The sequence below is a fragment of the Nomascus leucogenys genome, chromosome 16, assembly GCF_006542625.1.
Source record: "Nomascus leucogenys isolate Asia chromosome 16, Asia_NLE_v1, whole genome shotgun sequence".
Taxonomy (NCBI): Eukaryota; Metazoa; Chordata; class Mammalia; order Primates; family Hylobatidae; genus Nomascus; species Nomascus leucogenys.
In genome coordinates, this window is record NC_044396.1 from 34,401,437 (window position 1) to 34,509,526 (window position 108,090).

General features: G+C 42.4%; 1 protein-coding gene across 1 annotated transcript; it reads left to right on the top strand.

The window, feature by feature from the left end:
* Positions 1–65,870: 65,870 nt before the first annotated feature.
* Positions 65,871–94,016, top strand: SBSPON (somatomedin B and thrombospondin type 1 domain containing). Its single transcript, XM_012496055.2, has 5 exons — positions 65,871–66,283; positions 78,229–78,423; positions 86,408–86,498; positions 88,287–88,463; positions 91,115–94,016. Exons 1-5 carry the CDS (start codon positions 66,070–66,072, stop codon positions 91,230–91,232), a joined length of 795 nt encoding a protein of 264 aa, XP_012351509.2. The 5' UTR covers positions 65,871–66,069; the 3' UTR covers positions 91,233–94,016.
* The last annotated feature ends 14,074 nt before the right edge of the window (positions 94,017–108,090 follow it).

The following is a 108,090-nucleotide window of genomic DNA, read 5'->3' on the forward strand; positions in this document are numbered from 1 at the left end:
TGTTAGTGTGAGTGTGTGTGTGAGCATGTGTGTGTAGGCATATTTGAGTGTGTGAGCATGTGTGTGTGAGTGTGTGTATGTGCATGTGTGAGTGTGTTCAAGAGTGATGGTTGTGAGACCACAAAGCTGCCGTGGAGTCCCAGCTCCACTGCTGACTGGCTGTGTGCTCTGGGCAAGTCAAATCAAGTCATCTCTTTATGCCTTAGATTCCTTAGTTATAAAGTAGGGAGAATTGTCAAAGTCACTTAATAGAAATGTGAGGATTAAATGAGATTATCTATGCAATGTGCTTGGAATATTGCCTGGCACATGGTAAGTGCTCCATAAATGTGTGCTGTTATTATCACATCAGGTAGCATCTATGGCCTAGACTTTTCAGGCTGTTAGTGTACTGTGACCCCTGTCTACCAGGTACACTTCTCACCTGCTGTACAGAGATGTAACATCCACCCATCCAGATTGCATGTCAACACAACCATGTTTAGAAAGGGACAAGCTCACCTCCCAGCCCACTCCTCCATGTGGGGATGCCCACCTCCCTCACCCACCTCGGACCTGCCTCCAACAATGGTTGGCAGGGTCAGAGGTCCATGGACTGTGGCTCGTATCCCAGTCCCTAAATGAAGACATTGTCTCCTTTCAGTCAGGAGAGTTGTGTCTGCATTTACCTGTGAAATAAGTGAGATCTTAGGATTTATTCCTTATAGCAGATTTTTAATAAAAAATACCTTTTGCTTGACTAGAGCAACAATGCCATATTGAATTGATTTTTGTCCACCTGCAGCCTGGGGAGACCAACCTTGGTCCTTGTTTCTTCTTTCTCACGACTTTATGGGCCTCCTGGGTTTCCTGGCTTTTTTATACTGGTGACTATAGCTACTGAAATGTCTTTACTACTTTCTTTTCTTGCTGAACTGACTGGGTACCTGGAATCCTGCCCTTCTGAGGCTCCAGAGGGAGGCAGAACAGCAGAGGGTTAGAGTATCTGAGACTCTGTGGCTTCAGGAGAGATTCTAGCCTGAGGCAAGGGTAGAGTTAATCAATAAAACAAGAAACCCTGAAGGGGACAAAAGCCCACATCCAAAGATGGGAGAGAAGTGCATGGTGGCTGGAGGTGCCAGATGCTAGCCTCATGGGCTGAGCCACAGGGGCCCCTGGCTGGCTGTAGCTCAGAATGAAGAGCTGCTTCCACTGATACCTGCTTGGACTGAAGTGATGGAGGCCTTCCAGTGGGGGCCCTATCCTCAGGCAGCCCCCAGAGGTCCACATTGCTGGTCCCAAAGGACTCTTGATTCTCACTGACCACTGCTCAGTGAAGGGCAACACCACTGGGGTGAACTGGGTGTCCTCAGGGGTTCCTGGGCTGTGGGCAACTGTCTGGTAGATCTAAATAGATTGGTGGACCAGACACAGTGGCTCACACCTGTAATCCCAGCACTTTGGGAGGCTCAGATCACTTGAGCCTAGGAGTTTGAGACCAGCCTGGGCAACATGGTGAAACCCCATCTCTACAAAAACTACAAAAATTAGTTGGGCATGGTGGTGTGCATCTGTAACCCCAGCTACATGGGAGGCTAAGGGGGGATGATGGCTTGGGCCTAGGCAGCGGAGGTTGCAGTGAGCCAAGGTCGTACTACTGCACCCCAGCCTGGGTGACAGAGCAAGACCCTGTCTCAGAAATAAATAAATACATAAAACAAAAAGATTTGTATTTAAAAATTAAAAAAATTAGATGAGTGGCATAGGGTTTGGAGCAGCTGTGGTGGCTGGGGCCTGACCTCATTGTGAGATGTACAGTGGAAAACTGAGGTTGCTGGCCATGTCCCAGGCGAAGGAACCCTGACTGTAGATCTGAGTTGATAACTTTATAATATTGTTCTCTATCCTCTTAGCAATTCACTTCCTTACTCACCTATCTACTCATTCCAACACCTGCTGAACGTCTACCATGAGGCAGACACTTTGCTGAGCAACAGAGAAATGGAGAAAAGAACAGAGCCCTGTCCTCAGTCAGGTCTGCTAGGAAGAAATCTCAAGAAAAATCCTCAGTGCTTAGAAAATTGCAGATTAATTTCATGTGTCAACTTGGCTGGGCCACAGTACCCACATATTTCGTCAAACATTATACTAGTTGTTTCTATGGAGTTATTTTTTAGATGATGTTAACACTTAACATCAGTAGACTTTTAGTAAAGCAAATGCCTCTCCATAATGTGGGTGAGCCTTACCCAGTCAGTTGAAAGCCTTAACAGGAAAGACTGAGCTTCCCTGAATAAGAGGGAATTCTGCCAGCAGATTGCCCTTGGCCTGGAACTGCAGCTCTTCCCTGGGTTGCTAGCTTGCCAGCCTGCCTTGCCCAGTTTGACTTCCCAGCCTCCATAATTGCAAGAGCCAATTCCCTAAAATTCCATAAAATAATCTCTCTCTCCCTCTCTTTCTCTGTCTACACACACACCCACACACACACACACACACCCACACACCCTATTAGTTCTGTTTCTCTAGAAAACCCCAACTAATACAGGAATACAGTCTCTGTTATATTCCTCTCCTGATGACTTTTGCATTTTATTAAACAAGTTTGGCATGAACCCGGGAGACGGAGCTTTCAGTGAGCTGAGATCGCACCACTGCACTCCAGCCTGGGAGACAAAGTGAGACTCTGTCTAAAAAAAAAAAAACCAAAACCAAAAACCAAAAACAAAACAAGTTTTTTTTTTTTTCCCCAAAGATGAAATACACATTGTGGAAAACATAGAATATACAAACAAATAGGCCGGGTGTGGTGGCTCATGCCTGTAATCTCAGCACTTTGAGAGGCCAAGGTGGGAGGATCACTTGAGGTCAGGAGTTCAAGACCAGGGCAACCAGTTCAAGACCTGGGCAACATGGTGAAATCCCATCTCTACTAAAAATACAAAAATTAGCCAGATGCAGTGACACATGCCTGTAGTCCCAGCTACTCGGGAGGCTGAGGTGGGAGAATCATTTGAACCTGGGAGGTAGAGGTTACAGTGAGCCGGGATTGCTCCGCTGCACTCTAGCCTGAGCAACAGAGAAAGACTCTGTTTCAAAAAAAAAAAAAAAAAAGAAAAAAGAAAGAAAATACAAACAAATAGGACAAAATAGCCTGTAAACATCCTGCTGGGTGTGCCTTTTTTTTTCCTATGCAAATATAGACATGTATACTCAACAACAAAATTTGGATCATGAAGCTTTATTCTGTCTTTTTTCAAAAACATTAATCATGAGCACTTAAAAAATCTCATTGAAATTGTATGGAAAGATGTTTAGGGCCTGCCCACTCATCTGTTTTTGTTGGAAATTTAGGTTTCTTCCTATTTTCTGTTATTATAAATAGCTCTGCAATGAAAGTTTTTCTACATAAATCTCTGTCTGCCTCTCGGATTATTTCCTTAGGGAAGATTCCTGGGAGGGAAATTACTGAGAATGTTTGCCTCATAAATGAGAGAATTATGAAAAATGGAAGGGGAAAATGCAATAAATTGAATGAACTGGGCTTCTTGACTCATTTTAATGGAGAAAATAAGAAACACCTGACCTCCTCCAGGGCTGAAATCATGGTCATTAGTGTTATTTAGGGAGACAGTTGGGTATGGTAGAAAGAAGCCGACTAGGAGCCAGAGCTTGGGTTCTGGGCCTGCTTTGCTTCTCTGTACAGCCAGGAGCCCCATGTTTTGCTTCCAGTTTCTTCATCTATAGAGAGGAGATATAGTAACGACCCTGCCTACTTTGCAAGAGGTTGCGAGGGCCATGGATGCAATTGGTGTGAATGACCCCTCTCACCCACCTGGCCTTTCCTCCCTCTTCCAGAACAAGCAGAACGCTGCTGCTTCTGGGAAGTCTGTTTGGACTTTCTGAGGATAAATCAGTAGCCTCTTCTCTAACATTCTCCAACCTCTTTTCTATAGCGTATATAACGTGGCATTAAAATAACCACTTCACACTTCTATTCCTCTAGCTGGCCTGCGAGTCTGAGTCTTATTCATCTTTTCTCCCCACTGATGCTTAGTATAGCATCGGGCATGCCAGAGATGCCCTATTCACATTGACTAAAATAAATAGTAAAGAGCTAAATGAGCATCATTCACAGGCATTTATTAAGCACCAACAGTGTGTCTCTGAACTCAAAGCACTCACTCGACCGAAGAACAATTATCACATTTGCTGAGTGCCCAATCAGTTGTGTGGATGCTCAGCGCTGCAGGAACTTGGGCAGAGGGAAGCCATCACCAAGGGCCCAAGTGGCCAAGAAGTCTTCTCAGACCAGACCTAGGCCTCTGAGAAACACTGGCCTTGGATGAAGAGAGAATACACAGAGGTTACCCCCCAGAAAAGGGAATAGCATGAGCAAAGGTCATCCAGTGGTGTAATATGTGGTCTGGTATACAGTAGGGGCCTCATAAATACTTGCTGAGTGAGTAAAGAAGAGCACAGTGCAGTGCATCACATTTTCTGAGAACACAATGGCCTTTTTGCACCTTCCCAAAGAGACTGTCTGTTCTATCAATGCAAAAATGACATGTCATCCAATAAATAGGAATGAAGTGTCTAATCACCTCATCAGTTTCCAAATACAGGTACAAACACTGTCCAGCTAAATTTCCTCAGTGCTGCTCACAAAATTACAGGTCCATGTAGCTGTGCACACTCCTCCACTGCCTCCTGTGACCTCCCTGGGTCTGCAGCAGATCTGTGAGGAGCAACTGGCTACTCTATCAGCTTCTGTTGACAGCTTCCACGAGCAAGTGACATGAAACTGAGGTGTCGTCCAGCCTGATTCACAGTTCCTGTAGACAGATTTTTTTTCTTTTTTGAGACGGAGTCTGGCTTTATTGCCCAGGCTGGAGTGCAGTGGCCTGATCTTGCCTCACTGAAATCTCTGCCTCCCGAGTTCAAGTGATTCTCCTGCCTCAGCCTCCCAAGTAGCTGGGATTACAGGTGTGCACTACCATGCCCAATTAATTTTTGTATTTTTAGTAGAGACAGGGTTTCGCCATGTTGGCCAGGCTGGCCTCGAACTCCTGACCTCAAGCGATCTGCCCACCTCGGCCTCCCGAAGTGCTGGGATTATAGGTGTGAGCCAATTTTTTTTTTTTTTTAAGCCGCTCTGTCCATTCTGTTCTGGCTGACGTGGCCTAGCCTTTTATTTGTGTCAGTCATGTTGCTTGCCAAAAATCAGAAATTGTAGGTGTTTATCACAAAATCATCAGTAAATTGCCAAGTAATCATGTTGGACAATGTATTTTATCTCTTGGCATCTAACTTTAGGTAAAAGGTTCAAATTTGTCTTGGAAATGGATGTCAGTAGACTGATGTTTTTCAGGTAAAATTAATTTCAGCTGTGAATAACACAGACCCTCTCCTCACCCCTTCTAAAAGGTAAACAAGGTAGTTGCTTAATTCTTTCACACATATAAGAATCCAGAACTAGGTGGTGGAGGGTATGTGTTGACTTCGTTGTCATCAGGGATACAAAGCTCCTCTTGCCTCACTGTCATCCATCCCTAGTGAGGCAGGAGAATAGGGTCTGTAGGTAGGGAACCTAAGGCCGTTTCAAGCTGACTTCCTAGAACTAAATCAAAAGGAAAACCCCAAATTTTCACGCCCAAGTAACAAAAGGACCAGAAGCTACTCCCTTTGCAACACCCCCCTTTTCTGTGTAGCATAGGAAAAATTAAAAGTACCTCTGATTTGTCCCCTCCCACAACCAATCAGGCTGGTCACAGGCCAAGTCTTCATTTGCATAGGCATATAACTTTGTAACTTCACTTCAACCTCTGATTGGCCACGTTCCACATCAATCAGATGTTTGCATAGGGTGTAATTTTGTAACTTTGCTTCAGCCTCTGATTGGTCCCCTCCCACAAGCAATCAGATTGATGGTGGGCCACTACTTCATTTACATAGGGTATACACCAAGTAACCAATGTGAGTGCATTTTGTTCAATTCTTTGTTCAAGACTCCAAGAACCTGGACACCCTCCACTGGTAACACTAGGACTTGGCCTGCTTCTTCATGTCCAAGGTTAGCCATTTCAACCACTTCCCAAACAGCAGGGTGGAAGAAGTGAAGGGGGAGGGGTGCAACTCCTCCCTTTTACAAAACTTTCTGGAAATCCCACACATCCCTCCTGCTTACATCTCATTGGCCAGAACATAGTCAGATGGCCACACCTAGCTGTGAAAGAAAATAGGAAATGCTGGGTATTGTATTGCTGTAGCTGGGTATTGCTATCCCCATCTAAAAACTAGAGCTCAGTTAATTTGATAGAGGAGAGGATGGATATTTAATGGACAACTAATAATCTCTGCCTCAAACTTCATTGCAGCTATCATAATCTTTGACTCACTTCAGAAAGCAAAGCAATGATATGAATAAATGAAAGAAACATGCCAAAATATCATGCTTGGGAAAAAAATGCAACTTGTTTTCTGAATCCCAGGCTCTAAAATTTCAGAGATATTTAATCAAAAGTTTATAGCCCAATTTAGGGCACTGATGTGTCTAACACTCTAGCCAAATATATATGTGTGTGTGTGTGTGTGTGTGTATTTATGAAATATAAAATGTATTTGTTTATTTAAATTGTTAGAATGCCAACTAACAGTTGAATAAGACACCTTATGCTTTGAAAATTTGACAAATCATTGTCAAATAGTTATATTTTTTCAGTGTCCATCATTTTAACATTATTTATTGTGAAATATACATGCAAGAAAGTTCAGAAAGCATTTAAATAGAGCTTTAGAGTGCCTCTTTGTCATTATTTAGCTTGATCCTCTGGACAGCTCTGTGAGGAGGGAATGGGAGACATCACATTTTTTAAGTGAGGAAGCACAGAAGGGAGATGACTTTCACGAGTTTCGAAGACAGAGGTGGATTCAGAGCTTGAACCCATGTCTTCTGCCTTGGAGCCCTTCGCGTGTTTACCACATGGTGCCAGAGACTAGAAATTCCATGAAATCTGTCAGAGATAGAAAGAGGCGGCACAACTTTCTGGAAAATTATTGGTAAGTAAAAGTGAACAGAGAGGACTAGTAGTCGCTGTTCATATTGAAACATAAGATATCCCAGAGCTGTGCAGTCGATGCATCGTGAATTACCACTTGACATAAACAGTGTCTTAGTGCAAGGAACATTGCAAAGCAGCTCTCACAGATTTAAGATTTTACTATAAATGAAATAAAGGGGGAAAGAAGGACATATCTTTGGCAACCCTTTCTCCTTGTCACTATTTTTGGTTCCTCATCTGAAGAAAGTTTGAAAGATTTCCTTGTAAGGACAAAAGAAAAAAATCATGCCATGGCCTCGTGACCTCAATAGAAACAGTCATGAGTGAATGAATATTTCTCTTCTCTAGCACTTGGGAAGAATTGGTGGCAGACTGTAAATCCTTCCCACCCACCCAAATGGCATAAACGAATGAAATCAGCTCAGCGATCTCAAAAGGCCGTCTCTGGGACTGATTAATCTCAGCATTTCAGATACAGAATGCCCCCGGGATTTGAATAAGAGTGCACCCAAAGAAGAAGGCAGCCTTTTCTTCCTTAAGTAGGCATTGGATCCGAGCCCTTAGAAGAGATGTTTGGTGATATGTATTTGGTTTTCATAAACCCTTTCATCTATGGAATTTCTTCCAGATGGAGGAAAGAGGGGAAGCAATAAAGCGAATGTCTCCCTCCCGTGTTTTTGCAGATTAGTTGTAATCGTGTGAACAAGTCGCTGAACAGTGAGAATAAGTATAGTCTTTCTCTCACACAGGAGTCAACTGATCCAGCTCATTTATTTATTAAACACACTTACATAATGCTTATTGAGTGCCAGGTAAGGACTTTACAGATAGTAACTCATGTAATGCTCCTACAACCCTCTGAGGGAGGTATTATTTACAAGAAAGGAAACTGAAACACTCAAAGTTTAATTAACTGGCCCAAGTCAAAGAGCTTGTAAGTGGAACCAGGCAGGGACCACACCCTGAACCACCATGTATTCTGTCTCTCATCTTCCTGTACAGGGAAGTCCAGGAAGAATGTCTATCTGAAGACAAAGTCACTTGGGAGCAGGGATTATGTATTTATTAGTTTCAGTGCCTTATACATAATACATATACAAATATATGTATATAGTATATGGTGTAGAAAACTTATGCTTGTCTGAAAAAAGGAAGGAAAGAAAATAGGAAGAAGGGAGGCAGGGAGGGAAGGAAGGGAGGGAGGAAAAATGGAGGGAGAATCATTATATACCAGGAAGGAAGGAAAAAACGGAAGGAAGGAAGGAAGGAAGGAAGGAAGGAGAAAGGAAAGGAAAGGAGGGAGCAAGGGAGGGAGGGAGGGAGGGAGGAAAAAATGGAGGGAGAATCATTATAAACCAGAAAGAGAATCCTGGTTTGGACATTCTCTCAAAGGCTGCTGAAGATGAAGCTATGCTCAGTGTCTTCATTTCTTTAAACCGGGAGGAAGGATTGTCACAACCAACCTGCCTTCACTATAAGTTGTTTATACATATAAGTCAAATTAAATAATGTATGTCAAAGCACTTTTAAAAATTCTGGTATATATGCTCAAGTATTTTTGTAATTACTATAATCAAGCCAGCTTACCAGTTTTTGCTTTTGATTTTTCCTTATCCCACCTTGCTTTGACTTTCAGGTAGAAAAAAAAACACTAGAACTGAAATCCTCATGTTCTCCAAAAGTCATTAGAACTAGCTGCTAATCTTTTTTCCTTTAGCTGAACATTCCAAATATTATATCACTTCCCCAAACACAAAACATTCATTATTATAATGACACCTTCACAAAGGAAACATTTTCTGAATGGCATTCACGCAAAATCTTAAAGTATACTCATCTTCAAGGCTTCGAAATGTTGGATTGGCTCACAATTGTTCAGCCCTTCTGTTTATCACAAAGGTAGGGGTGATCATCTTCTGATTATCTGTATCTACAGCAGCAGAGTCTTCCCTACAGGAAGCTTTATTCTCTTTAGGCCTCTTCCTGTCAGTCAGCCGTCAATCACAGAGCAGGGCTCATCGCCTTTGAGGTGTCTGCTTTCTCTCTTTTTCCTTTTCGTAGAAGAGTTTCAAGGGCAGACATCGGGGCCCTGTCAGAGGAGGATTGGGACTGAGGGATGGGGTATCTGAGTTTACAAAATCTTAATTTTTGTATTAAGACAATCTCACTCTGTTGTCCAGGCCCCTGCAGTGGCACGATCTCGGCTCACTGCAGCCTCCTGGGCTCAAGTGATCCTCCCACCTCAGTCTCCTGAGTAGCTGGGACTACAGGTGTGCACCACCATGCCTGGCTAATGTTTCTATTTTTATGGAGACTGGGTTTTGCCATGTTGCCCAGGCTGGTCTTGAACTCCTGGGCTCAAGCGATCTGCCTGCCACAGCCTTCAATACTACTGAGACTACAGGCACGAGCCACTGTGCCTGGCCTGAGTCTATGAAATCTTTAGCTTCAGATTTGTTTGTCTATTTGCTCATCTGGACATCCCACAGGCATTTCCAACCCACCGTGTCCAAATCTTTTTTAACATTATATTTGATTGTAGATTTAGGGGGTACACGTGTAGGTTTGTTACCATTATATTTGATTGTAGATTTAGGGGGTACATGTGTAGGTTTGTTACCATTATATTTGATTGTAGATTTAGGGGGTACATGTGTAGGTTTGTTACCATTATATTTGATTGTAGATTTAGGGGGTACATGTGTAGGTTTGTTACATGGGTATGTTGTGTAATGCAGGGGTTTGGGTATCTGGTGAATCCATCACCTGAATAGTGAACGTTGTACCCAGTAGGTAATTTTTCAACCTTTGTCTCCCTTTCACCCTCCCCGCTTTTGGAGTCCTCACTGTCTATTATTTCCATCTTTATGACCAAGGTACCCATTGTTTAGCTCCCACTTACAATTGAGAACATGTGGCATTTGATTTTCTGTTTCTGACTTATTTCACTTAGGATAATGGCCTCCAGCTTCATCCATGTTGCTGAGAAGGACACGATTTCAGTTTTTATGGCTGTGTTTATTCCATGGTACATATGTACCACATTTTCTTTATATAATCCACCATTCATGGTCATTGTGTCCAAATCTGAGCCCACCATCATGAAACTTCTTCTCTTCCTCTGTCCCCATTTCAGTGACTGGTACTACCGTCCGCCAAGCCCTGGAGTCGCTGTGGCCCTTCTCTCTCCCTCACACCCACAGTCACCAAGTCCCCCTGATTCTGCCTCCTCAGTGCATCCATCTTGGTTTGCTTTCAATTCGCCTTCCATATTGTGGCTAGAGGGATCTTCTGAAACTAATTTGTTCATTATTACTCCTCTGTTTAAACAGTTTCAGGGGCTTATTCTGGCATGGCACAGAGCCCTAACTGCTAGCCTGGCAGAAAAGTCTCCTAGTGACCTGTTCCCTGCCCATCCTGAGAAACCTCAGCTCCTCCCGCTTCCTGGCACACACCTGCACTTAGCCACACTGGCTGCGTTCAACTGCAAATACCTCTCCCTCCTTTTTCCACCCAAGTTCTCTGCGACCTGGGATACTCAGCTCAAACATCCTGTCTCCCCAGCCTGCTGCCCAGGTCCTCCCTGCTGCTGCCATAGAGACCCAAGTGAAGCCCTTGCCATGTCGTATGCTGTTAGTTTCCCTTTATCTATTCAGAAGATCTTCAGGGACAGGAGCTGCTTGTTTATCTTTGTATTTCCAAACCTAGAATAGAGTATTGCACCAAATACATGTGCCAACAATGTTACTGAATGAATAAATGTATTCTAATATTAACTGTCTACTGTCTACAGACTCAGCCAGTGCCACTCTGCAGGGCACACTGAATCCCACACAACATAGCCTCTGATCAGGACACCCACTTTACACAAAGGGAGTGTGGGTGGGAGCCCAGGGCCATGGAATCCACTGAACATATCACAAATTGTACCATCTAGAAGTGACCACCTCATCATGGAACACAAGAGCAGCCTACTGGATACACAGACACAGCTGAAGATTACACCGAGAAGCAATTCTCTGAAAGGATAGGAGTGTCCTCAGACACCTCTCTATGACGCTGTGTAGAAAGAATACACAAGTGTGGGAACAAAGGGGTGGAAGTGGGAGTGCCTGCACTTACTATCACTTCCAGTGATCCACTGGGGGACTTGGCACTTCTCACCTCCTCAACTCTGGGCTCTGCAGTGGATGTTCTCTTCCCTTAAAGGGACACACTCTTGCCAAGGGACCCAGACAGGGCCCCACTGCACTGCAAGCTGCAGCTGCCTCTGGGACATGTTAGACTCCTTGTGTCCAGGGACCAACAGACAAGAGAAGGAATCACCATCTTTGCAGGTACAATTGCCCCTGGCACACAGGAGGGGGTAGGGTCACTTTTGTACCTTGAAGCAGAGAAGAAGACATGTGGGCCCCAGATGCTCCACTGAGCACTCCCTGTGCTCACTTTGGCAGCTGACTTTGGTTTGGGCACTCCCCATTGGCCTGGCTGAAATGATTGTAGAATTGTGCTGCTGTCCAGGATGCTTTCTGGTCAATTTTTCTTCCTTCCTGCTCTCCTTTCACAGGTGTAATCCTTGCATTGCAGTTTGGGTTTTTTTTTTTTTTTTTTTTTTTTTTTTTGAGATGGGGTCTCCCTCTGTCACCCAGGCTGGAGTGCAGTGGAGTGATCTTGGCTCACTGCAATCTCCACCTCCTGGGCTCAAGCAATTCTCCTGCCTCAGCCTCCCAAGAAGCTGGGACTACAGGTGTGCATCACCATGCCTGGCTAATTTTTGTATTTTTTGTGGAGATGGGGTTTCCCCATGTGGCCCAGGCTGGTCTGGAACTCCTGAGCTCAAACAATCCACTCGCCTTGGCCTCCCAAAACGCTGGGATTACATGCGTGAGCCACTGCCCCAGCTGTTCTCTTTATTTTTAACAGGCATTTCCCCTAATAAGTCTGTTGCACTTCTAATCCCATCTGGCCAGCTGCTTCTCAGAGGACCAAGACTGCACAAGATGCAGTCCTTCTCATGGGCATCTGCTTTTTAAGAGATTTCCTAGAGCAAGCACTCTTTAATAAAATAAGTTAATGCCAAATGGTGGAATTGTAGGCCTGGTGGCAGGCATTTGGGAGTGACTTTCACATGCTCTAGTGCTGGTGACTAAGCTTATTCCTAAGGCTGGCTGGGCTGGAGCACCTTCTCCCTCAGCAGATGTGCTTGGCTTCTGGTTGGCTTCTTCTTGTAGCCTGGTTGGCTACAGGTCATGTCAGGCTTTGGAATCAGACATATGGGCGATTCGTATCTTGGACCTGTGGAACCTTACCCCCTGGTAAAATAGGAGCAGTAACACTCATTAGGTTACTGGGGGGATTCATATAGAAAATAAATGTAAAGTGTGTAGCATACAGTAAGTGCCCAATAAAGTGTAGGTAATCATACATTATTCTTACTCTTAAACCTAGGAGACATCTCAAAGACACCTTTAAAATCTACTAATTCTAGGAGAGAATGGTGAGGCTAATCCTTTTTTTCTACTAAAGAGCTGAGTTTTTAGAAATGCAGCTGGCTTTTGTTTATTTTTTTTAAGGCCATTTCCAACTGAATAGCTTATCATTGGTATAACTGTGGCTGTTCATCAAATGGACATAAACACACAGCAAGAAGTCTGCCCATCTCCCTTTTGGTGTCTGGGCTCACTGTAGCACAGGTCAGTCATGCCACCCATCTACCAAACTGTCTTAGTCTGTTTGGGCTGCTGTAATAAATTAGTGCAGACTGGGTCACTTATCAATAGAAATGTACTGCTTATATTTCTGAAGGCTGGGAAGTCCAAGGTCAAGGCACCAGCAGATTCTATGTCTGATGAGGGTCTGCTCTTTAAAAATGGGGCCTTGTTGCTGTGTCCTCACAGGAAGGAAGATGGAAAAGGCAAGCAGGTCCTCTAAAGCTGCCCTGTTTTTTTTGACAAAAAGAAATTGTATTGTATATCTAAGAAAGGACTTGTAAACAAAATACATAAAGAACAATTAAAACTCAAGGAGGCAACCCAGTAATATGGGCAAAAGATTTGAAATGATGTTTCACAAAAAAGATATAAGAATCACCAAAAAGCACAGGAGAGTATGCTCAGAAATATTAAGTCATCAGGAAAATGCAAATAAAACCACAATGAGATACCACTTTCACACAGTAAAATGGCTTAAATTCAAATACCAAGCAATACCCAGTGTTGCTGTGGACGTGGTGCAGATGAATCTCTTGTATGTTGTTGTTGTGCATATAATATGCAGTCACCTGATTTGAAAACAACAGGTTTCTTGTGAAGTTGATCACAAACTTATGAGATGATTCTGCAGTTCCATTCTGAGGTATCTACCCAAGAGAAATGGAAATAAATGTTCTTAAAAATTCTAGTCCAGGCTGGGTGCAGTGGTTCACACCTGTAATCCCAGCATTTGGGAGGCTGAGGTGGGTGGATCACCTGAGGTCAGGAGTTCGAGACCAGCCTGGCCAACATGGTGAAAACCCAAATCTACTAAAAATAAAAAATAAAAAGTAAACTAGTCAGGCATGGTGGTGCAAGCATGTAATCCCAGCTACTCGGGAGGCTGAGGCAGAAGAATTGCTTGAACCTGGAAGGCGGAGGTTGCAGTGAGCTGAAATCATGCCACTACACTCCAGTCTGGATGACAGAGCAAGACTCTGTCTCAAAAAAAAAAAAAAAAAAAAAAAAATTCTAGTCCAATAACATTCAAAAGAGATTTACTTAGCCAAAAAATCCTAAACAACCCTTTTGTCAATCAAGAGGAGAATAAATAAATTGTGGTATGTTCAGACCAAAACCTCTACTCAACTATAAAAAGGAAACTGCTGATGCATGCAGTGTGAGTGAATCTCACATTGTGCTCAGTGAGACGTGTTAAACACAAAAGGGCACATACTGTGTGATTTTAATTATATGAAATTCTAGAACAGGCAAGGTTAACCTATAGAGAGAGCAATCAGATGAGTGGTTGCCTGGAGTGTGGAGTGAAAGGGAGATTGACTGTAAAGGGGAGTGAAGGAGGTGAAAATGTTTTATACCTTTGTCAAAAGTCATCTACTTGATATTTCAAATATGTAGAACTTATTGTATGTAAATTATGTCTCAATAAGTCGGTTTATAAAAACTTGTGTGCTTTTTAAAAAAATTATTTTAAGTCCCATGATACATGTGCAGGATGTGCAGGTTTGTTACATAGGTAAATGTATGCCATGGTGGTTTGCTGCACCTATCCCTTAGGTATAAAGCCCATTATGCATTAGGTATTTATCCTGATGCTCTCCCTCTCCCACCCCACCCCCACCAACAGGACCCAGTGTGTATTGTTTCCATCCCTGGGTCCATGTGTTCTCATTGTTCAGCTCCCACTTATAAGTGAGAACATGCAGTGTTTGGTTTTCTGTTCCTGTGTTAGTTTGCTGAGGGTAATGGCTTCCACCTCCATCCATGTCTCTGCAAAGGACATGATCTCATTTTTTGTTATGGCTGCATAGTATTCCATGGTGTACGTGTACCACATTTTCTTTATCCAGTCTACCATTGATGGCTATTTGGGTTGATTCCATGTATTTGCTATTGAGAATAGTGGTGCCATAAATGTACACGTGCATGTATCTTTATAATAGAATGATTAATATTCCTTTGGGTATATACCCAGTAATGGGATTGCTGGGTCAAATGATATTTCTTGTTCTAGGTCTTTGAGGAATCACCACACTGTCTTCCACAATGGTTGAACTAATTTACACTCCTGCCAACTGTATATTATAAAAGCATTCCTATTTCTCCACAGCCTTGCTAGCATCTGTTATTTCATGACTTTTCAATAATTGCCATTCTGACTGGCGTGAGATGGAATCTCATTGTGGTTTTGATTTGCATTTCTCTAATGATCAGTGATCATTAGAGCTTTTTTTCATGTTTGTTGACCTCATAAATACCTTCTTTTGAGAAGTGTCTGTTCATGTCCTTTGCCCATTTTTTAATTGGGTGTTTTCTTCTTGTAAATTCGTTTAAGTTCCTTGTAGATTCTAGTTATTAGATGTTTGTCAGATGGATAGATTGCAAAACTTTTCTCTCTTTCTGTGGGTTGTCTGTTCACTCTGATGATAGTTTCTTTTGCTGTGCAGAAGTTCTTTAGTTTAATTAGATTCCATTTGTCAATTTTTGCTTTTGTTGCAATTACTTTTGATATTTTCGTCATGAAACCTTTGCCTGTGCCTATGTCCTGAATGGTATTGCCTAGATTTTCTTCTAGGGTTTTTATAGTTTTGGGTTTCACATTTAAGTCTTTAATCCATCTTGAGTTAATTTTTGTGTAAGGTGTAAGGAATGGGTCCAGTTTCAATTTTCTGCATAGAGCTAGCCAGTTCTCCCAGCACCCTGTATTAAATAGGGAATCCTTTTTCCATTGCTCCTCAAGCCCTTTTATATGGGCAATAATCCCATTAATGAGAATGGTGCTCTCATAAACTAATTACCTCCCAAAGGCCCCACCTCCTAATACCATCACCTTGAGAGTTAAGTTTCAACATACAAATTTTGGGAGGAGGATATAAACATTCTGACCATTGTGTGAACCTTCCACAGAATCAAGTTCTGCTTCATATAGGATGCCAAGCTCAGCACTTACCTTCACACAGGTTGCCAAGGTGTCACATTTACCTATTCCTCTAATAGTTAGGCTGTCAGCTGGCCATGCTTCTTGGAAAGAAGTGATTTCATTTGGGTACATGATGATATAATTAGACAGTGAATATGGGTCTGCTCTTGGTCGTCTCCTACTCCCAGGCCTTGTAACCTTTCTCTGGAATCCATTCTGAAATGCCCAGTTATTAGCAGCCAAGTCGTGAAATAGAAAATAGCCTTAATCTCTTAAAAGGAAAGGGGAAAATATTACTGAAATGGAAAATAGGATGGAGGAACAGCTTGAAATGGTTCCTGATGTTTGGGAAATTCAGATCATAGTAAAGTAGAGACTATTTGTGTTATTTTTTCCATTTAAAAAAAGTTAAAAAAATAAATGAAGTCTTACAGACTCTGAAAGAAATTCGTATCCAGAGACCACAAAGACTGGACCTTAACAATGCTTTTTAGAAATCTGGATCCGTGATAATAATGTCTGGTTGGGGAAAGGGATAATATGTTTGCAAAGAAACTAGACTTTTTATCACATTTGGGGTTGAGTCTGCTGTGGGATCTTCTTATTTTTATTATGCATTGTACAGCAGGCAGAGAGAAAAGCTAGACCCAGAAGCCTGAATAATTTTGAGTAATGAACAAATACTTCTGTAACGAACAAATACACAATTTATATGATGATGAATCAGATGAACGGGTAATTTACAATTAAAGTCAGCAAATTCCAGTCCCTCAAACAAATGTATTCTATAGATTAAATAAACAACTCACTGTTTTACATACTTTGAGATTAAAGTTTATGTTCCAGAAAATTTGCTTTTAAATTTCAGGCCCATCCCAGAAAGAAAAGTACATGATGAACTTGTGAATTTCTTAAGAAGCTTCTTGTTTCTTTTTAGGAAACACAGCAATGGTCATGGTTCATATAGTTCAAATAAAAATAAGATATTTTCCGTCCTGTCTGATTTTGCTGTTTGTATTACAGAGATTACTGGAATAAAAATATTTTTTATCTCACCTCTCTATTAATAACTAGTACATGACGTAATAGGATTTTGCCCTCAAGATATTAAATTGATTCTGACCTACAGTTTCTTTCCATTTTAACCAAGACAGAATCAAAGTGTTTGTGTTTCTGTTTTCTTATCATCTTATTAACCAGACTTTTATTTGAAAGTTATATTTTTTCACTATAAAAATGATTCTTCCTCCCTGTTATTTTCCCTCTCTCCCTTCCTATCTTCCCTACCACCTTTCTTCCTTCTTATTTCTTTTAAAAAATATTAGTTGAGCACCTATTATGTCATGTAACAGATTAGATGTTGGAAATTAAAAGATAATTCAGACATAGGCTTTCACAGAGGAAGAGAGTACAGTGGACAAAGCAGATGTGCAAACAAAATCACAACACAGCGTGAGTACAGTGCTTGAGATACATCCAGGGAGTGCAAACGAAAGGCACCACCTCAGAATAATGAAGGGTTGCACTTCATCCAGGGCCAGCCTCCTAGGGAAGTGAAGCTGTGCCTAAACAGGTGAAAATGAGTGTGCATAGGAGAGGCAGGGGCTCAAGGCTTTTCAGGCTGGGGACATAGCACAAGCAAAGGAACAGAAGTCAAACAAGAACAGGGAACAGAAGCAGATCAATGTTGCTGGAGTATAAAGTGTGTGGTGGGGAAGGGCAAGAGATGAGGGAAGGAAATTTTTTAGGTGCCAGATCATGAAGAAACCTCTGCGGCATATTAAAGAGTTTGGATTTGATTTAATAAGAAAAGAGACTACACTTGTGAGATCCAAGACTGAATGCAGGGAAACTAAGAAACTGTCAGTCACGCGCGTGGTGGCTCACGCCTGTAATCTCAGCACTTTGGGAGGCCAAGGAGGGCGGATCATTTGAGGTTGGGAATTCAAGACCAGCCTGACCAACATGGAGAAACCCTATCTCTCTTTAAAATACAAAAAATAACAAGGCCTCATGGCCTGTGCCTGTAATCCCAACTACTCAGGAGGCTGAGGGAGAAGAATCGCTTGAACCTGGGAGGCAGAGGTTGCAGTGAGCGGAGATTGCGCCATTACAGTCCAGCCTGGGTGGCAAAAGTGAAACTTTGTCTCAAAATACATAAATAAATTAATTTTAAAAAGAAACTATCACACTGGTCCAAGAGAAGAAAACATGAGGGCTCAAACGAGAGAGGGAAGGAAGGAATGGAGCTGAGAAATATTTGAAAGGTAAATTCAGCAAGTGTGAATGACTGCTTGGACATGAGGGGTAAGGAAGGCAAGGGCAGGAATGTGAGATATCTGCCAGGTTTCTAGTTTGTGTGATTGAATAAAAGGAGTGCTTTTAGTGCAGATAAACTAATTTTGGAAGGAAAAATGCTGAGCTGCATTTTGGACACATTGAGCTGCAAATATCAGTGGGATATGGGGCAGAGATGTCCAGATTTGGATGTATAAGTCTAGAGCTCTAGAAGAATCTAAAGATACAGATTTTTTGGAGTTATTGGCATGTTGTGGTTAAAACTGTAAGAAAGGATAAAATCACCCACGATTGCTCTGGGAAAGTGTTTAGAATAAGAGAAGCAGCGGGTTAAAGATGGAACTTTAGAGACAGGAACATCTAAGGGAGAGTTAGAGCAAAAGGAAACCCACGAAGAAGCCAGAAAGACAATGGTCAGAGGGATATGACAACAATTGAAGAAGGCATTGTCACGGACACAAAAAGAATGAAATGTCTCAAGGGCAGCAAGAACAAGAGTATCCGATGGAGAAGTACATAAGACCATCTGAAATATGTTCATCAGACTTGATGATCAGAATTTCACTGGAGAGAGAGCTTGGCTAGAGGGGAAGACTCCAGGAGGCAGAGGTCACACTACAACAGCTTGAGGAGGGAATAGGAGCTGAAAGTTAGAACAAGTGAAAGCAAATTATTCTTTCAAGAAGTTTGGCTGAGAAAGAGAAGAGTGAGATTTGACAGTAACTAGAGGGGAGTAACAGCAACATGGAGTCAGTGGAGGTGTTATTTTTCTCTAAATTTGAATAAGTCTTCTTTAGAGGCTGAAGGGAAGGAGTCACTTAATAGAGAAACGTTTAAAGATATAAAAACTAGGCTGCACGGATTGATGGAAGTGTATTTTGGGGGAAGAAATGGGAGGCGTTAAGCATATAGGAGGAGATTTTGGTCTTGAGCAAGAACAGGATCTTCCTCCTATGAGACTGGAGGTAGTAAGAATGGGTATGTTTAGAGTCAAATGGGTAGCCAAGAGCTGAATAAGTTGAGAAAGATTGCTGCTGGGGATCTCAGTGAAAGTCCTCAGCTGACAAAATGGGGGTGGAGTTTGTGAAGCCTTGTGAAGAGTGGTGAAGGTTGAGAACCATCTTTGAGAGGACGGTTGAGGGAGCTGATGAAGGACAAGTGAAACATGACCAGCTGGTTGAGTTGGGAAACTGTCATGGTGTCAGTCCTCAGAGACCATGTGTGGCTTTTCTCCAGCAGCACTGATTGGACTGAGCATCAACCTACAGAAAGAGGAGCTGTGCCCCTGATCTAGGGCTGGGGGGCACATGATCCAGAACTATCCGTGTGTTAGGGAACAGATGAGAGAGAGCATTCAGATGACCAAAATGGGATCCAGATGGAGTAGTGAGGTCAGGAAGGAGCTCACAAGTTGAGAAAAAATGGAGAGTAAAAGAGGCTAGACATGTTTGAAGTTGAAGAAATCTTAAGCTGCAACATTCTACTCTCTCCTTTGCTGATGAGTTTCTTGACAGAGCTGGTCTATGGAGAGAGTAGAATGTTGCAGCTTCAGATTTCTGATATAAAAGTAGCCCTAGATGACAACAAGATCCAAGGTGTGGTCCTAGAAATAGGTGTAGAGATGAAGGCCATTGAAGTTAAAGAGGTCATTAAAGTGAAAAAGATATAGGAAGGTCCGGTCAAGGGCACTATATCTACAATGTACACTCAAATTTCCTGGATTTGTGGGATAGATGTGTGTAAAAGTCTGTGAGCCAGGTTCTAAAGACTTTAGTGATGATAATTTTTCATCTTTATTTGGTGCTTATGTGTTTCTAACACTATTCTAAATTATTTGTATACATGTAAATCCTAAGAGGTAGGCGTTAATGTTATCCCCATTTTATAGATGAGGAAATCTTAAGAACAAAATGATTGAGTAAATTGCTCAAAGGTACAACATTAACGAGTAGTGGAGACAGGATTTGAACTCAGGCAGACTGATTTCAAGATATTTGTATGTAACTATTGTGTTATTAGCAAGAGGTTGACAATCCAATTCTTTTCCAGTAATGCTCATACTTACCTTTCCTTTTCATGCTCACTGTTATTTCCCTTGGTTGGGTTCTAATTGCCTCTCTGCAATCTGCAATCTGCAGGACCTGCAATCTGCAATCTTCAGGACCTGCAATCTGCAATCTGAAAGGACCACTGCAATCTGCATGCGGGCCTTTCACAGACTGCTGCCAAATTACAGAGTTCTGACATTGATCTACCCCATTGCCCTTCTGTGCCCCTTGTATCTTTTTTTTTTTTGAGATGAAGTCTCGATCTGTCGCCCAGGCTGGAGTGCAGTGGTATGATCTTGGCTGACTGCAACCTCTGCCTCCTGCATTCAAGCAATTCTTATGCCTCAGCCTCCTGAGTAGCTGGGATTACAGGTACATGCCACCATGCTGGACTTATTTTTGTATTTTTAGTAGAGACAGGGTTTTGCCATGTTGACCAGGCTGGTCTCAAACTCCTGACCTCAAGTGATCCACCCACTTTGGCCTCCCAAAGTGCTGAGATCCACCGTGCCCGGCCACACTCCTTGTATCCTTAATGACTCCTCACTGGGTCAAATCTGATCCCCATTCTCATTTCCAGCCCTGTCTTCTCTTACTCTCTTAAAAGACCTTCTTACAGCAGCTCCAGTGCTCAGCACAGTGTCCCACACGTAACAGGTGCTCAGTGATTATTTGCTGATGAAGTCCTATTTTTCCCACTAATGAAAGCTCTTCACAACAGGGAAGAAAACTTTGTATCCCTGTTAAAGGAGAACAATCTGGGAGGAGGACATTAAGACCATCTCGACCAGCAAGTTCTCACCCTGAGACACACAGGGTGGTGACCATTTAATAGACGAGGAAGCTGAGACATGGAGAAGATAAGTTGTGAGCCAAATTTAGCAAAAATTATATGAATTTTCTGCCTCAGTCTATGGTACTAGGTTAGAATTAAGTCTATGGTACTAGATTAGAATTACCTTAGATTTGGTAATTGCATTCATCTGTCTGCCTATCTGGTAATAACCTGAACTCTTTGAAAGCAGAAATTCACCTTTATTTGTAGCTTTCTAGAGCCTAGAATAGCATCTTGTAAACTGAAGATTCTCAGTAAATATTTGTTGAATGAAATAAAATAAGCGGGTGTTAATCTTTACATCCCAGGAGCAGTTCTGTTTACATATTAGATAATTTAATTCAATTCAATTTAAAATACATTTACTAAGTGTTTAGTTCCATATTGGGCTAAGCTCTCAAGAAATAAGAGAATTGTCACCGGGTGCAGTGGCTCACGCCTGTAATCCCAGCACTTTGGGAGGCTGAGGCAGGCGGATCACGAGGTCAGGAGATCGAGACCATCCTGGCTAAGCAGTGAAACCCTGTCTCTACCAAAAATACAAAAAAAATTAGCCAGGTGTGATGGCGGGCACCTGTAGTCCCAGCTGCTGAGGCGGCTGAGGCAGCAGAATGGCGTGAACCCGGGAGGCGGAGCTTGTAGTGAGCTGAGATCACACCACTGCACTCCAGCCTGGGTGACAGAGCAAGACTCCCTGGCAGAGCAAGACTCCATCTCAAAAAAAGAAAAAAACAGAGAATTATCATGTAGCTGCAATAAACTTATTTATGCATTGCTGTATTTCTTCATAAATGGATCAAAAGTAAGATGCACATACAAATATGTAATGGGCCCCCACAGATTTTTTAATTGCTTTGAATTTCATATGTCCTTTGCCCAAGAACGCTATGTTCTGGAGTAGATTGATGACTGTTTGGAGTACAAGGTAGGGTGAACACTTACATCATGTCTTCACTTCAATCCCTACATGGTTGGACCCAATGTTAATATTAATACATTTCCCTTATATTCTATCTGCAGTTTACAAGGCATGCTCACATTCATTATATTACCTAGGCTTCGATGAAAAGCTAGGAGTGTCCCCACGTTACAGATTCAACATTCATTTAACAGATATTAACTGAAATAAGCCAGGTACTATTCTAGCTACCAGATTAAAAATTGAGTATAAAAACAAGTTCTCTACTCTCATAGACTTAGCTTCTTGCCGGGGCAGACAGACAGTAAACAGAGAAATAACCAGAAGATGATAATGTGGCTCTGAAGACAATGAAGTGGTGTGATTGAGAAGGACCATTGTTGAGATAGCCTTCTCTGGGGAGGTGACACTTGGGCTAGATGTGTCCTGGATAAGAATCAGAAGTCACTCATGGGCAGGTCCCATGGAATCCTGTTCCAGATAGAAGGAGTAGCAAGTTGAAGGACTCTGAGGTGAAAATAAACTTGGTATGTCCAAGGGACACATGTGTGGCAGGAGCCTAGTGGAGAATGAATGAGATGAGATTGGAAAGATATATGGGTACCCCATCAAGTAGGCCTTTTATGCCATGACCAGTCAGTGCTGGATGTCTTACTCTAATTGCAGAGGGGAGCGGGGGTTTTAAGTAAGCATGTGACTACTGGGAAGCATTTATCTATGGATTCCTCACGTTCCTGCATGGGTCCAAGCCTTCTGAACAAAGGCATTTATTGCCAATGTTCATTTAAGGAGACATTCCAAGATAACAAAGCTTAGAGATGTCTCTCTCCGTTTCTCTCTGGAGACATCCCAGGGTAATAAAGATAAAGACTTCCTCACACCCTCCCCAGAGGAGATTTGCTTACATTCCAAGGTAATGAGTAATCTCTCTCTTTAGAGAGGAGGATGGGCAGGTCATCAGCAGCCCCATGCATGATCGAATTTTCCTAATTTCAGGTTTCCTCTTCTGTGATACACCCCATGCACATGCAGGTAACCTCTGGTCCTATCACATTGGGGAAATAAAGCAAGATATTGCTCTGGCTCCCGCTTTTGCTGTGAGTAATAAATGGTCTTTTCTCTGACCCTGAAGTCTCTTGTATTCTCTCAGCACATGTATGTAACACTATGGTAGGCTAACTTGTTAGATTGCTAGGATAAAATTCCAGACCCTTCACAGCTTCCAAACTTGTCAGTGACCTTATCCTATTTGCTTTTGAAAAATATTTCATAATAAGGAGACTGAGAGTTTGAAAGCTGAGATGATTTTCCCAAGGTGAGGCAGCCGTAAGGTTCCCATTAGGACAGTCAATACTACAGGACTTTTTAGGCACTTGCTTAGTTTTCTCAGAAGAAAACATTTTCTCAGAAGAAACCATTCTGATCACTGTGAGTTTTCTTTCTGAACTCTCCAGGTGTGTTGTAATTTAGTTCCTGTTCATAGACTATTCATACCAGTCCTCTGAAGGTCTATAAATTCAAAAAGTGATGCAAGAAACAGCCCGATGGAAGAAATACATAGAAAGTTAGACCACAGACTTTGTGAAAAACAAGGTAAATAGACTTGTTATGAGATTTTAAAAAAACCTATTTGAAATTTGATGGATTCTCATTTGAATTGAGTTTATTGATAAAAGACTTTATATCAAGCGGCCTTTGCATTTTGTGAAAGGTGTCTCAGGGTGCAATGAAATACACCCCCACCCCCCACCCTCTTGTTTAGTCTATTGGCACCCGATAGGCTGGAATGCTGCCAGCCCACACATTGCAGAGCATTCTGGAGCTGCCTCCCACAAGGCACAGCTCTCTTGGTGTGGGAGGCTGTTCCATTCATGTCACCTGGAGAGAACAGTCACAAAGAGAAGAGTCCCTCGAGGCCTTCGTTTGTTTTATGTGTGTTGAACACAAAGCAAGGAACACTCTTGGTTGAACTCACTATTCCCGGTTCCTTCTGAACATCTGCTCTCCAGTAAAGAATATTGTTTGGATTCAAAATCAAAACAGAAATCCACATTATTTTATTTTGCAATGTCCTTGTCTCCCCTTGTTGATCTCTGAAGTCTCTTGTAATCTCAGGTCTTAAAATAAGTATTTCTGTTCCAGGCTCATATTTTCAAAGGAATTGGTTACTTCAAAATTGCTTTGTACTAAACTGCCACTTGCTACAGTCTTATGCTCTATGTTAGATACGGAAAAAGCCCTGAGAACTGACCTTTGGGATCAATTACAATTCTTTGGGTGGGCATTAAGGCAGTGGTTCATAACCTTTTGTACTGAATATCTTACCAATTGCTGGATGAAAAACCTTGTTCCTATCATCAAAAAACAAAAACAAACAAACAAACCCACTTTTTCCAAAAGAGCTTTTCTACCTTGACATGCATTCTCAGTGGCTTAGAACTTTTAGGAAAACACTGCTTCTCATCCAGACAACTTCACAAGACCATTTGCAACCTTGGCAGTCAATCCTAGACCTGAGTAATTACATCTTGGAAATAGGTGTTTGGTGATTATTACTTTAGGTGAAGAATATTTGAGATCTAGGTAACCTGTAAAAACGTTGATCCCATTTATTTTAGTAATGGGTATCCCTTAGCAGTATCCTGGTAGTAAATATTTGCAGGCTGCCAAGTATTGTGATCTCATTTTCAAGGTCGTATTTTAAATCACTAAATACCTCTCCTTTTCTACTTGCCTGGATGGACAGGGGCTCTCCATTCGCAATTTCCCCTGCTCTTTCTCCATTCAGTTATGACTGCGCTGGGTCTCACCCATGCACGGTGCCCTTCCTGTCTCCAAGCAATTGACCATGTTCATATTTGAGGCTTTTTCAAGTAAAGGGAACTGAAGGGCTTTCAGAGGCAAGAGATAAACAGGTCCATAGAAACTTCCCTTCCAAACTGAGACGTCCTAACTTAAAATATTTAAACTAGGCCTCATGGATCACAAAAACAGTGTGGTTCTTTTCAACCTGATTCTCAAAACAAGCAATCCAACCACACATGCAGCTGAATCAAGTTTGTTGATCAACGTACTGGCATTTGGAGTTACTTTCCCTGTTTCTGAGAGTGACAACACCATCTACTTCTTTGAAATATCTGAGCTGTCTGATGCAACATTGGCTTTGCCTTCCTGTTTAACTATGGCGTGGCGGAAAGAGAATTGGATGCGAAGTCTAGAGATGTAGGTTCCAGAGCTGACTTTACTGCTGATGAGCTTGTGACTCTGGGTAGCAAGGAGATGTTCCACAACTCTCCCAAAGTGGCAGTGCTGGAATCTGAACCTGGGCAGCTGGCCCCGTGCTCTGACCTTCCCCACTGCAGTGCACTCCAATGGGGGTGTTGCCTGCCCCGTTAACCTGTGGGGTTGCTGTGATAATCACAGTTCACATCAGTAAGGAAGGTATGTTAGTTTCCCAATTCTTGAATGTAGTAAGCCAGGTTATAGGGTTATTTTCTTTGATCACTTACAGTGATTTATCTTATTATTAAACTGCAGTGATATCCTCTTCCCTGGCTTCACAGCCCCCACTCTCTTTCTCCAAACACTTCTGCATGACCCCACTCCACTAACCCTCCTGGAGAACCACGACCATCGCAGGTCACCCTGGAAAGAGTATTGGAGTAGAATTCAGAAGTCTCACATTCCAGCTCTAGCTTTCTCAGGTTTCCCTGAATTGTGTGATTTCATATAGTTCACTTAGCCTCTCTCGTACTTAGTTTCCCCGTTTGTAAAATGAAAGGGTTGGTGTAGATTTAGAGATGGAAAACAGGTTATATTTCTCAAGTCAATTTGATCAGTAGCAGCTACCCAGAGCCGTGGGTTGAGAAGGATTCTGAGGTTCCAAAAGAGCTTAGCGGGAAAGAACAATGCTGGCCTCATGTGGGAAGGAGTCAGTGATGGTGCCTGTGCCATGTATTTGCCAGCACTGGTTTAGATGATCTCGAGGGTCTTCCCAGCTTAAACATTTGATCTGTGTTAATCTCCTGCTCAAAACCACCCATTTTTCTCCATTGCTTAGAAGCCAGTCAAATGTTCTCAGTCTTTATTTTAGTACCAACCTTAATCCGGTTATTTCTAAAGATTCTCTAACAAGCACTTTCCGAACCTAAATGTTTGCTAATGTCAATGAGCAGATAAAGTGATTCTTGAAAATGAGGTGATTTAGGCCAGGTATGGTGGCTCACAATTGTAATCCCAGCACTTTGGGAGGCCTAGGTGGGAGGATCGCTTGAGCCCATGAGTTCAAGATCAGCCTGAGCAACATGGAAACCTCATCTCTACTAAAAATAAATTTAAAAATCAGCTGGGCCTGGTAGCATGCACCTGTAGTTCCAGCTACTCAGGAGGCTGAGGCCAGAGGATGGCTTGAGCCCAGGAGTAAGTGGCTACAGTGAGCTATGATTGCTCCACTGCACTCCAGCCTGGTGACAGTGTGAGACCCTGTCTTGAATTAAAAAAAAAAAAGAAAAAAAGAAAAGAAAAGAAAATGAGGTGATTTGCAGCGTAGATAATCTTTGGGTAAATATTCAAGGGCTGATTTATCATCTATGTGAAGGTAATAGAAAGCACTGAACAGAAATTGACAATTGATTTGATATGTGGCATTATGTAAATAGTATGGTGTTATGTATGTGTGTATGATATAATACATAGATTTGGGAAATACGTATATATGATATAATACATAGATTTGGGAAAGGAATTTAAAGGATTAAATAGCATGAGAACATTATAAAGACACAGCATGAGGCTTGTTTTCCTTCGCAACAGTTTATTTTGTCATGATACAATGCTTATTGAGTCAAGACCGTATGGCCGAGTGGTATAATAAAATGGATAGGCTTTGGCATCAAATTCCCTGGGTTAGTTCCACTGTTTACAGCTCTTGGCCCAGGTATCTCAGTTTCCCCCTCTGTGAATGGGGGGTAAAGCACCTACCACCTAGGGTTGTGTAAGGACTGAGTGAGTCAAAACACACAAAGTACTTGGAACAGCATCTGGCTCATGCTAAAGCTAAGATTATATGACCTCAGTGGGATGATAGAGAGAAGACAGCACTTTTTGCTTTATCACAAAACTTGCCATCACCATGCAGATAGCACCGTGGGGTTGTAGAGGCCAGGCTGTCCCACAGCCCTCAGTATCTACGTAGATTGGTGTCCTCTCTGACCTGTGTCATGAGTTAACACCTCCAGGATGCTGCCCTGTGCTTAAACCATGGGACAGGCTTAAGAATTAGTAGAAAGATTCTCGCGTGTGTAAAGTAAATATGTTATTAACTTATTATTCTTAAGTTGTGAAGAGAAGGAGGAAAGGAAAAGCAAAGAGGAAAGGAAGGGGAGGAAGGGAGGGGGAAGGAGAAAAGAATGAGGGAAGAAGAGGGAATAATAATCTTCTTCACCAATGTATTTAATTGAATATTAATCTAGAGGAACAATTTATGATGAAATTTGGCTCTGTGAGTTCAAAGCACATTAAATCTTTTTATAGCCTCTTGAATGTATATCAGCACCAGGTCAACTTCAAAATTCCTCCGAGAGGAATAGCTCCTTTCTCAGAGCATTGAGAGTTTATCTAAGTACTTCCTTACCCCCTCTTTAGAACAAACAAACAAACAAAAATCATATCTTCGCAGATTCTGATCTTCACATTTATTTAAATTAAAAAAAAAAAAACTGGGCCAGGTGTGGTGGCCCATGCCTGTAATCCCAGTACTTTGGGAGGTTGAGGCAGGCAGATCACAATGTCAGGAGATAGGGACCATCCTGGCTAACATGGTGAAAACCCGTCTCTACTAAAAATACAAAAAATTAGCCGGGCGTCCTGGTGGGTGCCTGTAGTCACAGCTACTCGGGAGGCTGAGGCAGGAGAATGGCGTGAACCTGAGAGGTGGAGTTTGCAGTGAGCTGAGATAGCGCCACTGCACTCCAGCCTGAGTGGCAGAGTGACACTCCGTCTCAAAAAAAAGAAAAAAAAAACTGGAAAATTTTCCACAGGGCTGGCATTGTCTGTGGCTCTCCACAAATGATGGAAGTCACCTGGTAGGTTTGCAGGCCATTATGGTGCTCAGTAGGTGCAGTCAGTCTGCCCAGAACTTTGACATTCAATGGTGGGAGGATTGTGAGATACAGTCAGGGGTGTGGGTGGTCCAGCTGACCCACACAGCCTGACTGTGAGATGTTGTAATGAATGGGATGGATGCTCATGGGTCTCCTCCAGGCTGTGGGTCTGTCCATCACCTGACAGAGTGTCAGAGTTACAACAGAATCTTCTTTAGGCCGTTTTGCTGTGAAATGCACAGAAGACTCACATGATGCAGGGGTGGATGAGGATGTCATTCACCTTTTTGACTTTAGACAGTGCTGTGTTTCATTCATCCCTGCCACTGGACTGTCTGATATTTTGTTTTCCAAGGAAACATCTCCACTAAGACAGAGGCACCTGTCGGAAGGAATCTCGCCTGCCTTGTACCTCTGTTTCCCCAGGGCCTGTCCCAGAGCTTAGCATGTTGTGGATGCCCAAGAAGTACTCATTCAAGATCTTCACAGCTTCCTTGTTAACAGTTTACAAACCAACTAGTCCTAGGTTTGAGAGCATTTCAGTAACTCCACCAGTATTGATTGGGTGCCGATTCAGTGGCTGGCACTTCAGTGGATACTAGAGAAATGATGGTGAGTAAGACATAATCCCTGCTCTTGAAGAATCTAAATCCCTCATTTCAGGCCCGGATGTTTCTGGCTTTATCTCGAGGAATTTTAGTCAGGTTGCCCTGCACGCAGGGCCTCAGCCTCATTCCAATTGCTTGTAATGCTTGTTCCCCAGTGCCATAAAGAATAGCACTTGAACATAAATTTAATTTCCTCAGCAAGGCCATTTTTATACTTTCTGCAGAAAGGGTACACTCGCCAGCAGTTTTGTCATAAGAGTACACTGAACGAAGGAGACAGGGTCATTTATAACCTGATGCTTCCACCCTGCTGCTGTGTCTGGTTTCCATTGGCTGAAACGGGACCTCACATTCTATATTTGTCCCAATTGGCTAGCAACTTAGAACTTTTTAAAACAGGCAAAGGCAGAAGAGTACAGAAGAAGGAGGAAGTAACTTGTGGAATGCTGAGAAAGGTAAAAATATCTTCAAATAAGGAAAAGGAACAGGCTACGGCCTAATGCTTGCTTGGACCAGTATAAGCATGCCAGGGCAAATATTTAGGCTAAATTGTGGAAACTAAGAACATAAAGTACATTGATTTCCTTATTACGGCTAGCAGATATTTAAGAATGTTAGCAGGTCTTCGAACAAATTTTGTTTCTAACAGAAGTTACTATTTGTTCTTAATTAGATGGGGAGGAAAGTCTTTGAAGAGGAACCTCTACTTCACTTTTTACATCAGGATGTCCCTCCTGCTCTTCCTCTTGCCCAGAACACCCTCCACCTCCTCTCCCCCATTCTTTCTATACCCTGAGACCAGCTCAAGTACCCCCTCTCCCACAAAACCCTCCTGACATCACCAGCTCCTGCAGCTCCCCTGCCCAACCACCCGTAGTCTTTGACACATCATCATTTTCACTACAAACTGCAAGGCTTAATTACACAGCTTTCTGTGGGCTTCCCTTATTTCACCATCATGCTTATCTTATGCCCTGGTAGAATGCCTTAGGTGTGGGTCTTCCACGTCTCTGTCTCCCATAGTGTTCATGTTGCTCTTACTACATGGTTACTGCGCAATGAATACCTGGTTGATGGTATAGTTCTTTTCTTCCTGTTTTTTTAGTGCATATAAAGACCATCAGGACAGTATTTTATTTATAGTAATCATTTATGTACTTGTTAGCTAAGGTTACTCCATTTCTCACTTTTTTAGATTAAATAGTCCCAGTTCCCTGCATAATTCCCAGTGGTTCTCATCTTTTACCTGTTGTGATTGGAGCTGCATTCCAGGAGTACGTCCCATGAAACACCACATGAAAAAGTATTCTGTGGGTAGTTTGACAACTCCTGCTCTTTTGTGCTCTTTTGTTTACTGTGGCTATGCAGATCCTTTAATATCCTCTACTACGTTATGAATCCTCTAAAAGTAAGTCTAGTGCGCCTACTTAACACTCAGAAGTTTGAGTTTTATTTTGCTTTTACAGGCATAACTTGGATTTATTGAAACTTCAGTTCCAGACCACTGCAATAAAATGAACATCACAATAAAGTGAGAGACATGAATTTTCTTGGCTTCTCAGTACATACACAAGTTAAGTTTACACTATATTGTAGTCTATTAAGTGTGCAATAGCATTATGTCTAAAAAAACCCAACATACATACCTTAGTTAAACATACTTTATTGCTAAAAAATGTTAACGATTATCTGAGCCTTCAGTGCATTGTCATCTCTTCGCTGGTGGAGGCTCTTGACTCAATGTTGATGGCTGCTGACTGATCAGGGTAGTGGTTGCTTAGGGTTGGGTGGCTGTGGCCATTTCTTCAATAAGACAAGAGTGAAGTTTGCTGCATTGATTGACTTTTCCGTTCATGAAAGATTTCTCTCTAGCATATGATGCTATTTGACAGTGTTTACCCACAATAGAATTTCTTTCAAATTTGGAATTAATCCTCTCAAATTCTGACGCTGCTTTATCAAATAAGTTTATGTAATAGTCTAAATCCTGTGTTGTTATTTCAACAATGTTCATAACGTCTTTATCAGAGGGCTCAGAAGGGAACAAGAAACATGCTATTGGAAGCTGGAGGAAAGGGGATTCTTGTAATATAGTGGCAGAAAGCTGAGCAGAATTGTGTCCCGCAGTTATGTGGAAAGCAGAACTTCCAACTGACGAAACTGAACACTAGGTTGAGACTTCCAAGAAAGGTCTTAAGACACGGTCTGGTTTTGCTGCTTATAGTGAAGTGTGAGAGGAATGAGATAAATTGTGTGAAGAACAGTTAAACCAAAATGATTCAAGTCTTGATTATTTGGGGAATTCTCATTTTACCCAGATTGCAAAAGATGCTAAAATTAAGAGATTCACCATCAAAAAGCATGCCGTAGAGAAAAAGCTGAGATCATGGCTGGATCCTTTTGATAATACTCCAGAAAAATGAAGTATTTCAGAAAAATGAAAAGTTCAGAGTCTTTAGTCACAAAAGAAAAAAAAAAACTTTTTATAAAGATTAAAGATGCAACTCACAGATCCCATTATCTCAGCAGAAACCAAAAATAGAGATGGGATTATCTAGGAAAGATCTTTGGGGTAAATCACTGTGATTTACATGGGAGACTTACAAGGTTTCTGAGGATTTTTATACCTGCTGAAACACTTCCAGCTTGGACTGAAAGGGACAGAGTGCAAAATGAAAGAAGCCTGTTGGTCCCCTGAAATGCAGAACACAGACCAATAAAACTACTCAGCTGCCTTTTATGAATAAGGAAGGATGGCTCAGGCAGCAGAGCAGTGAACTACAGAGGGTTAGTTTTAGGTTTTAAAACCGAATGGAGTTTGCCTCGCTGGAGTTTGAAATCACTTGATTGATGATTTCTTTTTTCTTCTATTTTCTCCTTTTTTGAACAGAAATGTCTGTAAGTGTCATCCTATGCCTGCCCTGCCATTGTATTTTCAGAGACGATAACCTGTTTTTTTAGTTCACAAGTCTAGGTAGAGAGAAACTGTGCCCAAAGATCTATTATACCCAGAGGCTGACCCATACCTTATTTAGACGATTTAGACAATGAGATTTGGGACTTTGAGTTTGTGCTATAATGGGTTGAGGCTCTGGGTGCACTGGGATAGGGTTAATGTATTTTGCATGTGGGGCAGACATGAATCTTTCAGTGCCAGAGGGTGGCCTGTCCTAGGCAGAATAATGTGCAGCCACTCAAGATGCCCACACCCCAATACCTGGAACCTATGAGTATGTTATGTGGCGTGGTGAAAGAGAAGGTTGCAGATGTAACTAGGTTTGCTAATTAGCTCACGTAAGATGGGGAGATTAGTCTAGATGATCTCAGTGGGACCAATTTATTTATATGAGTCTTTAAATGTGGAAGAAGAATCAGAGGCTCAGAGATGGTGGATGAAAGGGACTGGGCCCACTGTTGCTGGCTTCGGAAACAGGGGGAAGGACCATGAGTCCAGGAATGAAGGCAGCCTATGGAAACTGGAAAAGGCAAGGAAACAGACTCTCCTCTAGAGCCTCCAGAAAGGAACTCAGCCCTGATAACAACTTCATTTCAGCCCCATGCAACCCTTGGCAGACTTCTGATCTACAGACTGGAGAGAACACATTAGTGTTGTTTTAAGCCACCATGTTTATGGTAATTTGTTACAGCAGTGATATAAAACAAAATACATTTAGTGTCTATCAGAAACACTTGGAAGGCTTATTACAATACAGATTGTTTCCCCAAAGTTTCTGACTCAGTGGATCTTGGGCGGGGCCTGAAAATATGCATTTCTAACAAGTTCTTAGGAGAAACCGATGCTGCTGGACTGGGGACCACACTTAGAGAATCCCTGCTTTATCTCCTTTAAGGCCCAAACTGTGGCGGGTCACTCAGCTTCTGAAGTGTTCCATGTTATTTGTTTAACAATACTTTGTATCCTTTGGCTTGAGAAATTTAAAAGTGAAAAGAGGACTTGAAGGGATGGATGTTAGAAAGAAATTAGCACCTTAAGTGCACAGAGCAGTTTGTAAAAGTCATTCTTATTCCCTGTGGCACACGAATGGGGATGGGCTCATGTCAGAGAGATCAGCAGCGGCCCATTCAAGAATGTAATTAGAGATAACAGCATCTGAGTGTGTTATGTTTTCCATGGTACAGAGCTGGATCCAATGGCTCTCATCACTCAGCATGGCAGTAATCCTTGGCATGGAGCTAAATGGAACAGTGACTTCAGAATGACAACATTGATCTTGATTTTAAACTGAGCTCAGGAATTTTTGTGTTCTCAGGTTTCACTGCATGCCTGGTATTGCACAAATTCTTCAGGGTTTTTTCTCTAAATAGGCCTTTTTAAGCTCAAAATGAGTTCTATATGCTGAATGAGCTCTCTGACCCAATGCCAGGCACAACAGCAGGTTCACAATAGATTTTATATTCTTGCTGGGCCTCCTCAACATCACTTTGCAAGTAGTAGCTTTGGAAGAATATACAATGGTACTCTGTATTAGTTTTCAAAGCACATTCATGTCTTTCATCTCATCCTAGCTGTCACAGATATTAATGACAAAGCCAGGAAGAGAATCCAGGTTTCCTGGATCTTAGCCTCATGTTCTATCTGCTTTGTGCTCCTGAAACACTTTTATCTCAGTCTCTAGATCAATGCCCAGGATGTTGTTCCATCTATAGGTGAAACATAGCCTGTGGGGTGGGGGGGCGGGGGAGAAAAAAAGAGAGAAATAGAGAGAGACAGACAGAGATAGAGACAGGGAAGGAAAGAGAGAGAGAAACCAACAGAGACAGAGACAGAGGCAGAGAGAGGAAGAAAGAACAAAAAAGTGAAGAAGATGAAGGTAACCCCCAAACAGGGAAGGACAAGCAAAGGAGGAAACGAGAAAGAAAGAAGAAAGAAAATAGACGCTGAACCCCCTAAAGGACCATTGGGAGCCATAACCTTCCATGTCCATGAATAGGAATAATAATCTAGTTTCCTTAGGATGGTGACAAAAACACCATTATAACCCCGAGAGAAGTGGTGGGTGTCACAGTGATTAATTACAGATAACAGTTGTCACTTCCTTTTCCCTTGGCTCCTTGCCCTGCCCTTGAGTGATGGCTCAGCTTCTCTTGCCGCTTCCCCACCTTCTTCTGCCTCACTGCTGGGGTCTGAGAGAGCTGTGTAGAGAGGTTACCTGCCTGCAGGCCACCTTGTGCTGTTCACAGGCTGACCTCAGGGTCCTCGTGGGGCACAGTGAGGACTGAACAATGACACAGACATGCTGCCTATCGCTTGGCTCCAGTCCCATGCTGTTAGCATCACAGAGCACCCAGAGTGATTGCTGGAACAGAAACTGGACAAACAACCCTTGCCATTCTTTTTAGGTTTTATCTTGACTGCTATAAGATTTAGATCATGAAACCCTTTGACAGTGAATGAGAGTCAATGTAACACTCCTCAAAATGGTGAAATATTTTGAGAATCTAGAATGGAAACACAATATCCCTTATGTAAGTATGCTTCAACAACTGTCAGTATGACCAGGTTAGGGGATGGGGAGATGGCAAAGAGGAAATGCCTGTCAAATATTAGAGGATATGCTGGGTTTTGTGATGACTCTTAGTATCCAGAACCATCTTACTTTGTTCAAGGATCTCTTTTTTATTCCTCATCTGTATTCTCTCATCCTGTTCTCTGTACCTACATAGGAGTTTCTTGAGTAGTCAGGATCCTGGCATAGCACCTGGCACACTGCAGGTGCTTAATGAATGAGTAGGGGGCTATTGGAGACAGAGGCACTGTTTGTGGGAAGAGCTCAGGCAGAGCTTGCTGGACCTGTCATTTGGCAGGGGTGTGGGAGTCATGCATAAGGCAGATGGTTAGGCTCCATGACTCTACCATTCCTCCAAACCCTGAGAGTTCACAGTTCTTATGTATTTAGAAAAGTTCAGAAATGCCAATATCTGCATCTGAAAGTGTGATGGTTAATACCGAGTGTCAACTTGATTGGATTGAAGGATACAAAGTATTGTTCCTCAGTGTGTCTGTGAAGGTGTTGTCAAAGGAGATTAAAATTTGAGTTAGTGGACGGGGAAAGGCAGATCCACCCTCAATCTGGGTGGGCACCACTTAATCAGCTGCCAGCATGGCCAGAATAAAAGCAGGTAGGATGCTATGAACAAGCCCTAAGCCTGCCGTAAACAGGCCTTAAAGAAACTGGCCATAAACAGGATTTCTGCAGCAATGTGACATGTTCGTGATGGCTATCATGCACACTGCTGAAAGTTGTTGGTTTACTGGAGCAGGGCAAGGAAAACCTGGCCTGCCTGGAGCGGAAAACTGCTCAAACCACAAACAACAGCAGGAGCGGCCTGTGCCTCAACAACATGCTTTTGCTGCAGACAATCAGCCAGAGCCTGTTTCTCTACTCTTCACTAAGAATGCTTTGTTTCCCGTAAGGAATGCTTTTAACTAATCTATAATCTATAGAAACTATGCTTATCATTGGCTGTCAGTAAATATGTGGGTCAGACTCTGTTTGTGGCTTTCAGCTCTGAAGGCTGTCAGCCCCCTGATCCCACTCTGCACTCTATTTCAGTGTCTGTCTTTAATTCTTCTAGTGCCGCTGGGTTAGGGTCTCCACGACCGAACTGGTCTCGGCAGTGGAAGAACGTGGAAACACTAGGCCGTCTTAGTCTCCCAGCCTACATCTTTCTCCCATGCTGGATGCTGCCTGCCCTCAAACATCAAACTCCAGGTTCTTCAGCTTTTGGACTCTTGGACTTACACCAGTGATTTGCCAGGAGCTCTCAGGCCTTCAGCCACAGACTGAAGGCTATGCTGTCAGCTTCCCTACTTTTGAGGTTTTGGGACTCAGACTGGCTTCCTGGCTCTTCAGGTTGCAGATGGCCTATTGTGGGACTTCACCTTGTGATCATGTGAGTCAATACTCCTAATAAACTCCCCTTCATGTATACATCTATCCTATTAGTTCTGTCCCCCTACAGAACCTTGACTAATACAGAAAGGAATTATATTAAAGTTTTATGATGTATTTTTGTCAGGGGTTTATAAATAGCACCATAATTTGTCATTAGTGCAAGTTCCAAGTTTTTAATATTCTCATTTACTTATATTCCATTTCTATAGCAGAATTGGAAACCAAGAGTCTGAGGACTCTTACTATTGTCATACTATATTATTTTACAAAATTGAAAGGGTATGTTTTTAGAATTGCAAAAGAAAGTTAACTACTTCAAATGGAGCAAATACCAGCAAAACATAAATTGCCTCTGCCCAAGGAAAGTAGTAAAAAGGATCAAAACTTGGGTCTTTCAAGTATTTCCATAAAACCATCCATCAATCTGAAAGCTCTGGGCGAGCACACAAAGCTTAATAAATGATTTCCCATGGTGATAATGTTTGATTGTAAAAAAAAAAAAAAATAGCTCGAAGTTCTATAGCTGAAGGAAAGAGAAAGAAAAGGAACAAATATCATAACTATGAAATTTTAAAAATTGAAAAATATTTTACCTGTAACAACTATAAGCAAGCTTCACATAAAACAAAACAAGCTTCATGTAAAACAAAAAACTAAGACTCCATTGTCACCAATCCCCGCAAGATTTGCCAGGCTTTATGTTCTTAAGGAAAAGAACGAGGAACTTGATAAGAAGTTTCCCAGCATGGTGCAGAAACTTGATTCATACCAAACCAAAAACTGCCCCGAATTGTCCAGGAATTTCTGTTATCTATTATAGTTGCTGAGGGGATGGAGGCTTGAATCTGTGCAGAAATATTATTTACATGAATGTTTGGGAAAGGAAGTTCCCAAAGGAAAACAGTAACATTCCACCTAAGAAATTATACAGTCTCAGGCTTTGGCCAGTCATTGCAGAAGTAGGCTTCTTTCATATGTGATAGCATTTTATATCAACCCATAGATGATTTGCTGATCATATATGGGGAAGTGAGTCTTCACAAAGGAGGGATAAAGCTGTCATCTCCTGAACCTGCTGATCAGTTTTTGTCTCACTAAAAGTGAGAGAATAAGACATTATGGCTCCAATGTACGAGGACAGTGCATCATTATCAAGTATTCTTCTCAAAAAGTTAGAATGCAAGCTTAAGCATTTAGATCTAACTTCCAGTTTATAGGAAGCACAGTGGATAGAAGATCTGTTTCAACAACACCATGAGGAAGTCAGTAGAGAAATTCAGAATGTGAGAACTTCTATAACATATCTGACATCTCTCAACAGGTCAATGGTAGGAAAAAATAGCATGTGTGCTGATAGGGCAGAGACTGTTGAAGATCAGGAGACCAAGGACATGGGGCAAACAACGTGTGGACCTTATATTTGGATCCTGATGAAAACAAACCAACACTGGGGAAATAGTTGGGAAAATTAGAATATTAGATGATATTAAGGAATTACTGTTACATTTCTTGGGTGTTATGTTAGCATAGTGGTTATGTAAGAAACTGACCTTAATTTTTAGAAAGATGTACTGAACTATTGGGGTAAAATGGCCTTTAAAATATCTCAAAAGGTTTTCATGTGCTTATAAGTATCAATAATCCCTTAACGCCTTCATAAGTTGGTTTGAATTACGTTTTCTTAACAGTATGCTTGAATGTTGATAGTGGTTATCTAGTAGAGAGAGAGGGGAGAATTTCTGGAGTCGTGTCTCTGAGCAGGCAGGAAGAGCTGTGATCTAGCACAGGGCCAGCTACTCAGAGCGGTCCAGGGACCCTTGCCAGCCTATAAAGTGCTTGCTACTGGTCCTCGAGAAGATAAATATGAAAGTCGAGAGTACACATTTAGAAACTTTTATAGAAATTCAACAGAGTAATTTTATGCCCATTGAATCTAATAATTTTTAAATGCGGCTTAAAATGGGGTTTTCCTGTTATCCATAACAGAAAGATTCATAAGTGACTTGGTATTTCATATTTTACCGTCTCTATTTGCTGGGCTTCTTAGCCTGGATTCTTGGGTGTGCTTCATGGGGTCTGTGAACCTCTTGAAATTGCATGCCAAATGGAATTGCAGACAGATACTCTCACACCCACATTCATGCCCTCACACACATTTGCCAACAGCTGTCATCAGATTCTTGTAGAGGTCCACAACACCCAAAATGATAAAGAACCCTTTCCCTAGAGTTGCCTTAGAATAATCCTCCCCACACTGCTTAGAGTTGCCTGTGTAGACGCTTTAATTTTTTCCAGATTTTAAACGTCTCAAATGCTAATTCCCAGCTCTATGCCCCTCTACAGGTCTTAGTTGGCTGTTCTCCTCATCACTTTGCCAAAAGGCAGCTCTGAAAACACACACTGTGGGCCAACCAATCTTCCACCAGGACAGACAAGCTCCCTTCCACCCAAATTGGGTGAGGAGGGTGGAGGGTGCAGGCCACTTTCTCAAGCCTCCGGCACCAAGTGCTGAGTTATTGCCCATCTCAGCTCTACCAGGTTGGCAGCCTCCATTTGCACAATCCTTTTTGGCTTAGCTACTCACCACACGATGCACTGTTTAAACAAATTCCAGAAAGCACATCAATTATTACTAATGAATTCCAAATCAAATCATCCAGAACTACAAAGGGCTGCCACATGTTTCAGGCAAGGAGAAAAGACGGGATGGAAGGCGTGGGGCGAGGAAGGATTCTTTCCCACCACTCTATTAACTTGAATTTGAAAGCCATAATTTATCAGGCACCCATTATAAAGAGGCATCACATACATCTGAAAATATTTTTTGGAGATTGTTCTGATGTTAATTTCATTGTGGAATATTACTTTATATTGGTATCATACCTAAAAAAACTTTTCAGACCTCTTTTACACTGACATATCTCACTTTATGCTTAACAGTGTCTGAGTGAGGATGCAAAGGCTGTGACTGTTTCTCATTCTTTCAGATGAGTAGGTTAAGGCACAATGAGACACATAGGGTTTTTTTGTTTTGTTTTATTTTAATAGTAGGGAGGGCTATGTTTAGAAACCAGGTGTTCTGAAGTTCTTGTTGGACACTGTCATTTCCAAACAACCAGTGAGCCACTAGGAAAAAAAAAAACTTTCCAAGGAATAATGTCACAAGGGCCCACAAGAAAACCACACGATGTGTTTTAAAGGATGTATGTTAATGAGCTATAACCAAGGCCAGAAAACAAATCTGCAGTGGTAAGCCTAAGTGAGGAAGTGAGAAAGCTGGGATGGCCATGGCAGGTGACAGTCCCCCCGGGGCTGGGATGTCTGGTAGGGAGTCAGGGGCAGAGGCTCTTTAGGCAGAGGGATACCACCTGTTGCAAAGGTATGCAAAAGTTTTCAGTGGTAAATCGCAGCAGACTGGCCCTTCTCTGAGCTTCTGACTCCTCCTGGAAGCTTGTTCCATTACCAAGCAGAATTAAAGACCTCCAGAGGACTCATGTCTAAAACAAAACCCCTTCAAAAGGCTGGGGGTCAGCGTTATCAAAATATAGATGACTTACAAAGTGATGATTTTGGACTTGGAAGTGAGAAGGAGGGAATCGTGGCATAGGAGGCCAGGAAGGGACCTGAACATACGTGATCCGACATGTTCATCTCTCAGGTAAGGGACCTGGGGCCCAGGTAAGGGCAAGCCATTTGCCAGGGGTACACCTCTTTTCTTTAGAGATGGAGTGAACATATGTTAATGAATTGCTTCCTTCTACTTATTCTCATCTTTGTGCTCCTTGCAAATATTCACAGGTTTCCAGTAGGTTTAAATATTTAAAACTTGTGCTCTGAAATGTTAGAATGAGTAAGAATTAAGTGCTGGCTTTTGTCTCTCCTGCCATACATTTGATCAAGAAGTCAAATTTTCTTTAAAGGTAGATTTCTAATATTTTTTATTAAGAACACATGTTAAATATCTCAAAAAAAGGCCTTCATGTAGCAAAAAGTCTTAGTGGCTACACTTCTGTTGATACTGTGTGAAGACTGCTGAAGAAGGCTGGATTTTTGTTTGTGAGTGCATTGCATGCTGCATTCCAGCCCTACAATACATTTGATTTATAAACTCTAAAAATAAGACATACTTTAGAAAAAGATGTGGGCTTGGTCAGAGTAAAAGTAATGGAATAAACAATTTCTTGCAATCACTAACATTCCAAAATCATTTTCAAGAGTGATTATCAAGCCAAGAACTACAAAAACACTTTAATTTACAAATCAATGCAAAATAAAAAAGCTTTACTTACTGACTCAAGAAATATTGTTTGTTTTTCAACTCTAGGATCAACTTCATAACCATTCATTTTTTTTAGAACAGTGAGGTGATAGCACAATTAGAACTACACCTCCTTTCTTTCTCCTCTCATCTCCCTGTCTTCTTTGTTACTGGATTTTAAATTAATTTTCATTTAAAAACTATAGTATATAAGCATGCATAATAAAAAATGTTAAGTGTTTAACAACTAGGCTATTTTAAATTTTAAGAATAAAAAAATTCAAAATATATAAATATTCTTGGGTGTGCTTCATGGGGTCTGTGAACCTCTTGAAATTCCGTGCCAAATGGAATTGCAGACAGATACTCTCACACCCACATTCATGCCCTCACATATTTGTGTGAGAATGTGTGAGAGAAAGTGTATCTCCATCAAGTTCTCTTCTGACAAATACCACAACCATCCTTTTCTCTGCTGAAGCCACTGGCCAAGCGCCATGCTTGAAGTAACCAAAACCCAATATTTCTTTAGAGTTATAAAGAAATAACTTGAAGGACTGCCCAACCCCCTCGAGAAATAGAATTGCCGAGCAAAGGCACCAACTAGGCACTGTGAGCCATCACAACTTTGTGTTTGAGATCTACTTTCCAATGGAGTAGTCATTCAATAGATAGGTATTGTTAGCCACCCACCAGGAGCTGGATTTCACTGATAAGTAAGATACAGTCCCTGTCTTACAGGAGGTTCTAGTTCTGGAGAGGAGATGGATAAACGGACTGTACAGCCTCACATTGTAATATGCACCGGGATGAAGAAATAATAGTAATAACAGCTAACATTTATGAAATGCTTGCTGAGGGTGTGGTGTTGGGCTGATAATGTACGTGGTGCTGAGAGAGCATGGGGAAGGGATGGGAGTAGTCAGGAAGAGAGAACACTTTGTTATATATGAAAACAAAAGCAGGCTGCCCCCCCAAACACACCACACACAAGATGACACACGATGGAAGAAATGTGGCAGGAGAAAGGCCACAGGCAGGCTGATGGAAAATTGCTTTATTTTCATTACCTCATAAAACCTGAAGTGACAGATACCTGGAAGCCTGCGTCCCTCAGCTCACCCCTGAGCCTCACTCAGTTTCATCCACTCTCTGGCACTCAAGGAAGTCAGGAGCAGACCAAAATGCCATCGGTTAAACAATAAAGCTGAGAGTTTATTGAATGCCCTTTTTCCACCTCAGCGAAATGTTCCTGGCTGTGGCATTACAATGGATATTAAAGCTGTCTAATGGCTTTGGAGTCTGCAGAGGTGGCTCTGAATCCTGTCTAAGCCCTCTGAGGGGTTGAGTATGGGACCCTGGACACATACATCATCTAACTGAGCCTCAGTTTCTTCCTCTGGGAAGTCAGACTGCGAGGGCCTCACTTCCAGGGCTGCCGCAGGGATTCAATGAGCTACGAGAAAAGCACAGTACCTGACACGCAATAGTTAATATCAGCAGCTCTTACTGCTGTTATTCAGTCACCCTAGCCTCTAGGTGACAGCCCAAAGCCTTGGCACCTGGGACTCAGACCCAGACCCAGATTCCTGCATTCGCCTGTGGGTGCGCACATGTGTGTGCATTCGTGTGTGTGTGTGTGTGTCCTGGGCATGGAGTATAAGAAAAGGGAAACGATGGATCAGTCTATAGCAGGGTTTACCAACCTTAGCACGATTGTCATTTTGAACTAGATAATTTTTTGTTGTGGGCGACTGTCTTCTTTTTTATGGGATTTTAACTAATTTTCATTTAAAATTATAGTATATAAGCATGCATAATAAAAAAATGTTAAGTGTTTAATATTTAGGCTATTTTAAATTTTAAGAATAAAAAAATTCAAAATATATAAATATTCAGAGAAAGTGTGTATCTCCATCAAGTTCTCTTCTGACAAACACCACAACTCTCCTCCTCTCTACTAAAGCCACTGGCCAAGCACTATGCTTGGAGTAACCAAAACCCAGTGTTTCTTCAGAGTTATGACTTTGAAGGGCTGCCCAACACGCTTGAGAAACAGAAGTGCTGAGCATTGCAGGGTGTTCACCAGCACCCTGTCCTCTACCCACTAGATGCTACTAGTGCCCACACTCCCCCTAATCCCCCGCCAAGCTGTGACAACCAAAAATGTTTCCACACATTGCCAAATGTCCCCTGGGCAAAATCACCCCTGGCTGAGAACCACTGCTCTATACGTTGGCATTTTACACCTCTTGTGGCCAACTAAATAAATCATGGGATTGGGGATGACTGAGCCCATGGGGATTAATGTTACATGAAAGGTTTCCAGCATTCTGTGTAGATAGCACCGTGGTCTTTTGCCCTACCCGTTGAACTAGAGTAAAACAAAACAAAACAAACAAACAAACAACAAACAAACCAAGAAACCTGCTTCTAAGGACAGACCTTGCCAATGTTACCTGCAGCCTTTCACTCATGCTCTTACTTGCACAGCTCTCTTGCTTTTTGAGGTCAAAATGCTGTTTCCAAAACAATCTCCCCCTCCAGGTTTTCTGACCCACCACAACTCCTTTTTGCTTCCCAAGTCAGCTCCCTCCTTTGCACTTGTGTGCCAGGACACTGTGGCAATCTCATCCCGTGCACCTTACTGGGCTCCTGTTTCTCATTTTGTCTAAGGGGACACCCTGTTGACCTCTTTCTTGTTCTTCTGGACGTCTGTGTTCCCCACCCCCTACCCCAGCTGAAGCAGCCTCCCACCTCCTTCCTGCCCGTCACCCCATCTTTTCCTTACAGAACTTTTTCCAAACCCTTCTCCACAGAGACATCTTTCCACACTCTCTGTCTGCTAATCTCTCTTCCCTCCAACAACTTTCCCATGAAGATATCTATCTACCCCTTGGTGGACAGATTCTGAGAAGAGCATCGTTTGATAACATGCCCAGGGGATTTTATTAAATGCATGGAAACACTTCACTGCTCTCGGCCACCATTCCTGAGCTGCTTTCACACAGCAGTTGTGGTGAATTTCAAAGCTGTCTCTCATATTTATCTTGATCAAACATCTGTGTGTTCTGTATCTACTGACAGTTGAAAAATGAATGCCTTTACAGTAGATGATTGGCTATTTACAAAGTCCACTGAACAATCAAACCTGTACCCTTGGGCAGTTCGTTCCTGTCTTGTTCTTGTCGATTTTGCTCTCTGATTCAAATCAATTTTGTTTTCCAAACTCCCCCCCGCTTTTTTTCTGGCATTTAGCTCTCCAGTTTATAACATTTTCTCCTATACTTCAGTTCTGGCTGTAGAGTTAAAAGTAATTTTTAGTGAGGGATAAAGTTAAGTGAATAAAGAGATGACAGTGGGTAGGGAAATAAAGGCTTTGGGGAATGTGCTGTATCTCATGTTCAGGACCCATTTATGTTAAAATGTATTAATGTCTTTAGGTTTATTTTTGCATTTCACTGAACCAATAGCATTATCAAAGGCTACTTAGCATACTTTCAGGAAGAAGTTTGGGCATATGCTATGCTTAATGAATCCAGTTACCAAAACTGTCTTCCTCAGTGTAATAAGAATGGCTTTTTCTTCTGTGTTAAAATATAGAATAGACTACTGAGCTTTTATGTTTTACAGAAATTTCCTGCTGTGCAGCTCCTGGTGTTCTGGTTTTCATTAAGTTTATCCAGTGATGCATCCATAAGCTGTGAGCATGTTCACCCATTTTCCTGATGAGAAACTAAACAGAGGCCATCACAGTGGCTCACACCAGTAATCCCAACCCTTTGGGAGGCCAAGGGAGGAGGATCATTTAAGCCCAGGAGTTTGAAACTAGCCTGGGCAAAATAGCAAGGCCCCGTCTTTATTAGAGAGAGAGAGAGAGAGAGAGAGAGAATGAGCAGTACAGTCTGTGCGTTCTCTTGATTGAGATCTCGGTCTTAGCACTGATAAGACTGGCACTCCTATTCCTCACACCTCCTGCATCATTGATCCCATTCATTAGTAGAAACCCATAGTTTTTCACTGAAGTTTGTCCATTTCACCCCTACGGGTGCTTATTTTTGTCCACTTCTTTTCTATTTGCATAGGTAAATTTTTAAGACTCTCAGCATGCTTGTTGCTCTCCTGACCCATTTCAGTTCTTCGCATAAGCTCATCTTCCTGTCCTAATAGCTCTATAGAACCTGAAATATAAACTGATCTGAAAACTACCTTTTAGAGTTGATTAACAGGGCAGAAATTTTAGCTGAGGACTACCTCAACCAACTCTTATTTTACCTACACTGATGCCTGTCCAAACTGGGTTTAAATCCCCACTTCACCGTTTTCTAACTGTGTGTTTGGAGCAAGATGTGTCAGTTTTTTCCTCTGTGGAATGTGTTTCATAGGATTTTCATGAGGATTAGATGAATTAATAACTGAAAGCACTTCAAACAGTGCCTAGCACACAGTAAGAACTCAATAGATGTTAGCCCTATTATTATGGGAATTGTGATCAGAGAAGAGTATCAAAAGAAAGTTCTTAACATTTCTCTTGGAATGGAATCAGAATGAGAGCTCTAACAAGAACAAGGCAAGATACAGATCATTACCCTAAAAGTCAGAAAATACCAACTGTGAATGGTTTTGTGAGGCAATAAACATCAATTTTAAAGTGAATTAGTGGGCCGGGCGCAGTGGCTCATGCCTGTAATCCCAGCACTTTGGGAGGCCAAGGCGGGTGGATCACCTGAGGTAAGGAGTTGAAACACCAGCCTGGCCAACATGGTGAAACCCTGTCTCTACTAAAAATACAAAAATTAGCCGGGCATGCTGGCGGGCGCCTGTAATCCCAGCTACTCGGGAGGCTGAGGCAGGAGAATTGCTTGAACCTGGGAGGCGGAGGTTGCAGTGAGCGGAGATTATGCCACTGCACTCCAGCCTGGGCAACAGAGTAAGACTCCATGTCAAATAAATAAATAAATAAATAAATAAATAAATAAAATAAAAGATAAGGATAAAGTGAATTACTCAATTAACAAATGGGCAAATGACTTGAATAGACATTTTTTTAAAGAAGATATACAAGTGGCCAGTGAGTACATGAAAAGATGCTCAACATCACTAGTCATTAAGGAAATGCAAATCAAGATCATGATAAGATACCACTACATACTCACTAGGATGGCTATAATTTTTAAAAATGTGCACATTCACTGCCTGGAAGCTGGGGCCATTTCACCCCACAGTGCCCCCAGCCTGCTGTAAAAAAAAAAGTGCATATTACTGGTGGGAATGTAAAAAGATGCAGCTGTTGTAGAAAACAGTTTGGCAGTTCCTCAAAAATTTAAACATAGAACTACTATGTGATTGTATAATCCCATACCTAGGTATATACCCCAAAGAATGGAAAACAGGTATTCAAACACATACATGTGCACACATGTTTATAGCAGCACTAGTCACAATAGCCAGAAGGTGAAAACAACCCAAATGTTCATCAACGGATGGATAGAAAAATAAAATGTGGTACACCCATGCAATGGAGTACTATTCAGCCAAAAAAGGGGTGAAATGTGGATGTATACTACAACATGGATCAACCTTGAAAAAAACTACGCTAAGTGAAAGGAGCTAGATGCAACAAGTCACGTATCATATGATCCTATTTATATGAAATAACCAGGATGAGTTTATCCATAGAGACAGAACACAGCCTGGTGCTCGCCAGGGCCTGGGGAAAGGGAAGAATCAGGAATACCTGCTTAATAGATACAGGGTTTCCTTTTGAGGTGGTGAGAATGTTTTGGAACTAGATAAAGGTGATGGTTGCACAACACTGTGAATGTACTAAATAGCACTATTGTCCAGTTTTTATTACTCCACTACAGCCCCCAATACTCTGGGGGTGACTAAATGTTGTTCATTTTCTTCATTATCTGTCCAGCTCAATGAAACCAAATTGCACTGAGTCTGGCTTTGATGCCAGTTGGCTGAATCATTCATATTAAAATGATTAATTTTATGTTATGTGAATTTCACCTCAATTAAAATACAAAGCAGAAGTGAATCACTCACTTGCCAGTGAGCATTTCATACTTCATTGAAATAGAAGGTATATTATCTAGGTATTCTCTTGGATATTTCAGTACACCTAAGAAAATTCTGAGGAAATACTTTCTTTGAAAAAGCAAAAAATGCCAGCCATGGTGGTTCATGCCTGTAATCCCAACGCTTTGGGAGGCTGAGGCTGGTGGATCGCCTGCTCAGGAGTTTGAGACCAGCCTGAGCAACATGGTGAAACCTCGTCTCTACAAAAAATACAAAAATTAGCCAGGTGTGGTGGCATGCACCCTGTAGTCCCAGCTACTCAGGAGGCTGAGGTGGGAGAATTGCTTGAGCCCAGGAAGTGGACGTTGCAGTGAGCTAAGATGATTGTGCCACTGTACTCCAGCCTGGGCAACAGAGAGAGACCCTGTTTCAAAAAGCAGAGAGAAATGAAAGAAAGAAAGAAAGAAAGAAAGAAAGAAAGAAAGAAAGAAAGAAAGAAAGAGGGAGGGAGGGAGGGAGGGAGGGAAGGAAGGAAGGAAAGAAAGAAGGAAGAAAGGAAGAAAGAAAGGAAGGAAAGAAAAGAGAAAGGAAGGAGAGAGAAAGAAAGAAGAAAGAAAGAAAGAGAGAAAGAAAAGAAAGAATGAAAGAACGAAATAATGAAAGAACGAAAGAAAGAAAAAGAAAAGAAAGGAAGAGAGAGAGAAAGAAATCCAAAACCCCAACAAAACTGGTAATGAACTCTGGACTTTAAATTGCTTTCGTGTGAAGGTGCATCCTCCACACCGTGGTAGAGTATGTTTCCCTCTCACTGTTCAAGCCTCACTGCGTTTATGGCCTGGGCCGCTGTGGCTTGCCGGGCAGGTGGGCATGCCCTGCTCCCCGGTAATGCAGGTGCCATGAAACAGCTTGATTGGTGGAAGAGGGAGACCTAACCAGATAGGGGAAAACTGCTAACGTCAGTTTAAAAAAAAATAAGTGTCTCTGTTGTCAGAATCTTCCAACATGCTCTCAACGTACACATTGTAGCAGACACCTCTAGTGCTTTAATCCAGAAGGGTGACTAGTGGGGGAAATTTGAAGCCCCATAATGAGGCGGTAGATACAGGGGATGGTATTTATGAGGGTGGGGCTTTCTGCCCATTTCATACCAAATATGCCATCACTCCTCATGCCCCTGGCTACAGCCAGACCGAAGGGAATAGAACTGACTTCAGAACAATTGTTTGGCCATACCAAGTGCTGCTTTTTCACTGCCAGCATAGAACCCAGGAGAGCTCAGTGAAATCTGTGAGTTTAACCATATAAAGCCAGCCACTGCCTGCAGGCCACATATTTTCCAGGATGTCCCATCTCCAACTCATGTGTCACTTCAGTTTAGCTACCCCTGTCCACATTGCCACTCCATGTTGCTTCCAATTTCCTACGTCCTATCTTTGCTTGTTGTCCAGTTTTTATTACACTGCTACAGCCCAAATACTCGAGTGGTGACTACGTGTTCTTTTCTTCATTATTTGTCCAGCTCATGATACCAAATTACACGGAGTCTGGCTTTGATGTCAGCTGGCTGGCTTCTTTCCAGGTGTTAATTATTGAAGACCTTGTCTTACTATTTGATATTAATTACTTTGTGTGGGCTTCAGTGGAAAAAAATGGTCCAGGAATGGAATGTGACCTTAGAAAACAGGTCCAAATCCTGAATATTCTCCCCACAAGACAGGCTGCACAGAGCTTTTTAACCCTGAGAGGAAGGATGCAGTGCATGTGGGTGCCTTCAGAGAAGTCTTAAGACATTGGTAAACCTAAAGAAAAATGGGAAGAACAAAAAGAGGAGAATCAAGGACAGTGGATGGGTGTGATGGGTGTGCAGGACACAGCAAGGCAAAGACACTAAAAGGACGGGGACTCAGGGAGCACCCCTGCTAGCCATCCTTGGGATTCAGATGGGCTACAAATGGTCACTTTCCATGTAGTTGCTCCTGCGAGACATAACAGTTAAGACTACAGACTTGGGAATCAGAACAATGTGGGTTTTAAGTCAAGCTTTTCCGGTTATGCGAGCAGTCTTCAGGCAAAGTGTCTCATCCCCTACATTCCCAGTTTCCTCCTCTATAAAATGGGGATAAAATTGACTGCAGAATATCTTTATTATTAGGAGACCCTCATTTCCCACCTCTCCTTTTATGATCATCCCACTTCCATTTTACAAGAGGAAGATATGACCTATCTCTAATCTTACCATACTGCATTGTCCTGCATCTGACAAACCTCTGGGGATGTCTAATAAAGGGACAATTTGACAGATGGGTTTTTTGTTTGTTGGTTTGATTTGAGACAGAGTCTCGCTCTGTCACCCAGGCTGGAGTGCAGTGGTGCGATCTCAGCTCACTGCAACCTCTGCCTTCCACATTCAAGTGATTCTCCTGCCTCAGCCCCTTGAGGAGCTGGGACTACAGGTGTGGGCCACCACATCTGGCTAATTTTTTTTTTTTTTTTTGTATTTTTAGTAGAGGAAGGGTTTCACAACGTTGGCAAGGCTGGTCTCGAACTCCCAACCTCAAGGGATCCCCCTACCTCGGCCTCCCAAGGTGCTGGGATTACAGGCGTGAGCCATTGTACTCAGCCTGGTAGATGGTTTTGATGCTGGTCTTGAGAAAGTGAGTGATTCTAACGATCAGGTAACACATATTTTTGCAGTTCAGATCATTGCCAAATACTTGCTCTCAATACAATTGAAGGAAGTCCTTTTTGAGTTGTAAGCTGATTATTAAAAATAATTTTGATTATAGAATACTTAAATGATGTTCAAGGGGCTGAGGGGCTTTGCTATGACAAAACACTTTCCACCCTTGTAAATTTATACTAACTCTAGCTCATCGTGGCAATAAATATATATTTATCCATGGACGCATGAATGAATTTTTTTTTAAATTCCAGCTAACTCATTAAGAGACATATTTCAAGACATACCCCCTCCAACACCCTAGGGCCTCTCACTACTGGGATCCCTTCTTGACAGTTCTACAAACTTAGGAGAAGCCCTTACTGCTGGCCCCCTTTACTGGACACGCAGACTGACTGGTGGGTTTCCCCAATTTATAGACAATCTTCTATGGTTCTCCTTAGCACATTGACACTGCTCAGCTGAATTAATTAAAGGAAAAGGCCTATGTTTTTAGTGGAAAGATACTGCATAAATGGCTTATTGAACAGTCAGAATTTAGTTGATCACAAACACAAAATAGTCCAATTTGTTTTATTCAATCGTTGCTTTTTAAATTACTCTGTCAAATCCCTCATCCACAACTTTCTGATCACTTGTGGCTTTTAAAAAGTAGGATCCTGTCTAACTTAAAATGAAGTCATATCCAATTTGGCAATTGACCTGTATTATTTTATTAAAACTTTCTCTCTCCCACTAAGTAGTTTATTAAGAAAAGCACATTTTAGGGCTCCTCCCACCCTCAGATGAGGACACGAGTTCTCTAATGCAGTGGTCATCAAAATATTTGTTTATACTCCCCACCAAAGGAATGTTGAAAAACTTTGTATCCCCATACTTTAAAAAATGTGATAAGTTTTTTTTATTTTGATGCAAAAGCTGTAATTTTTATTGTATTGTAAATACTGGCACTTATAAATAACACTACTATAATTACTCTTAAATAAACCCACTATGCTACAGATATGGTAGTCATTTTATAACCACTGTCATGCATTTGTAATACATGGAAAAGTTCTCTTCTAACGGTGGGAAAGTTTGCAGTGCTTCTTTGCCTCCTTGGACTTGTATTTCCATTCCACTTCTCCCACAGAATTTTATCCTCTTATCTTGTTCTGCTTAAAAGTTTTTGCTAACCACCCTATCATAATTTCCTAAAATAAAAATACCTCATGTAAATGTAAATGTTTTGATTTCCTATGTCTCTAAGACTGTTAAGTATTTTTTTTTTTTAAATGTATTCTGGAGTGAGTTATCAAGTGTTTTTAGGGCCAGGTAAGGTGGTTCATGCCTGTAATCCCAGCACTTGACGAGGCTGAGGTGAGAGGATCACTTTAGGCCGGATCAACCTGTGCAATTTAGTGAGACCTCTGTCACTACAAAAAATTTTTTAAACTAGCTGGTCATGGTGGTGAGTGCCTGTAGTCCTGGCTACTTGGGAGGCTAATGTGGGAGGATTGCTTGAGCCTGGGAGTTGAAGGCTGCTATGAACTGTGATCATGCCACTGCACTCAGCCTGGGCAACAGACAGAGACCCTGTCTCTTAAAAAAAAAAAAAGTTTTTAGGGCTGAGTGTTGTAGCTCATGCCTGTAATCCCAGCACTTTGGGAGGCCGAGGCAGGCAGATCACTTGAGGTCAGGAGTTCGAGACCAGCCTGGCCAACATGGTGAAACCCTGTCTCTACTAAAAATACAAAAAATTAGCTGGGCGTGGTGGCGGGAGCCTATAATCCCAGCTACTCAGGAGGTTGAGGCAGGAGAATCGCTTGAACCCAGGAGGAGGTGGAGGTGGCAGTGAGCTGAGATCACGCCACTGCACTCCAGCCCGGCAACAGAGTGAGGCTTTGCCTCAAAATATACATATATATTTAAATTTTAAATAAACAATTATTAAACATGAAAAATCAAAGTTTGTTAGAAGTTTATTTTAGGGAGCCTCCAACTTTTCCCTCCAGTCCTGTCCTGCCCGTGGTGCTGGCAGGGACAGTGCAGCAAGTTCTGGGAAAGGAGCTTCTTTCTCTTTGGGAATGGAAGGGAATTGTGGCTGGTGTGGAGGAGCCCCGGATGTGGGCCGAACAGCTGCACCTCAGTTCTTTCCCAGGTGGCTACCTTCTTCCACAGGCCGCTTGACTTCTTTTAGTCTCTGTTTCCTATCCTTGTAAACTGGGGTTAATATAACATGTGCCCTGTTTCCCTCAGAGTTGTAGAAAGCTTCACCCAATATAAAGCAAAAGTGCTTTGTAAGCATTAAAAACAAAAATACCACTGTTAGTCAGTGTTTTGTGTAAGAGGGAAATGTCCTTTCTGAAATTTGGCATCAGAGGGCTGGAATTTACACTGCAGTTTAATCTGACCTGTTTGGTATTGCTTTAGCCTTATTTGTATCCAAGATATCAAAGTACAGTTATTTTTCTAAAGAGAAATATAAGGATCTTAACGATCCTTGAAGTAATCTTAAAAATAAAATTAAAAGAATTCTTAATAATCCTAAATGATTCAGTGATCACTCGAGTGAGAAGTTAGCTCTGGGTCAGTCCCCAGCCAGGACCTGGAAGCCAGGGAAGGTGTATTACCAACTAGTCAACCAGGAGTGAAGTTGTGAATCACAAAATCACACAACCAGGCAGCTTCTGGTCTTAGAAGCTTCTCATTCAAGGCCCTTAGAGGAGAGGAAAGATGGGAAGGGAAGGAGAGGAGAGGGAAGGAGGGAGAGAGGGAAAAAGGGAGAGAGGGAAAGAAAAAGAATGTCTTTCAAGAGTACACAGATATAAGGAAATAAGCAAGAGAGAGAAGAGGGGAAAAGAAAAACAGAAAAATGAAGCATGTGCGAAGTGCCCTCATCTTGATTCCATCAGTTAAATCCCTGGAGAGTAAACAAAGTGAGCCCTGAGCATCTGTAGTCCCAGCCCTGGGTGGGTCCCAGTGTGGAGGTGGAGGTGTGGCATGCTCGCCCCTGACAGATCCTACATCTCAGCTCCTCTTTGAAGTTGACCTGAATGATCCTTTTGTCGGGTTTTCGATATTGCTGTGGCTATAATTTAAACTTGAAACAGGAACAAAGTGTTTTTGCTATTGAGTAAGTCCTCTGTTAGAAGAGATTCTCCGCATGCAGATGGCTTCCCTCTGTTCTCCTCTTCCTGGTGGTGCATTTAGCCCCCACATTTCACACATCAAGTCTGGAAACACATCACTCTGCAGAATAAGACAACAAAACACACACCAGGACTGACTGCGGGGTCTAAACACTGACAGTACCTTTTCCCAAGCTTCTCTTTGTCCCTTCCGACCTTACTCTCTCCATTCCTGTCTCCTTTTCTTTTTCTTTTTTTCCTTTTTTTGGGGGGGCTTATTTTCTTTTCTTCCTTTCTTAAAAAAATTTCTTATAATGCTAATGCAATAGTATTGTAAATATTATAAAACATTAAGAAAATACAAATAAGCAAAACCAAAACAAATCAAAATAAAAACATGAATTGCTTTATCCAAAGTTACTCAGTTAACATTCTAGTAAAAATTCTTCCAGGATTTCCATCTACTTCTCTCTCTCTCTCCTTTCTGTCTTTCTCTTTCACTCTGTGTGTGCGTGTGTGTGTGTGTGTGTGTGTGTGTATGTGTAGGTAACTCTACTAGAAATAAGGTGTCTTGAGGGTAACGACTTTCATTTTTCTCAATTTGACCCAATTCTAAATAGAAGCTTCCTCTTGTTTTCTTCAGTAGAGATACTTAGGTTTTATCTACAAAGAGCTAACTCTTAGACCATGTAATCCAATGTGATTGTTAGGTCACAGTTACTTGAGAAGGTCAGTACTAAAGTTTTTGTTCCTGATGGTGACTTGGGGTTAAACTTTCAGGGGTGTGAATAGATGCTGAAATCAGAGCTTTTTCTCTGAGCAGGCTTTTCTGATCTTGACCAATAAGGTGTGGTTGAAAAGTGTGAAGTAAAGCAGCCCCTCAACAAGTCCCTCATCAACTGCCCTCCTCCTCAGCTAACTCTGGCCCCTACACATTCCAAGAACCCATTGTTCTTTGTGCTACAGGAATTCTGGGAGGATTTGCAAATGGAAATGTGCCTGCTTGTGGATATCACACCAAAGCCTTGTCATTGGTGTGACGGCATTGAAGGACACTCTGACTTGGGTTAGATCATCAGTTCCTGGGAAGAGAAAAAGACCTTGACAAAGGTGTGGGTTGGGTTGGAGGAGAATTAGGGAGAATGCAGAGTAAGGGAAGGGAAAAATGAGGAAAGATTCTGACATTATGCAGTTCCTCCAGTTTGATGAGTGTTCAATAGCAAGGACCAGAAACCCACTCGACTTAGTGCACACTCATACACACACAGAGAGAGGGAGGGAGGAAGGATTCCTGTAAAGATCCAATATTCTTAGAAGCTACAGGGACATGAAATAAAGTAGAGCCGGTCCTTGGCAGTTGGAAATTCAGAAAGAGCTCCTCTCTTCCTTCTCTGCCTCTTTCTCTTCAGTTCCTCTATCCCCCAAGCAACACCTTCTAATCACTCACTTGGCACTTGGCCTAAAATGGTCTCAAGCCCTGATATTACAACAACCTTCTTCCAGTACCCACCACTGCTGAGAATTGTTTCTGTATCTTTTAATTCAAATTTATTAGAGTAGTGGCTCCCAAGACTGGCTTGTTATTTACATCAGTTGGGGCAATTTTTAAAGATCTAGATTTCTAGGGTCTCATCCCTGAGGACTCAACCAGAATCTCCGTGGAGAGAGAGTAGTAACCAGCACATCTCTATCTTGGCAGACTCTGTCATAGCTGCTGGTTGGTTGCCCTTAGGTCAAGTGACCATCCAACGACACTGAGCTGTGGTTAGGGTGGAGGGGCTTCCAGAGACACAGGGGGCCACTTTAGGGCTGCGGCCAGGGCAAACCCTTCAGTGCTCGCTTCAATTCACTCTCTACTGTCACTTGGGAGTTCTTAAAAAATATGTGGAAATCACATCATGCTCAGCCAGCTTCGAATCCTTTGGTTGATTAGCGATCTTTTTAGATGAGGATCAAAATTCTTAATGTGGCTCACAGGGAGAGAAAGACAAGGGCAGGAACAGAGGAAAAAAAATAACTAGATAGAAGAAATAAGTTCTAGTGTTCTGTAGCACTCTAGGATGACTATAGTTAACAATAATATGCTATATAGTTTCAAACAGCTGGGAGGATATTGAATGTTCCCAACACAAAGAAATTGTGTTTGAGATAATGGACATGCTACTTAGCCGGGTCTGATCACTATCCATTATATGTACTAAAACATCACCATGTACCCCACAGATATGTACAATTATTATTTGTCCACTTAAAAAATATAGCCGGGGGTGGAGGGAATATGGCTGAGGCAGGAGGATTGCTTGAGGCTAGGAATTAGAGATCAGCCTGGGCAACATAGAGAGACTCCATCTCTTAAAAAGAAAAAAAAGGAATAAAATAAATAAATGCAATTTAAAAAACAAAATGGGAAACATTAAAAGCAAAACTGGAGTCTGGAGATCTGAATTCTGGTTTGGATTTTGCAAAATCTTATCAGTCTTACAACTTCTCTGGCCTCAGTTTCTTCACTATAAAAGTATGTAGGTGGGCCAAGCATAGTGGTTTAGGCTTGTAATTCCAGCACTTTGGGAGGCCAAGGCAGGAAGATTGCTTAATCCCAGGAGTTCTAGACCAGCTTGGGCAACCTGTCTCTACAAAATATTTAAAAAATTAGCTAGGCATGGTGGTGCATGCCTGTAGTCCCAGCTACTCAGGAGGGTGAAGTGAGAGGATCATCTGAGCCCAGGAGTTCAAGATTGCAGTGAGCTGTGATTGCACCACTGCACTCCAGCCAGGGTGACAGAGCAAGACTCTATTTCCAAAAAAAAAAATTATAGATATATATATATGAAATATTTATAGATGTAGATAAGATGATCTCTAACTCTCTCAGCTTTAACATTCTGACATTTCTTGGTCTTGTACCACAATTTTGGGGAAAGAAATCCATTCCAGGGCAAGGTAGGATTTGGCTGGTGCAACATGGGTCATGAATACATTCACCTCTTATTAATTAATGAGATGTAAAACTAAAAAATCAGTGGTAATAGAGGACTCTGTGTACAAGATCCTGACCAAACCTTGGCTTTATAGACAATAAACATGCAGATTTTTTCTGTCTTTTGATGACACAAATGATTTAAGTGAAAATCATGATACTGAGACTATTCTTTCAAAAAGGATAATTCTAAAGCTGACTTGCCAGTGCATCCAGGTTTTAGCTTGGTGAGTATGTGGCAAATGATGAAATAATTCAGTCCTAAACAAACTGCAAGAATTGGTGCAAGTGGAAATGATGTGAAACTAACTACCAAGAGAAAATGAAAAGTTTCTATGGATGACTGGCCACATTGCAGCTCATAATAGTCATCTGTAGGGCAGATGAAATAGTGTGACAACAATTCACTGGTTGGATGATTATAATCATATTTGTAAATTGATGAAGAGGCTTGAATTGCAATTTTTAAAGAAAGTTCAGAAATACTTCATTATTTCCACCGAGCAACGTGCGTGTCCCTGAGGTCAAAGACAGGATCCATCACTTTAGCGTACCCAAGTCATTAACAAATTCAAACTAATCCACAGCAGTAGTCTGAGGCCCGTGGTTGAATGAAAGACTGCTCAAAGACCCTTTCACCTGGTATCCCACTTGCACTTCCAAGCTGCCTCCCAGGCTTCCCGCAGTATACTAAAATGTCTTTCTCTTCTGCAGGCCGGGCTTGGTTTCTTAGGCTCAACCTACTAAGAGATTTTATGTTCACCAAGAATGCTGTCCTTTATTGCATGGATAGGGACTGACGACTTCTGATACCTGATGCTTAATTAATCTCTGCATTTTATGTGCTGCCATGTCATCTTACAAATACCACGATTACGAGGCCTGGAGCATTAATTATGTCTGTCTGCCCTCTCATTATAGCAGATATCATGAGTCACTTCTGTATCTCCGACATCTACCACAGTGGCCAGCACATAACTGGTTTGCAATAAATACTTAGAGAAAAAACTGTAATGATGTCTTGGGCAGAGTGACACGGGCGGGAAGGGGAGAAGAGATAGTTACCATCTCACGAGGACTTTTTTTTCCAAGTGTCTTTTTCCTAGGGATAGGATCTTTCTCTGTCACCAGGCTGGAGTGCAATGGCATGATCACGGCTCACTACAGCCTCAAACTCCTGGGCTCAGCCTCCTGAGTAGCTGCGACCACAGGTGCATGCCACCAGACCCAGCTAATTTTTAAAAATTTATTATTTTATTTTTGGTAAAGGCAGGGTCTTGATATGTTGCCCAGGCTGGTCTTGAACTCCTGGGCTCAAGCAAACCTCCCATGTCAGCCTCCCAAAGTGCTGGGATTATAGGCGTGAGTCACTGTTCTCAGCCAGGAATTTTATTCCAATTTATTTTGTGCCACTTAAAATACTACACATTGACAATGTAAATATATCACAGTGCAATAGAATTTGAATATTAACAATCGAAACAGGAAAATGCTATGTGGAAATATTTATCTTGAACGATGGTGCTTGAGAGAAAGAAAACAAACTGGTTTAAACAAAGGACAGTGAAGAAAAACCTTCTGAAGATAATCCATACCTCCTGAGTGATTTTAGGGGTTGCTCACACTCCACCCAGTTCTAGTTAAATTTCAAAGCACATGGCCTTCTTTTTCCTAGACATGCCCATTCTTATGTGTTCCCATTCTGTATAGGATAATTTGTAAGCTGATGGGGTAGGTAGAGAGCATGTAGAAGAGAGATTGAGAATAAAAGATTGCCTTGAGGGGTCTGAGCAAATTGGAAGAGAAAAGAGGAAGGGGAACAGTTATGGCTTGAATTATGTCTCCCCCCACCATCAAATTCATATGTTGAAACACTGGGTGTTAAGCCAGTATTTCAGCACGTGACCTTATGTGGAAACAAGTTTGTTGCAGATGTAATCAGTTAAGTTGAAATTTGGGAGGGCTTCAATCCAATATGACTGTTGTCTTCATAAAAAGGGAATATTTGGACACGGAAACACGTACACAGGAAGACTGCCATATGAACATGAAGACAACCTTCTATAAGCCAAGGAGAGAAGCATGGAACAGATTCTTCCCTCACAGCCCTCGGAAGGAACCAACCCGCCAACATCTTGATCTCAGACTCCCTGTGCTACTGTGAGGCAGTAAATCTCTGTTTAAGTCACCCTGTTTGTGGTACTTCGCTATGGCAGCCCTAGCAAACTAATGCAGGAATGACAGAGAATGTGTGTGTACATGTCAAAGAATGATTTACTGAGGTAGAGTTAATTGAATCGTGGGCTGTGAAATAGCAGGTCTGAGGATGACAGCTGGTGCTAGACAGTTCAGAGGAGGAAAAAAGGTGAGAAGATATTGACTCTGTTCCTGGCACTAGCCTGCAGATGGGCTGCTGATTGGAACAGCTCTCTGTAGGAGGAGGAGAGATGTTTGCACTCGGTGGGTCTTTCCAATTTGTCAGATATTTGAAAGCAGAGTGGCCACATAGCCACAACGTGGAAATTGCTGGACAGGCAGACTACTGCTAATCCGTGGCCCTGCATCCTCTGTGACTCTAGGAAGGCTGTAAAAGCAGGAATCTGTGGGAAATAATATTGGTGGCTATAATCTAGGTGGGTGCACATGTGTGCTGTGTAGTGTGTGGGCATGGAATTTAAACTTTTGCCACATCTGACATTGCATTTTAATGCAAACTCCTAGAGGGTTTGTAACTGTGGCTGTACCACTCTCTTGGCATAACATCTTATGCAAAGCTAGAAGATAGTTTTTCTTTGTGATAAGCTTGGTGAAAGGAGACACACTTTTGAAAGTTATATTTTTAAGCCGATAGTATTGCATTTCCATCTACTGAAATCTTTGAGACATGCTTCTGTTTACTTCTTAGAATATAAACATTTTAATATAAAAAACTTCAATATAAAAAATGGAACCCAACAGTAACCAAGAAATAATAATGAGTGTATTCAAAGCACTTTCACATATACTATTTTACTTGATCCTTACGAGATCCCTGTGGGATTGTCAAAGTAGATCTTGCTGTCCCTCCCTTACAGATGAAGAAAACAGACTTGTAGAGTTTAAGTAAATGCCCTAATCACACAGGTAGAGAGTAGCAAAAACAAAACCAGAACCTTGGCTAGTTTCAGTGGCTCATGTCTGTAATCCCAGTACATTGGGAGGCCAAGGCTGGAGGATCACTTGAGCCCAGGAGTTTGAAACCACCCTAGGCAACATGGCAAAACGCTGTCTCTACAAAAACTGCAAAAATTAGCTGGGTGTGGTGGTGCACATCTGTAGTCCCAGCTGCCTGGGAAACTGAGGTGGAAGGACCCCTTGAGCCCGGGAGGTGGAGGTTGCAGTGAGCTGAGATCGTGCCACTGCCCTCCAGCCAGGGCAACTGCACTTCAGCCTGGGCTATAGAGTGAGACCCTGTCTCAAATAAATAAATAGATAAACCTTTAGAACCTAGTTCTTTCCATCTCCAATTCAATATTCTTTATCATTAATTAAATATTTTAAAATTTAAGAAAGTTAACAGAAAATAATACCAGAAGGTTTAAGGTCTTAGGTTTTTTTTTTTTTTTTTTTTGAGACGGAGTCTCGTTCTGTCGCCCAGGCTGGAGTGCAGTGGCGCAATCTCGGCTCACTGCAAGCTCCGGGTTCACGCCATTCTCCTGCCTCAGCCTCTCCGAGTAGCTGGGACTACAGGCGCCCGCCACCACACCCGGCTAATTTTTTGTATTTTTAGTAGAGACGGGATTTCACTGTGGTCTCGATCTCCTGACCTCGTGATCCGCCCGCCTCGGCCTCCCAAAGTGCTGGGATTACAAGCGTGCGCCCGGCCAGGTCTTCGGTTTTTTTAATGGTCTAACTATGCCCTATTTGTCTTCAAGGTATTTATCATAAAAAGCCTATGAAATCTTAATAAAAATCCAATTGCTAACTATGCAATTCGTTTTCTAAGTAGAAAAAAAATGCGGACTCTGCAAATTGCAGAACTGGTTTGAATATCTCTAATTTGGGCACGTTATTTTACATCATCAAACTTCAATTTTTTTCAGCTGTGGAAGATAAATGGTAACACCTGCCTTATAAGCTCCAACAAGATAAGATACATTAAATATTTAATATAGTTCCTGGTACTAGATAGGCCTTAATAAACGTATTGTGAATAAGAGAGTATTTGGAGGCTTAGTGTGCAAAGAACATGTTTTCCCTCAAGCAAATGTCTAGGATCAAGGTCAAAACCATAATATGCACCCATGAGCTGCATTCACACCCACACAGGGCTGCTGCTGGCCAGTGAGTGCACTTACTTCCCACTTACTTGTTAGAACTAAGGGGGTAGAACATTCCTCTCCCTCAAAGGGGCACATTTCTCTCTGGTTTGTCGTGTGGCAGGCTTCTTAGGATTCTCTGCCCTTCGCTGACACAAGGAGAGTTTTGCATGTAGGAAGAAAGAACAATTTGCTATAAAGATCTCTGCTATGGATCAGGGAAGGCTATTTACTATAAAAGGAGCAAAATTAGATGACTTCTTTAATGTCATCCAGATGATTTTCTCCTTTTCATTTTTGTAAGCTCTCTTGTAATTCCACAGCATTTTCTAGCAGCACAGGATTAACCTCGGCACTATCCGTAGTTTTGCCATCATAAACAATGTTTGCTGGGCGTGAGTGTTCTGGCTGTGCCTTTTTAATTTCAGAATTCCATTTTATCTGAACCCCTTACATATGGATGAATGCTGTGTAGTTTACAAAGTGTTTACTGTCTCTTTGCATACTGAATGCATCCAGCTCTAAATTTTATTATTTTTTATTTATTTTTGAAACAGAGTCTCACTCTGTTGCCCAGGCTGGAGTGCAGTGGTGCAATCTCAGCTCACTGCAACCTCCACCTCCTGGGTTCAAGTGATTCTCCTGCCTAAGCCTCCCAAGTAGCTGGGATTACAGGTGTGCTCCACGACACCCGGCTAATTTGTGTATTTCTGGTAGAGACGGGGTTTCACCATGTTGGCCAGGCTGGTATCGAACTCCTGGCTTCAAGTGGTCCAACTGCCTCAGCCTCCCGAAGTGCTGAGATTACAGGTGTGAGCCAGTGTGCCCGGCCCAGCTCTATGTTTTAGTTCATGGAATTTTAGAGCCGGACAGATTCAGTAGGCATTGGCAGACATTTTCTTTAAAGGCCCGGTAGTAAATATTTTAAGCTTTGCAGGTCTTACAGTTTCTGTCTGCTGCAACTACTCAGCTCTGCCCTTCTAGCATAAAAACAACCATAGACAATATGGAAACAAATGGGCATGGTTATGTTCCAATAAAACATTGAAATTTGAATTTCATTTAAATTTCACATGACACAGAATAGTATTCTTTTTTTGATTTTTGCCCATCATTTAAAAAAATGTAAAAAAAAATTAGCTTACAGGCCATACAAATAGGCATAATTTGCCTACCCCTGAATTAGAAGGTTATATTCATAGAATCAGTGTTGGATTTGTAGGAGATCTCATAGAGCCTCTCAAAGCCTTTCTTTTTATAGCTGGGATTCTGAGCACAGAGAAATTCCATATTTTCCCTAAGGTCATACAGCTAGTGAGTTATGGACACAAAACTACAATATCCATCTCCTGACTCTTAAATCAAAATTTCTTTTTACCATGTAATTGCTTCAATAATCACCACAACTTATGCACATCCAGGAAAGCATCTATGATGAACTTGTAATTAACCTGTGGACATAAATGTCTGTCTCCAAATTAGCTGTACTTGGAGAGACTTTGCAAAGTCACTTCTGCAGTTGTGTTACTTGCATCCTACTATTAAGGTCAAAGAGATCACACGTGAGACCACTCTCTTGTGGCTTACACTATTACTTAAATTGAATATTACAATTTTTGAGCTAACAGGGTTCTTGGAGATTTTCTTGGCTCCCATTATCAAATTATATAAGGGAAATTGAGGCCTAGAGAGTCTAAATGAACTGCCCCAGATCACTCATTGGCAGGATCAAAGCCAGGGCTTTAGACTCCCACTACAGAGCTCGTCTGATTGCACCATGTAGCCTGACACACTAGTTAATGGGGAAAAAAAAAAAATTAGTCATCATTAAAGCATGTCTTTTGTGTTAAAGTCCAGGACTAAAATACAATAATTATTAATTACCAGCTCATTTTTATGAAGCAGGAACTATACTAGACATGTACAAATTATATAATTAAATGCTTTTCTTATTTATCTTCATTTTTACAGATCAATAAGCTGAGGCTTGAGTTTACAATAATTTATTTCATGTTCCTAATGATAGAGCGACAGTTCAAATCTACTTTTCTCTTTAAAACTTGAGCTCTTTTCACTTTCCATATCCCCTCTGTTGAGTGCTTTTGTTTAAAGCCACGGAAACTGCAACTGAAAAGGGCATAAATTATAAAAAGGATTTAATAGGGCAGAGGATTGAGAAGGGGGAAGTTCGACTTCTAATGTCAAGCAAAGCCCCTGTGATTTCCTGGCTCGCTCTTCCCTAGCTTGTCGCCTACGATCTCAGGCTGGCTTCACATGGCCAAACGTGTCCCCATTCTCCCCTAGTATGTGAAGAGATGAAACCAAGTCATCTATTGAACGAATGTCCCTGATCCCTGGGGCTCTGATTGGACCAGCCTCTGAATGATGGGTTCATAGACTGAGAATAAGATTAACCCTCAAAGCTCATCCCTAGAACTAGGAGTGCTGTCTAATAATGGGGGGGAAAGTTGCTTCCTCTGGAAAGGAAAATCTAAAAAGTCTGTTAGAAAAAGCAGGGAAAAATTGATTGAATTTATTTTTACCACTTCCATATCCAATTTACATTTTTTTCATTGACAAGGTCATCAATTTTTCTCTTCTTTTCTCTGTCAATGAAAAAAATGTAAACCGGATATGGAAGTGGTAAAATAAATTCATTGACAGGGTCAAGGGCATAGAAATGGCAGCATAAACCTTAGTGGTGATGTACTTGACTGCTTTCTATAAGGTGATAGGAGAAGAATTACTCAAAGTGAGTTATGCATACCACCTTAAACAAGCATCTTTGGATACTTGTCTGCACATTTTGGCGTTATTAAATAAATGCAGGTACTAGCCTATAGAGGCAGTACCTTTCCAAAAGTTATTGGAACTTTCCTGGTGGCTGAATCTGCATTTTCCAGGGAGAACGTAAAGGGATGAATCCTGATCTTTATAATCCAAATTCAAAATCCTCCTTGTCTGCCCCGATCCAGTGTCAGTATCTCAGACATCCCTCCCCCTTCCCTTTAATGGTAACACTTATCACCACCTGCTGCAGTGACTGCTTACATGTCCAGCTCCTCCACTGGATTTTGGTCTCCTTAGGGAAGAATCATTTTTACCCACGTTTGACCCTCAACATGGAATGACATCACACCCTCAGGAAGAGAATGAATGCAACCACACGAACAGCGCTAGCTGTCCAGAGAGAGCTGGGCTTGAGCCCATGGGACACTGCCCATGTCATTTAGCTCCTTTTAACCTCCCCTTCAGCAAAACAAGTAAGTTAACATCAACTTCATAGGATTGCCAAAAAAGCGTGTTAAAAAATGTAAAATGATGAAAATGATATCTCGTTCCATTTTTTCATTGGTTCAGGGATGCACATGCTTCCAAATTTAAACATCTCTGAAATTGAAATCTGTCCTACAATCACTTATAAGTATGCATCACAGTGTAATTGGCAGGCAGGGTTTTTTTTTGTTTTTTGTTTTTTCTGTGTTAGTGTCAAATAAAATACTGGTGCATCTTACAAGCAAAAGTGGCTAATACCCAATGAAATATTCTCTCTCTCTCCATGCAGTATTCTGCCTCTGACAAATGTCCCCAAACTGTGTAAGAAACAACTACCTTATTTGTCAACCTCAAAAGATTCCCTCTACAGCCCTCATAGCATCCTGGTTGCTTTTAAAAACTTTTTATTCATCTTACACAGATAAAACATAGGCTAGGCGTGGTGGCTTACGCCTGTTATCCCAGCACACTGAGAGGCTGAGGCAGGCAGATCACTTGAGGTCAGGAGTTAGAGGCCAGCCTGGCCAACATGGTGAAATCCTGTCTCTACTAAAAACACAAAAATTAGCTGGGCCTGGTGGCGCATGCCTGTAATCCCAGCTACTCTGGAGGCTAAGGCACAAGAATAGCTTGAACCCAGGAGGTGGAGGATGCAGTGAGCTGAGATCCAGCCACTGCACCCCAGCCTGGGTGACAGAGTGAGACTCTGTCTCAAAAAAAAAAAAAAAAGTAAAACTTACATTTTAATGTACCCAAACCTTTCTGGAAAGTATTTGTATTTTGATTTCCACATATGCTATTATAGTTACAGAACTTAGTATAGTACTTAATCTTATTTGTCTTTACTCTCTATTCCAATCTTCCCCAACACCTCATAAAAAGCTTTATGTAAGGGGAAGAACGTTGCAGTGTTTTGGAAAGAATAATTTCAGTTCTAGTCCGGTTTTGTCACTAATTAGCTACATGTCTAATCTCTCTGTCATCTGCAAAATGAGGATGCTAATATTTTCCTCACAATTATGTGGCATCAAATAAGATCATATATGTGGATGTTTTTTTAAATGATTGTTCTGGCCAGGTGGGATGGCTCACACCTGTGATTTCAGTGCTTTGGGAAGCCAAGACAAGTGAATCACTTGAGACCAAGAGTTTGAGACCAGCCTGGGCAACATAGCAAGACCTAGTGTCTCCAAAAAATAATTAGCTGGGTGTGGCAGCATGTGCCTGTAGTCCTAGCTACTTGGGAGGCTGAGGTGGGAGGATCGCTTGAGTCCAGGAGTTTGATGCCGCAGTGAGCTGTGATTGTGCCAGCACACTCCAGCCTGGGTGTCACAGCAAGACCTTGTTTCAAATAAATAAATAAATTACTATGTTCTAGAATGATGAATACGTAGGTCTCCATTCTCTCCCCACCCTCACCCCCCCACCCGCCACTGTAATTTTACCAATCCTGGACAGCTTCCAAAGACAACACTTTAGAAGAAAGAGTGTCTTCTAAGGTACATTTTATTACTTCCTATAGTCATCCACCTGATCACTGGGATGATTTCTGCTCTCCAAACATCTCCAGGGCAAGGAAAACAAAGCCACTAATTGTTACAGTTGACTGCATCCAGTTTCCAGTAAGGATGTCAACTCCATTGCTGTAAATGTCAGGGTCCTCTGACTTTGCCCATTCCTGCAGGAACTGCTTCCTTTGCTAGAGCCAGCTACGGGAGGCTTATCTTCATATTTTCAAGACAGTACAAGCTTTAACTTGAGATTGTTTCTTTTAATGTTACTTACCAGAGACAAACTCCTTTTTATCTGTGCTGTTAAAGTAGTAATCATTTGTGGTTTTTTCCTTCTTTCTTTTTTTGTTTTTTTAAGCAACAAAACATTTTTGCTTTCCTTTGTTTTGCACACAACCAAAACTGCACTTGTCTTTACTTAGTTTAGGCTTAAATTAGGGAGTGGGAGTGGGGTGGACATTAGGACATTAATAGATATTTAGTTCCCACTAACATCGCCTCGTCTCTATGGGCATCTCACAACAATCTGAAAAGATTTAGTGTTCTATGTTTGAGTTGAGGGCACTGAGATTTGTCAGAAATCATAGAATCAGAACTAGACCCAAATTTTGTAATTCTGGAACCTAAATCTCATGAGCACAGACCCCCTAACTTTTTGTTTTCGATTTTCAATTTTGGTTTTGTCTATAAGGAAAAGGGCTGGTGGGGGTGGGGAGCGGGCTGAAAAAAAAGGTATTTGAGCAGGCATTTGGCATTATACTTTTAATTCTCTTAAACCAGACCTCCTCTTCTCCTTTCTGTTATCACTTCGTTTCATGTTTTATTCCTGAAAGTGAACTTGTCAGTGGATCATTTTCCTTTACATCTTTCTGGAACTGTTCCAGATCCTGATGGCATTACAAAAAAAGTATCTGCCTAAAGGCGTTCTATAAAGCAGACAGCCTTAGAGAAGGCGTGGATATAAATTACATGAATGAGTTAATATAAAACTGCTAATAAAATCTGTAACATGGGAAAAGGCAGAAGGTATAATTTGCTGGCAAAGTTATTTAGTTCCAGCTACAAAAACTAAAGATACACACCCACACCCCCCCCCACATATATATAAATATATGTATATGTTATTTCTTTAGACTACAAAAGTAAGAGAGACTTACCCAAAGAGGGAAAAAAAATCTCAACGTTGAGAATTTATTTGTATAAGCTCACAAAGAAAAAATTTCTTTTTGACTTTAGAGTGTGTTTTTCTTGGAAGATGAAATAAGATTACAGTCTCCACTGGCCAAACTTTGTGGTTGGAGTTCATAAGATAAAATTCTTATAATGTATTAAATCTTTTTCATTTCACAATGTGTTTTTTATGATTGATTACTGTATTGTTTTACTACTTTTGTAGTCAAGTTTTTCATTTCTACTTTTGTCAACTTTTCTCTCTGATGAGTAAAGAAAATTCCTCTGTAAATCCTTATATGAGAAAGGAAGAAAGTCTATGAAATTAATTTGATTTCTTAGGTTTCGCAGATGCAAAAAACGTTATATTCCTGGTTTCACACAAAAACCATATTAGGTTAAATGATTTAAGAACATAAAATGAAAATCCCAGAATAAATTTTGGTGAACAAAAAGAGTGGTGCAGAAAACGTAACACATTTGGAGAGAAAGGGAGAAGAAAACATATATATTAAAAGTTAGGCAAGCATTTTATTAAAGTGAAAGTTCTAAAATATCAGTACACAGAGTTTTTAGGGGGAGAAATTGGTTTATCAGAAAACAGAGCCCCATTATTTTATTTATTCTTCCCACCATTCATGAATTGCCTCCTCGTAAAGCGAAGTGGCATTTTCCTGGGGCAAAAGAGTCCCGTTATAAAATGCAGCAGAAAGAAAGGATGCTTCTTTGGACTTATCTCCTGGCTTCTCTGCGGCCTGCGGGGACTGAGAGGGTGGGCGAGCTGGTGTCCACTCTGTATTTGAATGAGCTTTCCTGGGCGAAGGTGGGGTGGCCCGCGCAGGGTGCTGCTGAGACACATTTGGTGCACATCGAGTGCTCTTGGTCTCATGGCTTTAGAGTGAAAATGCCCACTCGCTAATGTGTCCCCAGGCGTTAGAAGTACAGTTTAGAGCCAGGAAATGTGGCCTCCCCGGCCGGGCTCCTGGCTACGCCCCGGCACCCCACCCCGCCCCCCGCCCCGCCAGCACCTGCTTTTCCTCTCCCGCGCGCCGGAGGTCCCCGGGCTGGAGCTGGGGCGCGAACTGGCAGCGGGGAGTGGGTGGCGCCGGGACCGTCGATTACGGGCGCGTCCCGGGAACTGCAGCGCCCTCCCCACCTGGGCAGGGCAGCCCCGCCACCCGCCCGGGCCTCGACGGGCGCGCCGCCAGGGCTGGGGAGGGGCGGCGCGGAGGGCGGGGGCCGGGCGCGGGGCAGGGGCGGGCTGTGCCTCGCCCGCCGCTCGGGCAACTCCCGGGCGGCGGCCAGCCGAGGAGCAGAGCGCTTGCCCCGGGGGTCTGTCGCGTTGCAAGCGCCGCCGGAGCCCTGGCAATGAGGACCCTGTGGATGGCGCTGTGCGCTCTGGTGCGGCTGTGGCCCGGGGCCCAGGCCGGCTGCGCCGAGGCCGGGCGCTGCTGTCCCGGCCGGGACCCCGCCTGCTTCGCCCGCGGCTGGAGGCTGGACAGGGTCTACGGGACGTGTTTCTGCGACCAAGCCTGTCGCCTCACCGGGGACTGCTGCTTCGACTACGACAGGGCGTGCCCAGGTGGGTGGCCAGGCCGAGGGTGGGGCGCCGGCCGTTCGCCTGCAACCAACCGGCACAGGGCAGGGCGCTGTGCCAAGGACCTCAGCCCCTGAGCCAGGTGTCCTCCAGCCCCTTCCCTCCTTGTGTTTCAGCCCCTTTATCCCCACCCATCCCCACCCATCCCCACCATCGCCATCCAGGTACGCCCGGCTCCGTTCATCCTAGGGTCTCCCAGTCCCCTCCTAGACATCGAAGTGTCTCCCCACCCCCAAGACAGACCAGAGCCCGGATGGAAGGGCTGGATCCCGCTGTTCTCCTGGAAGGGAGCCGGGCGACGAAATCTCCGACTCAGGAACTCCAGCTGGATAGGGCCACCTCTGGCCGGCAGAGATGGCACTGACAGATAACGGGCATGCCTCTGGGCCAGGCTCCACCACCTTCATTCTGTTAACCCTCGGGGATCTTTGGGGCTGGTGAGGGCTGATGAGGGCAGAATTGTGTAATCTTCCCACTTTGTGCCAAGGGCGTGCTCTGGGAAGGTATTAATACTTTCTTCTGGAGAGCAAGGTCTTAAAAATCTGAAGGTGTCCTCATCTCTGGACCCCAAAATGTAGCACAGCCTCTTTCTCCTAGGAGGTGTACAGTATGTTCTTGGAGTTTAATTTTCTCTATACAGCATGACAAGGATTTTATCTCGAGGTCCCTATTATGTTGTAATCTTGCTGGTTTTCCTTTAGGGTCAGTCTTTTTCAACTTTAAATTTCCCACAGTTTCTCACAGTTCCTCGTCCCTGTAAGGGCTCAATAAAAGCTGGTTTAATTGGATTAAAAGATAAAGGAACAAATGATGAGTACAGCCCTGAGGAACAAGGTGTACCTGAGAGAAGCCAGCCATGGAAGTAAGTCGCCCTGCTCCTGTTAATCACATCATCCCCAAAGCCACACAGATATTAGGGTTCGAGCTGAAGGATCCCGATGTGTGGGAGCCTCAGCATTTTCTGGGGCTATGCCATTCCCTGGGCAACCGGATACCCAGTGGCAGGGAGCACCCCTCCTGCCTCTGCGCTGTTTGAAGAGGGCTTCAGCCCGTGGCCAGGCCCGATGCTGAAAGAACACAGTCGAAAGCATTAAGATTTTTTGACCCTGGTTGAAAGCTAATGATTTACCTGTGAATATTGATATTCTTTTTGATAAAGCTTTTTGATAAGCTTCTTTCCCTTTCTGGCTCTAAGGTCAGAGTATTTTACCACTAAAGTAAGATGGAAGAGTCAGCTATTTAGGAAATGCAGTGCCCTTGAGCCAGGTGTCTCCAGCTTCTCCTCACAGCATCCTAAACTGTCGGCCTCATTTTCCTGCATAACTCAAGCAAAGCCTCTCTCTCATGAGGGGCTTGCGTACGTTTTAAAGGTAATTATGGAATTCCTGTGACCCAGTTAATGTCCCCTGATCTGTGGTAAGCGCAGGGATAGAGAAGTGACGAAGATGCAGTCTCTGCTCTCTAGGACTTTCTACTCTAGCTGGGCAACCTGTGCAAACCCCTGTTCGACACACTTAGCACTGAAATAGGTGATCCAGGAGCCGACCTGGAAGGGAGCTCTTAAAAGACCCAAGGAATTCAAGGAAGACTCACCTGAGGAAGTAATGGGCGATCCTGGGCCTGGAGAATGAGGAAGAGGCCTGCTGGAGGAGGGAGAGGCAGGCTGTAGGAGGGAAGCCCAATGTCACAATCCAGCAGTTACTGTGGGCATCACCTGCTTGTGCCAGGCCCTGTGCTAGGCCTTGAGGCCAAAATGGTGAACAGGACAGATGCTGGAGGCAGCCAGATCTGGAGAGATTCAGGCACATAAGAGGGATGAGGAGAGACAAGGCAAATGTCTCGAGAAGAACTTGCTTTCTAGTGAGACCTAACAGTGCTCCAAGGAATTGCAAAACCCTCAGTCTCTATTTGGTCAAAAAGAAATTGCTTATTTTCAGTCTAGGCGGTAGAATAGTGAGACAAAGAGCCTATGGTTTTGGAGTGGGGATTTAGTGGGTAAGTATGGAAGCGGTGAGACGGCCTGCTGTCTTGTGAAGATCTCAGAAATCACTGTGTGTGCCCCAGAGAAGAGCTGTGAGTGGGGGAAAAGGAGATGGTGTCAGATTGAATTTTAAAAGGAGCATATTCTGAAGCCCTCAATACCCTGTGGCAGAGTCAACAGAGGACCTTGCAGGCCTATAAGGAAGCAGGTGCGGGACTGAAAAGCTCCATCTTGAGAAATTCTGTGTCTGAAGTTTCTTGCGAAGGGAGGAGGAAAATAAAGACAGTTGGAAGGTGGCCACTTGGTGGGACTAAGCCTGCCCTTCTGAGGGTGAGAGCAGAGGGCCCGGAGCCGAGAGGCCCAGCGTGCTCAGCCCTGGACCCGTGCCACAACCATGCCGACTGTGGCTCCCGGGCAGGGCGGCCACCGCCTGCCTCCCGGGCTCAGAGCTGACCTGGCAGCTGGAAACTGGTTCAGGGCAACTCCTGGAATGCAGCCTTCCCTCTCACAGAGTCTAAGTCTCAAATATTTGTTTTTTATTTGTGATTTTTTTAATCCCAGAAGTAACCCGAATGCCTCAATTTTGCCTCTGAAGTCAGAATCCTGGGTTCAGCCTTTACCCTGGTGCCATTTGGCTTTGTGACTTTGGAGAAGTCACCCTCGTGGGGCCTAAAGTACCTCATTAAAGGGGAATGATACTGCCAGGCATCAGTGACTCATGCCTATAATCCCAGCACAGTGGGAAGCCAAGGCAGATGGATTGCCTGAGTTTGAGACCAGCCTGGCCAACATGGCGAAACCCTGTTTCTACTAAAAAGACAAAAATTAGCTGGGTGTGGTGGTGCACCTGTAGTCCCAGCTACCCAGAAGGCTGAGGTGGGAGGATCACCTGAGCCCAGGAGGTAGAGACTGCAGTGAGTGAGTTGTGATCATGCCACTGCACTTCAGCCTGCGCCACGGAGTAAGACCGTGTCTCAAAAAAAAGTGGGGGCAGGGGAGATGAAACCACTGTGTGGGACTGTGGAGTTGACAGAAGGAGGCGACGCCTGGCAAGCCCAGAGCACTGCACCTGGTATGTGGTAGACATTTAGGTAGCAAATGTGCTGTTGGTTGGCTCTTAGCACTGGCGGACAGCGGAGAATGTTTTATTTGATTAAATATTTACATCATAATTTTCTGACAACATATTGCTATAATTTGTATTCATTAATATTAAATCATAAGTACATTTTATTCAACTCACACCATGTGCCAGATACTTAATACTTTGTCTCATTTAATCCTCCCAACAATTTTTTTTTTTTTTTTTTTTTTTCTGAGACGGAGTCTCATTCACTCTATCACCCAGGCTGGAGTACAGTGGTGTGATCTTGGCTCATTGCAACCCCCGCCTCCCAGGTTCAAGCGATTCTCCTGCCTCAGCTTCCTGAGTAGCTGGGATTACAGGCACCTGCCACCATGCCTGGCTAAATTTTTTGTACTTTTAGTAGAAACAAGGTTTCACCATGTTGGCCAGGCTGGTTTCAATCTCCTGACCTCAATTGATCCACCTGCCTTGGCCTCCCAAAGTGTTAGGATTACAGGTGTGAGCTGCCATGCCTGGCCATCCTAACAATTGTTAAGAAAGGCAGGTCAGGTCCACAAACCCATATGACAATCCCAATCTAAAAAGTGCTAACATTTTAAAGCTTTTTCGTAACTCATTTGGTGGCAAAAATCTCACCTGACTTGCACTGATAGAAGGATATTGATAATCTTTGTTTATATTTTGCCTCAAAAATATTAATATATTTTGCAAGGATCTGCTCCAGACCCTGCTGAGGAGAGGGGGACACCCCAAATAAGGTACATAGACTGTATTCCCTTTCTAAGATCCAGGAAGTCCTGAGTACTGAGACTGAACTGCCTCAAGCATTTGGGAAAAGAACCTGGTGACCTATACTAGCATTTTTACAGACAGAACAGCTAAGGCTTTCCAAGGGTTTCCATTACTCAAGCTAACACCAATGAGCAGAGCTGAGATCTGAAGTGCCTGATTTCAGACTGCCAATTGCCACATATATTTGCCAATTTATGGCTACTACTTATTCCTAGATAAATCAGGTTTCAGCATCTTAGAACCCCCACTCTATACTCATAGAACCATTCTGCCTCTTAGACTCTCTTCTTTTCTCTCTCTTTTTTTCTTTTGGAGATGGGATCTAATTCTGTTGCCTAGGCTGGAGTGCAGTGGCGTGATCTCAGCTCATTGCAACCTCCACACTTCTGCTTCACAGGCTCAAGTCCATCTTCCCACCTTAGCTCCCTGAGTAGCTGGGACTACAGACATGTGCTGCCAAGCCTGGCTATTTTTTGTGGAGATGAAGTTTCCCCATGTTGCCCAAGCTGGTCTCCAGATCCTAGGCTCAAGCAATCTGCCTGCCTTGGCCTCCCAACATGCTGGGATTACAGGTGTGAGCCGGGATGCCTGGCCCTCTTTTCCTTCTTACCCATTATTTTACCTATTGTTGCTGCCTAAAGCCTTTTTTGAGTGATATTACATTCAATGTGAATGGAAAATATAACTGAGTCAGTGTAACTAAGCGTGCTTTACTTCTATTCCTTCTGATTTTTTCATCTTGATAAATGCATTATTATTGTTATTACGTGGCTAAGAGATGAAATACTGGCATTTCTTTTTCTAAGTAAAAAGACTTTTTTTCTCATGTAAAAACTAAAATGTTATTGAATCTATACAGTTACTAAACTGTCAAAGATATCTGTTCTGGAATGATCTCAGGAAATCTCCTTATGATGATGGCGTGAGTTTCAACACCAAGGGAGCATCACAGCTCCCTTCCCACCTCCACTAAAAAAGGGATGGAAAATTCTCCACTGGCTGTGCCTTACCAGGGATGGGGCAAAGTAGAGTAGGGGAACAGATCCAAGTTACCCTGCCCTGGAAAAACTTCTTGGAAAACTTGCTTATGAGGTGGATAACACCCCAATCTCTAATTCTCCAGCTGAGTTCCTAGAATTTGCATTTTCTAAGATCATAGAACAGTAGTTGCATTAGATCATTGATTGGCAGCTTAAGGAGAGGGTAATAATTAACCCAAGTGAAGTAGGACAAATATTGAATAGCCTATATGGGCTGGTGTCTTCTCCTAGATTTATGGAGAGTCTAGGAAACAAACTAGCCAAAGCCTGATGACATCATATCTGGAGGGAAAGAGGGACCATGCTTGAAAATATGGGCTCCAAACTCACCCAAAGGAAAGATGCCAGAGTCTACGATGATTTAGAGAGTTGAGGCTTTACAGGAGCCAGAACAGTCTGAGAGACATTGCCTTTGTCTTTGAAGAAAAAAAAATGAGTGGGGCCTGACTGGAGCCAGTATTCAAATGGACTTGACTTAGCAGAATTTGGCTGCAGCCCTGGGTGAGCAGTGAAGGAGGGTCAAGTTGTTAACACTTAACATTTACGCCATACCAGGCAATCTCCCAAGCACTTCACAGTTATTAACTTACTTGGATCCCACAACCCGCTGATGTTATTCTTCATTTTGGTCTCATTTTACATACGAGGTAAGCAAGGCACAGACAGGTTAGGTAACTTGTCCAAAGTCACAACACTAATAACTGGTGTAGTGAGATTTGAACCCAGGTCATCCAGATCCAGAGCCCATACATCAAAACATGATGTTTTTCTGCCTCAGAGAAATGAGGTCTTATGAGAAGCAGTGTGCTTTGTGGGGGAGGCCCCACATAAACACCAGCAGAGTGAGCAAGGCTTCTCCCTCCATCTTCTCGGGGCTCCTCAAGGGCAGAGTGTGTCTTGCCTGTTTTCATAAGCTCCAGTGGCTACCATGATGCCACTTAATAGTGTTTGTCAAAAGAATGTGAGCAGTTGTCCCACCCATCCCCACCAGGTGATGTTATCCATGGCTTCAGACGACACTGCCATCCAGGGTGTAGCCACATTTCCTTTATAAGAGATTTTCCTTCCTTTACTATAAAATATATGTTTGTTGCAGAAAATTTGGAAAATACAGAAATGCGCAAAACAAGAAAACAACTCACCTGGAAACCTGTTACCCAGAAAGAAAAAGTACTATTATCTTTTTTATTCATATCATTTTTTCCCCTGGGTTACATAGTGTATAAAATTCTATTTATCAAATGACGCAGCCCATGTCATCTTGCTAGTACTTCAGGAACTAGTCCAGTAAATGTCTCAAAAGAAAAAAAATCCCTTTGGGGGCCAGATAACATGGTTTCTGCAAGAGGGGGAGAAAAGTCTTGATCATTTTATTTGAGCTTTCTGAAGGAGTAATAGGCACTTGGGGAATGTAGTATCATTTGGCTTTCAGAGAAGTTTGACAAGGTTCTGCTGAAAGAGGAATACACATGGAGAAAGAGAAAGGAAGATGATGGCCGGCCACGGTGGCTCATGCCTGTAATCCCAGCGCTTCGGGAGGCCGAGGTGGAAGGATCACCTGAAGTCAGGAGTTCGAGACCAGCCTGGCCAACATGGCAAAACTCCGTCTCTACTAAAAATACAAAATATTAGCCAGGCATAGAGGTGCGCTCCTATAATCCCAGCTACTCGGGAGGCTGAAGCATGAGAATCGCTTGAACGCAGGAGGCGGAGGTTGCAGTGAGTCGAGATCGCGCCGTTGCACTCCAGCGTGGGTGACAGAGCAAGACTCCGTCTCCAAAAAAAAAAAAAAAAAAGAAAAGGGAGATGATATATATTTAAATTTGTGTCACTATGAGGTGTGCATGTGTGGGTGTTGGGGGATAATAGGGCTGTTTTATTTTTCTTCCACAGAATGTGAAGAAACAATAGCTATGCATAAATGGGTACTGCTGTGGGTACGGTGTAAGAACATTTCCTTAGGAATGATTAGGACTATTTGAACTTAACAATGTGAGGGAGAAAGCACTTGTTTGTGGGTGGCCTTAAACTTTTAGATGGCAAAAAGCCAATAGGCAGGGCTAGATTACAAAGGAGAGTGCTCGAGTGTCTGTGATTAACCAAGGAGACACCGCTACATGAAAACAAGAACAAGGCCTCACCTCGAAGAAAAAATAGTCCAAACTCTCTTTATAAAATGAATGGCTCTGGCTGTCGGCTCATTTTGTTGCTTTCTGTGTGCATGTATTTGACATCACCTAGAAAAGCATTTGAAAATATATATATATTTTTAAATGACCCTTTGGTACCTGAAGGCTGAGAATAGGGTGTCTTTCTCTGGCCGGCACAACTCCTCGAGCTGCGAACAGACCTGGAGAAAGTCCAGTGGTAACTCCTAGATGAGAAGTGCCTAGAAAGATGGGTCCAAAAGCGGCAGACATGACCTTGAAGAGTCTGGCTGGGAGGAAAGGAGACCTCCCCAAACCATGAGTGGCACAGACCATGTCAGACCATGAGTGGCACAGAAAAGGTAAGCATGGATTTTTTTTTTTCACCATGTTCTGAAATTCTTGAGTGAGGGAAATTTGGATCAAATGAAAGGAAATGCCATTTTGTGCCACAGATAATAAAAGTAAAGAAGCTTGTTACTTTCAAATGTGGTCCTGGCAGGAGATATAAATAGATCAGAATGGATCTAAAGGACTTGCAGCTGCCAGGAGAAGCTTGGACCTACCTGATCTTAAGGCACAGAAAACAATGCTCCTTCCGATGGACACCCTTGGGGCCACTGCTGCCAGGAGAGCCCAAACTCTGGGCCAGGCTAAGAATTCCCATGGGTTTGGCTGTGGGGGCTTCTGATTCGCTCATCTCCTTCCACCCCACTTCCTTCCTTTGCTGGAGCCTCCATCAGTGCTTTGGCTTCTAACTAATAATATGAGCAGATCAGAGTCTGTTTCTTTTTTTTCTTTTTTTTTTTTGAGACGAAGTCTCGCTCTGTCGCCCAGGCTGGAGTGCAGTGGCGCAATCTCCGCTCACTGCAAGCTCCGCCTCCCGGGTTCACGCCATTCTCCTGCCTCAGCCTCTCCGAGTAGCTGGGACTACAGGCGCCCGCCACCACGACCGGCTAATTTTTTGTATTTTTAATAGAGACGGGGTTTCATCATGGTCTCGATCTCCTGACCTCGTGATCCGCCCGCCTCGGCCTCCCAAAGTGCTGGGATTACAAGCGTGAGCCACCGCGCCCGGCCCAGAGTCTGTTTCAATGTAGAACATTATCTAGGGAGGAGGGGAAACATGCCCAATGCCATTTCATTCATTCATTCAATGAATATTATTAAGCACCTACCATGTGCCAAGCACCAGGAATGAAATAAAAAACTATCATGATCCTCAGGGGCATCAATAATAAACACAACAAATGAATATGTAATTATGAATTATGACAATGCTACAAGCCAAGGAACACCAAGCTCTGAGAGGAAATAAGTGTGTGTGTGTGTGTCTGTGTGTGTGTGTCTGTGTAGTGGGGCTGGGCGAAGACTAGAAAAAGCTGGCCAGAAAAAGACTCCCTGAAAAGGAAGTAGGTAGTCTGGGAATTAAAGGGTGAGTGGGACCCAGCCATGCCCAGTGCGGGGAGAATATTCCCAGCAGAGTAAAAATGCGTACAAGGGTCCCAGTGTGGGAAAGAGCTTGGTGTGTTCAAGGGGTAAAGAGGCCCGTGTGGCTGAACTTGGAGCAGAGGTGGGCGGGGAAGTGCAGGTGGAAGTGGAAGGTCAGGCAGAGGCCAGGTCACACAGGAACAGAACCTTGTAGGTCACAGCAGGGAGTTCGGATGTCAGATGAAATCCCAAGGAAATGAGGGAGTCTAAGTCATTTATTCTTTTAAAAAATTAGTGATACATCTTTTAAAGTAATTGTACTTGGACGTGACTGGCTATCTCCATTAGGGCTGTGAAAATGTGCTGCACTCTTGTGTGTGATTCATTACTGAGATATATAACTTATTCTCCTTTGGCTGTGGTAGGAATCTCTGATAACTGGAAAGGTCTTGAGAACAGGGGACCAGTTGGTAAGTGGGCAAGGACTTGATAATTTCTTTCACTCTAAATCTACATCCATTATCTCACTCTCCAATGAGCTGAGAGCCAGGGGTGCCCACCAGGCCTTCAGCAGAGCTTTTAGCTTTTTTTATTTTCTGTCTGTGCTCGCTTCTGTCTCTCTCTCTGACTCTGTTCTTAACTCCTGTATGGTGCTTGAGATCACCTCACAAATAAATTACTTGCATTTAAATCCATGTCTTATGGGCTGCTTCTGGGGAGACCCAACCTGAATATTAGCTTGAGTTTAAACAAAGAAGAAAAGAAAAGAGCAAGCTTTCCGAGCTTCCTGGCATCCATTAAATCTAGGCTTTCTTCTCCTAAAAGGGGTGGATGATGTCATCAAATCCTAACTCTGAAGCAACTGAGAAGCTGTGACAAACTTGGAGTCAAAGGCCACCATGCCGCTCCTAGGTGCCACAGTCTATCGGCTCCATTAACAGCTGGTGAAACTCAAGTGAAGATCGAGAAGGCCAGATTGTAAAAAGAATATTTTGATATGCTGTGAATAGATGTGAATTAGATAAGCTAGTGCAAAAGGGGATACGAATACTATTGGAATCGTCCAAAAGGAAATCTGTGTCAGGCAGCCGTAATAAATGACTTGTAATAAATCTGTCAGAGGTTTCCGTACTTCCCCTAACCTCCATGACCAAAGATCTCTTGTGATCTATGATGGCTTGCAATCCAAATAATCAAAAGTTCACAAGCTAACCAAGAATAGAATCTTTGGTGCAGAATAGGAATAAATACTTCTTAATTTATTTAATCTTCCAACGCAAAATATTTTGTGAAACACCTTTTTATTCCTCTAATTCTGAGTGAGTGTTTTTTATTTTGTCTCATAATGAAGCTATTGAGATGTCATTGTTCTGGATCCTACAACTTTCTGATTCTCTTTATGGAGCTTTTAAAATCATGGATTGGAAAAACAGGATATAGTGTTTTGCTAGGGACAAACTTTAACGAATAGGAACAACTTGATGCAATGATTGATTCTGTAATTTTGAGGACTTCAACTGTGAGACCAAACCAAAAACAAGAAGCAAATACTAGACAAGAGACACATATGACGATGGAATCCTGAGAGGCTGAGTTCAGTCAGAAAACCCTCTCCAGTGTCATCTTTTACCATAAGGACCAAGTCTAATTCAAGGCCATATTACTAAGTTCTGAGTTAATGCTATGGCAAAAGTGTATTTTATAGTGATGTCCAGATGTTAATATTTGAAACAAGTACATTCTTTTGTATGCAATATTTAGTATTGTTCAAGCCCAACACATCACAGCAGGACTAGCTAGACTCAAGGCTGAAGGTGGAAGAAAAGAGGTATTGAAATAATGAAGGATAGAAGGAGTCCTTCTCAATCAGCTCGCAGCCTAGGGGATCTCTTTAAATGCTTTTTGGTTCGATGGGCCAATGAAATTATGAAATCATGAAAATAAAAAGGATAGGGCTAACAAGAGCCAACAAAAGCAGGAAGTGACCTGTTAGTGTTTTTCCGAAAGATGTATGCGTGGCAGATATTGGGAATGAACTGTAACGTGGCTTATTCTGGCTTCTTTAGGTAGTTGACATGTGATACCTGTGGGCATTTAGTTGATGAATGAAAGCGTGTTTTAAACTAGTATGGAAATTTTAAAATTACTGACATGTTTATGTTGCATGAGACCCTTTTTATGTTGGGGGTAGCTATGCGCTGCCAAATCACATGTCCTCCAAAAACCATGAGTGCAGAAGTTCAAGTCAAGCTCTCAAGGAAGTCAGAGTGCTAATTCTTGTGGGAAACACTATGAATTGGAAAGTGTGAGGATGATAGGAAAGTGGATCACACTTCAAGGGGAAAAAAATGTTTGGCATCTAGGTCATGGGCATGTCTTCTGTCTTCTAGTTCTTTCCTTTTCTTATATTTAATTTTAAATCCTGAAATAATTCAATTTAAAAGCTGATTACAGTCTGAGACACATTAGAACTTTCAATGAGAAAGTTAAATGTGATGCCATATTGATTTTATGGTCATGGTGAGGAAACTGCATTTTTAAATTACATCTTCAGATTTGGTAAGTGGACTTCACAATCAAGGAAGGAGAATGGCTTTAGTTGTCCATCAGGGGAATCCCAGTACGTATTGCTGGACTCCAGGGAGCAGCCCAGTGCACCGCTGTCTGCTGAGAAACCAGCTGAGCCCCACGCCGACCAGATCGTATGGAAAAGCATAGACCAACAGCACAAAGAAGACTCCAGGGCCAGATTCTTGGCCTGACTCTGCCTCTTCATGTGTGACCGTGAATACTCTTTACCTCTCTGGGCTCTGGTGGCTCATCTCTAAACTCCAGCCCTCATAGTTCATGAGTCTACAAGCCATGGAGAAAGAAAATAGAATAAACAGGAGAAGCTTAAAGTATAGGGGTCCCTGTGCATGGCCCTAAGCCCTGTTTCTTATGAAGACACATTTGCTGAGAAGAATTGACCTGGGTACGTGATGGGATTGTTGGTGGGTGAAGTACATTTTCTTTTTCATACTTTTTGTTTATGTTGTCTGTGATGAGAATGTCTTGTTATAATAAAAATGTTATGGGCAGGGGCAGATAAAGTTAATATCAAGGAAAAACAAAAGCAAATATCTGATCTCAGCCCAAGGAGTATGAGAAATTCCCCTGAAAGCATCCTTCTCATCTCCTTAGGTGTGTTTCCCTGGGTCAGACCCACATTTAGGATCCCAGGGTATCCAGCTGCTTCTAAGGGGTACCAGGTTATCAATTCACCATCAGGGTGGGCAGATGGAGTCAGTGTCAACTGGGACCTGCTGAGGCTTTGTGTGTGTCTCCTGATACAGGGCCTGGGGCCAGGCGAAGTTTACATGGGGCTAAACTCAGCTGTTTGTGTTGGCGGGAACAGCCTGGCAGCCTGGCCAGATTTACTCAGGTGAGCATCCTATTGTGCTGTTTTTCAGCTCGCCCGTGCTTTGTGGGGGAATGGAGCCCCTGGAGTGGTTGTGCAGACCAGTGCAAGCCTACAACCCGTGTGCGGAGGCGCTCGGTGCAGCAGGAGCCTCAGAACGGTGGGGCGCCCTGCCCACCCCTAGAAGAGAGAGCTGGCTGCCTGGAGTACTCCACCCCGCAGGGCCAGGACTGCGGGCACACCTATGGTACTGATGTTTTCATGGTTGCTGCCTTTGTTATCTGTGATGACTTTTTGACCACTTCATCCCATAAAAGGCCATATGCTGTGCCGGGAAAGTTCCATGCACCGCAGGGAGTGGGATGGGCCAGGCTGCCCAAAGTAGATAGGAAGCTCAGGAAATGCTTAATAAAGGAATTATGGCCAGCTGTGCAAATGCCTCCCTTTCCCTCACTTCCCTTGGTGTGTTTTATAATTCGATGGCCCATTCTCATTGTGCATGGACTCAGTAATGAAATAAACCGCATGCTTGTGGTTTTGAGTGAACTCAATCAAGCTGGTGATAAAGGACTTTAGATGGGAGGATGACATTTCACACAGCACAGTAAGTGTCCAGGAAGTATAATGCTATTTCACCTTCCACTGCAATTCTTGTTTCATTATGCACACTCACACATGTGGGAAAATCGTGGAAAAATCACAGAATTCTAAACAATGATAAAGTGATTCTTTTATTATTATTATTATTTATTATTATTATTTTTGAGACAGAGTCTCGCTCTGTCACCCAGGCTGGAGGGCAGTGGCATGATCTTGGCTCACTGCAAGCTCTGCCTCCCGGGTTCATGCCATTCTTCTGCCTCAGCCTCCCGAGTAGCTGGGACTACAGGCGCCTGCCACCATGCCTGGCTAATTTTTTGTATATTTTAGTAGAGACGGGGTTTCACTGTGTTAGCCAGGATGGTCTCAATCTCCTGACCTCGTGATCCGCCCGCATCAGCCTCCCAAAGTGCTGGGATTACAGGCATGAGTCACTGCGCCTGGCCTTTTATTATTATTTTTTAATGATTCGTTTTACCTGCCTCTCCTCTCAAGACTGGATTGGGGCTAATGTAATTTGAAAAGATCACTCTGGTTTTGGAGTGGCCAATAGAGGGGCCAGGAATCGGCTCATTAATGAGCCAGAGACCATACAAGGCTCACAGAGAAATAAATGAAAAAGCTGATGTGTTGATCTGCATTGAATCCAATAGGGCAAAACACTGACTTCTCAGGATAGCAAAAACCCTATGTTTCTCATAGGAACATGGATATTTCATGTCAACACAATCCTTGTCAAGCCATTTTTTTCCTTCTTTTTTTCCACACACAAATATTTATTGAGAGTCTACTTGATTCCAGGTGCTGGGCTGGCACTGGGGTCACGATGGTGAGAAAAGTTGATGTGGAGCCTGCTGTCAGGTAGATCACAGCCTAGTGAGAGGGGTGCAATCATCAGATAATCCAGGGAATTAATGGATTTACAGCTGCAGTAATTGGTGCAGCTGGTAGCAAACGAGTGAGAGGTGCAGGGAGCTCTCAGCGGGTGTAATCAGGTGATTCCCCTCAGTCTCGTGGGGGAGGAGGAGGACGGGCTTTCCTGGAGATGGGGCTGAGGTATGCCTGCCAGGCAGGCAGACTAGTGTGGTTAAACCTGATGGCCAGGTGTAGAGGGTTTGAGGGATTTGGGAGCTGATCAAGGGAAAAGCTGTATCCATGAGAGGCAGTGGCACAGCGAACTTTACTGGGCAGTGCTTGGACAGGGCTGCATGAGAGGGGACGTCCTCACAGCATGAGACTGTTCAGAGGCTTATGGTCGGCTGTGGAGGAGGGCACAGCAACTCCTGGGGGAAAGGGAGATTGGAAAGGGGCCTTAAATGTCAAGGTGAGGTCATCTGGCAGCACGGTGGGGAGTCTTTTGGTCTGAGACCTCAGAAGGGCAGCAGCATCTTGGGGTCTGATAACACAAGGCCTATCAGTGGCCAACAGATGCTGGGTATAGTTTCACAGGTGTGCAGGCAGGCAGGCCCTAAGTGGCTAAAAATCTGCCTGTTTGGCTATTTAAAAACAGTTGCATGTATTAAAAATTTGAGTTTTGTGCCAGCATGTTTGTGAGCTAAAGGGTCTCAGCCTAGGGTGAGGAATAAGCATCTTTGGCTCTTTTATGTAACATAGGGGAGTACAAGGCCCGCATGTGATTGGCAAAGGAAGGTCGGCGTGTGGGGCGCACAGAGAACACCCTATTTGGGATTCTGGGCTTTATCTTAAGAGCCATTGGGGTGTTCTTTGCAGGGGAGAAGATCACTCTGGTAGTGGAGTGGCAAATGGAGGGGCCAGAGTGTTGTTACCCCATTGATATGGCGGTCATATTAAGGTCACAGGGAGGTCATTCAGTGCTTCAGACGTGGTTGCTCACAGACACAGCTGTAGAACAAAATTACGCTCAGTCACTTTGCAGAGACACTACACAAACTGCTCGGGGAGGAAGACACTGTAGGACATTATGGATGTTTTTGGTGGTTCTTAAAAGCTAGTGCGAACCTATCTGGAAAAGCAGCCCACCTACTCCTGTGCCGTGCCTCACTGCTAGAGGGTTCCTTCAGCACATCAGGCTTTTCAGTGGGGCACCAGGCTGTCGCACTCCCCTTCCCAGCCCTGGGTCTCTACACCAGGACAATGCAGGAAGTTGTTTGCGACTGTGTCTTAACATATCTGTACTGAACAGCCTCCTTCCCTATTATCATAAAATAAAAGATGTCAGCTTGGGAAGAGAGGAGAAATCTCTACTTAAGGTAGGGCAGCTGGCATTTGAAGTCCTGACTTTGGTCCCCGGCATCCCCCTCCTGTTGGGGATGTCTTGGCGATTATTACTCCTGTCACAGACTAGTTGGGGAAGACAGGACCCCTCCAACAACCCTGTCTGGTGATTCCTAATGCGTGGTCCTGGACCAGCAGCATCAGGATCTGGTTCCTCAGCCCCACCCAGACCCATGGGATCATAATCCCTGCATGTGGGCCCAGCACTCTGCATTCTAGCAAGGCTTCCAGGGGCTTCAGATGCTCACTGGAGTTTGAGAGCCACTTCTGTAGCCCAAGCGTGACAGACACCCCTCTGTCATAGCTGGGTCACCTAAGCAGCAGTTTCCTGAAGGCAGAAGTTCCCAAAGCATATCCTCTTTTATTAGAATAGTTGCGCAAGTAAAGGGATTAGTAGGAAAATATGGGGTAAATCAGACAGTTTTCTCTACCAAAGAACTTTTCAGAGCCTTTGTTATGTGGATTTGCATTTTCATTCTATGAGAGAGAGAGAGAGAGGATTTGCAGTGTTTTCCCACTTAATTTGATTATATGAACCCCTTTTCTATGGAGCGTCCCACTAAAATCATTCATGTGTTGTGGAATGCTCTTTGGAAAATGATGGCTTACTAGAGGAAAACAAGAGGGACATGAGAGGCAATCACGTGAACATCCAATTTGGTGGATTGCCCATGGGCCCCATGTTTGGCTCCACGCACTATGCATTCACTTATGTGTTTCACTTAACACTCACTGAGCACCTCCTGTGTGTGCCAGCACTGTGCTAGGTTTTAGAGATCCAAACTTGATTAACAAACATATCACAGCTAAATAGAACTCACAATGGTGAGCTCTGGGATAGAAGGAAACACAGGTTGGTGTGGGAGCATGGAGAAGAAGCCCACACTCAACCTGGAGGCTCTCATCCTGCTGCATGGTCACCTGTGTCCCTGTTACTGCCTCCCACCCCCACCAGACTTCCTGTTTGCAGAGCAGGCGCCTTTGTGGCGTGGCACACGAATCCCTCACGTTTGCATAGCAGAGAGATCTTATAGACATCATTGGTTCAGCCTTCATAGCAACTCCGTGAAGGAGTGTATTCATTTTCTACGGCTGCTGCTACAGATTACCCCAAATTTAGTGGCTTAAAACAACACAGATTAGGCCGGGTGTGCTGGCTTATGCCTGTAATCCCAGCACTTTGGGAGGTCAAGGCGAGTGGATCACCTGAGGTCAGGAGTTCGAGACCAGCCTGACCAACATGGTGAAACCCCATCTTTACTAAAAATAAAAAATTAGCTGGGTGTGGTGGCATATCCGTGTAATCTCACCTACTTGGGAGGCTGAGGCAGGAGAATTGCTTGAACCTGGGAGGTGGAGGTTGCAGTGAGCCAAGATTGTGCCATTGCACTCCAGCCTGGGCAACAAGAGTGAAACTCTGTCTCAAAAAAACAAAACAAAAAACCCCACAGATTTATTATCTTACAGTTCTGAAGATCAGAGTCTGATATGGGTTTCCTCAGGCAAAAATGAAGGTGTCAGCCGGGCTACAGGCCTTTCTGGAGGCTCTAGTGGAGACTCCTCTTCCTTGCCTTTTCCACCTTCTAGAGGTGCCCAGACCTTTCCTCACTGCCACCGTCCTCCATCCTCATAGCTAGCAACAGTGCATTTCTCTGTGCCTTTCTTTCGTTGCCACATCTTTTTTTTTTTTCTTTTCATATAAGATGGAGTCTCGCCCTGTTGCCCAGGCTGGAGTGCAGTGGTGCAATCATGGCTCACTGCAACCTCTGCCTCCCAAGTTCAATCGATTCTCCTGCCACAGCCTCCCGAGTAGCTGGGATTACAGGTGCATGCCAACACGCCCGGCTAATTTTTGTATTTTTAGTAGAGATGGGGTTTCGCCATGCTGGCCAGGTTCTGACGAACTCTTTCTTAGGATCCTGTGATTACATTGGGTCCACCCGGAAAACCCAGGCTATGCTTCCTATTTTAAGGTCAGCTGAGCAGCAACCTTAATTCCACCTGTAACCTTAATTCCTTGTTCCCATGTAATATAACATATTCACAGGTTCTGGGGATCAGGACATGGACATTCTTCAGGGGCCACAATTCTCCTCCACAGAGAGGTAGAACAGAGTCATTATCCTTGGTTTACACCTGAGGACATGGGAGTTCCGAGAGGTGACAGCACATGTGGAACTAAAACCTGGATCCCCCAGCTCTAAGACTTATGGGATTTTCCCACCTCAATAGTGTTTTGCTATTAACTGTCATCATTACAGCTAGCATTGTAATTACAGATTCTTGTAACGAAGTAGAAATATAAATGCCCGTGAAGCTAGTGAAGGAAACATGATCCCTGAAGCTCTCTTATTAATGATCGAGTAGCTATTTCCTTTTTCCTGTTTCATTTAACGCATACCATGATTATATTTTTATTATAAAAACAAATTTAAAAAGCCACACTACTGAATGTGTTGCACATCATTGACAATTGTTTATATATATGTGTTTTCCTCCTAAAAGGAGATCAATGTGCATTATTATAAACCATAGGCCTCTAGGTAGATATTATTTGTCAATTTTTCATTTTACTCTCTTCTGCACTGTATCTACAGACCAGTGATCCCAGGCCTGCTTTTGTGACACCCCATTGTGTCAGAGGGCGTTGTGAAATTCTCAAAGCAAATTTAATTTACTTTCATGTTCAAAGTAAGTATATGCAATGCTGTGCTTTTAGAAGTGGAAGTTGTTGTAAAACCAAACAATGGTAGGCTGATAGAACGCCAGAAACATTGGCAAATCGCCTGTGAACAAAGAATATATTGCACTTGAATACTGTTGCCAGGAAGGGGAACTTAGATTTATTGGGGGCCTTTGTCCCAGGGATGCTGGGTTACGTGCTTCCGCACATTAGCAGAAGTGGGGCAGGAGGCAAAAACAATTTCTAAGTTATTTCATTACCTAAGTAATGAAAATTGAATTTTGGGGGTGTATTAAAAAGTGGTGCTGGTTCTGGGACCTCCAGGCAGTCTGGCTCATGTGAGGAGAGGGTCCTTGGCAATAGAATGTGCCACCACCAAGCCCAAGGCCTGGGGCCGGGACATGGAGGGGACAGCCCTGGGTACCTGGCTTGCTCTTAGGATGCACCCTAATCCCAAGAGCATGAAACTGAGCTTGATAGAAAGTCCTAAAAAACAGATGGGCCAAGCTTGGTGGCAGATGCCTGTAATCCTAGCACTTTGGGAGGCCAAGGCAGAAGGATTGCTTGGGCCCCAGAAGACCTGCCTGGGCAACAGAGTGAGACCCCCATCTCTACCACAAACAGAAAATGGAAAACAAAAAATGCAAACCCCCAAGCCCTCAGAAGATAGCTTCTGTGCTGGGTCCTTGCTTAGTCACTTACTATTTATTTTCCCTTCATTTAACCTCGGTGAGCCTCAGTTTTCTGATGAATGAAATTGGTATAACACCCTTTTACAAAGTTTTTGTGAAGGTTGGTAACACATGATGTGAAATTACTTTGTAAATGAGCAGGCTATACACATACCAGGGGCCATGGTACCCAGAGAGTGACCCTGCACCCACTGTGTGCCCTCCCTGGCCCCCCTACTTCTCTCATGGCCTGAGGTCACTCCAGATACAAGGGGCTAAAAGTTTCTCTTTTCCTTTCTTAAATCTGACTTCGCATAGAGCATAATGATTCGTGACAGAAAGGGAAAATAAAGCCAAATTTAAATAATTCATGGGAAAGATGCTGCAAACAGTACTGGAACTTTGTCATCTGTGTTGTTATAGAGGCAGTGGAGTGCTGCCCTGAGGAGTTTGATTTCGGAGACGTTGCCTGGCTGTGCTATATTTAGATGTGAGCCTTAAACACATTTCTTAACCTCTCTGTGCCACAATTTTCTCATCTGTGAAATGGGGAAATAATAGGATCTATCTCAAGAGGATTGTGAGAATTAAATAAATTAATACATGAAAAGTGACTTAGAGTTGTCCCTGGAGCCATCTTGGCTGCAAGGCTCAGTATAGGAACAGAAGACTACAGGGAAGTAGGGCCTGTGTGTCTTGGCTGCAAGCCCATGACCTCATTCATTCACTCACTGGCCCATTTATTCCTTGCACAAATATTTATTGAGTGTGTAAATGTGTGAAGCTATAGTGATGGACAAGGCAAAACCCTGCCTTCCTCAAGATAAGTCCCGGAGACTGGAACCTGTAGGTGTTATTATAGCAACAAATGCCTCCCTAGAATTAGTGATGAGTTAGAGAGGAGACACACAAACACAATAGAATTAAAGTGAGCAGAGGCAGGAGGAAGGATTCTTGGTGCCATTTTTCTTTTCTCTGACCCAGAGCATCAGATCTGGGGTAGGGTTGTGGGGAGGAAGAGGGAAAAGAAGGGGACCACTGAAGACTTCCTTCCCTGAGCTGATGTGGGGACAACGCTGTGCAGGCTGGCACTGGGCAGCCACATTGATACTATGCGGTGGGCAGAGCTTCCATGAACTTTTCCTGCTGTGGTTACCTGAGGCTTGGGGAAGACTCACCTTCTTTCCTCCTCTGCTTCTTCCGCCTTTTTCTTTTTGAGACGGAGTTTCATTCTTTTGCTCAGGCTGGAGTGCAGGGGCGCGATGTCAGCTCACTGAAACCTCCGCCTCCTGGGTTCAAGTGATTCTCCTGCCTCAGCCTCCTGAGTAGCTGGGATTACAGGCACTTGCCACCACGCCCAGCTAATTTTTGTATTTTTAGTAGAGACAGGGTTTTGCCATGTTGGCCAGGCTGATCTTGAACTCCTGACCTCAGGTGATCCACCCACCATAGCCTCCCACATTGCTGGGATTACAGGCATGAGCCAACGCACTGGCTGCTTTTTTCCTTTCTCATTTTTTTCTCCCTTGGTTGTCTGTTTTCTCTCCTTCCATCCCCTTTTACTCTCTTTTGTCTTCTCTCTCTCTTCTTTCTTTGTTTCCTTTCTATTCTTTTATTATCTTATTTTTCCCTTTCTTTCTCTATTTCTCTTCCTTTCATTTTTAAAAACTTCCTCTTCTCTGCATAATCTCTATTATCTCACTTTTTCCCTTGTTCCCCTTCTCACCCCCATCTTCCTTTCCTTCTGGTTTTTCCTCCTGGCCCCTCTCCTTCCTCTCACACAGTTTTATTACTGCAGACAAATGTGCTTGTCAAAGGCCTGCAGGCCCCCTCCCTACCCATCTGTGTGCACACACATCTTTATCGAATTTGTAACTTGGCCTCATTTCACACCTTGATGGTGTGCCATAGCCCTGTGAGTTTAGGAATGGAGACCCTTAGACAGGTACAAAACCAAAATTGGGAAACGATGCTCTGAGTACTTTGGCTCCTTGAATTCAACAGAAATCTCCCTTTTCCAGTTCCTGCCTTTATAACTACCTCTGCATTCAACAAGGAGAGAACACGACAAGCTACGTCTCCACACTGGTCTACACACACAGAGGATGCTGGGTAATTTCGTGTTTGTTTGTTTGTTTAATCATGTTTTTCCAATTATATAGTCAAGTCAATGCAAGAGGGTCAACTTGGTTTATGTTTTTTCTGTTACTTGCTCTTTGACTTTGGCTAAAATATGGACTCTTCATCAGAGTTGGGAAAATACTTGTCCCCTCCTGGTTTTTGTGGGGCTATAAAGATGTATCTACCTCTCAGGTCCAATCTCCAACAAGAAACAAACTGTATACAAATGAGATTATTTTATGAGCTTATTTTATCAATCATACTTAAGGATGCTTCTCTTACAGTCTTTATGGGACGTTAGACTTCAGCACCACCTCTGTTTGGTGAATTTGAAAGTGACATACACTTCAACTCAGAGGTTTCTTACAGAAACCTATTGGCACTCTGGAAGTCACCTTCACGCTCAGCTGAAATCCATTCTTCTGCCGTCAGATAAGGGATACCAGACAGCTGCACGCTCAGGTCCCCACACTGCCCTCACTAGCATAAGACCTTGAACAACTTGTTCCACCTCAGGTTTTTCTTCCTAAAAAATGAGACTGTTAATAACCTACCACATGAGGTTGGTATGAGCATTTAATGAGAAAATAACATTGAAGAGATGCCTGAGGCTCGGCCTGGTGGCTCATACCTGTAATCTCAGTGCCTTGGGAGGCTGGAGCAGGAGGATTGCTTGAGCCCAGGAGTTTGAGACCAGCCAGGGCAACATAGTGAGAAACTCATCTCTATAAAAAATAAATACTTTTTTAAAAAGAGATGTCTGGGCTTAGCTATCTGAAATTGATTGAAGCCACATTGTAGGATTTCTTACCTCAATAACTAAAGATACTTGTTACCTTTAGTTACTAATTAGCTGTACCTGTCATTCTTAAAGATCTTTAAAGCAGATTCTCCAAACACTTCCCATTTAACCTATTGCAACTCATAATTGTATGGGTAAGAAATTAGCCCATGGAACTGAAAATGCAACAAGTTTCTGTTAAAATACTCAGTTTTTACTATGTCTTGTTTCCCTGAAGAATTGGAAAACTGCGCTGAAGTACAAATTTCTAAAATATTCCTCATGTCTGGATGTTCCCCTGGGCTTTCAGTGTCTAGTCACATATAATGTTAGAGTTTTCCGCAGCTCAGTTTAAGGTGGCACTAACTTCTGTCAGAAAAGTATGACTCAGCCTCCCACTTCTGCTTTCACCTGCGATGCTCAGTGTAACTGTGATGATTGACTTCAAGTCAAAACTCATCATCATTACTCCAGACCATGAAAGTGAGGTGGGTGGAGAGGGTGGGGAAGATCCCGGGTACTTTTGTGGAGCAGAACAGCAGAGGTGCTGGCCTAGGTGTTAAGGGCTAGCCCTCCTGGGCTCACATTTTAGGGTTCTCAGGCTCAAGCAAGTGCTTGTTCAAGTTATAGAATTCCTTTAGATCAGCAAAATTATCAAGGGCTGGGTTTCTACAAAAACCTGGACTTCTGTGCACAATTTAGTGATCTGATTAGACAGGATACAGGATATCCAAACTTCTGCACATTTATATTGCCCAGAGAGCTCAATGATGGACTGAAAAAGGGCACAAAGGTTCTTTGTGATTATCAGTAGTATTTCACCGTGCTTCAGGGAATGAGAAACCTTAAAGGTGATTGACACGTAACTTGTGAAGATGTACTCACTACCTGCTCCAGTCGGCCAAATGCCCTTGGAGGTGACAGGCTTCCTAAGACTTTCTACAGCGTTAGGCCACTGCTCATTGCAGCAAGTGTCATTGTTAGTTCTTTTGCTGTAGATACTGTATGGAGTTTAAGACAGAGTCCTTGACTCCTCACTGTGCTCAGGAAAACCGGCCCTTGACTAGATGGATGCAGTATCTCCGAGAGGGATACACGGTGTGTGTGGATTGTCAGCCTCCAGCTATGAACTCTGTGAGCCTTCGTTGTTCTGGAGATGGCCTGGACTCCGATGGGTAAGGAGGGAAATTAACTGAAGTACTTTTCTTGTCACTCATTCTGAGAAATCTGTCCTCTCCATGCCCGGACAGCTGACCAGTATGTAACATATCAAGGGATGACTAGGAAGTCAAAACAGTAGGTGAGGAGGACCATCCTTCTGGCACTGCCAGGGACCACGGCTCCAGTTCCCACTATGGAACCCAAAGGCCCTATACACCAGCAGTGAATATGGGTCCATTTGGATATTGGGGGCTGGGAGTGGTGGCTCGTGCCTGTAATCCCAGCACTTTGGGAGGCCGAGGCCGGTAGATTGCTTGAGCTCAGGAATTGGGACCAGCCTGGGCAACATGGTAAAACCCCATGTCTACAAAAAATAAAAAAATTAGCCTGGCATGGTGGCGCATGCCTGTAGTCTCAGCTACTGGGGAGGATCACTTGAGCCCAGGAGGCGGAGGTTGCAGTGATCCAAGATTGCACCACTGCACTCTGGCATGGGTGATAGAGCCAGACTCTGTCTCCAGAAAAAAAAAAAAAAAAAAAGGATATTGGAGTTTAGATCACATTCCCAAATGATCATCAAAAACCTGATCACTCCAAAGTGGTGTTCTGAAGATCACTAGAATCAGAATCTCGTGAGATGGAGATGTAAAATGTACAGATTCCTGAATCTCATTTCCGACTAACTGAATCGCACTTTGGAGGTGGATTTTTTAAAATGTCTTAGGTCAGGATCCGGAAAACTTTTTCTGTAAAGGACCAGGGAGTAGATATTTTTGGCTTTGTAGGCTGTGTGGTCTCTGTGACAACTCCTCAACTCTGACTTTGTAGCAGGAAAACAGTCACAGACACTATGCAAACCTTGGATTTGTTCTAACAAAACTTTATTTATGGACCCTAAAATTTGAATTTCATATAATTTTCATGTGTCACAAAATATCATTATTGTTTTGATTTTAACACTTTAAAATATAAAAATTATTCTTAACTCACAGTCCAGACACAAAGAAGGGGTAGGTTGGCTTTGGTCTCTACGGGGTCATAGTTTGGGGACCCCTGCCCAGGTAATTCATACTCACGGTGAAGTTTCAGAACTGTTGCTCAGTGGGGCTTCTTCATAAAACCCTGACTGAGACAGTGGCGGGGTCATCTTTGCAGTATAATAATCTTATATAAATCTGTAGATTTCCCTGAAATAATTGACTCCAAAAACATTTTACAGTCATGCACCTGTATCCCAGTTCTGCACTTATTTTAGTGTTTAAATTTGATAACACTATACAAAACTAAAAGAAGAGTCAACTTCATGCTGGGCAACTATTGGGCAAAGACTAATTTAGGTCACACATAGATTGTGGTTTTCAGTATGTCAGATGGAACTGGTAGAAATACAGATTAAAAGGTAAAATATGGGCCTTTCCAGTCAATTATTCCTGTAGAATGTTTTCATATCTAATAACTTCAATTTATGTTTATTAGTCACTAGTGCCTCATGACCTCCATTGAGCACACCATATGAACAATAAAGTGGGTAAGGAATTTATATCAAATAGAAAATATTTACATAGTATTTTTCTGAATACCTCATCCATGTTTTGATTTTAAATGAATTTATAATTTAATTTGTACCCGTATAGTATTTAAACCCTGGCTGAGGTAGCAGTGACTTTAAAAATAATAATTTTAATAATCTGGCTTTGCTCTTTTCAGCTCTCTCATTGTTTTTTCATTATGAAATCAAAGAGTTGGAAAGCATTAAAAGAGATCATTTAGTTCAGACCTCCCAGTTTAAATACACATAGAATAGTCAGCCATTTTCCTTTATGCAGCACTTGTGCTCAGATAGAACGGGAAAAGCAAATACAGTAACCCCAAGTTACTCTGTCAACATGAGGGTGTCCTAAAGTAGCAATGAATTAAAACTTGCTTTGACAGAAACTAAACAAGGGAAACTGTTTGTGATCATTAAAAAAAAAAAATTGGGGAACTGGGTGCAGTGGGTCATGTTTCTAATCCCAGCATGAGCCAGGAGGCCGAGACAGGGGGATCCCTTGCACCCAGGAGTTTGAGACCAGCTTGGCAACACAGTTAAACTCCATCTCTACAAATAATTTTTCTTTATAAAAATTAGCCAGACGTGGTGGCATGCACCTGTGGACCCAACCACCTTGGATGCTGGGGTGGGAGGGCCGCTTGAGCCCAAGAGTTCGAGGCTACAGTGTGCCATGATTGCACCACTGCACTGCAGCCTAAGCGGCAGAGGGAGACCCTGTCTCAAAAAAAAAAAAAAAGAGGAAGGAAGGAAGGAGATAACAGAGTTTTCAAGTACATTACAAATAATTTTTTTTTTTTTTGAGACAGGGTTTCACTCTGTCACCTAGGCTGAAGTGCAGCGGTGAGATCATGGCTCACTGCAGCCTCCAACTCCTGGGCTCAAGCAATCCTCCTACCCCAGCCTCCCAAGACCATAGGCGTGTGCCACCATGTCTGGCTAACTAGAAAAAAAAAAAAAATATATATATATATATATATATATATATAGTAGAGACGGGGTCTCACTATATTGCTCAGGCTGTGATCATATTTAACTCCGAGTTTTAATTCTGTAAATTAGACTTTTCTTTGGTATGCTTTTAGTGTAACTAACATTTTCAAAATATCGTTTCAGAAATCAGACTCTCCATTGGCAAGCAATTGGTAATCCTCGATGTCAAGGAACTTGGAAAAAAGTTCGGCGAGTAGACCAGTGTTCTTGTCCAGCTGTTCACAGTTTTATTTTTATATAGATGGTGATATAAATATTTCCAAATGCATTTGTAAACATGCTAAATATTCTCAAGTCATGTTCAATGTTTCCTAAACCTTCAATTTTGGCCAAAGTCCCCAAACACATCATTGCCACACTCTGAAGTAGAGAAAGAAAATTTAGGGGCCAGTACAGGTCCTTTATTTTTATTTTAACTAAGCTGAAGACCCACTCAAAAAGCTCCTGTGGTTTTATATTCTTGACCTTTCAACTGGAGTCCTCTCATTCAGCAGGTGGCCCGTGAGACACAGAATACATGTCTGTTTGCTAAAGTAAAATTACTGTAACTCAGTCCAATTATTGGTGATGGAAGTGTCATTTAAGGGGATCTATGTTTTGAATCTTGCAGTCTTTCTATTTTATAATCCTTTAAAAGTTTCTCACTTTAAAAAATGTATACAGGTATGCACATTCTACACATATATTTCCATATATTTAATATTCCATAAATTCTGAAATAATTTCAAGGAAATTATCACAAATAATTTTTCCACAGGGCAAATTATTTAAAATTTTAGTAAGCATTCTGTAATGAAAAACCAACAGCTATACTAAAAACATTTTTTGAAGAAGAAATTTTTTTTTGCTTGAGTGAAAGGATCAAATGCTCATTCTAGGTCAATGGGAGTTCTTTTAAATGTTATAATTTTTATGAAGAGAAATGTTGGCACCAGTGAATGAAACAATTACTTTCATTCCAAAAATTCTACCACCATTTGCATCTAAGATTATTTCCAAGGCTTAAAGCCTGAAGCTGACTAAAATAATCTTTCAGAGTCCAACTTCAAGTTTAGTTGATGTAAGCTCACTATTTTTTTCCTACCGCATGCATTTTCTAATGTTTGGGTGGATGGTGTGTCGGTTATGGAAGGCGTAGACGTCATTGTAGGTGCTATGATCTCACACATACACAAGGAAATGTTAGTCTCCTTATTTTATGATTGGAAAATCAATGACCTAGAGGCAAAATGGCATGTTTAAGGACCTGGGATGACAAGTCATTCTTCAGTCAGCCACAGAGCCAAATTTGGACTCCTCATCCAGGACTCCATGAAAAGCCTGACTTTGCCAAACACTGTGCTGGAAAAGCTAAGCCCCTTTCATTTTTGAAGTAAATTTTAAATTCAAGATATTTAGTTTAGAGAATTGAGTCTTGAGATGTAAACTACATGAGATTTCTTTGGTTTCAATTGAATAATATTCACTAACAAATGATTTACTAAAATACGTATTTCTTGGTCCTTATCATATAATGACAGATTCACAACAGCAATAGGGATGGAAATTTACCCAATAATTAATAACACCAAGAGTAACAATATTTCTGACTGTATTTTCATTTAATTGTCAAAGTTGTTTTTGTGGAAAATTAAATTCTTCAGAAATTAATAATAAAACATGTGAGTCTCATCAAGGCTAGCAACTTTAAGTCAGTATTAACATTTTCATACTGTTTCTAACATTTATAAAGCTAGATTTTTGAAGCTATGTCTGGGTAATTTCCAATGTTACTTAAAAGTTTTTTTTTTTTTTTTTTTTTGAGACAGAGTCTCGCTCTGTCGCCCAGTGCAGTGGCCCGATCTCGGCTCACTGCAAGCTCCGCCTCCTGGGTTCACGCCATTCTTCTGCCTCAGCCTCCCAAGTAGCTGGGACTACAGGCGCCCGCCATCACGCCCGGCTAATTTTCTGTATTTTTTTTTAGTAGAGATGGAGTTTCACCGTGTTAGCCAGGGTGGTCTCGATCTCCTGACCTCGTGATCCACCCGCCTCGGCCTCCCAAAGTGCTGGGATTACAAACGTGAGCCACTGCGCCTGGCCTGTTACTTAAAATTTTTATACTAGTAAATAAACTTTTTCTTCACATTCATAAAAGCTCTATATTTGTTTGACTAGAAAATAACCCAAATTTTCTGGACTAGTCAGAGAATGATAAAATTTCACCAGAAATAAAACAAAAAATCCTTCAGAATTGATAGGTATAGGTACAACGACTACTAATAGCAATAAAGCAATGGTGAATTTATAGTTCCGATGTGTGTTATAACATTTAACATAATTGAGTTGTATAAAATAAATTTTTCACCTTATGCATTTAATTTTTGGTGGATGACCAGTAATTGCTTTCTTATTGAAGTTAAATTTTTGTTATTTCTATTCTTGAGAAAATTTTATGGGCTAGAGGAGTTAACTGTTAAATAAGTTTTGAAAAGCTTGTTATTAATTTTAGCAAAGCCCAAGGGAAATAGTTCAGAACTGAAACATGTAGTCCAAGTGATGAATGAAAAACCGAAAGTTTTTGTTTTCAAAGTTAAAAATCAAAGTATATAAGACCTCTTGGCACTCTTTTTTAATAAGTATGTTAGTCTTAGGGCCCTATCCCCAGGCACTCTAAAAAGATTTACGAACTCTAGAATCCCTTAATAGACTGATTTTCAAAAGTGCTTGTGGAAAAGAATTTGAACAAAAATAAATACAGCCACCAGGAAAGAAGGGAAAAGAAGCAAGGGATAATGGCCATTTTTGAAGAGAAAAGTGAAAAACAAGTGAAGGAAAAAAAAGAATAGAAAAAGGAATAAGGTGAACTATAATCACAGTATTCTTTTTAGAGTTTTGCTTTGATTTTTATTCGAGAATGTTACAATTAAGCATAAACCGCAACAGCAATAATTTAAAGTGTTTGGTTATCATCTGTCATAAAAATTTCAGTTAGCTATCTTTTCTAGATATGCACAAAAATGATGTTAATAAAACTGGTTCCTGCCCTCTAAGAATATTCTAGTGAAGGTTCGTACAAACAACCACAGGTTGGCTTAGAAAACAAAGACCTGGGCCTTCTGAGGTCCAAGCAATCAGACAAAGAGCACCGTGAGGGAGAAGGTCACACTCTAGGTCAGGGTGACAGACAGACACACGTTTACCCTCTCTCCTTCCTCAGATCCCACTGAAGAGACACGATTCACAGAAGAGAGTAAGTCCACAGCAGATGAGAAGTGAGATGCACAGAATCAGCCCACAGATTTTGAATAATTTTTTTGAAGATACTGATAGATGAACCAGAATAAAGGGGCCATATCCTTTAACACGGGTACAGAAGAAGCTGGAATCAGAGATGAGAGCCATTCTTGGTGGGGCAGTCCCACCAAGCACCAAAGGATGAATAAAAAAGACTCTCAGCCCTAGAGACAAATTTGTGAAATTGAAAATGAAGGATAAACAAAAGACCATAAAACCTTCCAGAGAGAGAACAACAGATTACCTGTAAAGGAACAGGAGTCCCCATGAAGACAGCACTCTTCTCATCAGCATCAGTGCATGCTTAACATCTAACAGAAGAAAGCCTCCAAGCTCTGAGGGAAAATGAATGTGAAACTAACATTCGATAGCAGCCATCACTAATAAAGTGTGAAAGCAACATACAGACTTTTAAAGGCACAAGGATCGGAAGCTTTATTAAAAGATCCTAAGCAGAACATTCTTTTTTCTGGTTAAACATGGCAGGTTGGACACATATATTTATGTCCCAATTCCCAATAAAATTACAGTTAAGGGATTTTCAAAGCCCCTCCCCCACCAAAACAACAAAGCCCATATATAATGAGGAGGTCAAGAGAGAAAACGCAGAAGAGATAACCACATTTCAGGACCAGAAAAGAAGATGGCTGTTAAAATCGGAGGAGAAAGCCAAACACCTAGATCTATCGGTGAATTTGAGTAAGCAAGGTAATTTCTAGCACTCTGGAAAGGCTCTGGAACTGAAGGTTCCAGGTATTTCCTTCAATGGAATGAATGGCTGATGGTTGGTCTAAGAAGTCAGAGCCTTAGATTCCCTCCCCCATGCTGCAGGTCAACAGCCTGACAGAAGGTTCAGTCTATGGAGGAGTTTGGATTGGAAACACAAGTCACAAGGACTGAGAATGAAGCCTCTGTTCTGACTGGTGATCCCCTGATTCCCTTTTCCATGTGCTCTGAGAATATTGCAAGCAGAGATAGATAAGCCCCTCCTTCAACTCCCTCACTGCCACTCTCATCCCTACACACGTTTGTTGGATTCCTCTCTGAGGAAGTGGATTATACAAGAGAAATGACAATAGGTGTTGACAGTTGAGGATCCCCTAATGAAAGAGCCATGTCTCTGTCTAATCACTACAGGCATATCGCTACCTGGATGTCTTTGTTCAGGCTGCTATATGAAAAAAAAAATAACATAGTTTGGGTGGTTTAAAAAACAAACATTTATTTCTCACAGCTCTGGAGGCTGGAAAGTCCAAGATGAAGGTACCAGTAGATCTGATGTCCGGCGAGGGCCCTCTCCTTGGTTTGGAGATGGATGCCTTCTTGCTGTCTTCACATAGCAGGCAGAGAGACAGAGGGAGAGAAGGAGAAAGAGAGAGAAGAGACAGAGATGGGACAGGACAGAGAAAGAGGAGAGCAAGTGGGGAAAGCTTTTTCATGTCCCTTCTTATAAGGGCACTAATTTTATCATCAGGGCTCTATCCTCATGACTTAGTTACCTCCCAAAGGCCCATCTCCAACTCCAAGTTCCATCATATTTGAGATAAAGGTTTGAACATATGAATTTTGCGGGGACACAACCATGCAGTTCATAACATTTGACATGTCCCATCATTGCTCACAGAACTTGAATCAGCTTTTTAATTTTTTTAAGTATTACTTATTTATTTAGAGATGGTAACTTGCTATGTTGTCCAGGTTGGTCTCAAACTCCTGGACTCAAGTGATCCTCCCACCTCAGCCTCCCGAGTCACTAGGATTATAGACATGAACCACCTCGTCTGGTTTCAATCAACTTTTTTGTTCTTACCCATAAATATAAATGGACAACACAGGACAACCAGACATTTGAGAAAAACCACTAACAAGAGCAACCAAAATTAAACATGAACAAACAAGCAATATAACAAAACTCAGAGGAAATAAATCACTGATCGCTACCAGGAACAGAACAGATTAAATGATAAATCATGGAATAAGGACAGGATGCTCAAAAAAAGGAACATTTAAAGCTCTTGAAGATTAAAAAGTTTAATAGTCATATATAAATATTATGAAAATTTATAACATAAAGCTTAATGCCATTTTCCCCAGAAAGTAAACAAACAAATTAAAGAGACAGAAATTAGGACATAAAATATAATGACATTTGAGAATCAGTCAAAGAGATGCAACACCTGAATAATGGGAACACGTCAAAGCCTATGAGTGCCAGGCTCCTTAGTTAAAAAGAAAGGCTGACCCAGTACGATGGCTCACGCCTATAATCCCAGCACATTGGGAGGCCAACGTGGGTGGATCACTTAAGCCCAGGAATTTGAGACCAGCCTGGGCAACATGGTGAGGCCTCTGTCTCTACAAGTTTTTTTTTTTTTTTTTCTTTTTATTATACTTGAAGTTCTAGGGTACATGTGCACAATGTGCAGGTTTGTTACATATGTATACATGTGCCATGCTGGTTTGCTGCACCCATTAACTTGTCATTTACATTAGGTATTTCTCCTAATGCTATCCCTCCCCTCTCCCCCCACTCCATGACAGGCCCCAGTGTGTGATGTTCCCCGACCTGGGTCAAAGTGTTCTCATTGTTCAATTCCCACCTATGAGTGAGAACATGTGGTGTTTGGTTTTCTGTCCTTGGGATAGTTTGCTCAGAATGATGGTTTCCAGCTTCATCCATGTCTCTACAAAGGACATGAACTCATCATTTTTTATGGCTGCATAGTATTCCATGGTGTATATGTGCCACATTTTCTTAATCCAGTCTATCATTGATGGACATTTGGGTTGGTTCCAAGTCTTTGCTATTGTGAATAGTGCCGCAATAAACATACGTGTGCATGTGTCTTTATAGCAGCATGATTTGTAATCCTTTGGGTATACACCCAGTAATGGGATCACTGCATCAAATGGTATTTCTAGCTTTAGATCCTTGAGGAATCGCCACACTGTCTTCCACAATGGTTGAACTAGTTTACAGGCCCACCAACAGTGTAAAAGTGTTCCTATTTCTCCACATACTCTCCAGCACCTGTTGTTTCCTGACTTTATAATGATCGCCATTCTAACTGGTGTGAGATGGTATCTCATTGTGGTTTTGATTTGCATTTCTCTGACGGCCAGTGATGATGACCATTTTTTCCTGTGTCTGTTGGCTGCATAAATGTCTTCCTTTGAGAAGTGTCTGTTCATATCCTTTGCCCACTTTTTGATGGGGTTGTTTGGATTTTTTTTGTAAATTTGTTTAAGTTCTTTGTAGATTCTGGATATTAGCCCTTTGTCAGATGGGTAGATGAAAAAATTTTCTCCCATTCTGTAGGTTGCCTGTTCACTCTGATGGTAGTTTCTTCTGCTGTGCAGAAGCTCTTTAGTTTAATTAGATCCCATTTGTCTATTCTGGCTTTTGTTGCCATTGCTTTTGGTGTTTTAGTCATGAAGTCCTTGCCCATGCCTATGTCCTGAATGGTATTGCCTAGGTTTTCTTCTAGGGTTTTTATGGTTTTAGATCTAACATTTAATTCTTTAATCCATCTTGAATTAATTTTTATATACGGTGTAAGGAAGGGATCCAGTTTGAGCTTTCTACATAGGGCTAGCCAGTTTTCCCAGCACCATTTATTAAATAGGGAATCCTTTCCCCATTGCTTCTTTTTGTCAGGTTTGTCAAAGATCAGATGGTTGTAGATGTGTGGTACTATTTCTTAGGCCTCTGTTCTGTTCCATTGGTCTGTATCTCTGTTTTGGCATCTGTACCATGCTGTTTTGGTTACTGTAGCCTTGTAGTATAGTTTGAAGTCAGGTAGCATGATGCCTCCAGCTTTGTTCTTTTGGCTTAGGATTGTCTTGGCAATGTGGGCCTTTTTTTTGGTTCCATATGAACTTTAAAGTAGTTTTTTTTCCAATTCTGTGAAGAAAGCCATTAGTAGCTTGATGGGGATGGCATTGAATCTATAAATTACCTTGGGCAGTATGGCCATTTTCATGATACTGATTCTTCCTATCCATGAGCATGGAATGTTCTTCCATTTGTTTGTGTCCTCTTTTATTTCATTGAGCAGTGGTTTGAGGTTCCCCTTAAGAGGTCCTTCACATCCCTTGAAAGTTGGATTCCTAAGTATTTTATTTTCTTTGTAGCAATTGTGAATGGGAGTTCACTCATGATTTGGCTGTTTGTCTGTTATTGGTGTATAGGGATGCTTGTGATTTTTGCACATTGATCTTGTATCCTGAGACTTTGCTGAAGGTGCTCATCAGCTTAAGGAGATTTTGGGCTGAGATGATGGGGTTTTCTAAATATACAATCATGTCATCTGCAAACGGGGACAACTTGACTTCTTCTTTTCCTAATTGAATACCCTTTATTTCTTTCTCTTACTTGATTGCCCTGGCCAGAACTTCCAACACTATGTTGAATAGGAGTGGTGAGAGAGGGCATCCCTGTCTTGGGCCAGTTTTCAAAGGGAATGCTTCCAGTTTTTGCCCATTCAGTATGATATTGGTTGTGGATTTGTCATAAATAGCTCTTATTATTTTGAGATACATTCCATCAATATCTAGCTTATTGAGAGTTTTTAGCATGAAGCGCTGTTGAATTTTGTCGAAGGCCTTTTCTGCATCTATTGAGATAATCAAGTGGTTTTTGTCTTTGGCTCTGTTTATGTGATAGATTATGTCTACTGATTTGCATATGTTGAATCAGCCTTGCATCCCAGGGATGAAGCTGACTTGATCATGGTGGATAAACTTTTAGATGTGCTGCTGGATTTGGTTTGCTGGTATTTTATTGAGGATTTTTGCATGGATGTTCATCAGGGATATTGGTCTAAAATTCTCCTTTTTTTTGTTGTGTCTCTGCTCAGCTTTGGTATCAGGATGATGCTGGCCCCATAAAATGAGTTAGGGAAGATTCCCTCTTTTTCTATTGATTGGAATAGTTTCAGAAGGAATGGTACCAGCTCATCTTTGTACCTCTGGTAGAATTTGGCTGTGAATCCATCTGGTCCTGGACTTTTTTTGGTTGGTAGGCTATTAATTATTGCCTCAATTTCAGAGCCTGTTATTGGTCTATTCAGGGATTCAACTTCTTCCTGGTTTAGTCTTGGGAGGGTGTATGTGTCCAGGAATTTATCAATTTCTTCTAGATTTTCTAGTTCATTTGCACAGAGGTGTTTATAGTATTTTCTGATGGTAGTTTGTAGTTCTGTGGGATCAGTGGTGATATCCCCTTTATCATTTTTATTGCATCTATTTGATTCTTCTCTCTTTTCTTCTTTATTAGTCTTGCTAGTGGTCTATCAATTTTGTTTTTTTCAAAAAACCAGCTCCTGGATTCATTGATTTTTTTTAAGGGTTTTTTGTGTCTCTATCTCCTTCAGTTCTGCTCTGATCTTAGTTATTGCTTGCCTTCTGGCTTTTGAATTTGTTTGCTCTTGCTTCTCTAATTCTTTAAATTGTGATGTTAGGGTGTCAATTTTAGATCTTTCCTGCTTTCTCTTGTGGGCATTTAGTGCTATAAATTTCCCTCTACACACTGCTTTAAATGTGTCCCAGAGATTCTGGTATGTTTTGTCTTTGTTCTCATTGGTTTCAAAGAACATCTTTATTTCTACCTTCATTTAGTTATTTACCCAGTAGTCATTCAGGAGCAGGTTGTTCAGTTTCCATGTAGTTGAGCAGTTTTCAGTGAGTTTCTTAATCCTGAGTTCTAGTTTGATTGCACTGTGGTCTGAGAGACAGTTTGTTGTGATTTCTGTTCTTTTACATTTGCTGAGGAGTGCTTTACTTCCAACTATGTGGTCAGTTTTGGAATAAGTCCAATGTGGTGCCGAGAAGAATGTATATTCTGTTGATTTGGGGTGAATAGTTCTGTAGATGTCTATTAGGTCTTCTTGTTGTAGAGCTGAGTTCAAGTCCTGGATATCCTTGTTAACCTTCTGTCTCATTGATCTGTCTAATATTGACAGTGGGGTGTTAACATCTCTCATTATTACTGTGTGGGAGTCTAAGTCTCTTTGTAGGTCTCTGAGAACTTGCTTTATGAATCTGGGTGCTCCTGTATTGGGTGCATATATATTTAGGATAGTTAACTCTTCTTGTTGAATTGATCCCTTTACCATTATGTAATGGCCTTGTCTCTTTTGATCTTTGTTGGTTTAAAGTCTGTTTTATCAGAGACTAGGATTGCGACCCCTGCTTTTTTTGCCTTTCTGTTTGCTTGGTAGATCTTCCTCCATCCCTTTATTTTGAGCCTATGTGTGTCTCTGCACATGAGATGTGTCTCCTGAATACAGCACCCTGATGGCTCTTGACTCTTTATCCAATTTGCCAGTCTGTGTCTTTTAATTGGGGCATTTAGCCCATTTACATTTAAGGTTAGTATTTTCATGTGTGAATCTGATCCTGTCATTATGATGTTAGCTGGTTATTTTGCCCATTAGTTGATGCAGTTTCTTCCTAGCATCGACGGTTTTTACAATTTGGCATGTTTTTTGCAGTGGCTGGTACTGGTTGTTTCTTCCCATGTTTAATGCTTCCTTCAGGAGGTCTTGTAAGGCAGGCCTGGTGGTGACAAAATCTCTCAGCATTTGCTTGTCTGCAAAGGATTTTATTTGTCCTTCACTTATGAAGCTTAGTTTGGCTGGATATGAAATTCTGGGTTGAAAATTATTTTCTTTAAGAATGCTGAATATTGGCCCCCACTCTCTTCCAGCTTGTAAGGTTTCTGCCAAGAGATCCACTGTTAGTCTGATGGGCTTCCCTTTGTGGGTAACCCTACCTTTCTCTCTGGCTGCCCTTAACATTTTTGCTTCATTTCAACCTTGGTGAATCTGACAATTATGTGTCTGGGGGTTGCTCTTCTCAAGGAATATCTTTTGGTGTTCTCTGTAATTCCAAATTTGAATGTTGGCTTGCCTTTCTAGGTTGGGGAGGTTCTCCTGGATAATATCCTGAAGAGTGTTTTCCAACTTGGTTCCATTCTCCTTGTCACTTTCAGGTACACCAATCAAACGTAAGTTTGGTCTTTTCACATAGTCCCATATTTCTTGGAGGCTTTGTTCATTTCTTTTTACTCTTTTTTTCTCTAAACTTCTCTTCTCACTTTATTTCTTTAGTTTAATCTTTAATCACTGATACCCTTTCTTCCACTTGATCAAATCGGCTACTGAAGCTTGTGCATGCGTCACATAGTTATTGTGCCATGGTTTTCAGCTCCATCAGGTCATTTAAGGTCTTCTCTACACCGTTTATTCTAGTTTGCCATTCGTCTAATCTTTCTTCAAGGTTTTTAGCTTTCTTGCGATGGGTTCAAACGTCCTCCTTTAGCTCAGATAAGTTTGTTATTACCAAACTTCTGAAGCCTACTTCTGTCAACTTGTCAAAGTCATTCTCCATCCGGCTTTGTTCCGTTGCTGGCGAGGAGCTGCGATTCTTTGGAGGAGAAGAGGCGCTCTGGTTTTTCAAATTTTCAGCTTTTCTGCTCTGGTTTCTCCCCATCTTTGTGGTTTTATCTACCTTTGGTCTTTGATGATGGTGACCTACAGATGGGGCTTTGGTGTGGATGTCCTTTTTGTTGATGTTGATGCTATTCCTTTCCGTTTGTTAGTTTTCCTTCTAACAGTCAGGTCCCTCAGCTGCAGGTCTGTTAGAGTTTGCTGGAGGTCCAATCCAGACCCTGTTTGCCTGGGTATTACCAGCAGAGGCTGCAGAACAGCAAATATTGCAGAACAGCAAACATTGCTGCCTGATCCTTCCTCTGGAAGCTTCGTCCCAGAGAGGTACCCACCTGTATGAGGTGTCAGTTGGCCTCTACTGGGAGGTGTCTCCCAGTTAGGCTATAAGGGGGTCAGGGACCCATTTGAGGAGGCAGTCTGTCCAGTTCTCAGAGCTCAAACACCGTGTTGGGAGAACCACTGCTCCCTTCAGAGCTGTCAGACAAAGATGTTTAAGACTGCAGAGATTTAGGCCGAGGTGGGCAGATCATGAGGTCAGGAGATCGAAACCATCCTGGCTAACATGGTGAAACCCCGTCTCTACTAAAAATACAAAAAATTAGCTGGGTGTGGTGGCAGGTGCCTGTAGTCCCAGCTACTCGGGAGGCTGAGGCAGCAGAATGGCATGAACTCACGAGGCGGAGCTGACAAGTGAGCTGAGATTGCGCCACTGCATCCAGCCTGGACAACAGAGCGAGACTGTCTCAAAAAAAAAAAAAAAAAAAAAAAAAAACAGACTGCAGAGGTTTCTGCTGCCTTTTGTTCAGCTATGCCCTGCCCCCAGTGGTGGAGTCTACAGAGGCAGGCAGGCCTTGGTGAGCTGTGGTGGGCTCCACCCAGTTGGAACTTCCCAGCCACTTTGTTTACTTACTCAAGCCTCAGCAATGGCAGACGCCCCTCTCCCAGCCAGGTTGCCACCTCACGGTTCGATCTGGGACTGCTGTGCTAGCAGTATGCAAGGCTCCATGGATGTGGGACCCACTGAGCCAGGTGTGGGATATAATCTCCTGGTGTGCCGTTTGCTAAGACCGTTGGAAAAGCCCAGTAGTTGGGTGGCAGTGTCCTGATTTTCCAGGTACAGTCTGTCACAGCTTCCCTTGGCTAGGAAAGGTAAATTCCCCAACCCCTTGCACTTCCCGGATGAGGTGATGCCCCACGCTGCTTCGGCTCACCCGCCATGGGCTGCATCCACTGTCCAACCAGTCCCAATGAAATGAACCAGGTACCTCAGTTGGAAATGCAGAAATCACCCGTCTTCTGCGTCAGTCATGCTGGGAGCTGCAGACCAGAGCTGTTCCTATTTCGTCATCTTGGAACGGACCAAAAGTTTAAAAAATTAGCTGTGTGTGGTGGTGCGTGCTTGTGGTCCCAGCTACTTGGGAGGCTAAGGCAGGAGAATCACTTGAGCCCAAGAGGTCAAGACTGCAGTGAGCCATGATTACATCACTGCACTCCAGCCTAGGTGACAGAGCAAGAACTTATCTCAAAAAAAAAAAAAAAAAAAAAAGAAAAAGAAAAAAAGGTTCACACCAAGGCATCTTACCATGAAATTCCAGATTATCAGATACCCAAGAATCTAAAATATTCCAGAGAGAAAAGTGGGTCATGTGCAAATAATCAGTAATTACAATTGTATCAGAATATTTACGTAAAGCAACATTTGAAACTAGAAGACAACAGAGCAATGTCTTTAAAATTCCAAAGAATATGTTTTCCAAACTAAAATTCTATATCCTATAAAATTATTATTCAAATGTGAGGCAGAATAAGGATATTTTCAGACATGCAAGATATGAGTTTTCCATTCTCTGTGCATTTTCTGTGAAGGTACAGGAGGAGGTGCTCTATCTAAACAGGAGTGTAAACCAAGCAAGAGGGTCCAGGTAATAAGGAACACAACCTAGGAGGGAAATGAGGATCCCCAGAAGGCAGACGAAGGGCAATATAAGCCTGACAGCTTGCAGTAGGCCTGCAGAGCAGCCAGAGTACCTGGGAGCAGGGGCAGGGACGGCTCCAAAAAAACAATGCAATCCGAAGGAGGGCCTACGTCTTTCATTATGTTCTGAGATTTTCAATTTGGTTGGAGAATTTGGAGATGAATAAGTGACATGTACATAGAAACTACACAGCTCAGGTGTAAAGAACAATTACAGAGTTAATATAGTATGAACACTTACTATTGATTCAACAAAAACTGGCATAAACAAGCTGAAGGAACTGGGGAGGAGAAGCACATGTGTGAGTGCAATGTGTGTATGTGAGGTGTGGCCGGGCACAGCATCCCGTATAGAGGAGGTCAGTAAGATATTATCTCTGGCCAGTTGTGGTGACTCACACTTGTAATCCCAGCACTTTGGGAGGCTGAGGTGGGTGGATCACTTGAGTCCAGGAGATGGAGACCAGTCTGGGCAACATGGTGAAACCCTATCTCCTTAAAAACAAAACAAGAAACAGTCGTGGTGATGCACGTCTGTGGTCCCAGCTACTCAGGAGGCTGAGGTGGGAGAATCGCTTGAGCTGGGGAGGCAGAAGTTGCAGTGAGCTGAGATTGCACCACTGCACTCCAGCCTGGGCAACAGAGCAAGACCCTGTCTCTAATAATAATAATAATAATAATAATAATAATAAATAATATCTCAAACCCAAAAACAACAAACAGCAGTGAGAGCACGTTTTTAACAAATATAAAAATCAATAGCTAAGGGAAGAGCTAAAAGAGTTGAGAATGGTGGCTTTTAGGAAGCACCAAAGGGTAGTGAAAGGGAAGAGTGTTTTGCATTTTAAGCCATGTGGAACTATTTCAGTTTTAAAACTGTGCACATGTACTACTTTCATAAAACTGGAAATAAAAGTTTCAGGATGAAACTGAAAATAAAAATATGATCAAAATATGAGGCTTAAATGTGGCATGATTCTGGGCTATTGAGGGGGGAGAGAACATAATTTCCTTTGACACTTTAATTGTATGAATTTTGTAATATAGGATTACATTTTTAATGAGTCAACCACACTTCTAGGAACTAATGTGAATAATATACTATATAATCGTACTACAGGTTTATTGGTTTCTGATTTTTTAGAATCTACCCACACATAAAGCACAAAATATTTCATTATAATTAGTGGACAGACTGTGTATGAATGGTGAAACCAAAACAAAACCAACCAACCAACCAACTAACCAACCAACCGCTTGACAATGAAATAGTCACAGCTAACAAAATGAGTATAACATTGGGGATTGCAGATTTCTAATTTCCCCATCTTACTCAGTAAAGCCAAGGAATTCTGTCTAAAGGCATAAGAAAGAGTACCTTAAGCAAGTAACAGGAGAGTAACATTTAACAAAGCATGGGAGGTGCACGGGGAAGGAGGAGGAGGGAGTGTGAGGAAGCTAAACGTCTCATCTTCATCTCAGGGAGTTACTGTAATAGGTTTCAAAAAAAAAATAAAAATTAAAAAGCTGGGCATAGTGGCTCACACCTGTAATCCCAGCACTCGGGGAGGCCAAGGTGGGTGGATTGCTTGAGTCCAGGAGGCAGAGGTTGCAGTGAGTCATTGCACCACTGCACTCAACCTGGGTGACAGAGCAAGACCCTGTCTCAAAACAAAACAAAAACAAAAACAAAAAAAAAGGAATGATCCAGAAATATAGAAAAGACTGTTTAAAAGGGAACTCAAGGGAAGCCAACTGAGGTGTGTTTTGCCTCTGTGCTTCTGCTGTGCTTCATAATACACATATAGCATGTAGGGGGTCACACTGTGCCACGATTGAGAGGCCCCGGGATGTGTTAAGTGTTAAACACATGTTTGACCTACTTCCTATTCAAAATTCCAAATATATAATACAGAGATCATTTTTCTTTTCAAAATTGCTCATCACAGGATTCCTTTAACTAACAGTTTATCAAAGTTGTTGTAACCACTTGGTAGAAGCAAAAAGGGCTGGGATGGCTGGGCGTGGTGGCTCATGCCTGTAATCCCAGCACTTTGGGAGGCCGAGGTGAGATGATGGCTTGAGGCGAGGAGTTCAAGACCAGCCTGGGCAACGTGGCAAGACCCTGTCTCCACTAAAAATACAAAAAAATTAGCTGGGTGTGGTGGCAAGCACCTGTGGTCCCAGTTACTTGGGAGGCTGAGGAGGAGAATCACTTGAATCCAGGAGTCAGAGGTTGCAGTGAGCAGAGATCGTGCCACTGCAGTCCAGCCTGGGCGACAGCATGAGACTCTGTCTCAAAAAAACAAAAACAAAGAAGAAAAAGTAAGGCTTGGGGCTTGGGATAAGAGGAACATCAATCTGTTTGATGCCATGCCAATTGATCTATAACCAGACACAGAGGAAAAAGCATCCCTGAAATAATGAAAAATACACTTCTACTGTAAGTGCATTTGGGTGAATTCCCATACATTCTACTATCTGCTGCAGCTGCAGAGCTCCACGGGTATGGAGATCACAGGCCTGGGCTTCTTTATAACAAACGTATCAACATGTATAGAATAAAAGGGAAAAGAATTCTATCTGAATAATGAAAAGTTTTAATTGTGGAGTATCAGCAAATAAAGTTCTGTCACTTACCAAATCAATTTTGGGCAAGTCAAAATAACTGAAGCTTGATTCCTTATCTATTACATGCAATTAACAATACCACTCTGCCTGTTACTACTACCATTCTGCTAATTAATAATACCATTCATCAAGGTTCTGCAAGAATTAAATGAGATAATCCATGCAAAGCAAAACACTATACAAATTTGGGCTAAAACAGATGTGAGTGAGTTCCTTAAGGACTTACGTGGAAAGGGAAAAATTAATATGTATCTCTTTAAATTATGACTTGTAAATATCATCAAAACATTGCAAAATTATTACTCTTTTCCTTCGAGAGTTGTAGGCCATATAAACCATTGCATTTCTTGAGTCAAACTGTCATTTTTTTTTTTTTTTTTTTGCTCTTTCAATATAGGATAGATTTAAATGAAAACTTAATGTCATTTTGACATATGAAGGAAGGGGTGTGAGTGTGTGTGTGTGTTTGTGTGTGTGTGTGTGTGTGTGTGTTGGGGGCAGTAAGTTGAAAAAAATAAAAGCTCTTTATATACCAGTTACCAATATAATGGCTCGCAGCTCCAAATCCACCCTTCTCTGCCCTGCTTTGTGATAGATGGACATGGGCTGGACTCTGTAAATATCTGTTGACACAATGATCATTAAGTTTTACCAACAGAGGGCTTTGGAGGGTCTCTGGAGTGAAAGGACAGGAAGACCATTCCCTTCCAGTCCTGGTCCTGTCATTATTATTCAGGGGGTGAGTGATGTGGATGAGTTCCAGTTGCCCCCAGGCCACCTTTCCACCCGGCCACACCCTCCTGGGCTGTTGTTCCAGGTTAGCACCACCTGTGCCCTCTGGCCAGTTTCTTCCCTGCTGCTGGCTGTGGTCCAGGTGTAGGAAGGCCCTCTTTGAAGAGGTCTGAATCTTAGCCTTGGAGGAAAGGGGGTCCTATACTTCTTACTTCCATTATTGTCTTCTCTTCCTCAGCAAGAGGGCCAGAAGTCAAAGCCCAAGGACACATTGAGGTGGGAATAATTAAATGAGGACACTGAAAGACTATATTCTTAAGGAGAGATTGAACCAGAAGTCACTTCAAACCCTCCCTTAAGGCTCAAGGAACTGTGTGAGCACTGAATGGGACTAAGAGGTCACTGGCAGTCAGCTATCCTGTCTATTTGTAGCCCAAATTCTCATCACCAGGCTGATCTTGGAAAACCAACCTGTTAATTTATAAGTGGTTCCATACTTGGAAACTTCCAAAACTGGAAAAAAAGCCAAGAGAATTAAAAGAAGTTCCCAGATTCAGAAGTAATTTAACTGCTTGCCAGAACAAGGTCCAGTGAATTTTAAAGGAAGGAAACACACTCTACAATTCCACAGCAAAGGTCAGGAAACTATAACCTGTGGCTAAATCCAGCCTGTTTGTTGTTGTAAATATAGTTTTATTGGAACACAGCCATACCCATTCATTTATATATTGCCTATGGCTAATTTGAGGCAGAGTACACAGACTGTATGGCCCACGAAGCCTAAAATATGTACTATCTGGCTCTTTACAGAAAAAGTTTGCCACGCACCTTCTGGCTTAGATCGTTAACGTTTGATATAATTATTGATGTGGTTGGATTTAGGTGTACCATTTTATTTCTTCTGTTTGTCCCTGTGATTTTGTTTTTGTTTCACTACTTTTTGTTTCTGGTTTATTAGCAATCCAAATAGAGGAATTTAGTATTCTATTGGCTATTTATATTTTTGAAAAAATGCTTGCTCTATGAATTACAATATT

Coding starts and splice junctions, on each gene's coding strand:
- SBSPON (XM_012496055.2), top strand. CDS start 66,070: ATGAGGACCCTGTGGATGGCGCTGTGCGCTCTGGTGCGGCTGTGGCCC. Junction 78,424..86,407: donor GGACTGCGGGCACACCTATG/GTACTGATGTTT, acceptor TCCCTTTTCCAG/TTCCTGCCTTTATAACTACC. Junction 88,464..91,114: donor GATGGCCTGGACTCCGATGG/GTAAGGAGGGAA, acceptor ATATCGTTTCAG/AAATCAGACTCTCCATTGGC.